General features: G+C 47.0%; 3 protein-coding genes across 4 annotated transcripts; 1 reads left to right on the top strand and 2 right to left on the bottom strand.

Moving 5' to 3' along the window:
• Positions 1-33222: 33222 nt before the first annotated feature.
• BORCS7 (BLOC-1 related complex subunit 7) lies at positions 33223-45491 on the bottom strand. Its single transcript, XM_037064030.1, has 5 exons — positions 45056-45491; positions 35712-35774; positions 35574-35617; positions 34557-34577; positions 33223-33301 (listed from the first exon to the last, which is right to left on the bottom strand). The coding sequence occupies exons 1-5, from the start codon at positions 45347-45349 to the stop codon at positions 33250-33252; spliced, it is 474 nt and encodes a 157-aa protein (XP_036919925.1). The 5' UTR covers positions 45350-45491; the 3' UTR covers positions 33223-33249.
• Positions 45492-64305: 18814 nt separating this feature from the next.
• Positions 64306-70445, top strand: CYP17A1 (cytochrome P450 family 17 subfamily A member 1). Its single transcript, XM_037064029.1, has 8 exons — positions 64306-64843; positions 66190-66328; positions 66541-66770; positions 67467-67553; positions 68186-68401; positions 68711-68880; positions 69449-69552; positions 69959-70445. Exons 1-8 carry the CDS (start codon positions 64547-64549, stop codon positions 70240-70242), a joined length of 1527 nt encoding a protein of 508 aa, XP_036919924.1. The 5' UTR covers positions 64306-64546; the 3' UTR covers positions 70243-70445.
• A 7089-nt stretch (positions 70446-77534) lies between these two features.
• WBP1L (WW domain binding protein 1 like) lies at positions 77535-113103 on the bottom strand. Of its 2 annotated transcripts, none has more exons than XM_037064032.1 (4): positions 112879-113103; positions 92392-92494; positions 82592-82753; positions 77535-81097 (listed from the first exon to the last, which is right to left on the bottom strand). In XM_037064032.1, the coding sequence occupies exons 1-4, from the start codon at positions 112903-112905 to the stop codon at positions 80349-80351; spliced, it is 1041 nt and encodes a 346-aa protein (XP_036919927.1). In that variant the 5' UTR covers positions 112906-113103; the 3' UTR covers positions 77535-80348. The 2 variants fall into 2 exon arrangements, with proteins under 2 accessions (XP_036919927.1, XP_036919926.1); XM_037064031.1 differs by lacking the exon at positions 112879-113103 and adding an exon at positions 109498-109557.
• Positions 113104-116846: the final 3743 nt, after the last annotated feature.

Raw genomic sequence — 116846 nt, forward strand, 5'->3', positions numbered from 1 at the left:
GAAGGAGAGAATCCTAGAAGCAGCAAGGGATAAGGGGACAGTCACCTACAAAGGAGTACCCATCAGACTGTCAGCGGATTTCTCAAAAGAGACCTTACAGGCAAGAAGGGGATGGAAAGAAGTATACCAACTCATGAAATCCAAAGACCTACAGCCAAGATTGCTTTATCCAGTAAAGCTTTCATTTAGAATGGAAGGGCAGATAAAGTGCTTCTCAGATAAGGTCAAGTTCAAGGAGTTCATCATCACCAAGCCCTTATTATATGAAATGCTAAAGGGACTTATATAAGAAAAAGAAGATGAAAAATATTAACAGTGAGAGGACAGGAAACACATAGTTATCAACAACCACACCTAAAACAAAAGCAAACCAAGAGGACAGCTAGATCAGGAGTGGAACTATAGAAATGAAGAACGCATGGAGGGTTAGAAACAGGGGGGTGGGAGGGGGAGAAGAGGGGAGAAGGCACAGAAAATAGCATAGATGGTAGGCAGAAAATAGGGGGGAGGGCGAGAATAGTGGGAGAAATATAGAATCCAAAGAACTTGAGACACGTGGTTATAAACTAAGGGGGGGGAGAATGGTGGGGGAGGGAGGGTGTGGGTGGAGGGGATTGAAGGGGGGGAATAGAACAACTGTAATGGTATAATCAATAAAATATATTTTAAAAAATAAAAATAAAAAAATAAAAAGCAGTATAAATAAAGTGAAGGAATTAAGGAAAGTTTTACGTCTTTGAGTTGGTCCTTGATAAATATGTAGCTGTAAGAGCTGTTCTAAGTAGGGTGAGCTGCCCTAACAAAATATCGTAGGCTGGGCAACTTCAACAACTAAAATTTGTTTTCTCGCAGTCCTGGAGGCTAGAAGTCCCAGATGAAAGTCCCAAAAAGTTGGTTCTGATGAAAGCTCTCCTCCTGGCTCATGGACATAGCATCTTTCACATACGTATGTGGAGAGAGAGTACCAGCTCTCTGGTTTCTCTTCTTATAAGGACAGTAACCCTATTGGATCAGGGTCCCACCCGTATGACCCCATTCAACCTGATTACTTCCTTAGAGGCCCATCTCCAAATATAGTCACACTGGGGGTTAGGGCTTCAACATATGAATTGGTGGGCCACAAATATTCAGTCCATGGCAAAGGGATTGAGCGAGAAGAAAGAGATAAAGGTATTCTGATGGAAAGAAAAGTATGAGGACTTCCGGCCAAGATGGAGGCATAAGTGGAAATACTGTACCCCTCGCACAACCAAATTTAAGGACAACAAAGATTTAGAAACAAAAACACAACCAGAACAGACACAAAATTGAACTGTACCAGAGTCCAACAACAACGAACCATTAATCCAAACCGGTAAGAGGGGTGGAGTCGGCAACCGGAAGAAAGGGGTCCCAGTAGGAAAAGTGGTGGCTGGTGACCCAGGCGTGGGGAGGAAACCAGCAAACCCACAAGGTGCACAAGGCGGTTGGCTGACCGCAGACACACATTCGTGTGCAGATAAACCAGGCAAAAAACAGGCAGTGAGACAAACCGCTCAACCCAGGACCCAAGTTATGGGAAATAAAGCCTAAAAGCACTGACTGAAAAAACTTGCAGGGGTTGAGGTGCCAGGACAGACTCCCAGCCTCATAGGAGAGTTCCTTGGAGAGACCCACAGGGGCCTAGAATGTACACAAGCCCACCCACCTGGAAACCAGCACCAGAAGGGCCCAATTTGCTTGTGGGAGGCAGCAGAGGGGACTGAAATCCAAGAGAGTGCGGAACAAGTGCCACTGCTCCCTCTCAGACCCTGCCCCCACATATAGCGTCACAACCCAGCCATGAGGTGGGGATGATGCCCCGCCCTGGTGAACACCTAAGGCTCCACCACTCATACATAACAGGTGCAACCTGACCAAAAATGGCTCAGTCAGAAGAACAAATCAAAGCCCCAGAGCCACTACTTCTAAGTGACCAAGAGATAACCAACCTATCAGATGCACAGTTCAAAATACTGGTGATCACGATGCTCACAGAACTGGTTGATTTGGGTCGCAAATTAGATAAAAAAATAAAGGCTACACTAAGTGAAATGACGGAAAATGCACAGGGATCCAATAGTTATGGAAAGAAAACTGGACTCAAATCAATGGACTAGACAAGAAGGAAGAAAGAAACAACCAAACAGAAAAGAATGAAGAAACAAGAATTCAAAAAAAAAAATGAGGAGAGGCTTTGGAACCTCCAGGACATCTTTAAGTGTTCCAACATCCAAATTATATGGGGTACCAGAAGGGTAAAAGGAACAGCAACAAGTGGGAAAGTTATTTGAACAAATAATAAAGGAGAACTTCCCCAGTCTGGCAAAGGAAATAGACTTCCAGGAAATCCAGGAAACTCAGAAAGTCCCAAAGAAGTTGGACCCAAGAAGGAACAAACACACCAAGGCACATCATAATTACATTAGCCAAGACTAAAATGAAGGAGAGAATCCTAGAAGCAGCAAGAGATAAGGGGACAGTCACCTACAAAGGAGTACCCATCAGACTGTCAGCTGATTTCTCAAAAGAGACCTTACAGGCAAGAAGGGGCTGGAAAGAAGTATTCCAAGTCGTGAAAGGCAAGGGCCTACATCCAAGATTGCTTTATCCAGCAAAGCTTTCATTTAGAATGAAATGAAAGGGCAGATAAAGCACTTCTCAGATAAGGTCAAGTTCAAGGAGTTCATCATCACCAAGCCCCTACTATATGACATGTTTGTGTAAAGGGACTTATCTAAGAGAAAGAAGATAAAAAACATGTATAGTAAAATGACAGCAAACTGACAATTATTAACAACCACACCTAAAACAAAAGCAAACTAAGTGAACACCTAAAACAGGAGTGGAGCCACAGAAATGGAGATCACAGAGAAAGTTAGCAGCAGGGGAGTGGGAGGACGAGAAGGGGGGAGAAGGTACAGAGAATAAGTAGCATGGATGGTGGGGTAAAAATAGACAGGGGGACGGCAAGATTAGTGTGGGAAAAGTAGAAGCTAAAGACCTTATGACACATGGACATGAACTAAATGGGGGGAATGTAGGGGGAGGGGTGTGCAGGGTGGAGGGTAGTGAAGGGGGGAAATGGGACAACTGTAATGGCATAATCAATAAAATATATTAAAAAAAGAAAAGTATGAGATGAGGTTGGAAAGTGAGCAGCATTTTTGGAACACCATGTGGTTGAGTTTGTTTCTATATATTCTATAGATTCCTCTATATATTTGCTTCTATATATTCCTCTACATGTAGAGGAATAGCAAGAATAATGTTGGAAAGTTGGTTGGGATTGGTTTGTGGTGGGGTGAGTGCCAAGTATAGGAGTTTAGAGTTCATTCCGTAGGCAGTGAGGAGCTATAAAATTTCTCAGTAGAGCCCTGGCTGGTGTGGTGCAGTGTACTGAGTGCCAGCCTGTGGACCAAAGGGTCATCAGTTCAATTCCCAGTCAGGGCACATGCCCTGGTTGTGGGCCAGGTCCCCAGTAAGTACGGGTATGCAAGAGGCAACCACACATCAATGTTTTCCTGTCTCTCCCCCTCCTTTCCCTTCTCTCTAAAAATAAATAAATAGAGTATTTTTTTTAAAGTTCTCAGTAGAAGAGCTCAATTACAGGAAGATGAACTGACAGAAAACTGCAGTGATGCTGGGGTCCTGCCACTTAGGGACTCAGCAAACCCCCACCACTCCAAGTAGAAAAACACCTTCATGGTTTTCAGAGTCCTTTCTCATATCTTATCTTAGGCTGACCTTCACAAGTAGGACTATGGGATACACGACTTCTCAAGCCACATGTAGGACCAAGAAACAGAGATGACGATCTCATGCCCCAGAAGAGAGGGCGCCAACCCACTGTACAGGAGGTCCACACCTGAACCATAGCTACTAACACTGCGGTCCACACAGTAACCATGAACCTCAGCCCAAATACAAAGTTTGTCCGGATGGCCCAGAATCCTAATCATAGGTCAAACTTCCTAATAAAATACTTTTAAACTTCAGAAAAAATTTTGAGATACAATAAACATACAGGAAAGTACAAAGTATGTATGTAATAAATAGTTCACCATATAATTCATCACCTAAAACAAAACCCACTGGAGAGTGAGAAAAGGGTACTATTAATAATTAACCTAGTTTAAGGCTTAAACTGGGACAGTCCCAGGCAAAGATCAGGTTCCCTTTATAAGAATTTACGAGGGTTAAGGAACCACCCCTAGTTGAACAAAACCCTTATATATGCTTTTCAGATCACACCCCTGTCCCCCACCCTAGATGTAAATACTACCCTTGCTGCTATGATGGTCATTTTTCTTTCTATGTCTATATTTTTAATTGTAGGAACTTCCCGAAGGAGAGCAAGGACAAACCCTGTACACAATAAATAGACGGACAGTCAGGGGACCCGGTCTTGCTTCTGACACTCACTGTGTACTCCCATTGTGCAAGCTACTTAAACATCCTTAGCCTTGGTTTTCCCTCCTATAAAGTTAGAAAAATCAGCATTGTGAGGGAGGTGTGAGGAAATTATTTTTAGTACAGGATCGACTTGGGATACGTGGCTTGGTTCGTATCCACAATGAATCTTCCTCATTACTGTGAGAAATCACCATTTTTAAAGGATTGCATCAGCTTCATGGCCTCCTGCTACATTGTTTAAGAGCAAAAATAAAAATACCTCCTTCACCACATTTCCCTAGGTAGCTCCAATTGAAAGGAACAGTAAGGTTAATAAGAAAAAAGAAAAGAAGGACAGTTCATAAAAGATTAACTCCTAAGCGGAGAGGCCGCATGCATTCTCCCGCCCTGGCTGTGCAAACCTTTCGTCTTCAACAAGTCGACCTTTCCAGGATTTGCCTTCCAGAGGATGCTCATTTGATATTCACAAAGAGAGCTAAGCTCGTTAACTCTGGGCACAGAGAACAAACTACCCAGGCTGCCTCACCTGACGCAATTAGGCTCTGAGTTATATGTCACATTACCATAAGCGCTCCAACACTCTTTGGTTCCCTCCTGTGAGCATTCTTTGCAAAGTTCCCCATGCCCTTCTTGGCTAGTGCCTGTAATGAATTAAATATATGTCAGAATCGAAGATTAGGCCATTGACCTGCCAGCGAACTATAATGAAAAAAAAAAGAAGAACATTAACTTGTACCTTTGATTACATTTTCTAATTCTAGTCCTAAAACAGTGCTACCACTCAAAAGCTCAGGAAGGTGGGCTGGGCAGGGATGGTGAAGAGCTGTCTAAAGGGACATGCCCTGCTTGCGGGGGAAGCCATTGCTCACTCTGGTCACGGCAGCTGAGAAGCAGAAACGCAGTGTCAATGAGGCCAGCATTTCCAGTTTTCCAAGAGAAGTCAACAATTCATAGTGCATGTAAAACCTACTGACTTATAAATGGGAGCAACTAATTCAAACCATTTTAAAAACTCTGTGACCACTCTGCACATCTGTTTCAAAGCCTACAAGAGAACTTGGAATATACCAAGTTCAACATACTCATTTTGCAGCTAGGGAAAGTGGACCCTAAAGCAGACAAATGGTTTTCCTATGAGCAAGTAGGTAACTAGCTCAGCAGCACAGCCCCGTCTGGAAGGAATGCCAGCGTTCTGTCTCCTGCCTCACTTTCAGTCCTGGAATGAGAAGGTCAATGGCTTTAGGCCTAGTTTTGAAAGTTATTAGCAGACCCACCTCTGGCTTAAGTGCACCCAGAACATTACTGATTCACCATTCTATGTTTTTAATTCTCTGTCTGTCTTCTGGACAGTGTATGTGAGGCAATGGAGAAGCATTAGGGCAGGACATTTTTATTCCAAATAGATTGTCCTCTCACCTGGAGCACATCATGGCCCAGTGGCTCTGCTACATGAAAGGAGGGCTGGCGTGTTCCCACTGGAGAAGGGCATTGGTATGGCAGCCAGTCCAAGACAAGCAAGGCTCACTCAGCAGGAGAAGATTAAGTACAAAACTTACATTCACAGAACACTGCCCTTGACCTCGGCGGGAGTTGTGCTTTCAGGAACTGCAGGGTCAGCGGTGGAACAGAGACTGGAATGAAGCAGTAGAGCTTGAGTCGTAGGTTACTTGATTAGAACTTTTCATTCTAGCCTCATATGTGCAAAAGACTTCATTTTTCCAATCTAATGGGATCTCCCTCTACAGACTCTTAGGGCAGGGTCTACAAAAGAACCCTTGTTTAGACCCAAACTGTGGCGCGTGGTTGAAGAAACTTGGCGAATCACAGAAGTTAGGACAGATGCCAGCCACATTTAGAAACGACGCGTAGCTGCTTTTGTCCCGTTGCCCCACGGTGTGCACAATACCCCACTGTTAGTGACCCTCGCCTGGGACAGTGTCTGACACACTCAAGTAGGCATTTAATTAATATTCAGTGAGAAAATGAAGTAATGGACGGGCAAGGGTACAGTCCTTGTCAGACGAGTTTAGGTGACCTCCCAGCCTCCAAAGGCGGGATTACTGATGGTTTGGGCTGCTCCCTTGGGGCCACTCATGGAAAGGCCAAGGACCAAGCAGAGGTGCAGGTTCTGCTACCGTCCTGGCACAGAGCCCTGCCCTTCTCGGCTCTGCGTGGCCAGAGGGCAGGGAGGGGGTGGGGTCTGGTTCAGGCAACCGCTGGGCCGATTCTGGGAGGTATGTTGAAAGGCCTCTGCAGGCGTCCAGGGTTTTTAAATAAATCCTCCCCCTGTGGTGATGAAGCACTGAAAATACTACCGTATTTTGCCGTGTATCATGTGCACTCTTTTGCCCAAATTTTTGAGAGAAAACAAGAATGTGCGTTCTAAATGGGTATAGATAATATATACCATGGGTAGAACAATCCTGTGTATAATACATGGCAGAATATGGTATATTTGATACAACAATCAACTAAGAGAAAATCTGTTCCTTAAACTCTCAAGTTCAATACCTTTTGAAAAGGGCTCACGGCCAGGAGAGAATTAGGCCCATTCCTGCAGTTCTAATGTTAGTAAGTACTTTCAAATGTGTAAAAGGGATTGCAAAAGGTGGTGGGTAAATAGGTAATCATTACGATTCTTTGAACTTTCCTGTATATTGAGAACTGTCCTAATAAAATGTCTGGGGGACAGTTGCCAGCTGTCAGAGAGCCACAGGCAGCTTCCTAACCCAGGCACGGGCAGTGAAAGCCACCACATGCTGGCAGCAGCCATCTGGGTCTAAACTAACAAAGTCCTAGACTAGGCCCTGCACTCTTTCAAAGAACTTTATTCAGGTGAGGAAATAAAGGCACAAAGATGCTAAGTAATTTTATCCAGGCCAAAATGCTAAATGGCAGAGATGAGAGGGGAAAAAACCTTGGCCCCGGGGCTTTGCTCTTCCCACCCACCACGCCATACTGCCTCTCATTCTTGAAAGGCAGATATTACCTCCTATAAGCGTTGTATGTTTCTAGTTGCCTCTTTCACCTATTTTAAGTATTTAAATAACTATTTGTTATTTTTGTGAGCAAAATACACCTATTTTTAACTTATATTGTCTAATACATATCTTTTCTAGATTATAAGTCCAATACAATTCTTAAAATATGTTTTGTTGGAAAATAATGTGTAAAATATGTTACCTTGGGAAAAGGACAAGGTGAATCTCCACATTCCAGCCTCAGTCTTATTGCTCAATGTCTTTGAGAGGGAACTGAGAGTTCAGAACGACAAGTGAGAGGCTAATACCGCCTGCCCTTAAGTCTGGAGAAGTCTAATTGAGCCAAATAACCAGAACACTTGCTTTTCATCAAGGCTTTGCAGCAGGCCCACCTCGTACTCATGGGTAGTGCGGTGTGCTAAACCCGAGCTGCACCGTTCTAGCCAATGCCGTCACCAAAGTAGGTTACGACTGAGTGAATACTGAACTCTAAAACTGAGAAAGCCGTGCTCAGAATCAAAGTCATAGAGACAAATAGGGCTCAAAAGACATCACCCACCCAGTACTTCCCTTAGTAGTAGTAAGTAAGGGTGTATAGCTGAGCACACTTAGTAATCTGAGAATTTCTCCAGTTAAAATATTTTTATTTTTCCTTTATTTATTGATCTGAGTGACAGAGAGAGAAACATTGATTTGTTGTTCCACTCATTCATGCGTTCACTGGTTTTCCTGTATGCGCCCTGACTGGGGATCAAATACACAACCTTAGCACATCAGGACGATGCTCCAACCAACTGAGCTATCCATCCAGGGCAGAATTTTTCCACCTTTAACAGCTGTATTAAAAGAGGCGCCTGGGCCTGGCTGGTGTAGCTCAGTGGATTGAGCGCGGGCCTGTGAACCACACGATCGCAGTTCGATTCCCAGTCAGGCCACATGCCTGGGTTGCAGGCCAGTTCCCGGCGGGGGACTCATGAGAGGCAACCATACATTGATGTTTCTCTCCTTCTCTCCTTTCCTTCCGCTCTAAAGACAAATAAATAAAATCTTTAAAAAATTTTTTTAAAAAGGAGGGGTCTGTCCCTGTAGAATCCATTCCAATGTTTTACAAGGTCTAAAAATTCACATACCCCTGATAAAAAAAAAATATCTCGTGCCAGCTCCCCCTTGTTTATGCACTGAACTCAGAGTAACTGACTGGAATTTTCTTGTTAAAACCCTTTGTCGCTTGAAACTGTTATTAAAAAATGAACTGTTGGCTCCTGATGACAAGGATCATGGCTTACATGACCCTTGTCATCTTTCTGTGTCCTCTGACAAAGTCTTAGAGTACAACTGGACTTCCATTCATGTGATCATTCGTGAAGCTTGCCTTAGCATTCTTAATTTCTAATAATGTACTCAGCCTTGAAACATTGCTCAATCTTCTCCTTTAACTATGGAAACTAGGACTAAATCTAATATTTTCCTAAAGTGCCTTATGAATAAAAAGAAAACCCACCAATCTCTAGTTTGTCTTTTAAAAAGTATCAAACCCTTTTCCTAATTGGCTAGGATTTATTATAGATAGTCATTCAGTTGTCATACGTTAAGGTGAACTGAAGTTAAAGAGATTTATCATTCACTTATGTTCTTTATTCAATTAAAATTTTTTTAAAGATTTTATTTATTTATTTTTAGAGAGAGGGAAGGGAGGGAGAAAGGAAGAGAAACATCAATGTGTGGTTGCCTCTTGCGCACCCCGCACAGGGGATCCAGCCAGCAACCCAGGCATGTGATCTGACTGGGAATCGAACTGGTGACTGTTTGGTTTGCAAACTGGCACTCAATCCGCTAAGCCACACCAGCCGGGGCTCAACTCAATTTTTTTTTTAAGTGTTCGATTTTAAAAGACCAGTTAACCCAAGAGCATTCCTACCCAATTCGGTTTGGCATCTTTCGGTGTGACTACCACAATTTCAGCAGGAGCTTCATTTAAGAAGCAGACAGGCAGAAAAGTCTAAACGGGGTTTTGCAGGCCAGAAGAAAGATGTTTTTCCATTATTTCTGAAGCCTTGCTGGCCAGTTGGCCAAGCCTTAAGACAGCCTCTCAGTTCCACCTCTGACCACTAGGTGGCACCAGAACTATGAATTACTTAAGATGGAGAAAAACTTGGCGTAACTAGCCTTTAGGTGATTTGCTATGAACCCTTCATTAATACCATCTGAAAAGGATTCACTTCTTTTTACCAATGATCGAGATTATAGTAACTTTTGCCTTTTAATCTTCCTTAGGGTCTGTGCTATGGGGAAGAGCAGGTTAAAAGATATGTGTAGCCCTGATTGGTGTGGCCCACTGAGTTGGGTGTAGTTCTGCAAACCAAGGTTGGATTCCCCCTCAAGGCACAAGCCCCCCCACCACCCCACCACCCCACCACGCCGTGGCAGGCCAGGTGTGCAACAGGCAACCAGCAGCTGTTTCTCTCGCACATTGATGTTTCTCTCCTCTTTATCCCTTTACTCTCCTCTCTCTGAACATAAATTAAAATCTCAAAAAAAAGAAAAAGAGACATTTGTAACTCATTCCTTCACCTGCCCAGCATCTTCAGAGCAGCTCCTCTCTGTGCCCCCGCAGTCTCCCCTGACACCGGGGGACAACCGTACTGGACTGTGTGTCGTCGGGCTTCCCTGCAGACTTGCACTGGTCTGCGATGTGATCCCGCCAAATGACAAGCTGAAATGAAAGGGCAAGTTAAACGTGTCTGACGGACCAAACCGTAATATTTCCGTTTGATTCAGGTTGATCTACCTAGGAGGGAGATAAAATTGTACAGTTTCTTGGGGTCCTGGGAGCAGTTATCAGTCATTCAGTTAGAAAGGTGGCCATCTTTCTCTGAAGATTTTAATCAAGTTATTACCACTTCCAAAGTAAACTTCATCTGAAGCTTCTTAAAGGCCCTGGCCACCATAACTCAGTTCTTTGGGTGTCGTACTGCAAGCAAAATGTCACAAGTTCGATTCCTGGTCAGGGCACAGGCCTGGGATACAGGACTGGTCCCTGGTTGGGGACATGCGAGAGGCAACCAATCAATGTTTCTCTCCCTGCTCTCTCCTTCCCTTCCCCTCCCTCTAAATAAATAACTAAAATCGTTTTTAAAAAAATAAATAATTTTACAAAAAAAATAAAACTGTACTTGAACAAGAATTAAATAAAAAATATATAAATAAATAAATAAATTTATAAATAAATAAATTAAAAAAATAAAGCTTCTTAAAGGCAGTCCCCATCTGGCCAGGAGAGTTTGTTCTGATTTGTTTTGTTCTGTGGGATCCCCATTGGTATGTGCTTTTAAGCCTTTAGGAACTGAGATGCTGAAACCTCTTCTCTAACCCCCAGAAATGTGAACGAGGTAAGAATACTAAGTCCGAAGTACCACAGCCATCACTGGCAATTGTTGACTTTCAGATGCTGAGATTGTCAACAAAGACCAGCAAGACCTCAGGACAGAGAGTGGAGTTTTCAAAAGACAAAATGGCAATGTTTATTTTTCCTCCTTTCTCCTCCCACGGCAGTGCCAGTGGGGCCAGAGAAAAACTAGGCACGAAGGTAGGAACTCAAGAGCAGGCACAAGCCACCTTAAATAAAGACATTGTTTAACCACATATTTATACTCACACTAGTGTTGGTCACTACAAACAGAAGGGTGGGCAAGGCAGGCGCAGACCTTGCATTCACGAATGAGTCTTCCAGCCCACACTCCCTTTACTGAAGTCACTTACCCACGGCCTTGGCCACTGTGGCCCTCAGTTGCCACTTCTCTAAAATGACGAGATCTGCCTAGATTTGGGCTCCCTAGCTCTGACCAGGAATCGAACTGGCAACCTTCCGCTTTGTCTCTTTCCATATGTCTCTTTTTCAGGCAGACTAGCACCAGCAGGGGATCTCCAGGCCTGGAGCAGGGCTGGCGAGGTGGCTGCCTGTGCCAGACCTCGCCCGCAATGTCTTCCCCACCTCTGTGCACTGGAATTCCTGCTCAGAAGGGTTAGCCTCTCCGCTTTTCACCCAGTAAAAGGATTATCCATACTCTTCGTCCCACTCCATGTCCTTTCTTAATGAAAGATAGTGATGTTAATATCACTTCCAAATGCATGCTCCTGGCCCCAAAAAGGAAGCAAAAAGTGGAACATCTTAATAAGCGGTCCTTTGGCACACACCATCCTGTCATCCTATGAACGCATAAGTATGGAAAGTTCATACAGCATATGGCAAGAATGTCAGCTCTAGAATCAGACATGGGTTCAAATTCACCCCTTTCTAGCTGTGTGAGCTTGGATTAGAAAATAAATCTCTCTTTCCTGACCAGCATGGCTAAGTGGGTTGAGTGTCTTCCCTCAAAGCAAAAGGTTGCCAGTTCGATTCCTGGTCAAAGTACATGCCTAGATTGTAGGCCAGGTCCCCAGTCAGGAGCATGTGAGAGACAGCCGATTAATATTTCTCTTCCTCCCTCCCTTCCCCTCTCTCTAAAAATAAAAATTTTTTTTAAAAAGAAAAGCTTTAAAAAAAATTAACCTCTCTGAGTCTGTTTCTTAACCTGTAAAATGAGTTATCTCACAGGGTAGGAGAGGAGTAGGGGGGTGGAAGAGGATGTAAGGGGGATAAAATACAATAATAAGTCAATTTTAAAGTTATTGTGAGGACTCAATGGCGTGGCATCTTGAATATATTAACTATCCAATAAAGGCTGGGTCCTCTGTATTATTACCTCTGTTGTCCACGTTCACAGATCCGACCACCACTATTAAATGAAGCAAGAGTACATAGCACAAGTCTTATTTATATCATTTCAGATACTGCAGTGTTGTTATTTTTTAAAGATTTTACTTATTTTTTTAGAGAGAGGGGAAGGGAAAGGGAAAGAGAGGGAGAGACCTGGCCTGCGACCCAGGCCTGTGCTCTGACTGGGAATCCAACCGGCAACCTTTAGGTTTGCAGGCCCGCGCTCAACATAGTGAGCCACGCCAGCCAGGGCTGCTGGAGTGTTTTAATAATGTAGTTCTTTTAATTGCAGAATACACTTTGTCAGGATTAAAAAAGAAGGGGGAGGATGAGAGAGAAGAAAGGAGACCAAAAAAAAGACCCTCAAAAACAGTCCTGATGGAGTCAAAACTTGAAAGAGGCGTCACCTTGCATTCCTGTCTGTTGCAGCAACTGATGGGAAGATGTAAGTCCGAGCAAACAAACCCCAGGGCACCACCTGCCAGAGTTGGACTTGAGGGTTTATCATAAAGGTCGGCACTAAAAAAGATAGGAGCGTCCTCCCTCAAGAGTACAAGGTTATATTTCTAGGACACACCAGCTGTTTCCCTCTTTAAGTCTGTCTTCAGTGTCAATTATCCCCATCTCAAAAACTTGAAACTGTTCTAAAGACTTTGGCACATGTACAGGCCGAGATAATTAAGGCAGAATAGTAAAGAAGATTGTTGGGGTAAACCAGTTCAAATATGAAGAATGCTGCAATCAAACATGAAGAATGTTACAATCTGTATCTGAGGTCGAAAGCCCACCCGAACTTGGCCCCACCTGCGCACTAGGAGCAAGCTCAACACCAGCTACAGAAAATGTTTTTCTGTAGAAGCAAACTCATTTAACTGCATTTTTATGGCTCAAGTGTCCTGAACGGCAGTGACTGCGGGGAAAGGCTCTCTCAACTGCAAGTAACTGCAATCCCCAACATCTTAGGTACCGGTATTCTGGGAACCGGCTTACAGAACTCGAGTGACGAAAACACTTCAAAAGAAACATAGATTCCAGTCGACAGGTTTCATAGAATCGATGCACTCCCAAGAATTTCTAAATACCAGTAATACATTTGTGAAATGTTTAATGGACTGAAAAGTCAGAAGTCACATTTCTCTACCTTCCAAAAAAGGCATCAGCTTAGAAAAACAGAAGGGTGACCATTTTAATGAAGGAAATCGTTCTTCAGCTCTCCCAGTGTTTTCTATACTTAGCTTTGTATTGATTCGGGCTGGTGATGATGGCCAAGTGAGAACATATTAGGTTTTCTGGCTCTGGGATTCTTGTCTCTTATGTCTGATTAAACTTTCTCAGCTACAAATTTACCACTTTTTAAAGAGTGATCTCCAACTAAGTTTTACTCGTTTTCACTCCAGAGTGCTCCTTTTAACTCACTGATAAACTGAAAATCCATTTCTAGATGTTTCTCTTGTACACTCATTTGTTTTATTAGCAAGCAAGGCCCTATAAAGGTGGCTTCCCCCAGCCCTCACACTCAGACTTAGCTTCATGGGGACTAGGCTGGCAGTAACAAAGTTCTCCAATCCCCTTGTCAGATGCAGCTACGTGAAGCCAGTCTGCTGCCTGCCCTTGTTAAGGTATTTCTTGGGAAAATATTGCAAATATCTTTTAGAGAACTTGTTTCTCAGAAACTATGATTCAGTTCTTGAAGCACCCCATGTGATCAACATCCTCAAGAGTTCCAGTTTTCCTCTGACTTTAAACTTCTCCCATAGAAACTATTCAGAATTTGCGAAACCAAAAATTCCATCTTCCCCTGCATGAGGAAGCTCGAACCAAACGTCCAGATTGTCTTCTTAGGCCCCTGGCAGGCACCATGTTGCTCTTCTGTGCGACTGAAGAGCAACTTTGCTCTTTTGAAAGAAATTGTTCATTTATTGCTTTGAGAGAGAGAGGAAGGGAGAGGAAGGTCGATGTGCTGCTCCACTTACTTAGGCACGTGTGGGTGGGCTCCTGTCTGTGCCCCGGCCGGGATCGCACCCTGTCGTTCCGTGGGATGCGCTAACTGAGCTGGCCCGCCGAGGTTGCAGCTTTATTCTTGCAGCCTGCTTATGAAGTAACAAAAGGAGGAGAAAAAGGCACAAGTTACTTGGGTATCAGTGTATGTTCAATGTATCCAAAATTACTATAAAGTACAAGCAACAGAAAGCAAAAAATTCATGGAGATTACAGAGTTTCTAAGCCTAGAAGAAAGGGTATATGGGAGAATGATTAAACAATCCTATAAAGATGGTCTAAACTCAAACACTTAGAGTCCTAAGCAACCAAGAATGCTAATAAGTACAAATCCATACTTATAACGGGTTCTATCTCTCGAGTATGAGCCATGCCCTGGCTGGGTGGCTCAGATTGTTGAAGCATCAGCCCCTACACCAAAGGCATGTATTTAATAAAGGAAATGGGAAAACTTGAACTAGTTAATGCTGGGAAAAATAGTCCCACTCTTACCTCAATACTTAAGCTAAAGTAATTTTCACATTTAAACGTGAAAAGCAAAGCCATGAGTGTACTAGAAGAATCTCCATGACCTTGGATTGAGCAACGGATTCTTAGCTATTGCACCAAAAGCACAAGCAACCGAAGAAAAAATAGATAAATTGGATCAAAGGACACTATCAAGTGAAGGGACAAAGTTTTGCCATCCTGAAGCTACTTTTGGGGATATTGATTTTAGGCTGTTTATTAAGAAACAAGATCAGCCCTGGCTGATGTGGCTCAGTTGACTGGAGCAGTGGCCAAAACCCCAAAGGTCAAGGGTTCAATTCCCAGTGGGGGCACATGCCTAGATTGTTGGTTTCGTGTCTGGTAGAGAGCCAGCCAATCAAAGTTTCTCTCTCACAGTAGTGTTTCTCTCCCTCTCTTTCTGCCTTTTCCTCTCTCTGAAAAATAAAAATAAAAACATCAGTGTGCATGCTCGCAGGTGAGGATTTAAAAAGAAAAGAGTAATGACTTGTTTATTGCTTTGGTTGTCTGTGGCCAGCATAATGCTTATTCAAATACTTCTCTGAGGGTAAGAAACTGAAAGCCAAACCTTTGACTATGAAGCACAAACAGACTCCACATGCTAGCAACTTCTCTCCAATTGCTCTGATTAGAAAAATCTTGGGCAAATTATGAATTCTTCAAGACAGCTGCTGTTTCCTCATCCACTTCAAGAACTTTTTCTTCCTGAAGGGTACATCAAGAACGCATCCTAAGAAATGCCACTTTAGCTCTGGCTGGTGTGGCTCAGGGCATTGAGTGCCAGCCCGGGAAACACAGGGCTGCCAGTTCCATTCCCAGTCAGGGCACATGCCTGGGTTGCAGGCCTGGTTCCCAGTAGGGGGCGCTCAAGAGGCAACCACACATTGATGTTTCTCTCCCTCTCTTTCTTCCTCCCCTCCCTTCTCTAAAAATAAATACGTAAAATCTTAAAAAGGAAGAAAAGAAATGCCACTTTCGTCTCAAAAGGAGAAAAACATTTAGAAGTTTTGCTAAAGGGTGCCATTTCAGGACACAAGACTGCGTGGTATTCACTCATGTTCAGACCTTGCTGCCAGTTTCATGCCTGTTTCCAGACAGAATTGACTAATGTCCTATCAGTTTTTCTTTGGTGGCAATGCAAAAAGAGGATTCAGGCTCGTTGCTCCAAGATCGAATCTCTTCTCAGAGACAGGTGTAGAAAACTCTGAGCTTCACCTTATTCATCACTAAAATGAGGGCTTTGGACTGGCGATTTTAGTGTTTCCATGAGTCCCAGTGTGCCTGGAAAGTGTGTGAAGGACCCATGCCTTGGAAACCAGGAGTGAGCAATGAAGCTTCTTAGCTACCATCAGATAAACTGCTTTTGCCCTTCATGTATTGAAGTTATGTAAAGCAATCCCTCACAAAGTAAGTATTGGTGTTTTAAATAAGGTGTTGCTTAAAAAATAATTCTGCTATTAGGCCCTGGCCAGGTAGCTCAGCTGGTTAGAGTGCTATCCTAACACACCAAGATTGTGGGTTCAATCCCAGTCAAGGCACACACAAAAATCAACCAATGAATGCATAAATAAATGGTACAACAAACTGATGTCTCTCTCTCAAATTTAATTCTGCTATTAAAAGTGGGTGTTTTTTTTTTAAAGCCACTAGACCAGAGCAATGGGCTCAGATTCCATGAATGTGTTAGATCAGGCAGCAGGTCACCAGGCTGTGCACATGACAAAGCATTAATGATCCCACCACACTGGGAGTAGTTGAGAAATCTGAAGATGCCTTTAGAAAGAATGAGAAAGAGAAAAAGAAGAAAAGGAAAGAAGGAAGCAGTAAGTCCTTCCACCTTTAAAAAAAAATGGCCGTATCTTCTATTTATTGAGTTCCCAGTATGTACAAATGGTTTGCTATAGTATTGCTAACCTTTATAAAACTTCTGCAAAGCAGGCATTGTTTATTCTTACTTTTATAGTGAACTATCTCAAAGAATTTTGGTGACTTATTCAAGTTTACTCCAATAATAAATAACTGAGTCAGAATTTGAACCACACGTCTGATTGTAAAGCCTGTACTTTTCCAACTTGAGAAAATAAAACCTACTCTCCTTTTGATGGGGGAACTCAAGAGTTGGAAAATGTTAGTTTTAAGTAATAGTTAATAAGCTTAGTAGTTAATGCATGTAAAAAGCTATTGTTTCAGGAACTGAGGTACGACCCACCCTGACCCCTGGAGGCCACAAGCGAGTCAACCTTTGTGCTCCAGAAGAGACCATGAGCAATCGAGACTGTATCTGTGAGATGGTATCTGTGTCCTTGGTTCCTGGGGAGAGACATCCCCACCGGCTAAAAAACAGATAAAGAAAATCACCCAGGAGACAGGACCCATGACCCAGACAGAACATTGCTGGTTAAGGGATGAAAGAATGTTAGGGAAACTGCTGGAAGGCAGCTTTTATCTGATTAAGCTCCTTCCTGAATTACAAATCCCTTACCTACACATTTTCCTCCTGATGAGAAAGGCTAGTTTGAAAGGAAATGTAAGAGCATCTGTTAGGGTACAGAAACCCACTGTCTTCTCAGATGGCCGGCCACGTGCATAAAGCGCCGCCCATTAAGTCAATCCCTGTGTCTACTTGTTGGTTCTGGGAGTAACAGGCAGCACAAATGCTGACTTGTCCAGTGTCACTTCGGCCCTGGCCAGTTTGCTCCGTTGATTAGAGCATCCTCTCCCTACACCAAAGTTGAGGGCTCGATCCCGGTCAGGGCACATACAAGAATCAACCAATGAGTCAGGAGGCGGAGGGACTGAGCAAAAAGGAAAAAGGATGCATGGTTGTGGACAACAGTGTGGCAACTGTTGGGAGGGGGAGCTATAAGAGGGATAAGTGGTCATGGAAAAAATGCAATTAATAAAAAAGAAAAGAATATACCAATGAATGCATTAAAAAGTGTAAGAACAAATTGATCTTTCTCTCAGGAATTTTTATTTACCTTAAATGTGAAATTTGCATTAAAATTAGTCATTTTTCATTTCCTGTGAGTCCTCCACTATAAATTACTTGGCATCTTCTGGCTGGTTCTGTCTTAAGGAGTTTTACGGGCACAATGTTGTAGAAGCATGACGATAGTCACCTGAAAACAGAACTTCTTCGTGGCTCACCTCCAGCACTGGACGGTCATTGGGTTGCTCAGCAGACGAAGAGCACACATATTGTAAGGATGGTTTTCCTTGAATGCATCAGTTTTCCTTCTGGGTGCTTCACTCTGTTCACTAACTTAAAAGTGCTTTATCAAATACCAAACCTTGGGAGGTTGCCATTAAACAGAAGGTAAAATGGAGATTTCCAAAGGACACAAAATCTCCCTTAATGAGACTCACTCCGTAGACACTTGCTCCTCACCCAGCTGCAACCATTCTGGGCGCAGTTGTAATATTCCCTGCTGCTTCTCAGTGACCACTCTAGTTTCTTGTCGTGAATTGTAACAAAATTGGCGGTGACCAAATGTGGAGGGCAGAACCCAGTTCTGGGGGCAGGATGACAAGATCCTTCTGTTACCGAACAGAGGTCCAAGGCAGGGGGGAAATACTTGGCCCACCCAGGGATGCCAAAAACTGCTGCAAAACAGGGGCCCCTCCCAAGGACGATACACTAATACCTACTGGGCTCTTCTGTCTGCCGCCAATTGGAAAGACATCTCTCAATGCCAGAGACTTGTGAAAAGGAAACGAAATGTTTATTTAAAGCTGTACAGCCTTAAAGTAGTGACCCGATGTCTCCATAAAAATATCAAAGTACTTTAGGATAACCACAGATGCCCACAGCGCTTCCTTCTCCCACTGTCCCAACTCTGGGTACCATAAATCAGGAAAAGAGCACACATCCATGTTTCCAGTACGCTGGTATCATCAGCTGTGTTGACTGTCCAGGCAGAATCTCCTATTAATCCAAAGTCATGCGGCACCTTCCACTGGCAAGAGTTCTTTGTACCAAGTTCCAGTCAAAGTCTCTCCTGCTTTCCAGGCCACGCAGCCAAAGGGAGCACCCCAAAGCCGCATGGGCCTCTTCTACCAAAGCTGCAGGGGTCCACACTCCACCTAACGCGTGTCTTCTTCTTCACCTGGCCGCAGGGATCTCCATTCTGGCAAAGCTTCGAGGTTTTCCCTTTCACCTAGGCAAGAGGGGGTCTGCACTCTGCCAAAACCACATGGCTCTCTCCTTCACCTGGCCAAGAGGTGATCCTCACTCTGGTAAAGCCACATGGCTCTCTCCCTAATGGCTGCTGCGTCTGGGTTTAAATCCCCGCACCCATCTTCCTTTGCAGCCCCACTTCCAACTCCTCCCACAATCAGTTACACCTGCCAGTATTTCTCTATTATTACAAGTTTACTGGGCTGCCATCCTTAGTCTGGGCAGGTGCGGCCCCATGGCGTGGAGCCAATCAACTGCAAGCTCTCACGCAGTCGCTGTAACTCAGAGGATCAGCCCCCAGTTACATCCTGGGTAGAAGCCACTCCCTCCTCCCTGGCTCAAAGTATGGCCACAGCTATTTAACATATCTATGAAACCAGTTAAAGGTTATAGATACACAGATACGCTAAATGACCATTCCAGAGGTTAGTTGTGAAACTGTTGCTATGCACAACAGCTCTCAATGGCCCTGCTCCATTTGTCCCTTCCCCTGGTTGGGGCGGGGAGGGGGGGGGAGGGGAGGGGAGGACATCTTAATATTTTCTGGACACCCTGAGTTCTGGACCCCATTCCAAATTTTGGGGGGGCCCCTTCCTGGCTGCACCCCATTACACTTCCAGTACAAAGCACCCCCGGGCATTCACCTAAAAAAAGAAAACTCACAGACCAAGAAGTACAACTAGGCATTAAGGGAATTACTCTTCTGTGTAATTGATTAGGGTGTGCATTACTGAAAATATAGATCCTAGAGAGAGGACCTGAGTGTCCTCCACCTGAAGGTCTAGAAAGTCACAGTTAAACTTGAGTGTGCTAGCTAGTGGCCTCCAGGGACCACTCTTCGGGACAGTCACTAACAGTGATCCCACCTCGCTGCAATCAGAATGCTCATGCATATTGTATTAGGTTGCATTCTGAAAAGTACTCTCCTAGAAAAGTATTTTTAAAAGGCAGAAAGGAAGAACGGCAGCTCTGACCCAGGTGGCTCAGTTGGTTGGATGTCATCCCGCAAAGCGCAAAGCGAAAGGTCACCGATTCATTCCCCGTCAGGGCAATGGTCCAGGGTTGTGGTCCAGGGTCCCTACTGGGATGCATGTTGGGGCAGCTGATCAATGTTTCTCTCTTTCACATGGATGTTTCTCTCCCTGTCTTTATCCCTCCTGTGTCTGATACAGGGTGCAGCCAAGGGGGAGCCCAGAAAAGATTTGGAATGGTGTCCAGAACTCAAAGTGTACAGGAATATTGGAGGAAATATTAAGATGTCCTCACCTCCCCCCCCCCCAAGGGGTCAGTTCCGGGAAGGGAAGAATGGAGCAGGGCCATTGAGAGCTGTTGTGCATAGCAACAGTTTCACAACTAACCTCTGGAATGGTCATTTAACGTATCTGTGTATCTATAACCTTTAACTGGTTTCATAGATATGTTAAAGAGCTGTGGCCAAGTTTTGAGCCAGGGAGAAGTGAGTGACGGCTAACCAGGCTGGAACTGGGGCTGCTTTTCGGAGAGAGTGCCTGCGAGAGAGGCATGTGGCTTTAGCAGAGTGAAGACCCCCTCTTGGCCAGGTGAGGGGGAGAGCCACCCTGTTTTGGAAAGATGTAGACCCCTGTAGCCATTAGGAGGGAGAGCCACGCGGTTTCAGCAGAGTGCAGACCCCCGTCTTGGCCAGGTGAAAGGGAAAACCACGCAGCTTTGCCAGAATGGAGATCCCTGCGGGTAGGTGAAGAAGAAAGACACACGCTTTCGGTGGGCCTGGAAAGCAGGAGAGACTTTGACTGGAACTTGGTACAAAGAACTCTTGCCAGTGGAAGGTGCCGCATGACTTTGGATTAATTGGAGATCCTGCCTGGACAGCCGACACAGCTCACAGTGCCAGTAACCTGAAAAACGGATGTGTGCTCTTTTCCTGATTTACGGTACCCGGAGTTGGGACAGTGGGAGAAGGGAGCGCTGTGTGTGTGTGTGTGTGTGTGTGTGTGTGTGTGTGTAGGTATATACCCTTAAAGACTTTAATACTATAAGGAAGGCATTAGGCCTGAATAGCATTAAATAAACATTTTGTTTCCTTTCCACAAATCTCTGGCATTGAGAGATGTCTTTCCAATTGGCAGCGGACAGAAGAGCCTAATAGATATTAGTATACTGTCCTTGGGAGGGGCCCCTGTTTTCTGAAGCAGTTTTTGGCATCCCTGGGTGGGCCAAGTATTGCCCCCCCTCGGACCCTTGTTCGGTAACATGTCCTCTCTCAAAACATAAATAAATAAAATCTTAAAATAATAAAATAAAAATTACGAAACAGCCTTTTAGTTCCAGGTTAATTTCATAATGATCTGCTACTAGAAAAACAACTACTACTAATATTAGTAAGAAATTTTTGCAGTTTTTAAAATTACACTCAATTACAAACAACTGACTAATCACCAATAGCTGTACAATACAGTTGTATAACACAAACTTTTAAAACATTCTAAATGCTTAGGCTTAGAAAATGTGCTAAATAGCCCTGGCTGTTGTGGCTCAGTGGGTTGAGTATGGACCTGCAAACCAAAGGGTTGCCAGTTTGATTCCCAGTCAGGGCACATGCCTGGGTTGTGGGCTAGGTCCCCAGTAGGGGTCATGGGAGAGGCAACCACACATTGATGTTTCTCTCTCTCTTTTTCTCCCTCCTTCTCTCTAAACATAAATAAAATCTTTAAAAAGAAAAAGAAAATATGCTAAATAAAATATGAATACTAAATTCTATATATTTAGTATTCAGATACTAAATTGCATGCTCCCAATTCTACTACACACACAGAGGGGAAAATAAGCCTAAAAGGATGTATATCAGAATGTTAAAGGCTTATTGCTGGGCTATATCATTAGTAGTGATCTTGCCTTTTACTTTTTGTATTTTTCAACTTTTTAACAATATCCACTTCTTATTTTACAATGAGGACAAAGTTAACATTATTTTAAACGTAAAAACTTTTGATTTCATAGTTAGACCACACACAGGCATTTAGCACCTCGATTCCCAGAGACTGCATTACAAAGACAACAGAGAAAGAAACGGCACCAGACGAGAACACATGGGGACGAGGGGCGGCTGCCTGCATTTCCACACTGCAGTTTTCAGAGTTTTTCCACACTTTTTATCCCATTTAATTTTCATAAAAATCCTATAAACAGATGATAGTATTATCTACATTTTACAATTTAGAAAATGATTCAAGGATACCATTGTCCACGGTCACACCACTCTTAAGGGGCAGAGGAGGGTGCACCCCAGCCTCCAGACCTAACCTTCCATGTGCTCCCACACAAAGCCTTATCTGGGTATTAGCAGAATGGCACTGTGTACAGGAACAAGGAGCTACCTTAAAACAAAGACAAAAGCAAAAAGACATCTACCCCCATAAAACTTTGTGTGTTCTGATTGCGTCTGGCAATTCAAGGCTAGCAGAGACGTCACTGAAATAGAGCTCCCCATCAGGCCGAAACAGCGTTAGTCCAAACAAGGTTAGAGATTACATTAGTCCCAGAGAGTGAAGAAAGGAATGACGGGATAAAATAAATTTTAAAACCCAATGAGGGCGGGGGAGGGGGGTGGAAGTGCTTGAGCTGATACTATGTAAATGAAAGGACCAAAGTTTTGCCCTCCTGAAGCTGTCTTTTTAGGATTTGGTTTTAAGCTATTTACTACGGGGGGAAAAAAAAGGAAACTTTGATCCTTCTCTCCTCCACCAAGAGATTCGGATAGAAAAACCTACCAGGTTTTTCAGCACAGGAAACTTCTGGCTAGACAACTCAAAAACAGTGTGGCAGACGGGCTATCCAGCTAACGGGCAGCTAGCCCCCTTGTTCATCATACGTAATTCAAATCAGGCGGCCGTGGCTTCCTAAAGTCTCCCTCCTGACACAGGTTTCTCAACTTACTAGCCTAACCTGGTAAGAATTTAGAAGATGGAGGGGAAAGCATTAATATTCTTTTAGCCTCCCCGCATGAACAAGTAACAGCTGCCTGCCTAGTTACAATCCATAGCCGAGTGTCAAGACTTCTTTTTCAGTGCCCTACCTGACAGGGAACAAGATGGCTTTGCAGGGATGTCTCTCTCCCAAATAAAGACACTCAGGTTGCCTAAATTTTGTGCCAAGGCAAACCAAATGCAGCTCCAGATTGTTGTGTAACTAACAGAGAAGTAAACAGCATTCATAAACTGTCATCCTTTAAAGATCATGTAACTTTCTGTAATGCTATTGTCACAGGGGAGCACAGGTAACCAGATTCGTGGTGACTGTGAACAATGAACTGAACCGAACACACAGAGTTTATAGCAGGGAGAGCAGATTCATTCAGCGGTAGTACACTCCACAGAACACGGGAGCAGGCAGCTCTGAGCAGACACTGACCTTCAGCGGCCGGAGGCATTCTATTCTTACAAAGCAAATATTCATTCCCTGGATGGTTTGGGGGGGCTTTTACTATATACATGTAGAAGTAGTTTCCTTACTTTTAAGCTACTGTGCATTTGATCTTCCATGATTTTCTTGATTGCCCACCGGGGGAGTGGGGCCCCACCATTGTAATTTATTATAATGATATTATAATGAAGCAGGGGTCACGTAGCATCCTCTGCGTAGGTGCAGTCCTGACTCACCACGATTCACCACTTTTCCAGAAAGCAAGGAGGACTGGTGTTAGTTACAATAGGGTCTCTGTCCAGTATCACTGTCCCCCGTCCTAGTCCTGAGGTGCCTCCGGACTCCTCTCCAGACCCTGTTTCACAAGCAGGGTCTCTGCTCTGTATCCAGGTCCTTTGTCTTAGGCCCCCGGGCCCCTCTGGAGTTCCCTCACTCCTGACTATCTCCTGCCTCACTATTATGTACTTTGATAATCATACACTTTTTTCAATGTCGTCCTTAATATCTCAGGCACGTAACTGAGCAGGAATTTTAAGATTTTATTCCGCGAATTTCAAGAGTATAGAGGTCTGGTTCCAACAATAGTGTCGCTGCCTGCCTCCCTCCTCTTTCTCACCCTCAACTTTCTCCCGAGGTAAGGGAGATGGACAGTGCATAGAATCACGGCAGAGTGTTAACAGGTTTTGAGTGGAGGGGGAAATTTCAGGCACGCTTCTGATTTGTTTGTACCCTGATGCTCATGCAACAAAATGCCCTGGGAGCAGATGCCTCCTGCACACGCCTTTCTTATCCCACATGTAAATAAGGCAGTTCATTGAGAGTGTCACTTGGGCATGATTTGACAACAACTCAAAGGAAAAAGAGCAGCACAGAATCCTGTGATTTGCTACAAAAATAACATTAAAGACAACAGGTCAGTGTGTGCTGTATGAGCAGACTCAGTGGACTCCCTGGTCTTTCGGGCTCGCTGGTTTAAGTTCAAAATCAGTTCTCTCTTGGGCCAGACCAGCTCCTTCCCTGAAGTCATGCTAAGTTTATTTTATCACCCTAAATGACAGTCGGTCCAGCAAGCAGTGTGACATTTGTGTGCTTAGTAAGACATGGGCTGCACCCCTAATGGTGAGGACAAACACCTACATATAACATCCTAACTCTCACCTTTGGCTCCAGACTCTCCCAGCTGCTCCGTGCAGCCAGAAATAAAAGCCACCTCAGTGCCAGGAAACTGTATTTTTCCAGGGGATATTCAATATACTTTTTAGCCACTTCTACCTAAGAAAAGAAAAATATAGGTTTGAGTATTAACATTTTAAAAAATACACCACCTTTTCCCCTAAAAATTTCCTATCACTAGTGGGATCTACTTCCCCCAGACTGCTTTTGGTAAGTACACGAGGTTCCTCTCATGTAGCACACAGGATAAGCACACAGGATACACTACAGCCTGGGACAACTCAACAGGGCATTCCCTGCTCGGTCCAGGGATTTGCTCGAATAAGCTCTTCATTCACTAACTAAATCTTGCAGGACAGGTGGCAGCAGAAATGAAAAGATCACACTCCACAGGATCACCGTGATATTCACATACCAGATCAAACCTCTGACTCTGTCTTGCCAGGGGAGCGCCCTAATTGTCTCAGTGCTCAGCTTCCAGGGCAAAAAGCGTGAGTGGCACAGATAAGCGTTGCTGGTGTGCCTCCGTTGGCTGGGCTCTGTCCCAGGAAGCAGAAGTTCCATTCCTGGCACATACTTGTTCAATTCCTGGTCAGGACACCCACCTGGGCACATGCCTGGGTTGCAAGCCAGTCCCCATCAGGGCATGTGCTAGAGACACATGACTGATGTTTCTCTCACACATCAAGGGTTCTCCCTCTTTCTCCCTCCTTTCCCCTCTCTCTAAGTAAATACAATCTTACAAGAAAAAAAATTCTCCTTGAAGAATCACATAGGAAACATCCTTCTCTCCAAATGCATGCTTTTAACCATTTTTTCCTCCAAATCACTCTTGCCTGACCTTCTGTCAATCCCAGTAACATGTCTGCTCTCACAGGAACCATCTGAGGACACAGCGATCTTGGCTACTTTCAGTGCCTCGGCATGAGGAAAATGCAGCATTCCTGTCCCCTGGGTGTGCTTAACTTGGGGGCGGGGGTGTGGCCAACAGGAGCACGGGAAACATCTTCCATCATGTACCAACAAACCAAGTGGCACAGGCAGGCAAACCCGTAGTGCTGTGGGGAAGAGCGTGCTCAGGAATTGGAGGAAGCTTCACGCCGCAGGCAGGGAATCAGTGGAGTACTGGATGCACAGGATTTGGAAGGTGGAAGGGAGAGGAGGGCATTTCAGGTAACTGCCCCCTGGCAGGCAGCAGTCACGTGGGCAGCTCTGCGAGCGGGAGGAAAAGGTCTGGCAACAGTATACTGCATCAGCAGGGACCAAGGTTGCTTAGGGGAGCACAGCCCAACTACGGGACAGCCTTTTTTTTTTAAAGATTTTATTTATTTGTGTTTAGAGAATGGGGAAGGGAGGGAGAGGACATCAGTGTGAGAGAGAAACGTCATTCAGTTGCCTCTCACATGCATCCCAACCAGGGACAAACCCACAATCCAGGCATGTGACCTGACCAGGAATCAAACTTCCAACCTTTGGTTTTGCGGAATGACACCCAACCAACCGAGCGACACCAGTCAGGGCTGGACAGTCTTGAGTGTCAGGTCCAAGGAGTGCTACTATAGCCTGTGAGTAAAGAGGGGTGGGGGAGACCTGAGGTTCTCACACAGAACAGTGAGATGACCGGTGCCGGGGCTGTCAGTCCTGTGACAGACAAGGCATGCTGCAGGGACCACTTAGTTCCCTAGTGACCAGCACTACTGTTTTCTGAGAAAGCTGTTATCTGGGGTCTTCAAGGGGGCAGCACAGGGCACTCTATCCCACCTGGAGGCTGCTTCTCCATGTACGTTACGCAGGTCTTCCCCAGAGTGCTTGGGAGCCCCCCTGGCCACTGTGACACAGGTGTCAGTCTGTAGGTGTGCTGATTTCTCTAGCACCTGCCTGGGGCTGTGGTAGGTCTGACCCAAGGGCAGGGTGAGTTGGGGAGAAGGAAGAAATACTGCAGCTGATGTCTGCATGACATCCCTGCCCCTACCCTGCCAGGCCCAGCCTGGCCGGCCTTGGCACCAGGCAGAGCTCTAAGCCCAGACTCTACCCTGTCCCAGGCCTCAGAGCAGGGGTGTGGGCCAGGCCTCCCCGCAAGCCTAGACTACACCTTTGCCCATTCCTTATGGCTTTCTCCTGCAAGTCCTTCCAGATGTTGGCAGCAGCAGAGGGGAACACGCATCTAGAGGAAAAGGTGGCTGAAAGCAAAGGGTGTGAGCAGGAGCCTAGGGGAGAAGGTGCGCTGGGATAGAGGGGATTAAAAGGTAGGCAGTAGGTCTGAGTGTTAGCTGGGGTTGGGGGGAGTGGCCAGGGAAAGTTGCTGGGGGCCTGGGCCAGGAGGCAAGGAGCCCTACAGGCACTGTCTCCTGGGTCTCAGATTCCAGGACTCCAGTGCCCTCAAAGCCAGCTCCAGAGACTGAGCTCACCCAAGATCCCATCCCAGGGTAGGCAGGCAGAGCCAAGTGGGCTTCCCAGCCAGCGCCCAGCCCCTGCCAGGGACAGCTTGCAGCTCTCCTCTCCAGCGCTGACTTACTCCACACGCTGGCCCTGCTGGGCCCAGCGCCTTCTTGGCTGTCTTTAGTTTTTACAACCAGGAAGAGGCTATTACTATTAATTACCATCTCCCTTTATTGCTCATTGTGATTTCATTTTATAGATCTCATCATATTCTGACTTAAATGAACACCCACACATACAATGATTTTTGCCCATTTGGGAAATGAACTTACCTTTTCTCAATCCATTTTTTAAAGTCAGGTTTATTGAGATATAACTCACATTTGGTAAAATTCACCTTTTAAAAAATATTTTATTTATTTATTTTTAGAGAGAGGGGAAGAGAGGATGAAAAAGAGGGAGAGAAATGTCGATGCAAGAGAGAAACATCAACTGGCTGCCTCCCACCTGACCAGGGCCCAGATCCGCAGCCCCGGCCTGCACCTTGATGGTTGGAGCCTTTCGCCTTGAGGGAAGATGCCAACCCGCTGAGCCACAGTGTCCAGGGCAAAATTCGCCCTTCTCCAGTGTGCATTTCTGTGCTCTTGCCCCCAAACGTTTTTTCCTGCCCTTTTGTACCAAAAGCCTCTCTGCTGAGGAAGGAACATCTAAACCTATAGAAAAGTTTCACATGAGTTTTTCTGAGCCAAGGATTTGAAGACATGCCCCAGCGAGATCTCAGCAGACTGGGAAAATGCCCTTGAGAATGGCAGTTTTGAGATCCTTTCATGAGTTTAGAATCAAAGGAGAGAACATAAGAAAGGTAACTGAAATCCACTGGCAATAGATTAAGGAGGCAGGAGAAAGCAAAGTGGGGAAATCTCTGGAATGGATAGCAGGCAAAACAAAGCAACACGGACTGGTTTTACATTGGTGGGGACAGGACACTTAATTAGCAACTACAGTACACAGAGACGGTGTTCTGGGAATGTGGTATCCATGAATGGTTCTGTGGTATCGTGTTCTGGAGGTCTTGTGCTCTGGCGCTCACAGTTGTGTTTTCAAGAAAAGAGAATTCCAACCTGACCAGTATGACTCAGTTGGTTGGAGATCACCCTGCAAAGCGAAAGATCGCAGGTTCGGTTCCTGGTCAGGGCACATGCCTGGGTTTCATCTCTGGTCCTCAGAAAGGATGCGCAGGAGAGGCAACCAGTCGACATCTCTCTCTTACATCAACGTTACTCTCCCTCTCCTTCTCCCTTCCTTCCCCTCTCTCTAAAATAAAAAAATAAAACTTAAAAAAAAATAAACTGTGGCGCCCTGGCTGGTGTAGCTCAGTGGATTGAGCGTGAGCCTGTGAACCAAAGGATCGAGGTTTGATTCCCAGTCAGGGCACATGCCTGGGTTGCACGCCAGTTCCTGGCAGGGGATGCATGAGAAGCAATCATAAATTGATATTTCTCTCACTCTCCCTCCCTTCCCCTCTAAAGATAAATAAAGTCTTTTCTAAAAATAAATAAATAAATTGTGGCAAAATACATATAACACAAAACCACCTTAAACATTTTAACAAAAAAAAGAAGAAAAAAACTCTGTCATTTCAAAGGTACGTTATCATAGGTACACAAGAACAGACAGGACTAGCTTAAGGCAAAGATCCGATCTCTGCTAAGGCGGACCTGGAACGTCAGCACCTCCTCTGACAGCCCAGCCAGAGACTTCTGATCAACTGAGCTTGTCAGGTCTGGTGTGTGCTCCCCACCCCCACCCAGGAGCTTGTCAGGTTTAATACCAACCCCCTTTTTCATTTGTACCTCCCCTCACCCTCAAAACCACCACAGATCTGTTCTCTCTTTTTCAGAATGTCACAGAGATGGAATTAATACAATATGCAGCGGTTCTCAATTTTGAACTTTATTTAGGAAAGCAAATTTTGCTCCATTTATGCTTAACCTCTAGTAATTTTTGATCAATTCACTTGTGTATCTACTGGGTATTATCATTTCATCTCACAGAAAGCTACATTTATTTATTTTTCTTCCACACTTGTATCTGTATCTTATTTCCTTATTGTAAGAAGCATATCTGTTCTTTAGGACAGTAAGGAGATACAGGATTCCAAGTGAAAGGCTATCTAAATGGAAGATTTAATAAGTTATACTCAATTTTTTAAATGTATTGATCGGAGAGAAAGAAACATCGATTTGTTGTTCCACTTACTTATGCATTTATTGGTTGATTCTTGTACGTGCCCTGACCAGGGATCAAACTCATATCCTTGACGCATCAGGACAACACTCTAACCAACTGAGCTACCCAGCCAGGGCCCAATTATACTCATTTTTAATTTCATCTACCAATAACAATCTTCCCTAATGTCAGTTAGTTGTTGTTGAATATTAATAGGAAGGTATTTAACATTAATATGAAGGAAGGAGTAATATTAAATACACCTTGGAATAGACTAGTTGTGTTTTTATCTTAACAAATTAAACCCATGGAAACAATCCTTATTGAAATATTTTTATAAATAAGAATATTCCCAACTATGAAGTATAAAAAAAAGTTTTTATACTTTTAAATACCCTCTCCATAAAAGACCCTCTCCATAAAATTAGTTCCTTTGGGAAAGCACTTTCTCACTCCTTGTTAAAGTGGTATCTTCATCATCTCGAAGGGTCAGCTTAGTGGGACATTAGGAAAGGGCTCTGTTATTTCCACTGTTCACTTGTGCTTGCTTTATCTCCAATTAGTGGTTATTCATAAGAGTCATTTAATAAGCCTTAAACACAAGTCTTAAACCTAACAATACAAGGATAAAATGCAATAAAGCAAATCACTGTCAGTTCAGATTGAGTCATTCCCAGTTTCCCCTCCAGAACTAGTGTGCAGGGCTGATTCTGGACAACACCCCTTGTGACCATCATTCGTTCTGGTCGCTCGGTGCCTTGGCTACACCCCTGCTAAGTGACAGGCCCACTATGTGGATCAGTATGCTCCATAGACCAAATCCGAGCTCTTATGTCAAGTCATATTTTAAATACTAGCAAAAGCTAATTTTCCTTTTTTAAGATAAAAAAGAAATGTACACAGAAATTTTCATATCTTCTCCCTTCACCGCCGAGGATGGCCTTGTGCACACCTCCACACATCCCACCTTGGAATACACTCGTATGACAATTACAGGATCGTTCAGAAAGTCAGCTTTTGGTTCTGTACACAGAAATCATTCAAGAGGTAGGGCTCTCCACCCTGGCTGCTGTGGCTCAGTGGATTGAGCACCGGCCTGTGAACCAAAGGATCTCAGGTTCAATTCCCAGTCAGGACACATGCCTGGGTTGTGGGCCAGGTCCCCAGTAAAGGGCCCACAGGAAGCAACCACACATGGATGTTTCTCTCCCTCTCTTTCTCCCTCCCTTTTCCTCTGTCTAAAAATAAATAAATAAAATCTTTTTAAAAAATAGGGCTTTCCAAAATGGCCAGCATCCCTAAGTAAAGGATTCCCCAAACACTGGAAGCATTCGAGCAGGAGCTGTCTACTTGCCGGAGATGCAAAGCTGGGACCAACAGACTGGATTCAATTACTTCCAACATCCCTCCTCTCGCATTGATGGTAAATACTAGAAATAATAGGCAGCAACCCTTGTTTTTATTTGTGAGGAAAGTAACAAAATCGAGAGCTAGACTGGTAGTCAAAAGACCTACTTAAGCTTGGTGACCTTCGGTAAGTCATTTCATCTTCCTGGCTTTAGTTTTTCATCTGTAAAACACGGGGCCAGAATTAATTCACTTTTTGAGGCCTCACTCCAATGTGCTGGGCTTCTATGATGCTCTCGTCTTCATGTCCTTCCAAATCTAACTGATTCATTTATATATCATCTATGCAACTATAAATTTATTAATCTGTGTTTTATTATTAAGCTGACAATTTTTATCTATAAGAACCAATTCATGGTTTCATGTGTTTTTCAGATTGTTGTTATTCCTGCTTGGTTTTCTTATTCCATTTTGATTTCTCTTGTTTTCTTTCTAAATTCTAACCCAAATCCCTTTAAAAAATCAACAGCATCATTTATTTCTACCCTTACCCCTAACACAGAGATTTAAAGCATATTCTTTTCTTTATACAAATGCTTTGGTATCATCACATAAATTTTCTTGCATAGAATTTGAATTTTCATTAGTTTAAAAATATTATCCCTCCAACATATCCTCCACAACACAAATTTATTTAAAGAAGTTGTTTTCATTTCCATTATGTCTGATCACCATTTAATTCTATGTAACCTGTCTATTTCTATGAGGAACAAGCTGTCACCCTGGCTGGTGTGGCTCAGTGGGTTGAGTGCTGTCCTGTGAACCAAAGGGTCACTGGTTTGATTCCCAGTCTGGGTTTGGGCCAGGTCCCTGGTTCGGGGCATGTGAGAAGCAACTGATTGATGTTTCTCTCCCTCTTTCCCTCCCTTCCCTCTCTCTAAAAAATAAAATCTTAAAAAACTATCAAATTATGTTTATATTTCAGTCTGTTCTCAAATTTCTGGGTACTTCCGTTTCATGTAGTCTTCAAACTGCTCTTCAAAATGACTAAATTCAATACTGCTAGGTTTTTATTATTTAATGTAAATTTTATCTTTACATTAAATAATCTTATTCACCATTAACATTTTTATTGTGAAATTAATTTTATCAGATATAATGTAAGCAATCACTGCTTCTTCTTATTTGTTCCAGCATGACACAGCATACTTTTATTTTAATTTCTCATTTTAAGTATTTCTTTGGTACTTAAATACTTAGATGGTCAGACTTTGGCTTTCTAAATTAAAGACCTTTTTTTAAAAATCAGTCCTTAGATTTTCTAAGTAGATAAGCCTATCATATGATAATAATAATAACTTTGTCCCTTCATTGCTATAGTTACACTTATTTTTAAGTTCTGTCCTTGGCATAACCACCAACAAAATGTTGAATAGAAACAGTCACGGTAATAACCTGGATAATGCTTCAAATGTTGTACTCTTAATAGGGCATATGTGAGTTTCTTTTTGCTCTAAGTTTGCAACCCTTCTTTTTAAGTTAAATTGAGCTTGTTTATAGTTTATAATTATAATAAAAGTTTATAGAATAAATGCAAAAGTGAATTCCTTCACACCTCATTTGTTTTTTTTACCCTTAAGTAAACATGGACATGTACAAGGAGGGATAAATGCAATCTGATATGATCAGCCAATCTGACAACATATAATATGAATTAAATTGGACTCATTTTTTTTCCCTTCCAGTGAAAACTTCATTTTCTTATGTCAGATTCCTCCTAGTCCCTTTGTAAATTAAGAACTGAAGTGGACTGAGTGCAGACCTGCGAACCAAAGCATCGCCGGTTTGCTTCCCAGTCAGGGCACGTGCCTGGGTTGCAGGCCAGGTCCCCAGTGTGGGTGCGCTAGAGGCGACCACATGCTGTTTCATTCCCTCTTTTTCTCCCTCCCTTCCCCATCTCTGGAAAATAAATAAATAAAATCTTTTAAAAAAAGAACTGAAGTGAAACAGGAAAGAATCCCATGTCAAATTCAAGCAAAGATTTTCGGACTCAACTGTGGATGACGGGAATGCCATTTAATGAGATAAAGTCAATGACCAAAGGTAAATGTCTACAAATATAAGGTTTTCCCCAAGGCGCTCCGTACACCGCAATCCCTCCCTGTAACTCAACTGCCTTGGCATTTGGCAATGCCGCACAAGTGAATCTGCTGATTACCAGCAATATTACAAAATAAACCCAAGGCCACAGAATCAAGAGTCATAACAAAGAAATCTAGGAATGCAGGTCAAGGCAGGAGTGTGCAGCTGGCCAGATAGGATACAATTTGCTTAGTTTTCATTTAGGTATTTGCTACAATGAATAAAATAAGTATCTCCCGAATTACTAGAAAAGAAATCAAGTATTACCCATCACCACCTTTCACCAGAAAATTAAAACATTTCCTGAATTTAGGATTAAAAGAAAAAATTCTTTAAAAAGAATATTAATCATTCTACGTTCACAACACAAGCTCTATTTCTGAATTTAAAACACTGCTGGTATTTGTTTAAGAATCACACGTAGACGGTATGGCTTTTGACATTAAAGTTCTCTGGGAAAAACCAAGACATCTTTTAATTTTGCTTTAACATCAAACTAAAAGAGCACCTTAAAATAACTGAGCAACTTAAAAATTCAAGAAGAGCATGGGTTAGTATGAGTCAAGTGCTTCCAAAATTCAGCCACCTCGCTTCTTTCCAGGAGAACCTCCACATCTTCAGAGACCTTTTCTAACTTAACTTTTGGAGAAGAAAACGGAAAGCGGAACCCACAGCACAACGGTGTTTCCTCCTCAGCATCAGGCAAAGCCTTCTTATAAGCTGTTCTATTTCAACAGATGCTTCAACTGGTCCTGTAGATCCGAGGACTGCTCAACACTAGAAATTAGAGATAAGACTGTAGGTTTGATTCTCGGTCAGCGCACATGCCTAGGCTGGGGGTTCGGTCCAGGTCAGGACACGTGTAAGAGGTAACAGATCAATGTTTCTCTCTCACATCGATGTTTCTCTTCCTTTCCCCTTCCCTCCCTTCTTCTCTGAGATCAATAAGGTGATCTCAGGTGAAGTTTAAAAAAAAAAAAAGACATCCCTGTGCAAATTATTTGCACTTTAATGTGAGAGTACTGTTGAAGCTAAATCAATATGTATATTGGTCTATTAAAGGCCCAGAAGTTTTTAAACTACGAGAAAAAGGTTTGTGCCCCAGCTAGTGTGGCTCAGTGGATTGAGCACCGGCCTCCGAATTGAAAGGTCGCTGGTTTCATTCCCGGTCAGGGCACAGGCCTGGGTTGCAAGCCAGTTCCCCAGTTGGGGGCGCGTGTCAGGCAATCACACACTGATGCTTCTCTCCCTCTCTTTCTCCCTCCCTCCCCCTCACTCTAAACATAAATAAAATCTTTAAAAAAAGAAAAAGGTTTGTAAAGCCAAATTAGTAGTGTAAACAGTATTGCAAGGGACAGATTTAATCCATTAACAATAAAACAAGGCTGGCCCTGAGGGGTGTGGCTCAGTGGGGTGGGTGTCATCCCAGAAACCGAAAGGTCGCTGGTTTGATTCTGGGTCTCGGCACGTGCCTGGACTGCAGGCCAGGGCCCCCAGTTGGGGGTACAGGAGAAGCAACCAACTGATGTTTCTCTTGCAGATCAGTGTTTCTCTCCCTCCCTTCTCCTCTCTCTCTCTCAAAAAAAAAAAATAAGGCTGTTTAATAATTTTAGCACATTTACTCAATGATTATCACCAATGTAAAGTTTTCTTTTTAAAAATAATTTTTTTAGAGAGAGAGGGGAAAGGAAGGAGAGAAACATCAGCAGGTGGCCCCTCGCACGCGCCACCTATTGGATCCAGGAACCAAACTGGTGACCCTTCGCTTTGCTGGATGACGCTACACCAGTCAGAGCTAAGAAAGTTTTCTTAAGGTTGGTCTCTACACCCTGCAACTTTCAGAAAGCCTTTACTAGCAGTTCACGCCTTTGAAATATACTGTATTGCTTATACCCCGAATGAGCCATCCCAGAGCGGAAGTCAATTTAAGGGCATCTGTGGACCAGAGCTGCCCACTGACCCTGGCCCAGCAGCATAATTCCCTCCAGCCTGCCTTGCTGGCCACCCACTCCCCTTGCGATGGGTTACTTACTTCTTCTGAATAGCTTCTTGCCTAAAGCAGAAAAGAAAAGAGGAAAATAAATATGAGAAAACTCAGTGAACTAGAAGTTGCTTATGGCCAGATGTATAAAGGCAGAACAAATGTCCAGCTTATTATACATGCCCAGCTGAACAAATGTCCCAGACCTTCTGTGTTGCTGCCCATCCTGGCCCAAGTCTGTGCTGTCAAACCTGTTCCCTGTCCGAGAGCAGGGCTGCTGGAAAGTGGATTCTGACCCCGAGGAGGTGACAGCATTCTGTCACGGAGTGGGGGGTGTGGGCCCAGAAACCACATGCACAACTCAAATTCAATTTGCAGAGAGCGTGGAGCCAAATGGTCACGTAAGTGACATGATCACACCCAAAGAATGAACTCTAGTTATTTAAATATCGGGAGTTCAATTCCCAACCACACACTTCCAACAGGTACCTAAGTATAATATCCACTACAAAAAATAAAAACAGTGAAATAAGATGACAAGCAAATTGAATTATAGTTTTATCCAAATTATAATGGAGAAGGTGTCTTCACATTTCAAAATCTCTGGGACGATGCAGGGAGGGCTGGGCTGCGTGAGGGAGTGTAGGAAGCAGGGCGCAGTCACACTCACCTCCCAGTGAAGGCACAGGCTCCCCAGCAGAAGGCTCCAGCTGAGAAAACCAACAGACACCGACCCAGCACCTGCTGGGTCCCAGCACAGTGCCGGCATGCTCCTGGCATGGGCCCTGCCCTCATGGGGTCTATGGTCTCTTCCCCAAGAAGCCCTCAGACTGACACAGAAAGGTTCACAGATGGCGGTTCCTGCTCCTGGTCTCACCCTTCTCCCCAACGGCTGCACCCCAGCGGCTGCAATCTCAGACACCTCCTCCACAGGGCACTCGTCCTTGAACCCCACCTGTCCTCCCAACTCCTGCCTCCACAGGAAAACAAGCAGGGGTGCCAAGGCAACAAGGGGAAGCCCAAGGACAAAGATTCTGTAGCAAGTAGTCAGTGAGAGGGCGTACTCACTGGTATTGCAGATGTGTTGTTATTATTGCCATTTTCCTCAAACTCTGCATTGAAAAAAGAGAAACAGAACATTTCTCTTCCCCATAGCCACATCAACTATGTATACAAGCCCAAATCACAAAAGAAATGATTTCTTACATCTTCTGAGTGTAAGATGGCATCTTCCTGCAGCACCATATTTCGAGCTGCCTGACCCAGCATCTGGAAAGCAAAGCATGAAGTGGTAATGTTCAAAATTTCCGAACTTCCTGTCATCTTCTCTCTGCAGCTGTTATAGCCCTGCCCTCTCTCCTCGCCTGCTCTCAAGACGACTGCGAACACACTAAATGTGATGGATGATAATGTTCCATTTGTTCCTGCTGAAAATCCATTCCCCGGGTCGCTGTGGCAGCTCTGACATGGGATCCACACGGCTGAAGGCCACTGCCTGGGAAATCCAGTGCTCCCCAACTGCCGAGCTCCCCAACTGCCGAGCTCCCCAACTGCTGAGCTCTGTGCACAGCTTACTAGTCAAGTGCCAGGAGAAGTCCGCAAAAAACACCTTTGGCTTCGCAATTCCAGTGAGAACCTGACTTCTCATTCTTTAAAGGCAAACTAGAGATTTGGGAGATTTGAGAGGACTGAGGCGGCAGGGGTTAGGGTAGGACTCAAAGGATATGAGGAACACAGCTGTTTAGAAACCGAATGAGAGCCTGAGGGGGTGGCGGGAAGGAAGGCCTGGGAAGAAGCTTGGGAGGTACAGTGGGAAAGCCTTGCATGAAAGATGGCAAGATGGGGCCAGGGCAAAGGAAAAGGAAGGAGAAATGTGGGGGCAGATTTCCATGAGCTCACTGACTGAGCTCTGCGCCCTGAGCTCTGATTCTGCTGGGTGGCCAGTGGTCAAAGCGATGTGACTCAGCAGGGAGGGAGGCAAGAAGACGCCAACAGAGGACTCGGGCCTGCTGTCGCAGCCTGACCCTGGCAGACCTGAAGTCCAGCCACGCAAAGGAAGCTACTGCTTTGTGCGTCCTACCAGCCCTCCCATCTCTGCTCCAGTAAAAGAGGACCCAGGACTTCCAATTAATCAGGAACGTGCACACTGCTGCAGCCGTCAGATTCCTTCCCTTACGGCAACTTTTATTTATTTCTCAAGCTTTAAAATTAATAAACCTTTACATGCTTCTAACACCAAAACAATAAAACAAGACCTTCCATCCTTGTCCCTTCCCCTCCCTGTTCTGTCTCCCCTATGCATAAATATTTTGGTTTATCTTCACATTGTTCCATTTTAAAGAAATGGACAGATATAATATACATTCTACTCCCGGTACTTAAAATGTAACCCACGTTATGCCCTCTTCCACACCCTGCTGTTTCCACTTGGCAGTGTGCACTGAGCCGGATCTGCCGCGTCGTCCTGAACCTCTACAGTGCTTCTACGGATGCAGACCCTCCACTGTACAGATGTCCTGTAAGAGCATTCAAAGCCCCATAGAGTGTGTGGACTTGGAGACTATTTCCAGTCTTCTGCTATTATGAGCGGTGCTGCAAAAAAGGACTTTATATATCTTGGCATCGTTTTGCCAGCCTATCTTGGGGACAGACTCGTAGCACCAGGATTATGATGGCTGGATCAGAGAGCTCTAATTTTGCTACATACTGCCAGCTTCCCCTTCCATCAGAGTCACACCATTTTGCATTCCCACTCACAGTGCACGAGAGTGCCTGTCCCCTCCTGTGGCCACTCTGAAATAGCAGACTCCAAGCCCCTGTAGATGGAAGACGGTGACTGACAACCTGATGGCAGAAAAAAGGGTTCTAAGGGGATCTTCATTCCTTCAGTCAGCCAGCAAATATTTATTAAGTTCCTGCAACATGCCAGCGAGAGACATAGTCACTGTCCTTACAGGGCTCACAACCAGAGGTTACACGGAGGACAATGGCACCGTGGCACCCTGTGGCGGACAAGCGCGGACAGGGAGGCACTGGAGGGCATGGAGTGGCAGGGCCGGGCACGTCTACCCACCACAGGGACAGGTATTCAGGGAGAGCTTCCTAAAAGACGTGTCTTCTATGCCGAGACCTAAAGGTTGGGGCTTAGAGTTCCTCTTACTTTTACAGAAAAGTGGCACCATGATCAGATTTACCATTTTAGAAGTGTGCTAAGCAGAATGGACCAGGGGGGCACTGAGGGCGGAGACACTGGTTAGGAGAACACTGCAGTTCTAAGCAAGCAGTCAGACTGGCTGGAACCACAGAAGTGGCCGTAAAGGAAAGGGGGGACGGAGGCTTGGAGCCTGTTAGAAGACAGACATGGGACAATTTGTGATCTCCTGGNGCTTAGAGTTCCTCTTACTTTTACAGAAAAGTGGCACCATGATCAGATTTACCATTTTAGAAGTGTGCTAAGCAGAATGGACCAGGGGGGCACTGAGGGCGGAGACACTGGTTAGGAGAACACTGCAGTTCTAAGCAAGCAGTCAGACTGGCTGGAACCACGGAAGTGGCCGTAAAGGAAAGGGGGGATGGAGGCTTGGAGCCTGTTAGAAGACAGACATGGGACAATTTGTGATCTCCTGGAACGCAGGGGCTTCTGTATAATGATGCAGGCATTATACAGGAGCCCCTGTACAGGGCCAAGGCCTTGCCCTTGACGATGGATGTATTCAGTGGCATATGCATCATTTTCTTTCCTAAACCAACCACACATGTAACACATGGTCTAAGATTTCCATTTTGGGTTCCTTTAAAGTTGAACATGTTCAATACACCTGTGAAACCATCTGAGTACCGAGTCCTTTTACATTTCAAGGAATTCTAATCCCAGGCGCTTACCACTCTCTTGCTCATAATTTACTGAACAGCAGCTTGTCTTACTATTCATCTTCAACAAGTATTTCTGATTTTCAACCTAGATTTCATAGCAACAGCAAAACCTTTTTTCATACCCACATTTCACCATTTCCCACATCATTTCATCATTTCATCAACTGTCACATGGATAGCAAATGTGAGTGCCTCACACAGGTTTAGGGGAAGAAACCCAAAAGACACAACTTGACGGGGGGAGAAGTGCAGGTGTGCAGAGGGGCACATCACTCACAAGCCTTCCCGGGGCCACCGGCACAAGCTGGCGTGTTCTCCCCTTGCCCTGCCGGCCACACTGGCCCCCATGCATTTCTTGTGCAAGTTCCCACCTCGCAGCTCCTGCATTTGCCTCTTCCTGGGAACTCTCCACCTCGCCTCCGTGTACCCGCATGGCTTGCTCCCTCACTTCATTCAAGTGTCTGCTCCACGTGACACTCTCAGAGAGCCCTTCCCCGGCCAACCTACAGTATTTCAGTGAACCTTTTTGTCATCCTCTATTCCCAGCTTTATTTTTCTTCAGAGCATTTAAAACCACCTGATTTTTTGTACACGTTCCATTTGTTTGTCTCCTCACCAAAATGGAAGCTTGCTACAGGGACTTAGTTTTGGGGTTTTTTGCAGGGGTCTTTTGTTGTTGTTGTTGTTTTACCATCCTTTCCTGACACACAGCAGGTACTCAATAAATATTTATTAAATAAATGCTGGGGAATGAATGTTTTACATATGGAAAGTGTCAGTTCATCAAACAGGACAGCTCTGTGATTTCTGCTGAGGAAAGAAGCGATGCTCAGTGGACTGAGGAGGACTGCAAATCAGTAAGACAGTCCAATAACCTCAGAGCCGAGCAGCGGAAATGGCAAGAACGTGTTAGCCACTGCAGTTGTGATAAGTATCACGTAAGAAGAGATTCAGTAAAAAGAGGAAGTTCGGTGTGCACTCCCTTCTCCCGGGACTACACCTTCCCCTTCCCCTCTTCCTCCCTCTCAGGCATGCATCTCCTTACTGCCAAGGGGACCCCGGGAGACTGGCAACCAGGGGAAGAATGGGCACGTGGCAGCCGGTCAGGGCTCACCCCTGGAACCTGTCTCCAAGGTTCCTTTCCTCTATGACTTCCCAGTGAGCCAGAGCAGCCCTGCCTAGGCTCATTTTTCTCTATCACCTTTCTAGAGAGCCAAAGCAGCCCTCTCCAGGCTTTCCTGTTGCTTCCCCTAGCCTACGCCCTTCCTTGCTCACTGTCCCCAGCTTTAATAAATGTACTCTTGAAAAATAAAAATAAAATAAAATACTGATCTCATCAGCTGATTTCTCAACAGAAAGTTTGCAGACCAGAAGGGATTGGCCCAAATACTAAAGGTCATGAAAAGCAAAAACACAAGATCAAGATTACCCTACCCAGCAAAGCTATCATTTAGAATTGAAGGACAGATAAAGAGCTTCCCAAACAATAAAAGCTGAAGGAGTCCATCACTGCCAAGCCAGTATTATAAGAAATGTTCCTGGGATTTCCTTAAAAAGAAGAAAAAAGAGCAAAAAGATGAATAATAAAATGGCAATAACTACATATCTATCAACTACGTTAAATGTAAATGGAGTAGCCCTGGCCAGGTGGATCAGTTGGTTGGAGCATCATCCCATACACCAAAATGTTGCAGGTTCGATCCCAGGTCAAGGCACATACCTATGTTGCAGGTTTGATACCCTGTTGGGCACGTACAGGAGGCAACTAATTGATGTTTTTCTCTCTCCCATCAGTCCCTCTCTCTCTGCCTCTCCTTCCTCTCTCTCTAAAATGAATAAAAATGTAGCCTCAGGTGAGGATTAAAAAAAGTGAAGTGGAAAAAATTTAAATGTAAATGCTCCAATCAAAAGACATATAGAGGTTGAATGGCTAGGAAAACAAGACCCTTACATATGCCGTCCATAAAAGACTCACTTCAGACCGAAAAGAACACACACACTGAAAGTAAAGGGATGGAAAAATATATTTCATGATATTGAAACCAAAACCAAAAACCAAAAGCTGGAACAGCAAGGCAAAATAGGCTTTAAAACAAAGGCTGTAACAAGAAACAAAGGAAGGCTCAGCCATTACACTTCTGGGTCTTTATCTGAAGAAGCCCAGAAAATGTGAAAAAACACGTACCCTATGTTCACTGCAGCATTCCTTAAAATAGGGAAATAATGCTGTAATGAACATAGTCAAAAAGAGTAAAAATATGAATAAAATGGCAAGAACTACATATCAATTACTTTAAAAGTAAATGCTCCAATCAAAAGACATACAGAGGTTGAATGGCACGTTACTTACCTATTATAAATAATGCTTCAATGAACATATACGTGCACATGTCTCTTCAAATTTGTACTTTGGGCTTCTTCAGATAAACAGACAGAAGGAAATACAGAAGTAACCTACATGTCCATCAGTAAACTCGTGAATAAACTTATTTGAACTCGTGGATAAAGGAGAGGTGGTACCTGTAGACAGTGGAATATGACTCAGCCATAAAAAGAATGAAATCTTGCCGTCCACAACAACGTGGATGGACCTAGAGGGTATTGTGCTAAATGAAATAAACCAGGCAGAGAAAAAATGCCATATGATTTCACTTATATGTAGAATCTAAAAAACAAAATAAATGAACAAACAAAAGAGAAGCACACTCATACAGAGAACTTTTTTTTAACAACTTAATAGTTCTTTTTTTTAATTTATAGATTTTTAGAGAGAGAAACATTGACTTGTTGTTCCATTTATTTTTGCATTCCTTGGTTGATTCCGGTGTGTGCTCTGACCAGAGACTGAACTGCAACCACAGCAAATATGGGTGATGCTCTAACCAACTGAGCTACTCAGCCAGGGCCACACAGAACATTTTGATGGTTGCCAGACTAGAGGAGGGTTGGGAAGATGGGTAAAATGGGGGAAGGGATTAAGAAGTACAAATTGGTGGTTACACAATAGTCATGGGGATTTAAAGTACAGCTTAAAGAATATAGTCAATAACGGGTGGCCCCAGTCAGGGCGCAGGGCAGTTGGCTGGCTATAGTCACACATTCGCACGCAGATAAACCAAGCGAAGGAGCGAACAGTGAGACAGACCCTGCAGGCTAGGGCCCCAGCTACGGGAATTAGAGCCTGAAAGAACCAACTGGAAAGACTTTCTCTGGGTCGAGGGGCCGGGAGAGGCTCCCAGGCCCACAGAGAGTTCACTGGAGAGACCCACAGGGTCCTGGAGAGTACACAGGCCCACACACCCAGGAACCAGCACCAGAGGGGCCCAATCTGCTTGTGGGAAGCCACAGAAGGGAAAGAAATCTGAGAGAGAGCAGAGCAGAGCACCATTTTTCCCCCCTCTCTGACCCCGCCCCCACAACCCAGCAACTGGGTTGCCCAGCCCTGGTGAACACCTAAGGCTCCTCCCCTCAAACATAACAGGTGTGAACAGACCAAACGTTACGACTCAAGAACAGCTCAAAGCCCAGAGCCTATAATTCTAAGTGACCAAGAAATAACCAGCCTTTCAGATGCACAGTTCAAAACACTGGTGATCAGGATGCTCAAAGAATTGGTTGATTTTAGCCACAAATTAGAGGAACATATGAAGGCTAAACTGATTGAAATGAAGGGAAATGCACAGGAAACCAATAGTGATGGAAAGGAAACTGGGACTCAAATCAAGGGAGTGGACCAGAAGGAAGAAAGAAACATCCAACCAGAAAAGAAGGAAGAAAGAAGAATTCAAAAAAATGAGGAGAGGCTTAGGAACCTCCAGGACATCTTTAAATGCTCCAACATCCGAATTATAGGGGTACCAGAAGGCGGAGAGGAACAGTAACAAGTGGAAAACTTATTTGAACTAATAATAAAGGAGAACTTCCCCAATCTAGCAAAGGAAATAGACTTCCAGGAAATCCAGGAAGCTCAGAGAGTCCCAAAGAAGTTGGACTCAAGAAGGAACACACCAAGGCACATCAGAATTACATTAGCCAAGATTAAAATGAAGGAGAGAATTCTAGAAGCAGCAAGAGATAAGGGGACAGTCACCTACAAAGGAGTACCCATCAGACTGTCAGCAGATTTCTCAAAAGAGACCTTACAGGCAAGAAGGGGCTGGAAAAAAGTATTCCAAGTCATGAAATCCAAAGACCTACATCCAAGATTGCTCTATCCAGCAAAGCTTTCACTTAGAATGGAAGGACAGATAAAGTGCTTCTCAGATAAGGTCAAGCTCAAGAAGTTCATCATCACCAGTTCATCATATGAAATGTTAAAGGGACTTATCTAAGAAATAGAAGATGAAAAATATGAACAGTGAAAGGACAACAAGCTCACAGTTATTAACAACCACACCTAAAACAAAAGCAAACCAAGAGGACAGCTAGATCAGGAGTGGAACCATAGAAATGAAGATCACATGGAGGGTTAGTAACAGGGGAGTGGGAGGAGGAGAGTGGGGGAGAAGGTACAGAGAAAAAGTAAAATAGATGGTAGGTAGAAAATAGATAGGGGGAGGGCAAGAATAATATGGGAAATATAGAAGCTAAAGAACTTATGACACATGGACATGAACTAAAGGGGGGGAATGGTGGGGGAGGGGTGTGCAGGGTGGAGGGGAATGAAGGGGGGAATAGAACAACTGTAATGGTATAATCAATACAATATATTTTAAAAAATAATAAAGACCTCGTAAATTAAACTACATACACAGCAGTGTTCAGCACATAGTAGATGCTCAGTCAATGGAAGTTTATTTTAAGTATGGATTTTCAATACACACCAGTGGTTAACTATGAACACCATCTACTTTTTCAAATTTATATATTTATACCACGTATCTCTCAAAAAAAAGATTCAAGGTAATTTATACCAAACTAAATGTTTGGTATACATATACACACACATTTTAAAAATGGAAATAGAATCTAAGTCACGAAAAGAAGGAAATAAACATGTCTACCACTAAAACTGACATAGGAACTTCTGCGCAACCAAGACAAAAAGTGGAACACAAGTCACATGATTCTTATTTAGCAAAAGGCAACATAACAATTCTTCAAAACAGGTAACTTTTCTGATACTGAAACCTAAAATGAGTGCACTGTGTGGGACCTCACACAAAGCGTATTTGGGATCACCAGATCAGTGACTTCAAGAATAGTGTTATAATAAAGGCAAACACTTTTTTCATGCAGTTGTTTCTTGTAGCCACTATCAATAAAAACTAAGGATATAAGATGAAAGCTCACTCTGTAAAGACAATGCTACTGGTCCCTAAATGAATATGAATAAAGCTGCTATGAATATTCATATATAAGTCTAAAGACTTGTGGACATATTATGCTTGCTGTTGCAACTATATACCTTAATGAAATAATATAGAAACTAATGTAATATGAATAAAAAAGAGAAAGAGTTGTTATTTCCATGAAAATTGAGTTGAAAATAAAAAATTCTTCTTGAAGACAAGTAGCTTAGATACACTACTGAGTTAATTATGAGCAAGACATGGCCTACAGGACAAAGTCATAGAAATCTAAAAAGACTCTGTACTCACACTGTTTTACAGGTGTTGTTCAAGATGTTGTTCTACTTCAAAGAAAGCAAGACTCGCAATATAATACGTGTGGTTGGTTTATGTAACAAGATGATGGGCATATTTTTCATTTCTCTTGGGTAAAAAACCAGGAGTGGAACGGCTTGGTCATTTCACCCATTTTGTTTGCCCATTCACCTGTCAATGGACATTCAGGTTGTTTCCAGTTTGGGGCTATTATAGATAAAAATGCTATGAACAAGTCTTTGTATGGACATATATATTTTTTCATTTAACTTGGGTGAATATCTCGGAGCACAATGGATAGGTCTTTTTTTTTGGAGAAAGTAGTATGTGAAGCTTTCTGCTGTGAAAAGACATCAAATAATATTATGCATGAAACCAACCTGATGAGGTGAAAATCAGGACAAAAAGAAACTTAATCTAAAAGAAATAGAAAACCACGAACGTGCCCAGAAAGACAAATCAGAAAAGAATAAATCCATAGAACAGACGATGCACAAACGTATGAAAGAAATCTGGGATATTGTGGGTGAAAATGCAGAATTTGGGGGCCAACATGGACCGAGACAACCCCGAGAACCAAATGAGGAACTGGTTGGGGCCACTATCTCACCAGTCCTTCTGCGACAATTGCTGTTTTTTTGTTTTTGTATACTTAAATCAAGGTGCTTCCTTTCTCTTTGCAAATATTTTATGTATTGATTTGAGTGAGTGAGTGAGTGAGAGAGAGAGAAAGGAAGGGGGAGGGGGACAGAAAGTGAGGGGGCGAGAGAGACAGACAGACGTGGGTTTGTTGTTCCACCTGATGCATTCACTGCTTGCTTCTTGTATCTGCCCTGACCCCGATGTAAAGCACAGATTCTCCCCACGTCGTTTCTTTCCTCTTTGCGCCGCTCGTCCTCCCCAAAGACTACACATCCTAGAACGCAACACTAGCCCACTGCGAAGAAGCTCTACCACGGCCAGAGTGCAACGCCTACAATTCCCAAGATGCAGCGCGACTCTCGGTCCCACAGCTCAGAAAGACGGGAGCCTCCTAGGTTATGAGGTCCAGAGGGTGCAGTGCCAGCTCACCTCCGAGCTCCGCGAGCCCTTCAGCACCTGCTTAGTGAGGGCAATCACATCAGTACCGCAGGTGTTCACCTTCTCCGTGAGAAGCCCCTTCACCGACTGGCCGAATCGCGCCTGCGAATCGGGCGTCCCAGTCGCCATAACCGCAGCTTTCGACAGCCTCCTCAAGGGCGATGGCGAGTCGCCGGGGCCAAAAGAGATGCAAAGCGGAAGGAAAAGAAGAGGCGTCTTTTTTCTACCATGGAAAAAGGAAGGGACGCGTTGTGCCTCGGGGAGGTTAATGTTGTTTAAGTTCATTTATAATCCTCAGTTGATACCCGTAAGAAGACAGGTGCCTGGCAAACACCTCTGGAGGGAATGGAGGACAATGTAAACCCGCTTTTTAAAATCAGAAGGCCTGATTGTAATCCCAATTGTGCCTTTTGTGAGACTGCATGCTATTCAACCTCTGCGTCTTGGGTTCCTCATCTGTAAAAATAGAAATAATAATGGTAAAGCTCCAAAGCGTTATGACAATAAATTAAGATCATTCAATTCCATTTTAGCAAACATTTCAGAAATGAAATACCAAACACTGTTCTGGACTGAGGCTAGAGAAAAAAACAGATATAGTGCTTGTCTCCAAGGAGCTCCCAGACCAATGAGGCCTGTAAACAGGAAATAGGAAAATAACCAGAAATAAAAGTTGGCAAAGGTCACAAACAGGCAATTTTTTAATATATTTTATTTATTTATTTTCAGAGAGAGGGGAAGGGAAGGAGAGAGGGAGAGAAATATCAATGTGTGGTTGCCTCTCATGTGTCCCCCATTGGGAACTGGCCTGCAACCAAGGCATGTGCCCTGACTGGGAATCGAACTGTGATCCTTTGCTTCACAGGCCTGCGCTCAATCCACTGAGCTAGGCAATTTTTTAAAATTTAAATGTCCACCCTGGCTGGTCTGGCTCAGTGGATTGAGCACTGGCCTGCCAACCAAAAGGTCACAGGTTCAGTTCCCAGTCGGGGCATGTGCCTGGGTTGTGGCACAGACAAAGAACAGACTGCCCACACGCACATGGATAAACGTTCAGGAGCGATATCTCAGCAGCGAGGAGTCACAGACCCACACCAGACCCCCCCAGCCCAGTATTCCAGTGCCAGGAAATAAGTCCCAACAATTTCTGCTGTGAAAACCAGCAGGGATTGAGTCAGTGGAGGAGGCTGCTGGAGCCCTAAGCAGTTCCTTTTGGGGAACTCACCTATTCAGACTCACTCCCTCTGAGCTCCAGCACCCGGGAAGCAGCTTGAAAGGCACCAGTGATATACAGGAAGAGACTGAAGTTTCTGGCATCAGGGCAAGCAGAGGCCATTGTCCCTTTGCTGAGCCCTCCCTCCCGTAGAGCTGGTAGGCTGATGCCATATGAGACTCTGTGAACCTGACTAACACTGTGTGACCCACCTTGGAGATCCACAGAGGCTCTCCCCCAGCCAAGCTGTTTTCCCATAAGAACGGCTGATTGTGACTCCTAAATCATACTGAATAAGCAACAGCTGTCTTCAGTGAGCCCCAGTGGCTGCCAGACTGGAGTCACAGCTTGGCTTCATCTGGGAATCTCCAAGCCCAGCACAAGTAGCAGCCACCTCAGACTGCTTTACAGCTCAGGCAGGGTGCCCTGAACTGCATGGGCAAAACACAGGTGGGGCCTGACCTTGGTCTGCACCACCCGGGAAACCCCAGGGTCAACACACCAAGTGGACAGCTATAGATCACATTGGAGCACCACCGCCCTATCCCTGCACGGTTGATCCTCCACAGAAGGCAGAGGTTGGTGGTAAAGTGGTCACAGCCAGTCCTTGCGGCTGATTGGCCTGGGTAAATGCCTCCCATTGATCTACCAACATCAAACAGGACTCGGCTACAAGAGGAGGGCTCAGCCCACACAAAGGGAGCACCTTGTGAGTACACAGCTTGGATGATAGGACGGGCTGTGCTACTGGACACTACAGGACAATCTACTATATCAGGCCACACTACCAAGACACAGAGTCAAAGCACCTCTTATGGACCTTTTATATTCCTAATACATAGAAGCATAAAAAGAAAGGCTTCCAAACTGAGGAGACAAAGAAACATGAAAGAACAGATCAAAACTCTAGGAAAGGGGGCTAAATGAAATGGAAATAAATAATCTATCAGATGCAGAGTTCAAAACACTGGTTATAAGGATGCTCAAGGAACTTAGTGAGGACCTCAACAGCATAAAAAAGACCCAGTCAGAAATGAAGGATACACGAAATGAAATAAAGAACCACTGACAGGGAAACAATAGTAAAATGGGTGAAGCTGAGAATCAAAGCCTTATATTTGGAATATAAGGAAGTAAAAAACAACCACACAGAAAAAACAAGAAGGAAAAAGAATCCAAAAACAGGATAGTACAAACAGCTTCTGGGACAGCTTTAAGAGGTCCAACATTTGCCTTACTGGGGCGCCAGAAAGAGAAGAGAAAAAGCAAGAAATTGAAAATCTATCTGCGAAAAATAATGAAAGAAAACTTCCCTAATTTGCTGAAGGAAATAGACATGCAAGTCCAGGAAGTGCAGAGTCCCAAACATGATGGTAAGCATGACCCATGGACATGACTAATGGTGGAGGGATTGCCTGAAGGAACGGAGGGTGAAGGTGGAGAGGGCAAAGGGTAAAAAATCAGGACAACTGGCATAGCATAATCAATAAAATATATTTTTTTTAAAAAATGACCCATGAATGTAAGATCTTGGAAAACCAGCATTGTTATCTGGGTGCACCAGACTGCAGATGGACACTGGATAAAGTTCTCCATGAAACACCTTGTTCCAGGAAGTACAACTTGACCATAATAAAAAGAAATGGAAGATTTTTTTCCTAAGATAACAGAGGAAGTGGTCAGTTCATGCCTCATCTATAATTAACCTGTAAAATTTGTAAAGGTAAATTTGTAAATTTGTCACACAGATGATTCCAACTGTGTGACATTCTGGAATAATCAAAGCCATAGAGACAATAAAAAGATCAGTAGTTACCAGGGGCCACGGGAATAGATGAGAAGGTGGAACATAGAGATTGTAGAGAATTGGCATCATTTTTTTTTCTTATATGTTTGGTAGAATTCACCAATGAAAACATATGGGCCTGACACTTTCTATTTTGGAGGGTTATTAATTATTGATTCAATTACTTTAATAGATATAGACCTGTTAAGATTATCTCTATGTCTCCTTGTACGACTTTTGTTAGATTGTTTTTAAGGAATTGGTCCATTTCATTTAGGTTATAAAGCTTGTGGGCATAGTTATTTTTAGTGTTCCTTTATTATCCTTTTATGTCCGTAGCATCAGTAGTGATGGTCCTATTTCATTTCCATATTAGCAATTTGTGTCTTCCCTTTTAGGAAAAAAAAAAGCCAGATGAGCCAAGGTTGAGGGTTCAATCCCCGGTCAGGACACATGCAAGAACCAACCAATGAATGCATAAATAAGTGATACAACAAATCGATGTTTCTGTCTCTCTGTCTCTCCCTCTCTCCCTCTCCCTCGCTCCCTCCTTTCCTCTCTCTCTAAAATCAATAAATAATGAAATGAAATTTTAGAAGGCTACCAATCTCTGAGGGATGGAAAACAAATGAGATGAGTCCAGTGATTTCTCCAGTTTACTGCCTGAACAGAGTTTCACAAGGAAAGGAAACTTAAGCAGAACCTGGTGGAGGAGACAAACCTGGGAGAGGAAGAGACCAGGCTAGGAATCTGGGGAGGTCCAGGAGACTAAAGGTCGCAGGACAGTGAAGATTGCTTTACAGAGAGAAAAACTCCAGACATCCGTGGAGTGATGCCCTTGAATCTTTAACTGAGTCCCAATAAGGGCATTCGTTTGAGAAAACTACTGGAGGATAATGAAAGAACCACCTGAAATAATTAGAGAAAAAAATGACTGTTGTTCCTTCCCACTGGCCAAACCCACCCAGAAGCTGGAGATCACCTCCTGCAGAGCTGCCTGGCCTCTTGGGGCCATAGCTGCGAGACTCTGACCTTCCACCCCCTTGCCTACATCCACAGAGGTCAGATGGCAGCCCTCATCACTTTCCACTGGCCCCTAGGCTCACCCCTCTCCAGCCACATCGGCCTCCTGCGACACATCCAGCATTACACACACACCGATCTCAGGCGCTCTGCAATGGCTGTTCCCTCTGCCTGGAACACTGTTCCAGGGCTCACTTCCTTACCTCCTTCACATCTCTACTCAGATGTCATTTTCTCAGTGAGGCTGCGGTCATACTACTGAAAATTGCTGTGCCGTGACCCCCTACCTCGCTTTATATGTGTCCATTAAACTTTTCACCATCTGACCTGTGATATAGTTTATATTTTATTTACTTACTTTCCTGTCTCGCTCGCTAAACTGTCAGCTCTGGGAGGGCAGGAACTTGTCTACCTTGTTTGCTGTCTCCCCTGCACCCAGGGCAGTGTTGGCTACAGTGTGAAATGAGTTCTACAGCCAGGGGGCAGATAAGGACCCCTCTCCCTCCCCAGGGCTGACCTGACCCCATCCCCCAGGGACTTCCCACAGCAGCTGCTCAGCCTCCTCCTGGGTGTCCAAGGCCCAGGTCCTTCCATGAGCCTCCTCCTGGGAGTGGCCGATCCCTTCCACCCCCTTCGCACCCCCCTCACACATTGCTTTCTAGCCGTGGTTCCTTTTTCACCCTTCGTGGTGGAGACTTCCAGCTAAGGCACCGTCCACGGTCATTTGATCAACACTCTCAGTAGCCCCTGCAGGGTACTCTGTGCCTTGTTTCTCGGGCCGACACTCAGAAAGAACAACGAGAACACTTGGAGCATTTGTCTGTTCTGCTCCAAGCACTGACTCAGGTGAGTTTTGAGAGGTTTGAACCCACTTGTCTTCAGAGTAACCCTCGGATGTGGGTGTCACAGAAGGTGACTAACTAGGGTCACACGGCAGGTAAGTGTGGGAACCAGGATTCAAGTCTGAGCCCCAGGTATCTCTCCCATCCCAGAATTCATCTGGATTTGCCCATCTGTGCCCTTTTCTCTCTCTTTTTAGTTTTATTGGAGTATCATTTCCAAATAGCAATATGTTAAGGCATGACTTGATGTTTTGATATACACATACGTTGCGAATGATCACCAAACCCCGCTAGTTAACACATCCATCCTCACATCCTCACATAGTCTACCTTGGTCCTCTTCCCATCAGCCAGAATAAGAGATTTAATAGTTCACAGGCACTGAGCAGAGTACTCCAGAAGGTCTTGCCTTGGTAGCGAGGCAACGTTAGGTCCAGATCAAATGCTGCTCTGCTTTCACCCAACAAGTCAAAGGTCAGACCCAAAGGCACAAACCAACAAAGGTGATAACATACAGTCATATGTATTTGGGGATTTTGTTTTTATTTTGAAATAGTAGCTTTATTTTTGTAAGCTAATGGAAATACAAAAATTTTTAATTAACTAAGATTTTTTAGTGATCAGATGATAGATGTTATCACAGATATCCAAGGATGAAAGAGAAATGCCAGACTGCATCGTGACTAGGAGACGAGTCAGCATCTGAAACCACAGCCCACGTTGCTCACAATGACACAGGGTCAGGTCAAACAGGAGAAATTGATTGGTTTAACTCAGTCTGAGACTTCTTCCCCCTGGGCCATATCCTCCTCATCCCATTGGGGCATGAGACACAAAAGCACAAACTGGGGGCAAAGTCCAAGGAGTGGAGGAGGCAATGGCTGACGTCTCTCTGAGGGCCAAGAGCAGAACCTATTTGTTGAAGGTTGGTGAGAGCTAAAACCTTGAGAAGGGTGACGTCAGCCAGGGAGAATGTATATGGAGAAGGGCCAAGGACAGACTTGACACACACAAGATGACAGTGCGAGCAAGAGGAGAAACGAAAGAATTACAAACAATCCAGATATTTTATATTAGAGGGTTTCAGGAAGATGAAAGTAATCAATAATGCTAACAGGGAGTTTTTATAAGCGAAGGTCTGAAAGACATCCAGTAGATTTGGCAATATGAAGGCCAGTACTGACGTTATTAACAGGAGTACCAATACCATGGTGGGGTCAGAGACCAAACTGCGGTGAGTTAGTGACTGGGAATTAAGACAGACACAAGCGTCCATTACATTATTTTACCAAGAAAGTCTAATGGAAAAGAGAAGGAGAGAAATTAAAGGGAAATTAGAGGGGAATGTGCCATCCATGTGGGATTTTTTAATTTCTTGTGGGATAAAAGTCTTGACTGTGTGTGCATGTGTACACATGCATGTGTGTATGTGTCAGCCGAGAAGAAGAAGCCGGCAGAGAGGACGTGTGGAAGGCGGAAAATGATGGAAGAAACGAAATCTGTGGGAGACACAAGGGAACAGGAGTTAAAGGTATAGGCGGAGGGGTCGGTTTTTAAAAAATATATTATTTAATGCAATCAATTAAAACATTTTCTATTTCTGTTCCTCTCTTCCTTTTTGCTTTTTAAGTTTTTTTTTAAATTTTTAAAAATATTTTATTTATTTATCTTTAGAGAGGAAGGGAAGGAAAAAAGGAGGGAAACATCAATGTATGGTTGCTTCTCATGCATCCCCTGCTGGGAACTGGCCCCTGCTAGGAACTGGCCTGCAACCCAGGCATGTGCCCTGACTGGGAATCAAACCGCGATCGTATGGTTCGCAGGCCCGCGCTCGATCCACTGAGATACACCAGCCAGGGCTGCTTTTTAAATTTTTTAACTCAACTTTGAAATGGGTAATGCGTTCACTGGAACCCATTAATGTGTGCACTGGAGAGTCTTGTCCAACAACGGGGCAAAGGGCCGGGGGACACCACAAGGAGAAGGTGTTGTGAGTCAGACAAATGCAGCAGGCAATTCCATAGAATATAAAACATGCGTTATAGGGTAATGTACTTCAGGAATGTCGTCTCGGAGCTGACAGATGACCCAGCGGGGTTTTGTGTGGATTTTCTCCACTAACGGACCCCAGTTAGAATACTCTGTTCCAAGTATAACTCAGGTGCTAATGACTGAGGAGATAGGTGCGCAGCACAGGCCGGGCAGCACCTTCTGGTGGTCTCCTGAAAGGTGACTGTTTGCAATCAATTCTTCACCACTTTGACACCTACCTCGGTTGTCACGGCATTCAGCTGTTACTAACGGAAACACCTCTGGCTGCATTTTAAGGAACACAGATAATCACCAACTGGAAGGCTCTGCTTTGACTGCTGAAGCCATTCATGTTAGTCAAAGGTCAGGGTACTCCAGATACCCATCTTCACTACACACCACTCTTGCTTTTTTAAAAAAAATTTTCACTCTTTAAATTTTACTGTTGTTAAAGTACAGTTGTCTGCCTTTCTCCCACCACCCCAGCCATCCCTACCCCGCTCCCCTGATTCCACTTTCCCTTGGTTTTGTCCATGTGTCCTTTATGGTTTTCCTGAAGCTTTCCTTATATTTTATTTATTTATTTATTTATTTATTTATTTATTTATTTATAGAGAGAGGGGAAGGGAAGGAGAAACAGAGGGAGAGAAACATCAATGTGTGGTTGCCTCTTGCAAGCCCCCTACGGCAGACCTGGCCCGCAACCCATGACTGGGAATCAAACCAGTGACCTTTCACTTCACAGGCCCGTGCTCAATCCACTGAGCTACACCAGCCAGAGCTCTTTTTTTTAACCTAACAATGTATTTTGGAAACTTTCCATGATAAGCACATAAGTGTTTTCTCCTTTTTCTGACTGATTCCAATCTCCTATCGATGCAGCATATATTACTGGCAATTATAAACATTGCTGAAATGATCTGTTTTGTCTATTGAACTGCGAGACATCTGCAGGTTAAATTTCTAGAATTGGAATAATTTATTCAAAGGTGTGTATAAAGAAATTTTCAGTCGCCCTGGCCAGTTAGCTCAGTTGATTATAGCATCATCTCGATATGCCAAGGTTGTAGGTTCAAGCACCAGTCAAGGAACATACACGAATCAACCAATAAATGCATCAATAAGTGGGACAAGTTGATCTCTCTTGCTCTCTCGCTTTCTTCCCCTCTCTCTCTTTAATTTCCTCCCTCTCTCTCATATTAATAAATTAAAAAAATATTTAGCCCTGGCTGGTGTAGCTCAGTGGATTGAGCACGGGCCTGTGAAGTGAAAGGTCACTGGTTTGATTCCCAGTCATGGGTTGCGGGCCAGGTCTGCTGTAGGGGGCTTGCAAGAGGCAACCACACATTGATGTTTCTCTCCCTCTCTTTCTCCCTCCCTTCCCCTCTCTCTAAAAATAAATAAATAAAACCTTAAAAAAGGATGTTATACAAAAATATTTAAAAGAAATTTTCAGTCTAGCCCTGGCTGGTGTGGCTCAGTGGATTGAGTGTCAGCCTGAGAACCAAAGGGTTGCAGGTTCAATTACCAGTCACAGCACATGCCTGGGTTGTGGCCCAGGTCCTCACTTGGGGGCGTGCAAGAGGCAACCACATATTGATGTTTCTCTCCCTCTCTTTTTCCCTCCCTTCCCCTCTCTCTAAAAATAAATAAAATCTTTTTAAAAAGAAAAGAAATTTCCGCCCTGGCTGGTGTAGCTCAGTGGATTGAGCGCGGGCCTGCGAACCAAAGGATCGCGGTTCGATTCCCAGTCAGGGCACATGCCTGGGTTGCAGGCTGGTTCCCTGCAGGCCAACTCCCAGCAGGGAATGCACGAAAGGCAACCATACATTGATGTTTCTCTCCCTCTCCTTCCCCTCTAAAGATAAATAAATAAATAAAATCTTTAAAAAAAAAAGGAAAAGAAAAGAAATTTCCAGTCTAGATTATGAGGGGCAGATTAGCCCTGCAGTTAAGAGCTAAGGGCTCTAGACTACTTCATACCGGCTTCCTCACTAATTCTGGGGCCTGGAGCAAGTCTTTCTGTCTGTTTCCTCATGTGAAAAACGAGATGGTGATAACAGCAGCACCTACCTTACAGAAGAGATTACATGAGATAGTACATGTAATACAGAGCCAACGCTCAATAAAATTATTATTCTTTTACCAAATTGGTAGATGGTTTGATTAGAAACAGTAGTAGCAACGCTTTATCTTTAAGGTTGAAGAAAAGGAAGTAATACAGCAGAAATTCGGGGGGATTAAATTTAGTGGTCTCCAATTGCTTTAAGTAAGAAATAATATTACCTGCTGAGCACAAAAAGAATGGGGTGAAGAATGAGGCTCCAGGTCTGGAGGAGCGACTGAAGTAGAGTAAGCCCGACCATTTTGGAGTGTGGGACAAAGGGACTGTGACCTCCCCTGTTGGCTGGAGACCCTCACGGACTCTGAAGTCTTGCAGGGCGACAGCAGTATGGAGAAAAAGGATGTGAGCCAGGTGCCCAAATCTTAAAAAGAACTTTAAGTTAAAACCAGCAACAGGAGGTCCATAGGTAACGGCAGTAATAAGGGTTTGAAACAGCAAAGGAGTGGTGGTCTGCAGGCTGCAAGGAGCAGAAGGGGTGGGAGTTCCCTCGCCTACCCTGGATTTTAGGGGCCCTCACTCAGGACAGCCATGAAAGGGCTGTCTTTGGGGAAGAATCCAGTGCAGGTAAGAGGCAGGAGGTAGAGAAAATATTCTATGGCCAGATAAGAAAAATAAGAAAGTATGCTTTTTCCAGAAGGAAAAAACACCTGAGAGTTCAGGGAAGAGGTTTCAGAGAGAGGGAGAGATGCAATGTGAGGATGGGTGGGGCAGAAGAATCACAAAGCAAGACAGGGATGGGAATAAGTGAGGATGTGGGAAACTGCGAGCCAATGGTGAAATCAGTTTTGAGAAGCTGATGAAAGCTATGGATCCTCTCTCCAGAAAAATATATATTAATACACATATGCAAATTTTACACGCAATCCTTGGAAGGTCACACACTCCATAGGCATTGACTTTTTTAATTAAACTTTTTATTGAAATATAACATACATACCAAAAAATTGACGTCCAGCTCAAAGTGAATATACCTGTTTGTTACAAGCAAGCATGTCCAGGAGCAGCACGTTCCTGCACTGCCGAAGCCACCCCATGAGCCCTCTCAGTTATTCACCATCCCAAGGGGAACGACACTCCTGACATCTGTAACCATGGATCAGTGTTACCTGGTTTTGTAAAATTTTTATCTGTTGATTAGAGAGAGAAAGGGAGAGCAATTTGTTGTTCCACTTATTTATGCATTTATTGGTTGATTCTTGTATGTGCCCTGACTGGGGATTGAACCCACAACTTTGGCGTATCAAAATGATGCATCCAGGCCAGGGCTGTTTTGAAATTTATTTGTGCATATATATGCACACATATTTTATATATATAACATTATTTTATTAATAATATAATAATGTTTATGTTATTATATTTATAATAATATACACATACACACATGTATTTATATGTATACATGTATACACATATAAATATACATAAAATCACACACCATACATTCTCATAAGCCTGGTTTCTTCACTCAATATTGTTTGTGAGGATCGTCCATGTTAGTTCATGCAGCTGCTGTTCATTCATTCTCGTCTCCCTGTACAATATTCCACTGTATGAAATATGATAATATATCCACTCTACAGTCAATAACTATTTGGGTTTGTGAAAGAGGCAACTGTATCTCTCACACATCCATGTTTCTTTCCCTCTCTTTATCCCTCCTCTCCCCTCTCTCCAAAAATAGATAAATAAAAATCTTTGAAAAATAAATAAATATTGGGGCTTTTCCTAGTTTGGGATTATTACAAATAGTGCTGCTCTGAACACTCTTGAACATGCCTTTTGGTGAACATGTATGTGCATTCTACTGGTTAAATGCCTAGGAATGGAGTTCTGGGGTCATTAACTCCTGTAGCAGATAATGGGCTTATATTTTAGACAAGCAATAAGAACAAACAGGGATGGATGCAAGGAGCCCTGACTGATATAGCTCAGTGGATTGAAGCACGGGCTTGGGAACCAAAGGATCGCGGTTCAATTCCCAGTCGGGGCACATGCCTAGGTTACAGGCCAGTCCCCAGTGGGGGATGCACGAGAGGCACCCACACATTGATGTTTCTCTCCCTCTCTCCTTCCCTTCCCCTTCTAAAGATAAATAAATAAAATCTTAAAAAAAAAAAGAACAAACAGGGATGCAAGGAAAGTGGAATTCACACAAACTTTCGATCTGAAATCTGAATTCTGGTATAAAATTACAGTGGTTGTTTTTTTTAATATATATTTTATTGATTATACCATTACAGTTATTCTATTCCCCCTCTTCATTCCCCTCCACCCTGCACACCCTCTCCCCCACCCTTCCCCCCCTTTAATTTATGACCACGTGTCTCAAGTTCTTTAGATTCTATATTTCCCCTACTATTCTTGCCCTCCCCACTATCTATTTTTTACCTACCATCTATGCTACTTATTTTCTGTATCTTCTCCCCCCTTCTCCTCCTCCCACTCTCCTGTTGCTAACCCTCCATGTGTTCTTCATTTCTATGGTTCCACTCCTGATCTAGCTGTCCTTTTGGTTTGCTTTTGTTTTAGGTGTGGTTGTTAGTAACTGTGAGTTTGCTGTCCTTTCACTGTTCATATTTTTTTTAAGATTTTATTTATTTATCTTTTACAGGGGAAGGGAAGGAGAGAAGGAGAAAAGTGTCAATGTATGGTTGCCTCTCGTGAGTCCCCTGCTGGGAACTGGCCTGCAACCCAGGCATGTGCCCTGACTGGGAATTGAACCGCGATTGTGTGGTTCGCAGGCCCATGTTCAATCCACTGAGCTATACCAGCCAGGGCTCACTGTTCATATTTTTTATCTTCTTTTTCTTAGATAAGTCCCTTTTAACATTTCATACAATAAGAGCTTGGTGATGATGAACTCCTTGAATTTGATCTTATCTGAGAAGCACTTTATCTGCCCTTCCAATCTAAATGAAAGCTTTGCTGGATAGAGCAGTCTTGGATGTAGGTCTTTGGATTTCATGACTTGGAATACTTCTTTCCAGCTCCTTCTTGTCTGTAAGGTCTCTTTTGAGAAATCTGCTAACAGTCTGCTGGGCACTCCTTTGTAGGTGACTGTCCCCTTATCTCTTGCTGCTTCTAGAATTCTCTCCTTCATTTTAATCTTGGCTAATGTAATTCTGATGTGCCTTGGTGTGTTCCTTCTTGAGTCCAACTTCTTTGGGACTCTCTGAGCTTCCTGGATTTCCTGGAAGTCTATTTCTTTTGCCAGATTGGGGAAGTTCTCCTTTATTATTAGTTCAAATAAGTTTTCCACTTGTTGCCCTTCCTCTTCCCCTTCTGGTACCCCTATAATTTAGATGTTGGAATGTTTAAAGATGTCCTGGAGGTTCCTAAGCCTCTCCTCATTTTTTTGAATTCTTGTTTCTTCATTCTTTTCTGGTTGGATGTTTCGTTCTTCCTTCTGGTACACTCCCTTGATTTGAGTCCCAGTTTCCTTTCCATCACTATTGGTTTCCTGTGCATTTCCGTTCATTTCAATCAGTTTAGCCTTCATATGTTCCTCTAATTTGTGGATAAAATCAACCAGTTCTGTCAGCATCCTGATCACCAGTGTCTTGAATTGTTCATCTGAGAGGTTCGCTATTTCTTTTTCGCTTAGAATTATCGGCTCTGGGGCTTTGAGTTCTTCTTGAGTCATATTTTGGTCTGTTCGTGCCTGTTACGTATGAGGAGCAGAGCCCTAGGTGTTCACCATGGCCGGGCCACTCAGTCACTGGGTTGTGACGCTGTATGTGGGGGCAGGCCCTCTCTGCCACCACCGAGGGCCTCTCGGTCTGTCCCACTGCGTGCGAATGTGCGACCTCGGTCAGCCCACCACTGGGTTTGCCCACTGAGGCCTGCGCAGTCCGTCCCACTGCTTACTCCTTTGCTGGTTTATCTGCATGCGAATGTGTGACCGCAGCCAGCCCGCCTCTCCAAGCCCTCACTGGGTCAGCCCGACTCGAAGCTGTCTGGGTGCCTGGGTCAGGGGATCTTTCCTGCCCGACCCTGCTCCGCTGCTGGCTCCGCCCCTCTTACCGGTCCTGGTTGAATGGTTTGTTGTTGTTGGACTTCCATATAGTTCAATTTTCTGTTCTTTGGCTGCATCTTTGTTCTCCAAACCTTTGTTGTATTCAAACTTGGTTGTGGGAGAAGGCACAGTGTTTCCACCTATGCCTCCATCTTGGCGGAAGTCCTGTCCTCCTTCTCCAGAGGTGGAGTTTAGCCTTTAATTTTGTCCCTTCATTGGTTGCGTCTCTTGGTTGTTTTGCACTGATCATTTACTAGAATGGAGAACAAAATAAACCCACAACAAAGAGTTGATGGATAAATCCCAAAGCAGATTCTCTGAAAAGGTTAATAAAACTTCTGACACATCAAGTCAAGAAAAAAATAGCAAAGTGAAACCTTTTAAGAGATTTTAATTGCCAACTGCTGCTTGAACCAGGCTCTTGGCCTCTCACCTCCCTCCCTGAATGTGAGCTTTGGCACCCACTCCAGCTCCTACACAAACTACTAGACCCTGGGCTCTGTGAAGTCACCCAGCCACCTGGTGGGCCAGCCAGCAGTATGGCCAGCATCTCTGCAGGTGCTGGAGGCTCAGGCTCTGGGATGTCTGTGTCCCACTCCGCCAGCATGCGGGGCAGCTGGGGTCCAGGGACCTAGCTGTGGGGTCTGGAGGGTACTGGAGGATTCCAAAGTGAGAAGGAGACTATGCAACGCCTAAATGAGGGCGTGGCCTCCTACCTGGAGAGGGTGAGAAGCCTGGAGGCTGATCATCAGAAACTGGAGAGCAAAATCTGGGAGCACCTAGAGAAGAAGGGATCCCAGGTCAGGGCCTGAGGGCATTATTTCCAGACCATCAAGGACCTGAGGGCTCAGATCCTTGCAAATTCTGTGGACAATGCCTGCATCATTCTACAGACTGGAAATGCCCATCTTGCTGCTGATGACTTCAGAGTCTAGTATGAGATGAAGCTGGCCACCTGCCAATCTGTGGAGAGTGACATCAATAGATTCCAAAACGTCACTGATGACACCAACGCCACTTAGTTGCAGCTGGAGGCAGCGATTGAGGCTCTCAAGGAGGAGCTACTCTTCATGAAGAAGAGCCACAAGGAGGAAGTAAATGGTCTACAAAACCAGACTTCCAAGTGTGGGTTACCATGGAGTTGGATGCTCCCAAATCTCAAGACCTCAGCAAAATCACAACAGACATCTGGGCCCAGTGTCACAAGCTGGCTCGGAAGAACCAAAGGGGCTACACAAGTACTGCTCCCAGCATATTAAGGAGAGCACCACAGTGGTCACCTTGAAGACCTCTGAGATAGGAGCTGCTGAGAGACACTCTGGAGCTGAGACATGCAACCCAGGCCTCAGAGACTGACCTGGACCCACGGCAAAGCTGCAGGCCAGCTTGGAGAACAGCCTGAGGGAGGTGGGGATGTGCCATGCCAGGCAGATGGAATAGCTCAACAGGACCCATGCTGCACCTGGAGTCAGAGGTGGCCCAGGCAGAGGGGCAGTGCCTGGCCCAGGAGTACCAGGCCCTCTTGGACATCAAGGTTAAGCTGAAGGCTGAGATTGCCACCTCCTGCCACCTAATGGAAGAATGGGAGGACTTCGATCTTGGAGTCGCCCTGGACAATAGCCACTCCCTACAATCCATCCAAAAGACCAACACCTGCAGGACTGTGGAGGACAAGGTGAGGTTTGAGGTCAGCGCCACCAAAATTCTGAGGTGTTGAAGGCAGAAATGGGGCACCCTTTGTCGGGGCAGGAGACCAATATAAAGTTCAGATATCACTGAACATTAAAAAAATAAAGAAAAATATTAATTGCCAAAGTTACTCAAGAAGACTCAGGAGAGTTGAGAAGGCCAATAGCTACTAACAAAACTGGAATTGTCAGAGAATTACCTCTCCAGCTGCCCTGTGAGAAAGTGGCCATCTGCACACAAGTCAAGAAGAGAGCTGTCACCAGAAAGTGACCAGGCCGTCACCTTTATCCTGGACTTCCAGCCCCTCAAAATGTGAGAGAATTATCTCTCAAAAAAGGCCCTAGGACCTGATACTTCTCATGGTCACCTGTTTTGTTTTGTTTTTTTAAGATTTTATTTATTTTTTTTTTAAGATTTTATTTATTTACTTTTAGAGACAAGAGAGGAGAGGGAGAAAGAGGGAAAGAAACATCAATGTGCAAGATCTAAATCTATCAGTTGCTCTCACACACCCTAACCTGGGGACAGGCCCCAACCCAGTCATGTGCCCTGACTGGGAATCGAACCAGTGACCTTTCAGTTTGCAGGCTGATACACAATCCCCTGAACCACACCAGCCAGGGCTCATGGTCACCTTCTTTACAGCCTCAAAGAATAAATAATTCCTGTATTGTTTAATCTGCTTTAGGACACACATGAAAAGGTTATCCAATAACTTTATAAAACAAGTAAAAGCATAATACCAACACTTGACAAGGCATAAATAAAACTACAATGCAATTTTTCATATAACTACAGATGTGAAAAAATAAAATCCTAAGTTTATTACAAAAAGAATCTAATTCTATATTAAAAGTGGACACTCTAGATAAGTTACTATAATTCTAGGAATGGCTGGATACCAAGATATCTATTAATATAATGCATCTCATAAATAAGTCACTATTTATCACATTTTTTTCAATTCCAGAGAAGAAGGGGGAGAGAGAGAGAGAAAGACGAATATTGATCCATTGCCTCCCGTATGCACCCTGACTGGGTCCAAACCTGCAACCCAGACATGTGCCCTGACTAGGAATTGAACCACAGCCCTTCAGTCCATGGGACGCCCCAGCCAACTGAGCCATACCAACCAGGGCTCATGAGTCTTTAAAACAGGTGTACATGGCCTTCAACCAACAATCCTGCTTTCAGGGTTCCGTCCTAAGAAAATGGTAATGGTTGTACACAAAAGTGACCCCGCAAGGCTGTTCCTCCGTGTTGCTGATATCAATAAAAACACAGAAATAACCTGAATGTCAGGGCCAGTTAAACACGCTGTACACGTGATACGCGTACGAGCAGCCATAACAATAATGTTGTGGCAGTCTTAAAACAGAAACATATCCATGTCTCCAGAATGCAATATGACCTCGCTGAAGTTAAAAAAATATATTTCAAATTTTATTTATTTTTTTCCTGGCTGGCATAGCTCAGTGGATTGAGTGCGGGCCTGCGAACGAGAGGATCGCGGTTCGATTCCCAGTCAAGGCACATGCCTGGGTTGCAGGCGGGTTCCTTGCAGGCTAACCTACCAGCAGGGGATGCACAAAAGGCAACCATACATTGATGTTTCTCTCCCTCTATCCTTCCCCTCTAAAGATAAATAAATAAATAAAATCTTTAAAAAAAATTTTATTTATTTTTAGCCATCACATTTTCCACACTCTTTGTAATTATCATTTATAACATTTATAATATGGTGATAAAAATGTGAAGCAACAATTTTTTAAATATTTTATTTGTTTATCTTTTAGAGGGGAAGGGAAGGAGAGAGGAAGAAAAATATCAATGTATGGTTGCCTCTCATGAGTACCCTGCTGGGAACTGGCCTGCAACCCAGACATGTGCCCTGACTGGGAACTGAACTGTGATCGTGTGGTTCGCAGGCCCGTGCTCAATCCACTGAGCTATGCCAGCCAGAGCTGAAGCAACAATTTTTTTAAATTTCCATTTCTTGTGTGTGATTAGGAGTGAACTATCAGAGAATGACTTTGGCATTCACTTTAGAAAGCACTCATTTATATTTTTCTACCAGCGGGGTGACCCCACTTAGGACCGTGCCTGGATCCCAGGACTCGGAACTCCCCACTCCTCAGCCAGCTGTCAAACTGTGCCAGGGTCTCCTCATCCAGTCCGCCCCAGTGCTGACACCAGGTTCAACCCCCTGAAATGCCGCGGTCCCTGTCTCTTCACGGCTGCATAACTTTCGGCGGGACTTCTGGGTGAGAAGGTGGCAGGGGTACAGGTGGTGCTCACTTCCCCCCACAACCACATCCAAGTCACAACTCAACTGCAAAACAGCCATCATTCAGAACCACCTGAAGTCTGGCTAACTGGAAGTCCTACAACTAGGAAAAGGAAGAAGCCACACTGAGCCTGGTAGGAGAGGCCAAGACGTGGAACGGGTTAGTCCCACCCTGATGAGCAGTGAATAAAAACCGGGAGGGACGTCTCAGCTGTGGAGATGTGTGCCCAGGAGCTGGAGGCCCAGCCCCACACTAACCCTCCAGCCTAGGACTCCAGGGCCAGAAAGAGAAGTCCCCATCACTTCTGGATGTAAAAATCCACGGGGGTGGGTGGATTGTGGCTGAGTGTGCTGGCATGCTTCTGGAGTCCCAGGCAGTTCCTCTTAAAGGGCCCGTGCATGGACTTATTTGAACTTACTTGCTCTAAGCTTCAGGGCTAGGGTAGTAGCTTGGTGAGAACTAGGGACACGTGGGGAGGAACTGAACTGTCCAGCATCATGGTAGAGGGGCAGATTTGCGGGCACCAGAGCCCCAGTGCAGTAAATCCTGCTCTGTGGGGCGGGTCTGGCACAGCTGATCTCCCACGTGGTTGGAGTTCATCAGCCAATCCTTGCAGCTGAGTGCCTGGGGGTAAATCCTTCGAGGTGACGTGCCAATAGCAATCAAGGCTTAGCTACAACAGAAGGGTGCACACAGCCCACAGGGGGTGCACCTAGAGTGCCCAGCTTGGGTGACCGAAGAGGCCGTTGCCACTGGGCCCTACAGGACTCCTACTACGCAAGGCCACTCTACCAAGACTGGGAGATGTAGCGGTCCATCCTAATAGGTAGAAACAAACACAGGGAGGCTGCCAAAACGAGGAGGCAAAGAAACACAGCACAAATGAAAGAAAAGGACGAAATGCCAGAAAATACATGCCTATCAACAACTGAATCTAAGAAACAAAATAAATAAGCAGGACAGAAACAGACCTGTGCATACAGAAAACATTGGGAAGGTTGCAGAGGGGAGGGGGTTAGGGGAGGGTTGAAAATGTGAAGGGATTAGGAGGTACAAACTGGTTGTTTCAGAACAGTCTTGGGGATGTAAAGTACAGCATAGGGAATGTAGTCAATAATATCGTGATAATTGTGTATGCTGTTAGATGGATGGGAGATTAACTGGGATGATAACCTAGTAAGTTGTATGATGTCTAATCACTGGGGTGTACTCCTGAAAGTAGTATTAAACTGTAATTGACTTTAGAGTGAGAGAGAGAGAAAGAGAGAAACATCAGCTTATTCCACTTATTTATACAACACTGGTTGCTTCTCGTATGTGCCTTGGCCGGGGATCAAACCCACAACCTTGGCATGCCAGGACAACACTGTAACCAACTAAGTTACCTGGCCAGAGCAGGACTGAAATTCTGATACCTGCTACAACATGGATGAACCTTGAGAACATTATAATAGGTATAGTAAGCCAGAAACAAACACACACAAAATTGTATGATTTTACTTATGTGAAGTGGACATATTCGTGGAGACAAAGTAGATGAAACGTTACCAGGAGCTGGGGGGAGAAGCAAGTGGGGAGTCACTGCTTAGTGGCACAGTTTGTTTGGGATGATCAGTTTCGAAGCACATAGGTGATGTGGTACAGCTTGGGAGTGTGTTCAACACTACTTAATTGTTTACTTAAAATGGTAAAAATTTTTATGTATATTTTAATGTAATAAAACCAATTAAAAAAAACTATTCAACTGAGCCCCGGCCAGGTAGCTCAGTTGGTTAGAGCACTGTCCCAATAACACCAAGGCTGCAGGTTGGATCCCTGGTCAGAGAGCACAGACAAGAAGCAGCCAAGGAATGCACGAAGAAGCGGAACAACAAACCAATGTTTTTTCTCTCTCTCTCCCTTCCTCTCTCTAACATCAATAGTTGTTTTTTTTTTAAAATCATAGAGCTAGAAAGTGGTCAAGCTAAGATTTGAATCCAAACCTACCTGACTCTAGGTCCCATGCTCTCAACCTTAGGGCTTCCCTGACTCTGGAAAGAGCAGCAAACACCAGTCAGGACTTCTGGGTTTTTCCCATCACTGTCTAGTGCGACTTGACCTGTCTCATGACTTTGATTTTACGTGGAATGTCCCAGACCTGATTCCTGACCCAGATGCCCTCCGCTTCTGGTGTACCCTGGGAAAAGGGAGGGGGACTAGCAGTCTGCCTCTTCCTTTGCCCCTCCTTTAGAGGTTTGCCCTGGAGCTAAGCCAGCCCTTAAGAAGGCCTCCACTCCCCCTTCCTTTCCCCATTCTATGAGAATGCCCAGACTTGGCTGCATTCCAGGATAAACTCCCACAAGGCAAGAGATAACATCCAGCCAAGGTAAAGATCACAGCAGCCCTTAAAAAGGCTTCCTTGCCCCTCAGAGTGGCTGCAGTCCTTCGCTCTGGAGCTGTCCGTCCTACCTGCCGGCTCTGGGCCACCATGTGGGAGCTCTGGGCTCTCTTGCTGCTGACCCTAGCCTACGTGTTTTGGCCCAAGGCAAAGCACCCAAGTGGCAAGTACCCCAAGAGCCTCCCGTCCCTGCCCTTGGTGGGCAGCCTGCCATTCATCCCCAGAAGTGGCCATCAGCACGTGAACTTCTTCAAGCTGCAGGAAAAATACGGCCCCATCTATTCTTTTCGTATGGGGAGCAAGACTACAGTGATGATCGGCCACCACCAGCTCGCCAAGGAGGTGCTTATCAAGAAGGGCAAGGAATTCTCCGGGCGGCCCCAAGTGGTAAGCAGTGTCCACTGTCTCTCCTCTCTCACCACCCCGGTTTGTTCAGTTCTTGGGCCAAGGCCATGCCTGGAATGACCCTTCCAGCTCTAACAACCTGTACTTCTTCTAAAACCAGACTCGCTGGGCTTCTGGTGGAGAGCAACCCCTCAAGGTCCTACCTAGCCTCTGACCTAGGCAGGAAGAATTAAAGGAAGACCTCCTGTTCAGAGCCGCCCAGAAGGGAGAGTGGGGTGGGTACAGTGGCCTGAGTGGGGCAGGGAGTCCTCACTCCCATCATCTCAGCCCTGAACTTGATAATGATCTCTCTGAGCCTAAGACTTCCCTAATTAACTGAGATAGTGCATGTAAAAATCAGCCCAGTGCCCAGTGCTACGTAAGTGCTCAATAAATAGCTTTATGGATGTTCCTCTTCATGTGAAAAATGGAAGTAGTCATTACTGTCCTCTGTGGGAAAGTGCAAGGGAGTAGTAGCCTGGTCTGGGAGGGCTGGGGTGGCTGTCTCTCTGGAGCCATCCCCCGCTGCTCCTGCTCACAGCAGGCTCCCCACCCACCACCCACGGGGCAACCCACCCAGAGCACCGCCAGTGCCCATCCCTGCGCCCTGAACACTCGAGGAAGGGCTCCCCAGACACTCATCTCTGATCAGGCCAGGTTTGCTACCCAAATGCCTCGCTCCCAACTCTGCTGAGCGCTTCTCTCTGGTGCAAAGAGGACGGAAGATGCCGGTCAGTCGGGGTTCGTGAGTCAGGGGAGAGAAAAGGGGGAGGCTTTGAAGTCTTATGCTTTTTGTGTACCTCTGGGAAGAGATGGCTTGACCGCAAGGTCAGATTGGGTGGATGAGACATCTGCACTCTTCGGACGTGGCCCTGTGTGTGCACATAGCCTTGTCACTGAAGGGCACACGAAAAGGAGGTGAGCTTCTGTGCCTTTAGCGTCTCCCAGAGGACCCAGGACCAGGCAGACGTCTGGGTAGTTCTCAGTCTCTAGGAGCCCATCCACCACCCACCCCTGCCCCCAGGACGGGAGATGCAGAGAGCTTACCCCATCGACAGCCGCTCTCCCCAACCACTCAGTCAGCAACTGATAAGAGAGGCCCAGAGGTGACCCTGACCTTGAACGGAACTCCAGAACCCCTGAATTTGAATTGAGCACCCTTTCTTCTTCCTCACTTTCTCTGATGGAATAGAGGAGCTTGGGCCCTGGTCTACCAAGGCCTCACAGTCCCAGTTGAGAGCTTCGGGGACGCCCCACGGCTCCCTTGGTCCTGGGACTGGGTGCAGGAGACCCGGGGCAAGGGCCGGTGGGTCGTGTCCCATTCCTACAGCCTTTCCTGCTTTCCAAAGGCGACTCTAGATATCCTGTCAGACGAGCAAAGAGGGGTTGCCTTTGCCGACTATGGTGACGCCTGGCAGGTGCATCGGAAGCTGGTGCGGGCCACCTTTTCCTTGTTCAAGGATGGAGACCAGAAGCTAGAAAAGATCCGTAAGTGCCCTTCGTGGGGGCCCCTGGGCCTCCGGAGGGAGTAGAGGGCCGGAGCGGGGAGATGGGACACAGAGGGTTCCACCTAGCGTTTTCTTGGCTACTGCTGCCATCTAGTGGCCATATGCTATCTGTCCCTGACAAAGATGGAACGGTAGAGACGGGGGTGGGGGTGCTGCGTAATTCCCCAACCTCCTGTCCTTCTCTCCCCTCAGTATGTCAAGAAATCAGTTCATTTTGTGATTTCCTGGACACCCAAAATGGCCAGTCTATAGATTTGTCCTTGCCTCTCTTCCTGGCGATGACCAACGTAATCTGCTTTATCTGCTTCAACACCTCCTTCAAGAAGGGACATCCTACATTGAAGACCATATACACATACAACGAAGCCATCATGGAATTGCTGGGCAAGAACAATATGGTAGACATATTCCCTATATTGAAGGTGAGCATGAGAACAGGCCCCGCCCCTGCAGATCCCAGCAGACCCTGCCGCCGGTACCCCCAATTCTTCTTTCTTCTTACTGCCCAATTCCAGACCCAAGTTTCTCTGGGCCGCCTTAGACACACTGACCTGTGCCACCTCTGGCTTGTAACACTTTGCTGCTTGTCTACATACATAAGTTTATGTTTTTAAACATGCATGTTATACTCATAATTAACGGCTCTCATTTATGTACTAACTGCCGTGTGCCGGTACCAAGCAATCCAGCATTAATCACAGCATTCCCCTTGGAGGTGGGTTTTATTATCCCCAGACAGATGAGTATACAGGCCTTGGGAAGTTCAGAAACTTGCCAAGGGATTCAGACTCGAGTCTTTCTTACTCTCAAGGCTGGGCACAAAGCAGAGTATACTAAGGAAATGTTGGTGTCTGATGTTTGTTTGACTAAATGGGGTGGGGGGGATCAAGGGGTGGTGGGAGTGGAGACGGCCCCCTTCTCCCTCGTTTGGAATCATCCTAGTCGTGGTTAGTGGTCCCCTTCGCGTCACAGTCTTGCCCTCCATTCTGGCTGAAGGTTGGGGTTGGAGCAGAGCTTCCCAGAGATGCAAGTTTGCGATCTACCCCAGGGAGGGATTCTGGCAGCTATAAAAGCAAAATGGGAGAGGGATGGGTTTGACGTTCTTTTCTGCTTTCCAGATTTTCCCCAACAAAACCATTAAAATGATGAAGAACTGTGTGAAAATACGAAATGATTTGCTGAGTGCAATCTATGAGAAACATAAGGTGGGCAATGGAGCAGAAGGGATAATGAGTTAGGTTGAAGGTGTCCTAAGAACAGGGGTTGAGGTCCACTTTGAACACTGTAAGATCTCCAGCAGCTAGCAGAGAGTCTTTGCACATAGTAGGTGCTCAATAAAAACTGACTTAACTAATGAATAGGGATGGGGAAGTGAGGAATTGAAGAAGATCCTAGAAGAGACCTGTCCACCCCCCCAATTTATTTATTTATTTAAGATTTTATTTATTTTATTTTTAGAGAGAGGGGAATGGAGGGAGAAAGAGAGGGAAAAAAAACATCAATGTGTGGTTGCCTCTTGTTCACCCTCTACTGGCAACCTAGCCTGCCACCCAGGCATGTGCCCTGAATGGGAGTTGAGCCTCTGACCCTTTGATTAGCAGGCTAGCACTCAATCTACTGAGCCGCACCAGCCAGGCCCACCCCCCTCCCCCACCAATTTAAAGAGGACTGAGCGCTGCCTCACCTCCGCGTGCTCATAGGTCCGGACTGGACTCACCTCACTCCCTCACATCCAAGCAGAAGAAGCCTTTGTACCTCCGGTCTAGGATGGAAGTGTGGTAGAGTGTTGCCGACCATGAGTGTTCCTTATCACTGTGTCCCGATCTCACCCAACCAGAGCAACTTCGGCAGCGACTCCATCACTAGCTTGGTGGACATACTGGTTCAAGCGCAGGCGAACTCGGTCAATAACAACACTGGCCCAGACCAGGAATCTATGCTGCTTTCAGACCGACACAATCTTGCCACCATAGGGGACATCTTTGGGGCCGGTCTGGAGACCACCACTTCTGTGGTGAAGTGGACGGTGGCGTTCCTGCTGCACAACCCTCAGGTGGGCTTCTCCTTACTCCAGTCTTCCCAACCACCCTTGACCCCAGCCAGATGCAACTCTGGCCCCAGAGAACGAGGAGCCGCTCCCAGGGTTTCTATGCAGGAAGACTAGCCCACTGTGTCCTTACCCTAGCGTGGCACTGCCCCACCTTCCGGAAGGAACGCCTAGGCTGCACTGTACCCTGCCCCCCCCCCTCCCCCGGGCAGGGCTGGGCCAGCTCCTCTGGATGTGACAGACGGGCTCTTCTGAGCTCGTGCTTCTCCTGGACTTGAAAACACTCTGGTCACATCACCTTCCTCTGGCCCCCAGTTGATAAAGAAGATCCAGAAGGAGATTGACCAGAATGTAGGTTTCAGTCGCACCCCAACTGTCAGTGACCGGAACCACCTCCTACTGCTGGAGGCCACCATCCGAGAGGTGCTTCGCATTCGCCCCGTGGCGCCGACGCTCATCCCCCACAAGGCTATCACTGACTCCAGGTGTGCCTTCCCCCCCATAGCACCCAGCCCTAAGATGCATTCAGTGCTGCTTGCCAGCACACCTGGCCCCTCCTCCACTGCCCCAGCCCTCCACCTTCTTGGTCCACCTGTGGTCAACCACTGATAGCCAATGACCCTACTGACCAACGTCCCCGCCACCACTAACCCCACAAATAATCCACAGACCTACCCGAGCCCCCTCAGAAGCTGCCTGCTGTGCTTGGAGACATGGGGTCTGGGATGAAAGACGGGTGCTCTGTGCTCCTCCTACTCGGCCCAACAGCCACAACATGCATTGCAGAGGCTCAGAGCACATGTGCACAGGCCCTGCCTAACGCAAGCATCCTCACACGGAAGAGTTGCCTCACGAGTGCTTGTTAGGGAGAGGGCGCTGGGGAAGAGCTGGGTTCACACCAAATCTGGCGGATGCCGAGGAAACAATGAGGGGGTGGGCATGAGGGAGTAAAGGGCCCTTGTGTCTGGGGTGGAGGACTGTGGAGGCTCAGGGTTGAGCGGGTGCGGGAGGATGACGTGCCAGACCCCCTTCTCCTCTCCCTCTCCGGGACAGCATTGGCGAGTTTGCCATTGACAAGGGCACAAATGTTATCATCAACCTGTGGGCACTGCATCACAACGAGAAGGAATGGCACCAGCCCGACCAGTTCATGCCTGGTGAGTCCACGTCCTGCCCCGCTCCCAGGCCGCACCCCAGCGCCACCCCCCTCTCTGCCAGGGTGGCAGCTAGAACATGCCTGGCTCCAACTGCATGGACCTGCCGACACCCCCATCCTCCTCTAGATCTAGCCAAACTCTTCACAGCTGGGTTTCCTACTTGTCCTTCCACTAACTGCAAACCTCCTCCTCCAAGAGGCCTTCTAGGCACACGTCCCCCAAGAAGTTGGCCCCCTCTCCCCTCGGATGGTGGCATTTCCACCTGCTGAACATTTCATTTCCTCTGTGTGATGAAGGGCTGAGATCCCCCCAAGTAAGGCTGTGCACCTCCTGGACCGGGGGGCAGAGGCAGCCCTCTACTCACTCCTGTCCTGGCCCCTGCCTGACCCCCACCGTGTGTCCACAGAGCGCTTCCTGGACCCCACAGGGAGCCAGCTCATCTTGCCATCATTGAGCTACTTGCCCTTCGGAGCAGGACCGCGCTCCTGCATAGGGGAGAACCTGGCCCGCCAGGCGCTCTTCCTCTTCCTGTCCTGGATGCTGCAAAGGTTTGACCTGGACGTCTCGGATGATGGGCAGCTGCCCTCCCTGGAGGGCACCCCCAACGTGGTCTTTCAGATCGACTCTTTCAAAGTGAAGATTAGGGTGCGCCAGGCCTGGAGGGAAGCCCACGCTGAAGGTAGTGCCTAGAAGCCGTGGGTGGCGCTCCACCCTGTGGGGCCCCACAGCACAGAATTAGAAGTGTTATCCCCGCCCCCGCCCCCCCCTTCCGCTCTCCTCCTAGCCCACTCTGCGTTCTTTTCCACCCTGCAGCCCTGACAGTGATGTACATAAACTCAAGTTTCTCTTAAGAAGGTCCCTGGCCCTGGCCATTGTGGCTCAGTTGGTTGGAATGTCCTTGAAGCTGAATGGTTGCTGGCACAATCCCTGGTCAGGGCACATGCCAGAGGAAAGATTTCCTTCTCACATGGATGTCTGTCTCCCTCAGGGGACATAAAAATATGTCCTCAGGCGAGGATTAAAAAAACAAAAGAAGGTCCCTGAACTTAATCATTATATTTGTTAATGTCATTATATTATCCTTCTTTAAAGAAAGTGGGGGGAGGGTCTCTGAGCAGCTCATGCATTTGTTCACTCATTCTTTCAATAAATGTTTCATTAAGCACCTTCTATGTGCCACTCACTGTCTCTGGGCACTCAAGCTCCCTGGTGCCCTGAAGCTTATATTTCTAGCAAGGGCCTACAAATAAATAAGCAGTTCAGAGACTTGTAAGTACTTTGGTGTCAGTTATACCAGGGGATGGCGACTTGAAAAAGAGAATGGCAGAGGTGGGGTGTGGCCCCAGCCAGCAGGTGGTCCGGGAGGGCGCCGAGGACCTGGGGGAGGGCTCCCTTGCTCAGGGAGCAGCAGGAGAGACATTCTCCTGGTGGGAGGAGTCAGTGTGGCCTGGGGGTCCCTGATGAGGTCCAACTGGAGACCGGGGCCGGGGCCCCTGGAGTCTTTGAATTAGCAGGAAGGAATCTACAGGTTTTTATCAGAAGTGTGCTAGTAGGATTTAACCCAGTAAGTGGAAAGGTCTGGTTTATATTTTTAAAAGGCCAACCTCATGGCTGAGCGGAGGAGCCGGGAGGGAGGGGGAAGCTGGGCTGGCTGCAGCGGTGCGGACGGCGAGCAGTGGTGGGGCTGAGTTTGTATTTGATAGTGGGTAACAGACTTGGTTTGCTTTGGTGCAAACAGGCATCATCAGCTGAGCACACCTCAATGCTTTTGCTTTGGGAGACTGTGTGTGACCCACAAACTCAACCCACCACTACCCATCCCTCTTCTTGGTCCCCAGTGACTAGCAGGTCTCCTTTTCCTGGTACTGTCCTGCCAGGACAGGGCTTCCATGGCCGCCCCCCTGCTGAAGCTCCTGGGCTCTGCCCCTGCTCCCCACTCCATAAGCCCAGGAAGTCTATAAAGGCTTCACTAGAAACTGGGACCTAGACTTCTTCAAATCTTGACATCAGTATCTTGAAACCTCCTTGCCCACTGGCCCAGTCTGCAAGTGGGAGATGTCCCGAGATGCCCCTGGAAAAACCGAGACTGCTCTTCAGGCTGGACAGAGGCCCTCACCCCAGCTCCCTGAGGCCGGCCAGACCACGGTCCGATCATCCACACCCTGTCATTCCCTTCTGACTGCAGGAGGCTCCAGAAGGGCCAGCAGGCCAAGGCTGACACCCTACCTGGTCAAGTTTTCAGAGAGAAGGAATCAGGGAATCCCTTGAAAGGAAGGAGGGTCAAGGTCTTCCATCACAGCAGCACCGTCTTGCTCCCAAGGGCTTTGGGAGGAAGAAGACCATTCCCTGCTGTCCCCCAACTCAGTCCTGGCCTTCACCGACCAGTGCCCCCAGGCCTTGCTAAAGAGCCCACGGGCGAGTCTGTGGGCAGCTGTGGCTGACCCCAGCCCCCAGCACAAGCAGCCTGGAGAGATGTGGACACGACAGTGAGTGACGGGAAGGAGTTGAACTGGAGAGTCCTACCCCAGCCCCATCAGTTGGCTACTGGTCTAGTGCCAAGCTACCCTTAGCTCAAATGCAGAGGGCAGCCAATCAGCTGGAGAATCAACTACTCCAAATTTGCTCAAAATCTGAAAAGCAGTTGGCAGACTAGTGATGAACAGATAAATAACTAGCAGCGGGTGAGTGTAACTGGGATGGAAACATCATCTCTCCAACTACTGAATCAGATCATCGAATGGTGGGGAAAGGAGACTAACCCTTCATTTTGAAGATGACAAAACTGAGGGCCGGTGGAAGTGGCAGGGGGTGGGGTAGGGTGGGGAGGTGACCTGCCCTAAGTCACATAGCTGCTTAGCAGAGCAGGGCTGGGACCAAAACCTGCCAACTGCTTTTCAGATTTTGAGCAAATTTGGAGTAGTTGATTCTCCGCCCAAGATCTCAGTGACACCGATCAGGAGCCGGACGTGCTCTCCGACCTGTCCCCGGTCTGAGAGGGGCTCTTGGGTGTCTGGCTGGGAGAGTACAAGGTTGAGTGTCTTTTCAGGAAGAGATCTTATGAACTCACACTCCTACCCAAACTGCCCTTCTCTCTGCCCTCAACCCCCCCACCAAGTCTCAGGGTGCAGTCCCCTCCAGGACACATCTCAAGATGCCTGCGCACCACGATTGTCCCCTTTCAGCACTCAGCTTCCTTGGTGCCAAGTCCTACGTACATCTGAGCGCCTGCCTGGACTCTGCCTGGACTCGAAACGGGTGCAGTTTCCCCAAGGAACACGGCCTACTCCTGCGTCTCTGGCGCCCAAGACGGCCCTCTCACACTCTCCACCCTGCCTGTTGCACCCGACAAAAGGAAGGTCGGTCCCCCGAGAGGACTGACTCAAATGCTCCAAACCACTTGGCTGATTGGTCCAGTGACAAATAGACTCCACCTCCTCACCTAGGTGGAAAGCACAGACCTTTGGACAAATTGGCAGGTCTTGGCCAAGAACCCAGTTTCCCCCTTTGGGCCTCAGACTGCCCTCCATGACAGCAATCGCTGAGCAGGCTGGGCTCCAGAGCCGGCGGTGGGGACCGGCCCTGCGGCTGCGTGCCGCGATGGAGACACTCCCACCACGACCAGTTTCGAGCCATCAGCGTGAGCCACTGAGCAGCGAGTGGATGGGAAGAGCTGCACAGTAGCATCACGTTACTTACCCTTATGTTATACAGTACATGCCATTTACTACAGCTCGTAATGTTCCCCCAAACTTAACATGCCGGTTCTTGGGAGCTAAGAGCTGGCCCCTCTAGGAGAAATGAGCTGCCCTGTCCTTCAGAATGGCAGCCTGAGTCCTCGTTCGGAGGGGAGGGGGACCTCTTCCCTGGGAACCCTGGGGTGGAGTGTGGATGGGTGAGTGCAGGATTGTCCTGGTTGGCCTTTGGTGGCCACAACACCGGAAGCAAAGGGGGAGTCCTCTCTCCAGTCACGTGTACACATGTAAACATCCAACACTACAGGGCAGGAAGCCAATCACAGAGTGGGATGGAGAGAGGACCAGACGAGGAGGACCTGAACGCCCAGGTTCTCGTCCCAGAGTTCCCAGGTTCCTAGCCCAGGATCTTAGGCCCACTGCCAGCTTCTCGAGCCCCACTGTTTCCATCTGTACTGTGGGGGGGTGGGGGGGTTCACCACCTGAAGCCCTGGTGAGGAGCAGCAGAAGGGGCTCTGGGAGCAGGCCAGTCCCACACCAACCGCAGCTACAGGAGAAATCAGGCTGCAGAGGCAAGTTCGGTGCTGTCACTTACAGACCAAATGACCGTGGGCAACTTACCTGACCCTCTTAAACCCGTTTTCTCATCTGTACTACGGTCAGCTGAGGCATGCGTAGAAACAGTGCCACCAGCCTCATAGCGTTGCTGAGGATCAAATACATGTTACGGATCATTGCCTGTAACCAGATCCACAAAATAAGCCCTTCTCTCAGGGTTTTGAAGATTTATTTTTAGAGAGGAAAAGGGAGGGAGAAACAGTGGGAGAGAAACATCAATGTGTGGTTGCCTCTCACGTGGCCCCCACTGGGGACCTGGCCCACAACCCAGGCACATGCCAAGAACTGAACTAGCGACCCTTTAGTTTGCAGCCCAAACTCAATCCATTTGAGCTATACCAGCCAGGGTCTCTCGGGGTTTTATACAAACCGCCCAAAGGCCACCAGCTGTTTCAGGAGGAGCAGGTGTGTCCAGATGGCCCACCTAAAGGCCAAGACCCCCAGGAGCCTACCCTGGCAGCTGTGGCTAGCCTACCAGCTGCCTCCCTCCTTCCCCCCAGAGCCAGGGCAGGCTGGCCGGCGGGTAGATGGCGAGTCTAGAGACAAACCACTTTTTCATGGTTCCCAAACTGAGGGTGTTTTGTAACATTTCCAGTAGGATTGTGTTTCCTGAGACTTCTTGGTGAGATGTGTGCTGGAAAGTTAAACTGTGGTGAGGAGCTGGCTTATACCAAGTGAGGACCGACTTCAGATCAGACAAACCCTCTTCTCTCATAAGTCACCCAAAGCTCTTTTTTCTTTAAATATATTTTATTTTCGAGAAGGGAGAAAGCATGAGAAACATCGCTGTGACTGCCTTCTGTAACACACCCCAGGCGGCTGAACCTGCGCCCCAGGCATGCACCTTGACTGGGAATCGAACCAGCAACCTTTCACTGGAAGATGCCCAACACAGCCACAAGAGCTGGGGTCCCAGAGCTCTTTTTATCTCCTCAGAGGAAACAAAACACTTTTGCAAGGAAAAGATACAAAGATCCAGAGCTTCAATGCCTGAAAATTTTACAATGTTTCCAAGGAGTTACACCTGTCTTTGGAAATTGGAGGCCATTTCAGCTGGGAGGGGCTCTGTTAGGTGAAGCTCATCTGGATGTGGGGGCCTCTAAGGGCTTATGACAAGGCAAGGGGGAGGGAAAGGGGGCTAAAGTAGCTTCTGAGATAAGGTGTCTGGTTCCCCTTTCATCAAGCTACCCTCCTGCTCACTATACCTTTCTCTGGTGCCCTCTCACCTTTGGGGGGGCGGGAACGGCTCTTCACTGGATGCCAGTACAACTGTCCCACCAACTAATTGATTGCCTGGGCTTTGGAGTCGAACAACGTGGGTACAAACTCTGGCTCTGCCACTTATTAGCTGTGTGATCTTGGACAAGTCAGTTGAGCCCTCTGAACACCTTGACCCAATTAACAAAGCAGGAATGATTGCTGTATATACCTCCCGGGTCTGTCGTGAGGCTGAGATGGAAAAAGGTGGGTGAGGCGCTTACACAAGTCCCAGCATCACGTAAACAGCCAACGAATGAAAACAAAAAAGTTTAATCATTTTTATTACCAGCTCACTGCTCCAGCTTTATCTCCCGTCGCTGCCCAGAAGGCAATTATCTAGAACGTTTCAACTGCTCACAGGCTTGGACGTGAATGGCCCACACTCTCGTTTTATACCTATCATGCTTTCTTGGGCTTTTCAGCAGCTGGCACGTAGTGGGCACTCAATAGTCTACAGGCTGAACATCTGCCCAGAATTCCCTTCCCACCTTTCTTCCCCTGGCAAGCTCAGGGCAGAAGTCACTGTCCCAGGCTGTCCTGAACCCCCTCGTGGGCACACTCTCTTCCAGTGTCCTGTGCACCACATGCTGCTTCATGGTCCTTTCCATGTGCTACCAACACTGTTTACAGGCCTTTCTTTCTCTGTAGACCATTATTAACTCTTCTAAAGAGGCAGGTCTAAGGCACACGGGGTATTTGCATTCCCAATGCCCAAGTATGTGGTAGGTGCTCAACAGATGCTCAGTGAGGCCAGTCACTCACCCCCAGGGTAGAAACCCACAACCTCAAACTCCTCCCAGGACCCACGGCCCTTTGCAGTGGGTTCAGCCACAAGCAGGCTGCCAACAGGTTAGGCCAACAGTTGGCCAAATTCACGTCCCACCCCTTCTCCTGAGTGAAACCCTGGTTTTGCCCTCCCCCTGAAACAGGAAGCTGGAGATCGGGGAATTTCTTAAAATCCGTGTTTATCAAAGCTACTCTGGTTTGTGCTTCAGGGCATCTGTACTGTCTCCACTTGAACTTGGTCACCTGGAGGAGGAACTCGGTGACCCAGGAGTCTGGGGTACAGTGAGGGGGGTGCCCTACAGGCCTGGGCACCGGGGGTACACGCACAGCCTCTACATACAGCCAGTAGGAGTTGTACGTTTGTTCTTCTGCAAGGCAGCTGGGTGAAGGCAGGAATGATGTGCTGTTCTTCCCTGCGACTTCATCAGAACGGCCTCCAGATGCTACTGTGGCTGCGTGGGGGTTGCTTGGAGGGGCAGCAATCATCCTAACGGAGTCACCAAAGGGCCGGGGTCAAAGATGGGGGCAGGGGCATGCCTGGCTTACACCGAACTCGCAGCAACAGCAGTGCTCACTGCAGGACACACTCAGAGGCTACGGAAGAGAACACCGGCTGCTCTCCACCTGCGTTCCCCCCTAGTGAGCGCTGTTTGGGGAGGCAGAACCCCTCCTGCGAGGGCTCCACATCATCTCGCTTTGCCCACCTGCAGGCTGCCCGAAAAGAAGTCTCACTGGGTTGGGCTGTTCCTTCCCTTTAAACAGGGACTTTCGTCTGACTCAGAGTTCTAACTGGACAGTCCTAAGTAGAGGGTAAAATGACAGTGAGTCTTAAGAAACAGTTGCTGTCTCATGAGGACAGATGTGGGCCCACCAGTGCCCCTGCTGAGCTTAAAACTCAGTTCTGAGCTCCACATCTGGTATTCAAGACCCCAGACTACCTCCCACAACTACTCACAATTCTGAACTCGAACCACTCACTCCATCTCAACCTACCTCACATCAACTATCCCCGAGTATGTTTTTATCTTTGTAAACTACAACCTCTAGAGGACACAGCAATGTATTTCCTCCACACTCTCTTTAGCATCCAGCACAGTGCTGGGCACTGAGTCGGGGACTCGCTAACACATACTTCGCACACTAAATTCCAAGGCTGAGCACCCATCCCCGTTCCTACCCTACCAGCGAGAGATCTGAGTGCTTGAATGTCATGCTTCAGCTTCGGGGCATCTGACCAAACTGTGTCTGAATCTAACCTGTTTGTGAAACGGACTGAAATGCCAGGCACGCACCCCCGGCAGAGCGAGGGCTCGGCAGGGGGGGGGGGGGGGGGGGAATATGCCTCCCNGAAGCTGGGGCCGGGGGGGGGGGGGGGGGGGGGGAATATTCCTCAGCACGCAGCAGCAGCAGCAGCAGCAGCAGCAGCAGCAGCAACGTTACCCGGCTGCTCCTGGCCCTGAGGCCTCTGCTCAACCCAGAAGCCTGTCCTCAACGGCTGTGTGACTCCTCTCAGCCTCCACGTGGAGAAAGGGGAGGTACCTGTGGTCAGGAATCTTGAAGTGTGACTCCCTGAAGTCTGAGGTAGAGAAAGAAAGGAATAAAGTCCTCCAAGAAGAAAAAGCGCAGTTGGATTTTTAGGATTGATTTTATTTGGGCTTCTCACAGTGGTTAGGGCCCCTCTGCCTTCAGAACAATCACAGCACAGGAAACGCATCACTGAGACTGCCCAGAAAGGTCTAACCAGCTGACTCTTATTGCTTAAAATACACATATTCACAATAACTGACAAATGGTGATGTGCCTCACACAGGAATGTGTTAGCATTTGCAGATCTGACTAGCACCAAACCCTCGGCCAAGACTTTCCTTCTCTGATCACCCAGAAAACCAGGCTCCACCAAACCTCCCTGGCCCCTCACAAGTCCTTCCACTTCCCCATTTCGGCCTCTCTCTGCGCCCAGGGCCGCCTCTGGGAGCAGGGGGTGGACTGGGACTGTCGAGACACAGCCCAGCTCCCTGGGTCCGCCGGCCTCTTCTCCTGCCTTTCAGGGGGGATGCTGCAGTGACCCCCAACACGTAGACTGGTTCCCGGCTCTCACTGGGAAGGGAACTGTGAAGAGGGCCAGGATCCATCCATATGGTCAGTTCACTGAAGGAGGATTCATTTTGGTAAAACTTGATCTCCTTGGAGACACCTCAGTGAGTTGCTCAGAGAAAACGGTTTTTTTAATGGTGGAAGAAAAGACACCTGCAGGCTGCTGACACGCCCTGCCCACTCACGCCACACAGTGGCTGGCCTGCTTGCACTGGGCCTCAGCAGGGGGCAGTAAGCCCTCCGGTGTCTGCCAAACCCTCCTGGCAATTCTGGGCAGGGCTGCCATCTGGGCCACAGCTAGTCCAAGCTTGTCCCTGAAGATCCAGTTGAGCTTCTGTCTGAAGTTCCACCTTCACCTGCTGTCCCGAGTGGCTGTGGACACCCCTGCAGGGGGCTGATCGGAGGGAGGGCCAGGAGCTGCTGAGGGAGGTGGTCAGGGCCAGAGCACATTTCCATCTACAGGGAACAGAAACCAGGCCTCCAAGCGTCCACAGAGCAATGTGCAAATAGCAGTGACAGGCAGAGTGAACCTCTACTCCGAGGGCAGGCTCCCTGGCAAACACTGGGGACTGCCGTCGGCAATGCTGCTGAATACACCCGAGTACGCAGGCAGACTTTTGTTCAGTAAACAGTAAATGCATAAAATAAATTACCTCGAGAGGGCCATATGCGCTCCAAACCTGTGATCGTGAGAGCAGAATGGCTGCCACTCAAAGCATGTTCACAGGACGACAGGGCAGGGGGCTCACATACAACGGACAGACACACACAGGTCACCTAGAAAGTCACCATGTACGGACTTCACCTTGTTTGATGGGGGTTTTGGTTTTGTGGACTCCTAACGCGGTCACACGTTCACCTCTCGGCCTGGGATTTGTCTGTTTTTGTATACATATGTATTTTTCCCTTTCTTATAGCGTCAATGCCTAGTCTGAATGTCACCATTCACAAGTGGGGGACGAACCAAACTCTTCCTAGAACAGGACTGGGCAGGGGGAATGTTAATTTCGGCTGTCTGCTTTCTCCATTGAGATCATTCCTATCAAAGCTCACCTGGCCGTCTGAGGCCAAACCGCAGCAATAAGGACCCTGTGGCCCTTCTGGACGGCTGCCTTCACCCCCTCCTGGGCCACTGAAACTCTTTACAAAGGCTACAATGATTAGTTATCCCACTCACAGGGAGATAACCTAGGCAGGAAAACCACAGATAACCAAGGCATGTTTTTCCAAGTGGTCAGTTAAAAAAAAAATGAATCAAGAGAAAATACTGTGCAAGAGCCAGGCTGTGGGACTGCCCTTCCTCAGGGCCGACAGCCTCATTTGTTCATACACAACAGTGACACAGAAAGGCCCGCAGACTGTGTGCTTGGGGTTGGGGCAGGCCCTGTCACCTGTGGGCACAGACCTACAGGCAGAGACACAGAAAGCTGCACCTCTACCCACCACCGTGGCTTCGGGCCTCCGGAGCACCCATGGAAGTTCCAGAGAGAACCCCCCGACCCCAGCCAGCACGTAAAACAGCTCCTGGGTCAACTGTAGCTGGGCTCTGGGACGCCAACTAGGGAAAAGAGCCACAAGGTTTCCCTTTCCCAGGACGGAATTGTTGCCTGCTCACTGGTCAAGTTCTTGTTTTCAGCTCGCTTTTGTTCTTTTTTATTAAAAAAAAAAAAAAAAGAGCCAAAAAGAAGGCAGTATAATCTCTACACCCGCAAGTCTGTGGCCAGCCAGCTCGCACCGGGCAGGGCCCCTCAGGGATGCGGTGATGCACCGACCTCGTCACCCGGACTCTGGGACGGCTACAAACCCTTCCCCACCGACCACACACGTGCCCATCAGCTCTCGCCCTCCCACGGGATCAGACCGAGTCCGGCTCCACAGGCGCTGGCAGCGAGGGGTGACGACCCTCAGCCAGGGCTGAGCCCGGCTGCCCCTCCTGGACTGACAAAGCGAGATTCTCTTACACTAACAGCAGAGCAAAAATCCACTCTGTCGCCCAAAATCACCTCGGGACTCGGTCTTGGCTCCCTTCCCTGGGGGCTTCTTAACACACATCTCTTCGACCCAAAGGTAGTGAGATACGAGTTGAAAAGGGGGGAAGGGGTGGGGTATGAGGAATGAGTCACAGAACCAACTTATCAGCCCTCCACAACAACGTGCTTATGTGGGGGGAGAGACCCCAAACTGTACCTGGAGATGCAGAAAAATGCAGGAACCAAGGCAGAAAAGGGGGAAAAAAAAGAACCAAGTGGCTGCACCACTTTCTCTGAAAGTCACTTAATGCTTCTTTCGTGGTTCTCCCCTACCCTGGTTGCTTCGCCAAGTTCTCGGACACAGGCAGGGCCTGCTCTAGCTGGGGGAGCTGCTGCTCTGGGGGTTCGGGGAGTCCTGCTCATTGATGGTGTTCAGCAGCAGGCATGCAGGGGGCCGCGGCAGGTGGGGATGCCCGTGATCGCAGGCCTGCTCCTCAGAGGGCTGGCAGAGCCCTTCCTCCTCGTCACCAGGGGCTCGCACGTGGCAGCTGTCGCAGAAGTCCAGGGGTCCATCCAGAGCATCGTCGATGAGTGCGTTGAACTCCTTGAGGTCGTCGTCATGGTGGCCTCGGTTGCACACACACACCTCAATGCCCGAGTCACCGGTGAAGCGGCGATGCCTCCCAGGTGTCTTATCCTTGCTCTCAGGGAGGGCGCCGCCCTGCTCACAGCTGTCATCTTTCAGCAGCTCCTCCTTACACTCAGAATCCTTGTCCAGGAAGGCCCCAGGGACGAGCTCCCCCAGGCCAGCCACTGAGCCACAGGGCTCCATTCCAGGGACTTTGGTGGCTGCCGGGTTGGCTGGCATGTCGGTGTTGCAGGGCTCAGGATCAGCGATGATGCTTGGGGGTCTCGTGCTGCTTCTGCTGGGCCCAGACAAGGGGCTGCTCTGCGCCCCCTGGGAGTCCCGGGTAGGATCGGCACCTGGGGGACTGCCGCCTGCAGGGCCACACTGTGCAGACAGCTGCTGCTGCTGTAGCTGGAAGGCACTGTATGGTGGGGGAGGAGTTGGAGGTCGGTTCACCACTTCCTCATAAGGAGGTAGTAAGTAGTTTGGCAAAAACCCTAAAGTGGGGAGGTAGGGAGGAGAAATTACTGCACCGGCAATTGATCCAGGACAGAGGCACTCAACACATGTCTCTCCCACCCCCAGCACAACCCCCCCACCCCCAGCGACAGCTACAGCTCCTGGCATGGGCAGGGCAGAGCCCTGGGGGGTAACCTAATCTAGCTTCTCAAAACTGGAGAGCCTCTAAAGCTGCTTCATAGGCAAAGATTCCTGCCTGTCTGGTCTGGAGTGAAGGCAGAGGGTTAGGCAGATAAGGTAGATGACCAAGAAGAATTCACTGCTGCCTGGAATGGGCCTGTTTCCACAGGCATGCACGCCTCAGGTTTCATGGTCAGACTGTCTTCCACCTTCGTCCCATGAGCCTTAGGGTCAGGGACCCCAACCTAAGGCTCTCTGACCACTTTTTTCGGGGGGGGTTAGAAATCTGTGTTGTCTCACTCTAGTGTGACTGGAAGTGAGTGGTCTGGACTGACTCAGATCAAGATCGAGTGGGTTACCAGCAAAGCGTGGGGGCCTGTGATCCAAGTTTTATTAGGAACTGTTAGGTGAGCCCTGGCTGGATTGGACTCAGTGGATTGAGTGCTGGCCCACAAACCAAAGGGTCACCTGTTCAATTCCCCGTCAGAGCCCATGCCTGGGTTGTAGGCCGGGTCCCCTGTTGGGGGCATGCAAGAGGCAAACACATATTGATATTTCTTTCCTTCTCTTTCTCTTTCCCTTTCTCTCTTTCTAAAAATAAATAAAAACCTTTTAAAGAAATAACTGCAGGTGAGTTATCTTTTGATGGTGCTGAATGCCTTGGGGCCCTGATGATCTAATTGCACAACAATAATTGTTAGCATTTACTGAGCACTTGCTACATGCCAGGCACTGTGCTCAGCACTTAACTCTCCTAGATGTGGAATTCCACATCTGGGGCCACTTTCCTCAGTAGAACACACTGCAGAATGGCTTCGGACAAGCTGCACAGCTGGGCCTCCACCTGACCATTTGAGAAGTCACCCGTGTGGAGGCCCAGGGACGTCAGGTGAGTGCCTTTCAGTGAGTCACCGAGTTTCTTGATTCTCAGGAAGTCCCAATGTCACCCGCTGCACCTGCCTCTTTCACGGCAGCCTCTGCTCAGCATATCACGTGGCAGTAAACAGAGTGGGAGGCTTTCGGACCACTGAGCTCTAAACCTCAATTCACTCCCATCGTATACCATCCAACTGCCTGCCTAAAAGAAAATCTGCTAAAGCAGCAGAGACTTGGTCAGAGTTCAGCCAGGGTAGGTTTCGAAGGGCCCTGTGGCTTCGAGGAGCTGCATCCACAGCTCTGGTTCTTCTGTGCTAAACGTGACCGCCCTCTTGTTCCTATACTTTCAAAACCCTGCTCTGTGCTAGGCAGAGGCAAAAAACCTGGATGCTCATGAGAGCCCTGGCTACGGATACACACAGTCTGTGCATCCTGGGCTCCGGAGGGTGGGGTTGGGAAGCTTTGGGTGTACGTACTGAAATAAAATGGCAGCGCTGAGTAATTGTGGGCTTCCCGGTAGGCAATCAGGTTGATTTCATGTTGCCGCTGCTGGGCCTGAAGGCGGTGCTTGGCTCGGCGGTGGTGGCAGACACAGCAGCAGCTCAAGATGATAATGATGGTCCACACCAGCCAGAACCCTGGGGGGGGAAGCAAGACAGAGAGGCAGGGACGGAGTGAACATAAGCCAGATGGGCAGCTCTCAGAACAGGGAGGTCCCCAGCAGCACTGGCCTGGTCACAGCGGTCACTGTCAGGCCTCGCTCAGTGAATTCACATTTAGAACCTGCTTTTCACTTTTTTAAAATTCATTTTACAGCCCTGGCTGGTGTGGCTCAGTGGATTGAGTGCCAGCCTGTGAACCTAAAGGTTGCTGGTTCAATTCCCAGTCAGGGCACATGCCTCGGTTGTGGGCCAGGTAGCCATTTGGGGGCTTGCGAGAGATAACCCATTGATACATCTCTTGCACATCAGTGTTTCTCTCCTCTCCTTCTCCCTTCCTTTGCTTCTCTCTCAAAAATAAATAAACAAACAAATAATTAATCTTTAAGAAAAACTGATTTTTAAGAGGAAGGGAAAGAGGGAGAGAGAAACATCAATTTCTTGCATGTTCCCTGACTGGGGATCAAACCCACAACCTTGGTGTATCAGTGTGATGCCGTAAGCACCTGAGCTACCTGGCCAGGGCAACCTGCATTCAGTTTCCACAAATGTCTGGGGACAGTGAAAGACACGTGGGATGGCAGAGGGCAGGACTGTCAGGATGACAGAAGAGGTCACTCACTCTGGGGATCGTCCAGGGGCCTTGGGGGAGGGAAGGACGCTGAGGAGACGCTCCAGCACCTCGGGTCCTCCCTGTTCCAGGTTTGGTAGGCATTAACTACGCTCTCCTTTCGGACCGCATACTCTTCCTCCCCCAAGAGACCTCTGAGAAAATGCTCTAGCTCCTCTAGCGCCCGTCTTCTCCCAGAGGGGCAGCTCCCAGGCTCACTTCCCGCTGCTGACACCAGGCTGTTTACCAAAAGCAAAAGGCCTCTCAGAATCCAGACAGCTCAGCTCCTTGGAAACTGCAGGGGGCCTCAGAGGGGCTGCCTGATAGATTGTTCCGGGTTCTCCAGATACCACCAAAAAGGTCTAGGGCTTCTCCCTATCATGTACACCTGGGTAACGGAAGGGTCCTAAAGTTAGAGGTGGAAAATTCTAATTGCCTCAGGTCCATCTCTTCCCTAGGGAGTGCAAATGACTTCCCCAGCTCCTGACAGAACCCAGTACAATTCCATCTCCCACTGCTGCACCAACGATCCACTCCATCTCCTCTGACCTGCGGCTGCATCAGGCTCAGGGCCATCAGCAGCTCCCCCCTTCCTCCCGCTCCAGCGAGCCCTAGGGGGACGGAGAAGGCCCACCCCTCTTTTCTTCGGGGCATCATTACTTCTCACTTCCCACTGGTTCTCTTGGTTAGTTATTTAGGGTCTCTCAGCTAACTCCAATATAAGACCCTCCCCTCTCCAATTTTCAAATGTATGCAGAAAAGTCTTCTAAATATCTAATTAATGAGCAATTTTGCTTTGGAATATATAAACATATGGGGGGAGAATAGAATAAAAAACACAAAAATAGTAACTTTAAATAGTGACATTATGACACATTTTAATATTCTTTTCCCATTTTCTTATTTCAAATTATAAAACCGAAAACAAAGTAAACCAAAACAAAAATATCTGTGATTAATTTTACTTTTGCTGACTTTTTAAAAAAATATTTTATTTATTTATCTTTAGAGGGGGAAGGGAAGGAGAGAGGGAGAGAAACATCAATGTATGGTTGCCTTTCGTGCGTCCCCTGCTGGGAGTTGGCCTGCAGGGAACTGGCCTACAACCCAGGCATGTGCCCTGACTGGGAATCGAACCGCGATCGCCTGGTTCGCAGGTCCGTGCTCAATCCACTGAGCTACACCAGCCAGGGCCACTTTTGCTGACTTTTATTTTAAAAATTACTATATTACTGGATGGGTTTTTTAATTCTTCTGGGAATATATTCATACAATGAAATAATATAAGTCATTACAAAATCATTCAAATTTTTACATAAGGATGTTTCTGATATTAAATAAAAAAGGTTACAAGACAGTGTAAAGTACGACCCCAATTTTTGCTTAAAACAAGCCTATGTAAACATTTGGAGGGACGATCAGAAAGTTAATCATGAGGTTATTACTGGAAAACAGAACATCAGGTTTTCTGGAACCAGCTCCCTCATTTTGCTTATCTACATTTCCTAATTTTCCTAAGATGAATGTGTACTTCTTTGAAATTACAAAGAAATTCCTCTGAGGCCCTGGCTGTGTGGCTCAGTGAGTTGGAGCACTGCCCTGTGCACCACAGGGTTTGGGTTTGATCCCAGTTGGGGTGCACACAGAAGGGAACGGATGAATGCTTCTCTCTCACACAGGTGTCTGTCTGTCTGTCTGTCTGCCTGCCTGTCTCTATCTCCCTCTCTGAAGTCAATAAACTCATATGTTTGGGTGGGGATTTAAAAAAAACATCTGAGGAATAATTTTAAGATGAGTTATTTTTAAATGAGACTAGATTATATTACTGTTCATTTGGTCTCTATTCCTGAATAACTTCAATTTTTTCCATTACAAATGCTACATCTATTTTTCATCATCTGCTTTGTAATCACAAATCTGTGTTTAGAATTTGTTAAGTATTTCCACATGTATCCCTTGCCAGAATGAGTTAGCATCGTTGTTGTTTTTTCAAAGGCTCCCTTCTCCCTACAGACAGTAAGTAAATAGACCGATTTTTCTTTTTTACATTTGTACCAGAACACAATATTCTGAAAGATCCCAGTGACATTTAGGGTGTGGCCTCTGGCAACAGCTCTTTCTGTCCCCCAGGGGTGCCCTCACCGAACCTCCCCACAAAGCCACCCTTACAGGGTGAGACAGCGTGGTGGTACCACGCCAGGCACTGGCAAGCTATTCGACACCTATTGCTCATGGCCCATGTGAGCGTCGGACAGAACTTCGGGCCAAGGCCTGGCCACATTCTTCCAGCGAAGAATAGGCAGAAGGGAATGGGCGGTAGACTTTTCCCACCAGCAGCCAGAAAAGCCTCATTCCCAGCCAGAGAACACAAACATGAGCTGAAGTTAGAAGTCTCCCTTGCGGTCCCCTATTCCCAGATTCACTACGGACATCTGCTCCACTGAACTGCCACTCCTGTCCTGCTGTCGACCGACTGAAGCCTAGACAGACACCATTAGAAGAGCCCTCAGAGAACGGAGCTGAGGCCGAAGGAGCACTGGGAGCGAAGTAAGTGGCTGCCGGCTGCTGACCCGCAACATCTCCTCGGCCCCCTAGGGCAATCTCCTTAGCTCCCAGCCTCCTCGGGGCCAGGGTGGGTGGGAGGCAAGTACACCTCAGTCCTGCAAACAAGCACAGTGCACTCTGCTTAAGAGCCTGATGCCAGGTGAATTTCAAAGTCAAAAGGTTCTTTTTAAAAAAGTTTAAAGATTTTATTTATTTATTTTTAGAGGGGAAGGGAAGGAGAGAGGGAGAGAAATATCAATGTATGGTTGCCTCTCATGCATCCCCTGCTGGGAACTGGCCTGCAACCCAGGCATGTGCCCTGACTGGGAATCGAACTGCGATACTCTGGTTCGCAGTCCAGCACTCAATCCACTGAGCTACATCAGCCAGGGCAAAAAAAGGTTCTTTTTATATTACCTATAGTCCTGTTACTTTTTACAGTTTAATCCCACAATCCTTCGTAGTTCTGTTACTTGATAATTTAGAAAGGACATTCTCCCATTAGTTAATCAGCATTTAATTATACTTTCAACTTTCATGCAGCGAAATATATGATCTAAGGCAATATTTCTCAGATTTTATAACATGCTTAAAACCAACCAACCAACCAACCAACAAACATGCTTTTGCCCTGGCTGGTGTGTCAGTTGGTTGGACCAAAAGATCTCAGGTTCAATTCCCACTCAGGTCACATCCTATGCTCAGGTTGCGAGATCAGTCTTGGTAGGAACATATGAGAGACAACCAACAGATGGTTCTTTTTCACACTGATGTTTTTTTCTCTCCCTCTCTTTCTCCCTTCCTTCCTCTCTCTCTCAAATTAATAAGCATGTCCTCAGTTGAGGATAAAATAAATAAATAAAAATTAAAAAATTAAAAGCTCATGTTTTTAGTAGGAAAAATGCATTGGTTTTCACGCTAGCCAAAACTGCAGAAGGGGTCTTCTCCCTTCTGGACATACGGGTAGGTTGAACTTCCCCACCCCCTCCTGACTGAGCGAGGCTTTGAGACTGGTGCTAACTAATGAACTGGGACTGGAAGTGACATATGTCTCTTAGAGGCCAGAACATTTCTTGCATGTGTGAGACCCTCCATGAGTCTTCCTTCTCCCATGGCATTGGCAGCATTCCAGACAGTGACTTCAGGGTCAGTCTAGCCCCAGAAGATGATGAGGTGGGAACAAAGCTCTCAGCTAACCTGCGATGGACATACTGTAGAGTGAACAACAAGTAGCCCACTGTCTGTCCACCAGGATTCTGGACTTGTTTGCTCCTGCAGCATAACCTCTCCTATACCAAGACTGATGCGGTGAGTTTATACGCTTTTTTTGGCGAGCGGATTTAAAGGGTCTGACAGATTCTTAAGCAGATTCTTGATCCAGAAAAAAGCTGAGATTCACTGAACTAGAAGTATAGTAGAAAAGGAGGGCCTAAAAAAATTAGGCAGGTCAGAAGGCATGGGGGAAGAAAGGAGACAACTGAATCATTCACGTGGATCAAACTGGTAGAACACTAACTTGGGAGCAGAACGGGTTCAGTGATATGATGCGGTACCAGTACAGGTCCAAACAAGAGCCCCAGTGAACTGTTCCCACTTCATGGAAGGCAGAAGGCCTTCCTGTCTGACCCTCACAAGACAGACCCTCCTGGGAGCCATTCTAGTCAAAGCAGTGTCCCGTCAATTTTAAAATGGGGAATATCCAGACTGGTCCCTATGGAGTCGTGCCAATTTTTTATCTTTTTGCTAGATTTCACAAACAAGGAGGAGCTTCAAATAGGAAAGCTTCATGAGAGAGACATGCACAACAAAAGGCAAAAGCACACCCTCCCAAACCCACACCTACCCAGAATGCATCCCCAATGACGAGCCTGAAATGCACGGCCTCGTGTTGGGGAGCACTTGTCACGCTAAGCAAAATGGAAACATGTTTTTAAAGACAACCACAGTCCAATGTAGGCACCGAGTCACACTCCCCAGAGCTCACAAGGACCTCGGGAAAGCACCACTCTCCGTCTGACAGGAAGTTCCTCATTAGGAAGCTGAAGCGCACTACTCACTACAAATCAGCTCTCCTTCGATAGGATGGTGGGTGGCCCTCTGGGCTCCTCAGACCTTTTAGCAGGAGCTCCGGCCACTGTCACTGTGCAAAGAGCCTGCACTTGGGAAATGAACACTTTAGAGGACCTGCAACTTTATCTAACAGCTGGACAAGTTTCCTGGAAGCATGAGTGCAAACAGAAACCAGAAGAGGCAGACAACCTGGGTTCAAGTCCCAGCTCACTAGACCATTTCCTAGCTCTATGACTTTCTCTCACCTGTAAAATGGGGAGAATAATGCTCTACTACCTGATCATTAGGAGGAAAATTAGCTAATATATGCACAACACTCAGAGCCATGCCTGCTGTCAAGTAAGTTCTCTAGCTTATTATTACTACTGTTGTTACAGGCATGACCACAGAAGGCAAGGGTTTCCTTTCCGTTTCCCTTTTAATCCATACAAAAAGCAAGAGTCAGGAACAAGTACAAAGTCTGCTTCTAGGTTCTACTCTTGGCTAAATTCATCGGAAAACCAGCCCACCTGCTGCTGATCGACCTGACTTTGTCCTGAAGCCCAGACTCCCAAGGGAACTGGGGTCCAGTAAGGGCTTGGAAAGAGCCCCGGCCCCCCACTCTCCACTTTGCTCAGCATGGCAAGTGCTGGGGGCCTTCCTTAAGAGCAGTTCAACGGGTGTCTTAAGACAAGTTAAAATTGGTCCTGGCTGGGTAGCTTGGTTGGTTAGAGGGTCGTCCTAATACACCAAGGCTGCAAGTTCAATTCCTTGTCAGGGCTCATACAGGAATCAACCAATGAATGCCTAAATAAGTGGAACAACAAATCGATGTTTCTCTGTCTCTCTCCTTTCCCCCCTTTCTCTAAAATCAGTAAGTTAAAAAAATTTTTAAGGACAAATTAAAAAATTTTTTTTAAATGTTAGCATGTGAAAAGCTGTTCAGCGCTGCCTGGACTTACTAATAATGTGTTTCGTGTCATCTCTGGGAAATTCCACTGTGTAGAAACACTGCCCCCATCCCTCATTAAAGGCCAAACCGACGAAAACTGAGGCCTGACTGGTTTCCCAAAATTACCCCAGGAACAGAAATTCCCAGCTCTGGTCTCTCCCTGGAAAATGGAGCTGGGTGAGTGGGAAGAGCGCTGGGAGGTCTGGGCTCAGGCCCTTTGGCCTTGAGTATGTTTCCAGACTCCCTGGAGCCTTGGCTTTTCATCTTTCCCTTGGAGTGCAGACTTAGGTGGAAGTAAATACGCACACCTGAGACCCTCCATGACCTGAGCCCTTCGCCCTCCTAACCTGGCACTTGGAAGGCTCTGGAGTGAAGAGCAATGACCTAACTACTTGGCTGCAGAGCCCTGGTCCAGAGACACAGGGACGGTAAGCGCCTCTAGAAGGGTGTTCTCGAGGTGAGACGAGATGACGTGCGTGCATGAAGACCTCACTTAGTGCCTGGCACTATGAGAGCTCTGTGTACATCAGCGCCCTTCTTATCCCCTATTTCTTCCCAGGCAAGCCCCAGGGGAAAGGTTACCACGACCTACACTCCGTTCTTTCTCATGGGGCCTTGACCTGTGGTGTTCCTCTGCCTGGAAAATCATCCCACCCTCTCATGTGTTTAAATCCTATCTCCCTTTAAGACCCGCTGCACACGCTGCCTCTTCCACACAGCCGACTCCTGTCCAGACAAAGCGAACTCTCCTTTTGAACATTCAGAGTTCTGGCAAATACACTCTCTACTGTGCATTAGTACTGGGACATCTTGTCGGGTCTCCTCTCTCTGCTAGGAGATGCCCTTCTTGATGGCAAGGACTAGATCTGCCCACAGTTTCCAACATAAAAGAGGCCAGAGCCTCTGGTAGGAACTCGTTGGAATTGCAAATCCTCAGGTCCACCTCACACCCTACTGAATCAAGAAATCTGGGAGCGGGGCCCAGAAAACTGTGTTTTAATGAGCCCTCCAGGAAATTCAGATGCTTGCCAAAGTTCAAGAACCAGTGTTATAATAAGGGTGTGCTGAATGAATAAGTGACTGTACAAGTGCCATAAAAATGTGCGGGCTGAAAATAACAATAATGACCAGATCCTTACAGCTTCAACCACTGCACAGAAAAGACAGAACCTTCACTCCCTGTCTGACACAAGCCCAGGAATGACCGCTGGCTGAGGTCACAGCAGGCTGAAAAGGCTGAGAGAAAGGGTGATTGATGGCTGAAGCTCAAGGTCTGCACATGCTTGTGTGTCTGTGTAAAGCAGGTGTGTGTGTGTGTGTGTGTGTGTGTGTGTGTGTGTGTGTGTGTGTGTGTGACAGACAGAGACCTTATCACATAAGAGAATTCAGGTAAAACGGTTGGTAGAAATGGTGTTTCCGCCCCCCCGTCCCCACCCCCCCTCCTTTAAGGCCCTCTGCCAAGGATTTTCCTTCCAAAGTAGAGAGACAAAGAGAATAACCCATTACTTTCACATCTGAGGCAAAATTTAGAGGCAATTAGAGGGAGCAAGGTTCAAGGCCACAGAAGGTACAGCCTTGCTGAGAACTGAAAGGGCCCAACACTCAACCTCTCCCCATGCACCTCAGGTGGAGGTCAAGACCCTAACAAGGAGGAAAACCAAAGAATTCCCTGGGGGCTGGGACACTCCCTGAGCGTCTCCTGACCAAGAAGCCACTTCTGGGCCCAGAGGAGAGGAAAGTTTTGCTTTTACAATGGAGCCTTTTCTCCTCGTCCAGACTCTGGGCGCTGCCTGGCCGCCCCCTCTGCCCGACCGACCATAACGGCAGAGACAAGGAGCCCCCTGCGAGGCTCTTCCTCCGGCTTTTCGTAAGCCCTTGGGGTGAAGCACCTGACTCCCAGAATGCCTCCTTGTCATCTCGGTTTCCTGTCCCCAGCACTCCACTACCCTGCCCTAGCTTGGGTGACCCAATTCTGGTGGCTACTGAGTTCACTCTGCCAACAGCCCAGGAGGCTCTGTCAATCTGAGATGGAGCCATCAACTCTGTCCCTTTCCACAGCTGATGCGCCTGGGCCAAGCCCCAGAAACACAGACTGCTGGCTCCAGGGCTTTTCAGCAGCCCAGCTCCAACCTGTTTTAACAAGGGATGGGAGGGAGAATTTGAACCCTGTGGTTGTCTGCACTTTAAAACATTTCAACAGTCTGTCCACCTGGTTTGGTACTCTGTGTTCTCTGGTGAGTTCCACAGCCCCATTCCTTCTATTATAAAACAGCAGCAACCATTCTGGGGCGGGGGGAATAGTCTGCTCTAGACGCCCCCGGGAGTCTCAGTCCTCAGAGGGAAAGACCAGGGTGAAAAGAGGTCCTGTTTGTAAGAACCGCTCCCACTGGCTACAACATCCATTTGCGTGTAGAGAGAACAGCTTCCCAGCCAAGAGTCTGGTTCCTTTCCATTCCAGATAATAGCCCTTCCCGCTGCTTTCTGACCATATCACTGATGTGGGGGAAAAGGGAAAGACGCTGGGGGGGGAAGGGGGCAGACGCGATGGTGGCAACAAGGGCACAGTTTGGCAAACAAGCCCAAAGCTTGTTCCCAAATGGAGGGAGTGAGGGGACGCTAAAAACGATTTGGGGAGATGTCTACCACTTCCCTTCTCCGCAGACAGCTGTCAGAACCACTGCCATGCTGGTCCCGTGGGGCTCTCTGCCCTAAGGGCTCTCCCATCCTCCCATTCTTCCCATTCGTCCAGTATCCTACAGCGTCCTGTCTGACTTCCAAGAAGATCCGAGTACAAAGTGCGTCAGTGAGGTCTGCAAGGTTGGGCCCCTCCCTGAAGACCACAGCCCTGTCGCCACCCTTGTGCACCTCTGGAAGGTCAAGTGGCCCTGGCTTCAACAAACTCCTGAACGCCACTGGCCACGAACATGTTGCAGTGTGTCTTCTTGAATAATCAGTTAATCAGAATACAAGGCAAGACAAGGACTGTCTCCACAGGGCACTCAGCTCACGGGAGTAACAGGGTGAACCACAATCTCTAAGAGACTCAGACCACATCCTCCACTCCTCAGCCCGCAATGTCCGAAGAGCGTCAGAGCTCTCCTCCTCCAGAGTCACCTCTGGAACCTGGAAATGGGTTCTACTTGCCAACATGGCCCCCGGGAGAATAATAAAAAGGGCTGCCCAACCCTGGCTGGTGTAGCTCAGTGGATTGAGCGCGGGCCTGCGAACCACACAATCGCGGTTCGATTCCCAGTCAGGGCACATGCCTGGGTTGCAGGCCAGTTCCCGGCAGGGGACTCACGAGAGGTAACCATACATTGATACTTCTCTCCTTCCCTTCCCCTCTAGAGATAAATAAATAAAATGTTAAAAAAAAAGGGGCCACCCAGTCCACAGCTTTCCAACGAGCAGAGGCACAACCAGGGCCCCTGGCCCCCAAGAAGGCCCCAGGCAAGGACTTACACCAGAGTTCATAGTAGTAGTTGCAGCACTGAGACTGTCCACAGCAGTGTCCAGTGTCACAGATGTAGCTCTGATTGTTGGTGCCCACACAGGTTTCCTTATCCTAAAAAGAAAAAAAACAGCCTATCAAATTATAGCTTTTTAAACACCACTTCTCTCGCCCTGACTAGTGTGGCTCGGTTGGTGGGTCATCTTTCTACAAAAAGAAAGGTCGCTGGTTCGATTCCCAGTCAGGGCACAGGCCTGAGCTGTGGGCTTGGTCCCAGTCAGGGCAGGTTCAAGAGGCAACCAGTCCATGTTTCTATCACATGAATGTTTCTCTCCCTCTCTTTCACCCTCCCTTCGCCCCCTCTCTAAAAATACATAAAATCTTAAAAAAACAAATACTTTTCTTCTCATTCCCCTCATTGTGGTCATCTGCCTACCCTTCACCAAAATGGTTTGTACCAATGTTTATTCCATTAAGAAAAACATTAGAAAGAACAAGCAGACTTAAGGGGGGAAACTAAAGGTTTACTAAAGGGAGAAGAGGGCTCAGCACACAGAGCTGAGTGGCAGAGAGCAGAGGTCTCCCCAGACAGGGTTATGTCACCCTTTTCTATACCCAAGCAGAAACACTCGATGGTCTCGTGTGACTGAAACCCAGCTGGTGGCACGGTGCTGCTGCTCCTGGGATTAGCAGCAGTTTTAAATAAGAGCAGCTTTTCTGTGAAAGTTCCCAGAACAATTAATGCAGTCTGTACTCTGGGATTGGGCTCAGCATCTTGCTAGTCATCCCACCCTCCTTCAAATCACACGATCTCCAAGGTTAATTACTGGATGACTCAAAAGAGAGCTGTAACCACTGCTACTTTTGCTTTGAAGGGGTGACCTGCTGAAGGAACCTAGTCCAGTTTTGAGCCATTAGATTGTGTTTTGCTGATCGAATAATCTCCTAATAATCTTGGCTGCATCTGGGATTCACACTGTCCCTCGTCAGGGGCAGCTACAGAAAGGACACTGCTGAGTGACAACCTGGCAGTTTGCCAGATTTTATTCGCAGCACTGGGGGATGGGTATGGAAGTAGAAAAGGTTTTTTTACATTTCATAGTTAAAAGTTGAAGTACCCCACCAGCCAACCTGAACTTCAGCCCAGCATGTTCTCTGGACCATCATATATATGAGGAGACCCAGAGGTCACCTGCTGTATCTGGCTTTCAACTTTCTTTATTCTAAAGAATTAACACGTGCAGCTCCTGGGCACTGTTTTGTGCCAAGCACCAAGCTGGGTACGAGGGACAGGCAAAGATAAATAAATAAGACAGTGCCCCTGTGCTCAAGAAGCTCAGCATTAAGAAGGGGAAAAAAACCCCTGCTCAGCAAAGAAACTAAAACCATGGTATAGTATTTGCTGCTACTCAGGCTGACCCTGCCCGCAGCGCACATCCGGATGGATGCCTGCCAGTGGAAACTGAGGTCACATGGCCAGCTCCTCCTCTCCCCGCCTGGCTTCACTAGGCTGTCTACTTGGCCAAGGGTATAAACAGGGTGTGCCAGTGACTGTCCACAGGGCCAGAGGCTGGGGAGCAACAGTATAGGCACCAGGAGCCACAGGGAGAGGAGAAGGGCTAAAACACAGACCCATGGCTCAGTGCAGGTGTCCACCACACACCCTCAGGCATTTCCTGATCTTTAAAGGGTCTTACAACAAAGCATAAAGGGGTTTACAAAGACGGAAACGTGGGAAATGCATTTTAAACTCTGAGAATGAGCGGTGCACAATTACCGCAAACCACCCTTCCTCTCTGCCTTCCTGGGTCTGCCACGAACGAACGCGACCACCTAGTGGGGGGCTGTCCAGTGGGCCGTCTGCTGTTGAGGCCTGGAGCCCGTGGAGAAAGCAGATCTGTGCTCACTTCTGGTGGGACACACTCTCTGACTTCAGGGTAAAAGGCTGCTTTCGTTAGGACATCAAAGGTTTCCCCTGAGCCCTGGCAGGTGTGGCTCAGTTGGCAGGAGTGTCGTCCTGTACAATGAAGAGTTGCTGGTTCAATTCCCTGAAGGCAGCAGGTCCGATTTCTGGTCGGGGCACGTACGGAAGGTAACCGACGTTTCTTTCCCTCCTCACCCTCTAACTCCCTCCCTCTAAAAATCGATCAATAAATACAATGAAAAAAACAAACAAACAAGAATCCAGGGATACTTCTGCCTCGGGAAAATCCACCAGATGAGGTCCAGGCTCCACACACACAGCAGCCAACTGGTCCTCAGTGAGGTGTGGAATGAACGTGTCTGAAACCTGAACAAGTGGCATCCTCATGACCTACTGGTGTCAGCTTTTCCCTCGGCTCTTCCTTCCCCCAAGGCAGGAGGCCCGATATAAACAGGACCCCACTCTCTTTCCCAGGGACAGCAGCGCCTACAGAGTTGGAAAATTTTAGTTTAAGTGATAGCTCATAAACTCGGTAATCAATGCATGTAAAAGCTTTTGTTCCAGGAACTGAAGGTGTGACCCACCCTGACTCCAGGAGACCATAAGCAGGTCCACCTTTGTGCCTCAGGGGGGACTGCAAGCAGTTCAATATGGCATCTGAGCCACCGTGCTCCGAGTGAGAGGACCACTGCCTCGGACTCGGGCAAAGACCATGGCCCAGGGCGAGAATGCTGAAGTTTTTTTTAATCCAATTAGCTTTTCCCTGAATTCCAAATCCCTTACCTACACTTTGTTCTCCTTATAAAAAGGGCCATTTTAAAATGGAATTTAAGATGGTCTGTTAGGGCATGAACCCACTATCTTCTCTGATTGCTGGCCATCTGAATAAAGCACCCATAAAGATTCAATCCCCGTCTCTGCTCTTTGGGTCTGGTATTGACAGGCAGCCCGAACGCTGGTGTCTTTTCTGGTTTCAGCAGCACCTTCTAATCCAGAGTGCTTCGAACACTTTTTAACCAGCATATCTTATCCCGTTCTCCCTCTGCTGCTAGATAGAGCCCCCCAGCTGCCTGGGACGGTCTTGATTATGAAAACTGTAATTTTTATGCTGCAGGAGAAAGGAAAGAAGATGGACAGTTAAAAATATAAGTATATGGCCCTGGCTGGTATAGCTCAGAGGATTGAGTGCAGGCCTGCGAACCAAAGCATCACGGTTTGATTCCGGGTCAGGGCACATGCCTGGGTTGCAGGCCAGTTCCCGCAACCATTCATTGATATTTCTCTCCCTCTCTTCTTCCCCTCCCCTCTAAAGATAAATAAATAAAATCTTAATAAAAAACAAACAACTTAAAGGTCATCTAATTTATCTCTTTGAAAAAAGAAAATAGAAATAAAAATATAAGTATATAAGTGGGCTGACAGACCTTTAGCAAATTAAAAAATGAAGATTAGGGGTAGTGGGTTGTGAGTGTCAAGAAGAACTCCTCCAGGGAGAGGGGTTCAGGCACCTTGGTTTTGGTCCGCCCCAGCTCCGCCACAACAGAGGGACATAACTTTGGGTAAATCACTCTGTGGCCCTAAGACCAGTTAAGATGCTCTCTAATGTCCCCTTCAACCCAAGAGGCTTTATTATCCTACCCACCACCCATTCCCTCAGACAAAAGAGCTCCTGAAATCTATGTCTCCCCTCAAAGAGGCAGCAAAGTGACAGCTCAGTTGCTTGGGCATCGTCCCACAAAGTGAAAGGTTGCTGGTTCAGTCCCTGGTCAGGGAGCACACAAGAGACAACTAATCAATGTTTCTCTCCCTCTCTTTCTCCCTCCCTTCCTCCCTTAAAACAAAAGAAAAAGAAAAAAAATGGGGGGGGAAACACGCCACCACAAACAACCAAAGTGACAGCAAAGAACAGTGTGGTGTGCGAAGGCCACTTGGTGCTTCCCCCCACGCCCCGTAGAGAGGAGCTCACTAGTGGGACACCCAGCAGACTCCCACAGGCTCCACAACCACCACGCGGCTCCAGAGCCACCCTGAGGCCGAAGCGAGCACCAGTCAGTCAAATCAGGTGTAAAGCCCAGTTTACTAACAGCCCACAATGCTCACTGACTGTGTGTGAGTGCTTGGGAAGTTACTCAACTTCTCTGAGCTCTTAGTATCAATAGTATCTTTTTGTGAGCCATTACTGCCAGCGTGAAAGACCATGCAAACCACACTCTACATTCACTCAGAATTCTTTCAGAAGAGCCAAGCTCACTGGCAATGTGGGCTGCTCCAGACACACAAAGAATAGAAAAAGGAACTGGAAAGAATGCAATGGAAAGTTCAAATATGGAAAAGTCTCAGCACCCTCTATGATTACTCTTTGCTTTTCTTCAAGCATATCCAAGCATTTTACATAGATTATGTTGTTCAGGCCAAGTCTTGAGGAGTGACCAGTAAATATTCGTCCCAACCCTTCCACCAGAGGAGAACTGGAGAATGAGCGAATGAACTGCACTCTCCCTTCAGGCAGGAGCTCTGTCTCCTTACCCTCCCCGCCCCACCCTCCATGAGCACAGAGCCTGGCAATGAAAGGTTTGCTTAATGAAACCACCGCAATGCGACCTGCACAAAGGCAGAGCAACCAGGAGTGAACAGCATAGCTAACATGTACTGAGCACTTGCTGTGTGCTGGCACTGTTTCAAGTGCTTTCCGAGTATTCCTTTATCGAAGCTTGAAAGCAGCCTTATGAAATGGGTATTATCAGGGAACTGAGGCTGAGAGAGGCTAAGTAATTTGCCTAAGGTCACAGAGCTGCGAACTGGTTTGTCAGACTTCAGAGCCTGAGCTTCTAACTATCATTAAGCTACAGCCTCCTTGGTTAAAGTTATACTTCTTCAGTTGGTTTACCCACCTCAGTTGCTTAATTACAGCCAATAAAGGCTCCAAACCAAATAAAGCCAACATTTTGTCTCTGATGGGAAGATAAGGGCCCAGCCCTTACTCTGGGCTCTCACTCTGGGAACAGGGCCCTCCTCCTTGGCAGCGAGGAAGGGCAACATGTGCGGGACTCCTCCCATTTTTGCCCCTAAAGTTGTATTTTCCACAACGATTTACTGATGGGCAGAATGGGCTTCCTCCCAGTGTGGAACACAGGGCCAATGTTCCCTCCTTCAGCATTTACTGAGTGCCCTGCACCGGCACTGAACCAGGGGTGAAAATGCCTAAAAAAAAGGCCACGACCACTGTCCTTGAGGGGCTTGTAGTCTAAAGAAAAAAGATAATGCAATCACGAAGCTAAAACTGCAACCAGGAAGGGAAAATACAGCGAGAGTCCACAACAGATAAGAACTAGGGGCCAGTCAGGAAGGTCCAAAGTGGTTTCTGGGAGGAAGGTAAGTTGGAACTGAGATTGTCAGGGTGGTTGGGAAGTGAGCGACTAGGGAAGAGGGACAGGAAGAACATTCCAGGCTGAGGAAATGAAAGAAGCAAAGCCCTTTGGTTAGGAGTGGTTGAGGAAGTAGGTAGGAAAGTTAAGTAAGTGGGGACCACACTGTGCAGGGAGGTGACAAGATCACATCTGCCTTTTAAAGACACCTTCCTCCTGGCAGTTTTCACTTGCATAAAACTCCATGCCAAGAGGGTAAAACTTTACATAAGTGAACTTTCTGCAAAGAACATGTGCTTCTAGGCCAAGGTCTTTTACCTCAGGAAGGACCATACTGATGACTGTTAGGGCTCTCGTGTGAGAGAGCTGTGAGCATGTGCTTTCAAGCCCTGGTACCACAGTGACTGGCTCCAACAGACGGGACACCTCTGGTCACCAAACAAAAAGCACGGGCACAAAAAAGCAAGAATGACCACCACAGGCCTGGAAAGAACACTTTTCACAATGGAAAAGGATGAACAAACAGTATGCCTTTTGCACACATGCAAAAAATTACCGCATCTCTTTGGTGGCGGCATATTTGCGGGACTAACAACATTCTCCGTAAGAGTTTCCAGGTGTTACAGCAGCGATCCCTGGCTAAGCCACAGCAACAGTCAACTCAATCAGCACGAGGACTTCCAAAGTGCCAGCACAAAAGGAGGCACTGGGCAGTAACAGCCGTCCAGGCCTGGCTTTAATTTGCCAATTTCTGGGGCTGGAAAGCTCTGCCAGCAGCTGGCAACGGCATCTTCATGTCCTTAGTAAAGCACTGAGTTTCAAAGTAAAAAACTAGGAAAATTAAAGTATTTCACAGGATGCTAAAGCACAGGAGGCCAACCAACTAGCTACCCTGGCTGCTAGATATGGATGAATTTGAAGCACCACCTCTGTCTGGCTTTCCTTATGGGGAAAAGAAACAGTTTCCAATGGAAACATCCAATTCCACAAATCATATAAGAAATATATATATCTCCTCCTTCCCCATGTGCCAGGCACTGTGCTGGATGCCACAGCTACGGCAATGAGCATGAGATTCTGGGAGAAGAGATCCTGCCTCTGGCTATACGGCTGGGTAGGTAACTTAAAAATTCTTCTGTCAAAACCCTAGAAATACTAGATATATAACAGTATCTATTTATTTAACCATACAGCTGAGCTTGCACAAAAGCAAGGAGGGTTCCCAGGAGCCAAAAATGTTGTGGGGAACTAGAAAGTACACTGGTAAATGAGCGCAAGCCTTTCCAGCTGCCCTGGAAAGGGGCTGTTTGTTCCCCGGCCGCCTACCTGACTCTGGGAGTTGGCACTGAGCGCCCGTATCAAGTGAGGATCCTCAGAGAGAGAGAGCAGAATGGAGAAAAGAGCCCACTGGCAAACAATGACAAAAACTCTGAACTGAGAACAAAAAAGAATCTCCTCTAAAAATCTGTAACCATAGGCCTTTCTGCAAGCTAGTTTGAGACTTGAACTGTAACTACTACATGGTCTGAGAATCCCCAACCCAAAAGTTAACACCTCCAAAAAAACTGGCCCTAGGCTGGCAGCAACTCTGTGACATTTGGCAAAGAAATGTAAAACTGTGATATGACCTACCCTCAGTCAGGGCATGAAGGAGTCCCACAAATAAAGCTCGGTTGTATTTTGAACTTCAAAATACAAATATTTATGCATAAATAATATATCAAAATATATATCAAAAAGACCTGAGAAATTCAAGAGCAGGATAAGACTTCTTGAAAAAGACAAGATAATAGAATGAGCAGATAAACTATAAAATATAAGCACGTTTCCAATACTTAAAACCAAAAAGAATAAAAAACATGAGAAAAGAACATACTGAAAAAGAGACAGAAAACAAAGTTGGGGGAAAAATAAAACTTGTAGAAAAGTAGTTACCGAAATTAAAAACTAGACAGATGGATAACACAGAGATTAGACTAAGGTAAAGAAAGAATTGGTGAGCTAGAAAAGAGATGTGAGAAAATTACCGAACAAAGGGCTTCTACCAATTAAGAAAAAACATAGAAGTGGCGAATGAGAAGTAAAAAGCTCAAGAAAGAAAGGAGAATGGAAGAGAGGTAATATTTAAAGAGATAATTTAAGAATTTCCATGGGGAGAGGGAAGGAGGAGAATGGGGGGAAAGGTACAGGGAATAAGAAGCATAACTGGTAGGCACAAAATAGACGGGGAAGGTAAGAATAGTGTAGGAAATAAAGAAGCCAAAGAACTTATGACCCATGGACATGAACTAAGGGAGGGGAAGGTTAGAGGGGGCATTTAGGGTGGAGGGGGACAAAGGGGAGAAACAACGGGACAACTGTAAAGGGGATAGCATAATAAAGAAAATATACTTAAAAAATAAAATTTTATTTTAAATTAAAAAGAAAGGAATTCCCAGAACTGATGAAAGACAGGGAATTCTCAAACAATAATAAACTCATATCTGGGCACACTGTTTGAAACTGGACAACTACACAAAGACAAAAAGACCTTAAATACATTCTGGTGAAGACAAAAGAAAATTTCACTTGTTAAAGTGAAATTAGAGTTTAAAGTAGTGTATTCTATTAATAGACTATTATTACACTTATGAAGCTTAAAAATAAGCTTCATAAGTATAATAAAATAGAAAACAAAAATAATATAGAAAATATAATAAAATTGTTAGGTACTGCTTAAAAATAAGCTTCATAACTATAACAAAATTATAGAATAGGATAGGACAAAGGACCTTCGACGGGGCAGCCAGGAAAGGCTTCCCTAAGAAGGGGACATCTGAGAGGAGCCCTGAATCGAGAAGAAGCTGGCCTCAGCCGGCCCACGGGACCAGGGCCCCAGGCATGCCAAGTGCACCAAGAGACGTCAGCGCAGGGATGAGCCTGGTGCACTCAAGGGAAAGAAAGCGGATTAACGAGGCGGAGCACACGAAAACGAAATCGAAATCGAAATCGAAATCGCAGGAAGAGAGGCGTGAAGGAAGAGCTGAGAATTCAGTAGAAGCCAGCTCTTAAGTGCTTTGTACACCATTTAAAATAATACCCAAAGTACCACAGTTTGTAAATTCACTGTTGGCTAAAATAGCTATGTTCTCCCTAGCTCATGGCAATTTGTATAAATGTCAAAATATTTTTGCAACCTTTCAATCTGGGTCCCTTCATTTTTCTTTTCTTTTTTTTTTTTTTGCTCCCCCCACCCCGCCCCCATTACTCAAGTTGTGGCTTCTAGTGCAGAGTAAGCAACAAACTCAACATTCCTCCTATTTCTGAGTCAGGAATGGCTTTCCAGAAAGCAGACCCAATATCTACCACTGACTTTGGTAATGCTCTGTAACCGAAGGGTAACAAAGTCTTCACCAACAAGACAGACTGGAAATGACTGAATGAGAAAAGACAGTAAGAAACTTAAACTTAGAATCGGCTATTTTTTGTTCTATCCCGGGCAGAATCTTTCTGAAAAGGCAGCACTCCCAGGTCCTCCAAAAAAGCCTTGGTGATGGTCATAAAACATGTTCCTTAGAGTTTTGTGGATTTACCTCTCTTTTACAACAAGAGTTAGGCTCATGTTTGCCCTGATTCTGGTTTTAAGGCTGTTTGCAGAGCTGGGGAAAACAAGGATTGTTCAAGGGCACACATTCTGAAGTGGGTGGAAGAAGTCACGGAGGAGCTGGGGGGGGGGGCGGGGGTAGGGGAAGCAAGCCCTGGCAGAGCCATGATTCGGGCGAGGAGGCATGGCCTGTCAGTCTCATTTCCCTCCCTCTGAGGGGAGGGATTGTTAGGCGCTGGTTTTGTCTCCATCACAATATATACTGCACATGACAGTGACGCCCCAGCCTTTCGGATAAAAGGCAGGACATTGCTAATAAGGTACCCAGTCTGCTGTGTATGGAGCTGGGATATTAGGAACGAACTTTTATGCTGTTTGGTGGAGTTCAGTAATTTTCCAAAAGGACCTTAGCTGAGGGGCAGGCTGCCCTACACAAACCAGTAAATCTCATCCAACAAGGTTCAGCCTCATCCCCCACACTCGGCACTGTGCCCTTAGGGCCCCTACACTTCAGCTTCCTGGGCTCAGGAACACCCTGTCTGCCACCCTCTAGTTGGAAAGTGCCTTTAAGGATAAAGCCAAAGACTGGATGGAGCTACTGACAGACTTGAGAAAAGCCTGAGGCAGCTGCTGCTTCAAGATTTGGCTGTGTGATGCTGAAGGGGAGTCCCAGGGGCCTCGGGTGTGGTGGGGACAGGGGTGCTCTCACTGCGATCTGTGATGGCCTCTGGAACCATCCCATCAGTCTTCCCTTAAGAACGATGCTCTGCAAGCATCTGAGGAAGGGCGGCACAGTGAGTCCGAACTAAATAGGGCCTCGCACACATAAGCGAATAGGCCCAAACTAGCAATGAACACAGACAACAAATGCAACGCAACAGAGATGTGTTGTTTCCCACGAGCCCCACATCACCTGGGGTGTTCGTTAAGAATGTCACTAGAGAGCCCCTGGGGGCAGAGACCAAGGATTTGCCTTTTAGAACACAGTCCACTGATTAGGTTCACACATGTTCAAGTTTGAGAGCCACTGCCCTAGATTTCCAATAAACATAAAATACACACAGTTCTTGCCCCTAAAAGTGGAATAGTCTAATATTCTTTTTCTAGAATCCCAAACACATCCCAACACAGTTACCCTCAGAGTAGCCACTTAGAATCAAGACGCATTAACTTATTTCTAATCTTTCTGCCTTGGGCCAAACACAATTTTTATATCAATTTTCTTTATTGATTTTTAGACAGAGGAAGGGGGAGAGAGAGAAAGAGAAACAACGATTCCTTGTTCCACTCACCCATGCACTCACTGGTTGAGTCTTGAATATGCCCTGACCGGGGATTGAACCCGCAACCTTGGCATATTGGGACGACTCTCCAGCCAACTGAGCTACTTGTCCAGGGCTCATAATTTTTCTTTTTAAAGTAACAGAGCAGTTGGGTATACTCCTATCCTCACCAGCACTGCTGCTGCCAAAGCTGCATTGAAACTGGATCCTCATTAAATGGCCCCCAGAGTAGCCAGCAAGAAATTAAAATCCATTTCCTGTGTTGTTATTAGGAACCTGAATAACAAACTCAGATAAAGCCACTTCACCCTGGTAGGAAAATCCCAGAACAGAGACTGGAAGTTGCAGCACACCCATGGTTTCACTAACGGCTAGACTACTCGTCAGCGTACAAGTGCAAGCAGGCCTGTGGGGGTCGGAGGGCCTGCAGCAGGATGGGATATTGGGTTCACGGGCCACTCTTCCCCGACCCCAACACGTAGAAGGAAAAGCAGTCCTGCTTTTGCGGTACCCCTTGACCCTGGGCAATCCCTCAGCACTTCGGCCAGAGCTGGTGCAGAGAGCCGAGACACACACCAGCAGGTAGCGGTGCCTCTGGCTGGGCAGGCGGGCACTTCAGCCGGCTGCCATGTGTCCACAGGTGGTCCGAGGAGGGCGGGTCCTTTCCTTCCCATGCAGTATGACCGCCCGTCCTGCTTGACAGCAGAGATTGCACACGGGGTGGTGGTGGTGGTGGTGGGCGGGGGTGGGGGGGCGCTCCGGACACAGCAGGCCCACTAATCAGTTCTATACCCACAATTTTCCTTGTTTCGATTTTTTAAGAAATGAAATTGTCAACATTTTAAGATGAAAACAATGCACACAGAAATTCGGATTCCCAGCTTCTCTTGAAAATTCAAGACCCACATGTTGGGACCTTAGGGCCAAATCAGTCCTAGTCACAGACGCCCCTGAGCTCTGACGGCACCACGGCCTCCCTCAGTCCTGCTGTCCAACACCCCCTCCTCTGCTCGACTCGAGCACATGCCTGCCTGGCCCCTGTGGGCATCTGGCTACTTCTCTTGCTCTCAAGTTCAGTCACAGACCACCCATCCCTTTACCTTGAGGTTCAGACATGGTGCAGAGGCCCGAATGCAAACAGCAGACATCTGAATTCACTACACTGAGGCTTGAGAAAACCTTCCCCAGGACATGTAAAACAGGTACCTGGACAAAGAGAGGGCCCCCTTTCCTGAATGTGGGAGCCACCTCTGCAGAATCAGGAAAACCTCTTGCCACCACACTCAAGAGGTGTGACAGAGAACCAAGTCCTGCCTGGTGACTGCGCTCTCAAGCACTTGGCTGGGCTTTCCTTTGTGGCTGATGTGCTTTACAAGAGCTTCACCAGTTTCATTTGACAGTGGAGCGGCACACGCGGGGTTTCGGGGACACGGTCCTTCCCCATTTTAAGCAAAATTTTAACTTTAACCTCATTTTTTAAAAGATTTTTATTTATTTATCTTTAGAGGGGAAGGGAAGGAGAGAGGGAGAGAAGTATCAATGTATGGTTGCCTCTCCTGCGTCCCCTGATGGGAGCTGGCCTGCAACCCAGGCATGTGCCCTGACTGGGAATTGAACCGTGATTCGTTGCTTCGCAGGCCCGTGCTCAATCCACTGAGCTAACTTTAACCTCATTTTTTGGTCAGCAGTTCTCTCCCCCCGCAGCAGGCCTTGTTGGGAGCTAAAGAAAAAATGTCCAGGCCTGCCTGGAGTGTCTGTGCGTCTGGAGACCAGAGGCAGAGACCCAGTGCCTGTAAGCAGGTCCACACGTGTGACAAGGAAACAGTTGACTTCTACCTTAGATAAAGGGCCACAGAGTACAAACGGTCTCCCTACCCTGGCTGGTGTGGCTCAGTGCACTGAGCACCTGCCTATAGACTGAAAGGTCGCCAGTTCGACTCCCAGTCAGGGCACAAGCCTGGGTGGTGGGCCAGGCCCCTAGGTGGGCATTCAAGAGGCAACCAATCAATGTATCTCTCGCACACTGGTGTTCTCTCCCTCTCTTCCTCCCTCCCTTGCCCTTTCTCTAAATATAAATAAAATCTTTAAAACATGGTGTCCCTGCAAACAGATACAAGATTAAAAAGAAAACCACACACACACACACACACCTTCAGATTCCAGAGGCTCCAAAATACTCTGAACAACTTTAAAGATCTTCCTTTTTGAACTGAGACCTTACACTTAAAAATTAAAAGATAATTTAGGAGAGAATTTAGTATGTTATCAGAGACAGATTAATAAAATAATGTGGCCTCGCCCTGGCGGTTGACTCAGCTGGTTGGAACATCGTCCCATACATATGGTTGTGGGTTCAATTCCCACTCGGATGGGGCACCGGGAGGCAACTGGTTGATGTTTCTCAATCTCTCTCTCTAAAGTCAATAAACATCCTCAGGTGCAGATTAAAAAGATAAAACAGCTATTCTTTAAGCTGCATAAAGCTATTTGGGCACCACTGAGGCCCTACCCTTCAGGAGGCTGCTTATACAGATTATTCAGACGAAGCGATAAAACGCCAGTTTCAGAAGAGCTGGGTCTTATCTACTGGCCATAAAAAATTAACCCCACACCTATACTCTTGACCAGACATAGTCCCTGTTGATTAGGGGCAACCAAGATGTCACGCTTCTAGCCCCGGCTGGAATGGCTCAGTGGATTGAGCGCTGGCCTGTGTACCATACAGTTATAGGTTTGATTCCCAATCAAGGCACATGCTTAGGTTGCAGGCTGGTTCCCCAGTAGGGGGCATGAAAGAAGCAACCACACACTGATGTTTCTCTCCCTCTTTTTCCCCTTCTTCTCCTCTCTAAAAATAAAATAAATAAAATCTAAAAAAAAAACAAAAACATAAAAAAAAAAGTCACGCTTCTAAATCTCCAAGCAGATAATCGACACATATTGTTTAGAATGCAGCAGAAGGAAAGCACACCTATTTCCCCTTTATAAACCATCCCGCTTCCCCCAAGGCCTGTGACTCCTATGGCTGCTGCTCCCTAAGCAGAGAGGAGCCCCCCACTCATCCCTAGTTTCCAGCTCAGAGTTCCCACACTATTGGCGCTGGGAGCCAGATCGCTGTTCGCTACAAGGCCTGTCCTGCACCTCTCAGGATGTTTATCAGCAGGGTCCCTGGCTTTTCCTCACTAGACGCAGGTAGCAACACTGCCCACCCCTTGTTATAACCACCAACGATGTCCAAACATTGCCAGAGGTCCCCTGGAGAGGGAGCAGAGTTGCTCCTAGTTCAGAACCACTGTTCCAGACAAATCTTACCACACAGTTTGGTGCAGAGCCGTGTTCCACCCAGTCTTGCTGCCCGATGACTCACGGGCTCCCCATCCCTCTGTAAGCCCCGAGAGCAGGACTGCCATCCATCTCCCAAGTGCACCTGCCCTAGTGAGGGATCAGACACGCTACCCACCCCTTCAGAAAGTACTGACCCTGGGGGCTGAGGGTCAAGTACCTCCAGGGGCTAGTCCCTGTCCTGGGGTGGGCCTCAGCCATGAGGCAGAAGGAGGGATCCTCCAAGCGTTAGGCCAAATCTCACATGACCACTGCGAGACCTACCCATGGCTCTCTGGCCACCACAGGTTTATAGTAACTCAGCATAATCTGAGCCCGGCCCATAAATCTGGAACCTCACCCAGAGACCAGGGAGTGATCGCATCTTCTATTTTTGTTGGCAGCCTGCCCCTTCACCATGCTCCAGAGCCACACCCAAGGAGCAGGAGGTCACAGGTACCCACAGCACTGCCTGGTGGGTAACCAGGGATTTCCAAACCCTTGCTGAAAACCACACGATACGCTGGGCAGTAATGGAAACCGCAATGACACGCTGTGTTTCCCAGCTCAGTGGAAGCTCCTGAGAGGAGTGTGTTAAGCAAGAGAATCAAACAATAATAAATACCCTGGCCTCCTTGATGCAGTGCCCAAGAGAAAACCAGTGTCTTTATGCAACACAGGCCCAGCAAACCCTTAGGCACTTACAGGAAAGTCACGGTGTCACACTCCAGAATTATCAAAGCCTGCTGCCCTCTCTCCTGGAATGCATACAGCTTTCCACCACTGCCCTGCCTCTCCCTGTCAGTTAAAAGAGCAAGACAGGTCACGCCAATCACCTAAGATTGAATCACCATTTCCAGAAAGCAGCAACAGAGGCCTCTGGTGAGGTCCAGGGTGCAAGCCCAGTTGAGCCCTGCCCAGAGAAGCAAAGCCAGAGAGGGGCACAGAAATGGCCAAAGCCATCAACCTGCAGGGCTGTTCCCCCTGCAAATGAGCACAGGGCCTAGAAGCCCTGGGCGTAGAGTTAAGAAACCAGGATCTGGCTAGTAGGGAATTAGGGCAGGAAAAGAAATGCTACAGCCCAGTTTTTTAAGTAGTCCAAAATCATCCTGTTTTTCTGGACGAAAATTTACCTCTTCAAGGGAAAGGGGTGGGACGGGCTGGGTCAAACACAAGGGATACCACTAGAGGAAGTGAATGTTTTCTTTGGCTCTGCTCTGGATATAAGTTTCAAAATCATCAGACAGAGTCTTCCTTTCTACTAAATTATTGTCCAGTCCCCTGGTTTCTCTTTGCTTTGGTAACAGGAATGTGATGAAAAACAAGCCACATTCCTCTAAAAAAGCCCCTTCTTGCCACAGAGATGGTTGGGGTCTAAAACTTCACCTAAAAAGGCTTCAATGACAGCCACCCTTCCTCGCCTTTAGGGGACAGTAGGAAACGGAGGTGTTCGGTGGTGCCGTCATTTACAAGACTTTTACAAATCAGTCCCGAGAAGGGTTTTGGCTCCAACCTCAGGTGGTACAAACAGCGAGTGTCACCTTGGGCTGTGCTCCACCACGTACAGCCACTTCTCTTCCAAGCAGGGTCTTGCCCAATCTGTCCTGAACCTGGGAGAGAGGCTACGCACACACAGGAGGACACCGATGACTAGGAGTCAACACTCAGTCCCCTGCTGACCACAGGGCAACACAGGGCGAAGGCTGGCGGCGGACGCTGGTGCAGGTGCCATACCAGGACCTGCACGAGCAGGACAGCGCTGGGACAACCTAGTCCCGTCACCTGTGTGATCCTGAAGAGGCGACACCTCGAATTTCAGTGTCCTCATGGGTGGCTGTCTGGATGAAATAATAAAAGTATCACGGAAGTGTCGGCTAATGTACAGCGGTGTGGTGGGTAAACAAGAGGCTGGCAGATCCCCCCTCCCTCTGCCTGAGGCTGGCTCTCACCACTGTACCTCAAGGTTGTCCCTGCGAGACCCTCAGAGCCCCCACTGTGCCCAGGGAGCGAATGGGGTTCAACATGCTGGTCGCCCTGACAATCAACCTCGGGCCAGCCAAGGGGCTGTAGGTAGGTACCAGTGTCCCCTTGCCAGAGTGCAAACAGCTCCTTGGGCCAGAAGTTGGTCCCTCTTAGATGTCCCGACCCATGACAGATTCCAACGTGGCAAGGGCACGTGGCCCAAGAGTGCCACGCCTACCCTGGTTCTGTCGGAGCCCACTCATTGCCAGTATCAGGGATAAAGCATCTCACTTTATCGGTGTGGACAACTGGGGACACAGGGAAAGGCGACACTCCGAGGTACAAGTTATAAATTATTTCCTGCCTTCCACCGACTAGAACTTATCTCGTCAACTGGTGGCCCCACACCTACAGTGCCATAACTGAGACAGCTGGACTGTGAAGGGCTGCCCGCAGAGAGCCACCTCTCCATTCTTCTGAACACCATGAGCACTCTGTCCCCCTCGCCTGTCACTCAGCAGCGCCACCTGCCGAATGCCCAGTTTCCTGCACACTTGTTCTCCTACCTGAGTGTAAACTCTTTGGGGGCAGGGACCGAGTTTATACCTCTCTGTACACACAACATGCTTTGAATAGAATAGAAGCACAATACTTTTCCGATACAGAATGTTGGTCACAAGAATCCTCCAGCCTTGTGAAAATCAATGCCTTCTGAATCAAACAGGAAAACAAATTCATGCAAATCAGCAGACTGAGAACATTCTATTGCAATCTTGTGCTCTAGAAATGAGTCATCCATCTGTTAGGTATACATGATAAATTCTCTCTTAACCAGAAAACTCATTTTCTGATCTTGCCAGATAATAAAAGAACCGCACACACTCAATGGAGTGTTTTATCTAAAATTTGTACATGGTGCCATTCCCAGAAAGTTCGGCAGGTGACGCTCTTCCGAACTTCAGCTCCTTTCTTAAGCACAAAGGCCATTCTTCAGTCAACGCTGCATTAGTTCTTCCAAAGCAGGTTAATACAGCTCCCTGGAAGGAAGCGACAGGTCTCTCCTCCCTTTACAGACACTGAGTTCATGCCACAGAGGAGACCAAAGAGCCCCAACACTTTCCTCCTCTGTGACATAAGGGACAACAATACTTGCTGAGCCAAGTTCTTTAACACCAAGACTCAAGAGAGAACAGTTTCCTTTCTCATCCACAGGAGAAAACAAAAACACTCCCAACCTGATCTGTCTAGAATGCTCTTTCCCCAGCTCCCGAGTCTGGCAAACTCCCACTCACCCTTCAAGATTCAGATCAGGTATCACCTTCTCAGGAAAGCCTTCCAAGCCATTGCCCCTCCTCCAGCCTGATTTACACGCTTTCCCACCCACAGCTATCAGGGTCCTGGGGACTCCTCAGCTCCAGTCTCAGCACATTGTCCTGTCATTATTTCCTTGTACTAAAAGGGGGCTGGGGAGGGGGTCTCTCAAAGTGTAACCAGAAACTACCAGGGTCAGAAACACCCTGAGAACTTCATAGAAATGCATATCCCTGATTCCCACCTGAGACCTACTGAATCTGCATTTTAATGAGCCCAACTCACAGGCCATTGTTATGCATTTTGAGAAGAACTGCATTTGAGTGTGAGCTTCCAAGACGTAAGGACTGTGCTTTAGTTTGTCTTACCTTGACCCCATTCCTTAAGAGTTCAAAATCTCCGTGCAGTGGCATTCTTCAGTAAATGCTGCATGCCTGAGAGTCTTCACAGATCAAAACGCAGTGCGCACCCAGCGGTATCTTATCTGGCCCTCGGGCTACCCAGAAACAACCTTCAGAAAATGTGCCCCAGCTGGAACGACCCAGCAATCCTACTCCACCCTCTCAGACACTGGGCAAAGCAGTCTAGGCAGTGAGAAAAATCTTCAGGCTTTCGAATCAGAAAAACAGGGTTTAACCTGGCAGGATAGCTAAATCAGTTGGAGTGCCCTGATCCGCCCAGGTTGAGGGGTGGTCAGGGCACACACGAGAATCAACCAGTGAACGCATGGATGGGTGGGTGGGGCAGGTCTATGTTTCTCTCTCCCTTGCTCTTCTTTCTAAAATCAATGAATTAAAAAAAATTTAAGAGGAAATTCTCCTTAAAATCAAAAGGACCCTTCTAGAAGATTTCTACTAAAAAAATAAATAAGTAAAAACAAAACAACAAAAGGTTTTAAAAAAAACACAAAACCTTCAACTACCATTTCCCTAACTTCCAAGCAACTTCGGGGCCAATTGCTTACATGTGTAAGCCTCAGGTGCACTTCTGTGGAAACGAAATCACACTATCCATCACATAAGACAAGACTGTGAGTTATGTGGATTAAAGGAAAAAGGATTAAAAAGTACATACATATTATGTGATAAAGACTAATTACATATTTAGCTCATGTCATTTTTTAAAAACAGAATTATCACCAAGTAATCTTTAGAAAGCTAGCTTTTATGGAGGTGCAATAAAGAACAGTTACACTGTCAGACACATAAGTGACAGAACATAAAAAATTATGGAACCAAAATACTCAAGGTTTTTCTAGACAAGGCTTGACCCACAGAAGCCTGGGCAGAAAGGGCCTTCAGGAGGTCCTCCAGTTCAGCCTTCTACCAGGAACCTGCCCAGAAACAAGAGCTGAAGATTCACCTGCTGCTGATCCTGAGACGCCCCCCACAGCGACCAACCACTGTGCCCTCGTGCTTAACGAGTAGAGGGTACTGGATGTCCCCTTCTTGCCCCCCAATACATAAAATTAATAGTATATTAGTGCAGACCTGGCTGTATGCCTCAGTGGACTGAGTGCCAGTCTGAGCACCAAAGGGTCGCCGGTTCAATTCCCAGTCAGGGCACATGCCTGGGTTGTGGGCCAGGAATTCAGTGGGGGGCGAATGAGAGGCAACCACACATTGATATTTCTCTCCCTGTCTTTCTCCTTCCCTTCCCCTCACTAAAAAAATAAATGAATAAAATCTTTAAAAAAACTGTTTTAGTGCAGTCAGCCACAGCCTCCCAACTAGGCCAGCACACAATGGTAGTCACCCAATGAACGTCCGAGAGCTCCTGTCTACCACACCCTCCACCTCTGTAAAGGAATCCGTCCTCTGGAGCTTCTACCTTCCAGTACTCCTGTCCTGTATCCTTTAGGAATGAGTAGATACAAATAAGTTATGTTGCCCTGGCTGGGTGGCTCAGTTGGTTAGAGCATCGTCCCAACATGCTAAGGTTGTGGGGTCGATCCTAGGTCAGGGAACATGCGAGAATCAACCAATGAATGCATAATAAGTGGAACAACAAATCTCTCTGTCTTTCAAATCAATAAATAAAAATTTTTGAAAAAGTTATGTTTTTAGCTAAATGTCTACTCAGCCAGCCAAGGTGCTACTGTTTTAAACACATATTTTGTGAAATGCTCCCAGCAACTCTGAGTCAATTTTACCATTCCCTCCTCAGAGATGAGGTTCAGAGCAGGTAGGCAGCCTGCCCTGCTGGGGCCCCAGAGCAGTCAGGATGCGGACACAGGTCTCTGGCTCCGCAGCCCTGCTGTGCCCTGGGTACCAGGCACGATCCCCACCAGCCCACAGAGCACAGGAGCCTTCTTCCAGCCCACTTCTAACACCGCTCAAGAGCTTCTTCACCCAGGCCCACTCTGCCCATAGGTTAAAATGACAGTCTCGGGGGACAGAAGAGATGCTCACATGGGACCCCCACCTCTGCCTATCAGCTACATCAAAGAAACACCGAAGTTCAACAAGAGCAGTAATAGAATATGTGGAGCTTTTCAGAGAAGCTTACTTTTAAAACAAAAATTTTAGGCAAACCAAAGGAGATCTGCTCGCCCAGCGCTTTTCTGAGTGAGATCCGACAAGCGGTCTTTAGCAGGGACTCTAACGAAGGCTTCTGGTCCTATCTTTTCTGTGGTTTTCCCTTACCCAGGAACAGGCAACAGAGCGTGTGTCCCTCCCCACCCCCCTCTTACAGCCAGTGCTGGTTACAGTTACGCTTACGCATTCGGATACAGACATGCCTTTCAGACCAAGGCGGGGGTGGGGACGGCCAACTCTCAGAAGCCCTGGAACAAATAGTTGGCAACAGCTGTGTTCGCAGCAGCAGACAGCAGTTGGTCCCTCGCTACTGTTTTCTCCTCCCATTCCAGGTTATCGGCTGTAACGTGGTGCCCCTACTCCCGACAGTGGCTCCCAAAGCAATCAAGTCTGTTGGGTTTTGAAAAACGACCAGGAAGGCCNGCCAGCGCTGGTTACAGTTACGCTTACGCATTCGGATACAGACATGCCTTTCAGACCAAGGCGGGGGTGGGGACGGCCAACTCTCAGAAGCCCTGGAACAAATAGTTGGCAACAGCTGTGTTCGCAGCAGCAGACAGCAGTTGGTCCCTCGCTACTGTTTTCTCCTCCCATTCCAGGTTATCGGCTGTAACGTGGTGCCCCTCCCGACAGTGGCTCCCAAAGCAATCAAGTCTGTTGGGTTTTGAAAAACGGCCAGGAAGGCCAAAATGTGGTTGATCCCACCACCCCCATCCCCCTTCAGTGACCAGGATGTCCCTGAACCTCGCAGCCCTGACCACATTCTTAAAAGGAGAAAACCTTTGGGAGCCCTTCGCTTTTAAAGACGTTCCCCTTTCACCACTCAGAAATGTCTGGAATTGTGAAGAAAATCTCCGCTAACAAGCCAAATCAAAATGGAGAAGGAATAAAAGGCGTTTTAATTAAGAATCCCATTCTGCTGCCTCTCCCCCTCCCCCACCTTAACCTCTCAACTGCTTTCTCCATGAAGCCCTGGAACTGGTCTTAAGGTATCTAATCAGAATGGACAGCCCCAAAGAGACCCAGGGATGTGGAAGGAGCCACTAGCAAACGAGAAGTGAAGACTGGAAATTTCTGTACGGGAGCTGGCCTACTACTATAACTGTGAGACATTTTCTAAAAGGTTCCTTCCACGCCCAGCAGTAGTACCACAAACAAGCTCCCGCCCCTCTCCCCTTCCCAACCCTGACCCACACACAACCAGCTTATTACCTGTCTAAGACCCAAAAGGAAAGGCATCCTGCAACAGCATCGTCCACACTAATGTTTGCAACAAACGGCTTTTAAAAGTTAAAGTCTTGGAACGAGCATTTCCCTGGCGGGCCTGCGTGCCCCGCCGTCCCGGTTAAGCAGCCTTCCTGAGCAAAGCAGAGAAAGTAAACAGAGTCCTGGGCCCAAGCAGGCACTCTCTCTCCTGCTCTCCTCGCTGCTCCCCCCTGCCTGGCTCTGACCCACCCCCACCTTCTCGTGACATATCTCAGACGCAGCACGGCCGAAGCTGTCTGCCAAGAGGGAAATGACATCAGTTCAAGCACAGCAGAGAAAGCTCCAGACAGCTGCTGTGGAACTGAGGCGGATGTGCTGCAAACCCACAATGGCCAGCCCTGGGCGCACCTAGGGCTGGAGCCTGCACGGGAGGACAGAGGCAGCCCTGCTCCTATCAGCTCCCCCAGGGCTCTGAGCGGGCTCCGCGTACACAAAACTGAAGCTGAAAAGAGCCACATTTCTCTAAGGGTTGGACACCACAACCCCTGAGGCACTGTTTCTCCTCCTTGGGAAAAGAAAAACCAAGTTTCCCAGAACCTTCCCACCCCCGTCCCCACTCCCCCACAGTCGGTACTTTAAGGCTGGCCATCCCAACTCCCTGCGGGGATTGAGGCAATTCAGAGGGTGTGGAGAGGCACCTCTTCCCCAGCTAAGGTAGGACACACTACCTTGGATGCTGACCTCTCGGGCCCTCACTTCAACAGGAGAGTTTGTGTTTCATAAACAAACTACGAAAGCACAGGTGCCAACATCTTTCTTCACTTGTCATACAAAAGGTACAACAAGTCCCACCGCAGCCTCCAAGTTGCCAGTGAAGTAGATCATCTATATTTAAACCAACTCTCTTGCTGCTTAAAAGTTCACCACCTTAGGTTTGTCGTGCCTTCTTCTCCAAGCTCGGTTGATGGAGACAATGGCTAGCAGCAAGCTTTGCACAGGAAGCAAAGGCTGCTCACAGCAGCCCTCCCCAACCTGGAATCTTCTACCAAAGGAAACACTAGCAAAGGACAAAAGGCCTGTGTTCGAACCTGGATGTGCAATCTGGACTCTCCTTAAGGAGAACAATCTTCAGGGGAACTTTATAAATCCTAAGTTTCTTTCTACTAACTTCATAAACTGCTAATTAGAGGTATATTTTCCATGACTCAAAGCAAGTACATCTCATTTTCTGCAACAATTTCCCTCCAGTGATATTCATCAAAGGCCTCTATGGGAGTGGCCCGGTGCTGGGCATAATACAGGTAAATCAGAAATGACTCTTGCAAATTAGTATCTATCACCCCCACCTAAGTCAATAAATTAGCAATACACAACACTGACAGCATGGTGAGTTGCCAAAAGTACTTTTCAATCATTAGTGAATCCAGCCAAACACAATGTGCTTGCTGCAGGTCTCCTACTGACGGTCAAGGTCACACTGACTTTCCTGACAAGGAAATGAATTGAGCCGAACCAGCTGAGCCATTTCCTTGAGGCTCATGGAAAGAATGAATCCCAGTCTCACACTACTGAGAAGAGAGGAGGGGAGACGTACAGAGAGTAGCTTCTGCTGCTGAAGGTGTCTGGGGCCTAAGGAGCAGTTCTTCAGCCTATTTGTATTCTCAAGACACAGTCCTACAGTCTCTGGTGCTGTCCAAGCTTTTGGCATCTCTGGTCCACACAGGAAGAAGAGTTGTCTTGGGCCACACATTCAATACACTGAGACATGTAATCACACACACAAAAATTTCATAGGCCCTGGCTGGTGTCGCTCAGTGGATTGAGCACAGGCTTGTGAACTAAAGCATTGCCGGTTTGCTTCCCAGTCAGGGCACATGCCTGGGTTGCAGGCCAGGTTCCCGGTATGGGGTGTGCTAGAGGTTTTACTCCCTCTCTCTCCCTCTCTTCCCCATCTCTCTAAATAAATAAAATATTTTTTAAAATCTCATGGTGTTTTAAATAAGTTTACGATTTGGGGTTGGGCCACATGCAGTCCACGGGCCACAGGTTGGACACCCCTGGTCTATCCCAGGCTGCAGTCCTCAGCCGTAGGCCAAACTGCCACACAGGCAGGCCTGGAGGCACAGGCCACCCAGGGAAGAGCAAAGAACCTGCTTGCTTGCTTTCTTTTTTCTTCTTTCTTTCTTTCAAACTGACTAATTTTACAGAGAGAGGAAGGAAGAGGAGAGAGAGAGAGACATGTGGATTTTTGATGTTCCATGTATTAATGCATTCACTGCTTGATTCTTGTGTGCACTGGGACCAGGGAGGACCCACAACCTCGGACAGCTGGGACAACACTCTAACCAACTGAGCTACCTGGCTAGGTCCCGAGAAAGCTATTTTCAATGCCTTCCTTTCATTTCCTCAGTTCCCTGGTACCAGCCAACCACCACAAAACACGTTCACCATTATTAAGTTTGACAGCCAGACTGGAGGAAAGGGCATCCGAAGCCATTGGGCAGCTGTGATCTGGACCTACCTACCAAGGCAGGGCGGCACCTGCAGCGCTCCAGAAAGGGTGCCATGGCGTAAGCACACCTACTCGTTTGTTCCCCTCCCACTCAACGCCCACAGGTGCCAGGCACCACTCTAAGCACCTGGGATACAACCATGCGCAAAATACCCAAGAACCCTTGCTCTGATGGATTATGGAAACCTTCCCCATTTCTAAACAATAGTTATCATCAGTAAGTGGAACTGCAACAAAATTACTAGAAATCCAAATGTAACTTTGTAAAAGTTCAATCTAAATTATCGAAATTGTGTCACAGACTTCCCGATTCCCCTAACAAATCATCCTTTCATGGCTGCTACTCAAGACAGTGTTTCTTCTAATCAGCACTTTTTAACTTTTCTCCTTATAAGATTATACATTCCTGTTTGCAAGGCAGCATTAAACCCAAAGCATTCACCTAGCACAACATCACACACTCTTACAGAGTGATTGCTGACAACTGCTTTTCATTCATCCATCTCTCCTTGCCCTAGTCCACTGCTGACCAGCCCTCATTGAGTGCTGACATTTTTGGGGGGGGGGGGGTTTGAGGAGAAAAAGAGGCTGAATTGACAAATGCAGGCATTCCCAGGAAAGTGACTTCATTTTCTGCTATGCCCTGCAAATATTACCACAGCCCAGTGACAAACCAGTCAGCTTTGGGGTTTAAGAAGCAAGAGAAGATGATCATTAGAAGTTTCTGCTAGTCTGAAAAAAAGCGTTCTTTTAAGTGATCCAGGCTCATACACTGTGGACCAAAGGTAAGTCAAATAAATCGTTTATCACATGATTATAGTCATCTGCCTGATGATGCAGAAATTAAATTCAATGATGAATTCAACAATTAAAAAAAGAGCCCTGCCCTGGCTGGTGTGGCTCAGTGGATTGAGCACTGGCCTGCGAACCAAACAACCGCAGTTCAATTCCCAGTCAGGGCACGTGCCTGGGTTGCAGGCCAGTTCCCAGCAGGGGATGCATGAGAGGCAACCATACATTGATATTTCTCTCTCTCTCTCCTTCCCTTCCCCTCTAAAGATAAATAAATAAAATCTTTAAATAAATAAATACAGGAACTGGCACACTGAACCAGAATTAGGCAGGATTACAGGGTCAAAATGCTGCAGTTTAACAACTGCTTATGGCCTCAAGCAGTGTCTGAGATACCGGGTCTCAGGCTCAGCGCCCCTCCCCACTTTAGAGAATCCCCAAAGACAGTAAAGCTGAAACCCTTTGTATTCTGATTAACTGATTATTCAAGAAGACACACTGCAACATGTTCGTGGCCAGTGGCGTTCTTCTTCCACTGTAATTGATTTTAAAAAATTTTGGCAACATTTTTCTAGGCAGCCTATGTATTTACAATTTTTTAATTCTGGGATGGACATGGGAAAAGACAGTTATTTGGTTCAGCTCTGACCTGGTGACCTGTTCCCATACC

The sequence above is a fragment of the Sturnira hondurensis genome, unplaced genomic scaffold, assembly GCF_014824575.4.
Source record: "Sturnira hondurensis isolate 20B ecotype Veracruz unplaced genomic scaffold, ASM1482457v3 Scaffold0014854, whole genome shotgun sequence".
Classification (NCBI taxonomy): domain Eukaryota; kingdom Metazoa; phylum Chordata; class Mammalia; order Chiroptera; family Phyllostomidae; genus Sturnira; species Sturnira hondurensis.

Bases quoted from the DNA above. Each gene is read 5' to 3' on its own strand.
- BORCS7 (XM_037064030.1), bottom strand. From the start codon at position 45,349: ATGAACTTAAACAACATTAACCTCCCCGAGGCACAACGCGTCCCTTCC. The intron at 34,578-35,573 runs GTGAGTACGCCC...TTTCTGCTTTAG, and splicing joins ACAACACATCTGCAATACCA to GCAAGAAGCTATTCAGAAGA. The intron at 33,302-34,556 runs GTAAGTAACCCA...TCTAATTTCTAG, and splicing joins CAAGAAGCTATTCAGAAGAA to TGTTGAGCAGTCCTCGGATC.
- CYP17A1 (XM_037064029.1), top strand. From the start codon at position 64,547: ATGTGGGAGCTCTGGGCTCTCTTGCTGCTGACCCTAGCCTACGTGTTT. The intron at 64,844-66,189 runs GTAAGCAGTGTC...TGCTTTCCAAAG, and splicing joins TCTCCGGGCGGCCCCAAGTG to GCGACTCTAGATATCCTGTC. The intron at 69,553-69,958 runs GTGAGTCCACGT...GTGTGTCCACAG, and splicing joins GCCCGACCAGTTCATGCCTG to AGCGCTTCCTGGACCCCACA.
- WBP1L (XM_037064031.1), bottom strand. From the start codon at position 109,542: ATGCCACTGCACGGAGATTTTGAACTCTTAAGGAATGGGGTCAAG. The intron at 82,754-92,391 runs GTAAGTCCTTGC...TTCCCCCCCCAG, and splicing joins CTACTACTATGAACTCTGGT to GGTTCTGGCTGGTGTGGACC. The intron at 81,098-82,591 runs GTACGTACACCC...TCCCCACTTTAG, and splicing joins AGCGCTGCCATTTTATTTCA to GGTTTTTGCCAAACTACTTA.